Source organism: Daucus carota, chromosome 9 (assembly GCF_001625215.2).
Source record: "Daucus carota subsp. sativus chromosome 9, DH1 v3.0, whole genome shotgun sequence".
NCBI lineage: Eukaryota > Viridiplantae > Streptophyta > Magnoliopsida > Apiales > Apiaceae > Daucus > Daucus carota.
In genome coordinates this window covers 44,783,761-44,924,881 of record NC_030389.2, presented here as the reverse complement: position 1 = coordinate 44,924,881, position 141,121 = coordinate 44,783,761, and the positions used below count along the sequence as shown (strand labels likewise).

Genomic DNA, 141,121 nt, shown 5'->3' with positions numbered 1-141,121 from the left:
ATAAGCTACTAATCTTTAATTTTGTGTCCAAAATTACTTTTCGTTTCCTTGCACAAAATTTTTCCATAACTCCATTAGATTCTACATCTCCAGTACTATAAATACTCATCAATATGCATGAAACAAATCCCAAGTTTTTCACAAAAACACATATTCTACACCAGAGATCGTCCAACGATAGACAAGATCCCGATCCTCTGTCGTCCCAAGTTCGATAAAAACAATGTATCGTCTAGGTTTCTCTACTGTCTTTCCAACTCCCAGCACACCAACTTTTCTTCCAACTGCTAATGCACCAACTGTTCTTCTAGCAACTGTCTTACCACCCCCTGCAGCTCCGCGCCACTCGGATGGATCTGATTTTAAAAAAACTCTAATTGTCCTTGCTGGTATATTTATTCTGCTAGTACTTGCTGTTGGTTTTAAAAGGTTTTTCAACACGCCTCGTGATGATTCGGACAGAGATTTGGAATCTGGACATGCATAAGAGAGTCTCAAATTTCGATTATCGATTCAATTTATGTTATGCAGTGAAGTAAACAAGTGTTTAGTGTTTAGTAGTATGAGTTTGTAGTTACTGAGGAAATATTTAGTACTCTCACTCTGTCAGTTCTTATGCATTGCATTGTTGAGATATTTAATATTGTTTTTAATATTGTTCTTTTGAGTTGGTGTTCATGTATAAGATTTTTAGACTGAGGGTTCTGGAAATCCCTGATTGATTTAAAGAAAATTTTATCTATTTATAGATTACACTCCGATTTGACTAAAAATTCCTAATTTATCAAAAAAATCTCTAATAAATCCTGAATCAGTAGGTTCACCGGTTCCTGATTTCAACAACCATGTTTTTAGTTTTGATAATGTAAAAGTAAGTTTTAATATGTCAGTGACAAGATTCAAATTCTAAAATTTGTCAATATGATCGAATCCTGGATATGAATGTCAGTGTAGAAGGTCTTCTCTGATCAGAAAACTCAATTGTAATCGTCCGTTAATTTCAACAGTTTGCTTCGGTGAATATTAATTTCCCCGAGGTGGTTTATATTTTTGATTGGTAAATTCCTCTAAGCAGATAAATCAAGCTATCTTAAATTTACGGGTTTTTAGCTAACATCTGAATCTAAAATTTGCCAGAGCTTCAGAACGGAATTTTGATTGGGAAAGTTACCTTAAATTTACGGGTTTTTTAGATAATATCTGAACTTAAAGTTTAAATAAGAATTGTCGAACTGTGATTATTCAGTGATATATAGCCTACCGGCCAAAGCTCATTCCCAACCCCTTCCCAGGACAAGGCCATCAGTTCGAATTTCCAAACAATCAAGTTACGCAGAGTGTCCGAAGTTAAATTGACCCGAGGCTGAAATCTAAAATAATATTTTCTATTTTTTGTTTTAGTTGATTATGGAAATTAGTGGGGGCTAAGAAATCTGCAGAGAAAAATGAGATCGAGAATAAAAACATTCTTCCTGCAAATTACTTGCCCCCAAAGAAAATTACATATTTAAAATCCCATTCGTATTCAAATATTTCCATTCTGATTTCAAAATCACAATGATAATTGAATTCATTCCTATTATCATATTCTCTCTATAAATAGATGATCAGCAATACAACAAAGACTTATATTTAGCATTCTTGTGCAATCTCTCTCTGACAATGAACGGAGATTACCCTCTTGTTTTCCCACCTCCAGACGCATCTACCATGCCCCCGCCTGCAGAAGAAGGTCCCGAAAACACGAATTTAGTAGTGCTGGGAGGTGCAATGGCCGCACTGGTCTTCTTCCTCTGCTGCATTGTGTACTATATTTATCATTATAGGAAGAAGAACCGTGATGACCATTCGATGGGTAATGGGAGAGAACAAGATTTAGAGAAAGGTAATGCTCGTAAAGTTGAGGCAGTTCGTGATAAGGAAGTGAAGATGGCTAAGAATGTGAAGAGAAGTGAACAGAATTATGGCAGGTTTAAGAGAGCGAGAGATGTTCCTGATCTTGAAAGAATTCGGGCTCGTGAGGGGGATGTGGAATCTGGATTTGACGAGACGTGTGAGAGCTCGGATCATGAGTTTTATAGTGTGAAGAAACCGAAGTCAGAGATGAGAAGTGGTGCTTTTGAAAGAAACGTGGAATCTGATTCTGAGACAGAATATGATTGACGGTTTAGAGAAGTGAAGGCTGCTAAAGATGCCACGAAAAGAGTTGGTGCCTTAGGAGGCTCGCACAGAGTTGCAAAATCAAGGAATGAATAGAATCCTAATGGAAAACCCAAGAGATCAGGAAGGTCGGCTGGAGCCTGGAGCTAGTGGACCAAATAATCAGAATCCTTGTTCGGTTTTAATTTTTTGGCCTTATACTGTTAGGCTTATTAAAGTTTTCTTGGATATGTATAATTTTGCAGTTAGTGTGATTTATGACATTCTGGAATGTAATGAATATATCTTCTTACTATAGTCTGATTCTATTTGCAGAAGCAAGATTGTTATTCTGGAAAGTTTCAGACAATGCTTTTTTTTTTGTTTGGATGATTAACTAGACTTTTTCGAGAGTATAATATACCCCGCTCGAATAGGTTCGACGGAAATAAAGTCGCACATATTTTTAATAAGATGACAACCCGTCCCGAATATAGGAATAATAGTAGGATACGTTTAGCTCAAAGAAAAAAGGTATATATACGCTAAAAAATTCTTAATATAAACTTATGTAGATAATAGTATAATACTGTGACACCCTAAGGGGTCGTTTGGTTCAAGTTTTTCAGGTATCAGGTATGGGTTTGGTTCATTTCAAACTCATACATGATGTTTGGTTAGAAAATTTATTCGCTCAAACTCATACCTCAAACCCCCAATATATGGGTTTTTGATACCTCAAGGGGAGGTGGGTATGAGAAATCAAAAATATTTTTATTTTATATACAATTACATCATTCCAACCCCATACCAGTACGTGAACCAAACAACCCCTAAATTGTCCAAGTATTCTTTTTCATCAAACTATCCTTATCTATATCTTATATCTTATCTTATCTTATCTTATCTTATCTTATAATCCTAATTTGTGAATACAAACAAGATTGCAAAAGACCTGTTCTGCCCTTGCCAGTTTTTTTCCATAGTAGTTCCCAAGGGCTTATGAGTAATTCCACGAACAAAATGGAGCAACCAGATGAAAACGGGTCCTGACCCGGAGCATTTAGCAGTGTATTCCTTTATGATTTTCCGAAAGATCCGAACTTCGACGGGTCAGTAAGTTTTTTTATGAATATTTGCAGTTGTGACAACTGACAACCCATGATTTCAGCAGTCAGTTACTACATTCATTTCGAAATTGTGCACACCTGTGAACCTGCTTCCTACTGCGACCTCCCTTTCTCCTCACTCCGATCCACACTGAACTTATTGACCAGGATAATGGTGTGTGATATCCGTTGTAGGGTTTGTTTTTGTTTATTGTGAATGGGTTTTAACTGGTGGTTGTAACCAATTTTCGAGCAAGTCGTAAACGCATCCATTTAGGTGAGGTTTCGCCTTCGTCCTTCAGAACTGGTGAGCATATCTACCCATTACTGATACTATTAGTTATCGCATATTGCATAGAAGTTCAGTGTGGATTTCAAAATGTTTCATATTCATATTGCATAAAATTGCATCTTCGCATTTTTCAAAATGTTTTTGGATGTTGTCAGGCCAGCATAGAAGGTGTTTGCAGGCCTGTCACTCTAATGCACAAGAAAGTCAGAGTGCTGGGATTGGCCAACCACCAGCGTGTGAGAACGTTGATCCGAACAGAGCTACCAGGACAACTACTGAGATTGGTACCTATTCGTTACTATCTTTCTCGCTTATTGTAATCTGGCTGACGGACTTTGGATGCCTGTAATAATTAGCATTACTGATCCAGGTTCACAATTTGGTAATTCAACTGTTGCTATTAAAACAACCAAGATCTTCTCGAACGATACCCAATGTTCAGGTTAAAATATAAGTTCTGTGAAGTCCGCGTTGTGTTGGTTGTCACATTCTCTTTCAACAGAGCGGTGTATTTTACGACATAACCAAAATGCACCATGTATACACTGCATTACTCACCTTTCCTCGCTTTTACATGCCTTATCTTTGATTTTTATCCTAGGTTCTGGCATTACACATGGCACATGGTCCAGGCCCGTGAACTAGAGTGGTGCATTCAAATTCCAAACTCAAACACAAGGTATTTGTCTATTTCCTTATTCGTGTGCCTTTTTGTCATGCCTGCATAAAAACAATACTCTGGCTGCAGGTTCCGGCACAACACATGCTACATCACAAAGCAAGGTAAACAAAACCGGCGTATCTGTTGCTGATTTTAAAGTTATTTTTTGAACTCACGCCATCACAGAGGAGGCTACCTTAAACACAAGGTATTTGTCTATTTCTTTATTCGTGTGTGTTTTTGTATGCAATGATTTATTCTTCATTTCATATATATTTGCTAATGAAAGGGTGATTCTTTTTGCTGAATGTAGGCGGGACATGTTTGTTGTTCTTAAGCGTCCACACTGCCTTTAAATGATATACATATACATCGTTTCATGTGTTGCTAATCAAATTTGATAGTCATATCTGCAGAACTTAGTTTCCAGCGACCCATGTCACAACTCATACAAAACTGCTGGACGTAGTGGTATGTTCCAGTTGGATTACGGTTTTTTGTTTGCTTTAGTGACACTTCAGAATGCTAAACAAACTACCTCTGTATATTTATTTGACATTGTTGTTCTGTTCTGTATATTTATTGTTGTGCATATTTTACATGTTAGAGATGTTTAGAATTATAAATTATAAATTATGTGTAGTTGAGCAATTTATTGGAATTTTAATCTAGGAAATTTTTATTTTTGTACAATGAATATGCACGGCCAATCTTATTTTTGATTTAGATTTTAATCCATTACTTATAATGTTTTACTTACCCTAGGATCTATAGCACTCCAGACTCGTCAGCTTAGAACATTGTTTTTTCCATTGGAGATCCAAGGACAAGTCACAGTGATTACAATTTACAAGAACATGAGTTCAAAGCCCTTGAGCAAGTAGTTCAAATGAATAAATTTATATTTAATTAAGCACACAAAAAAATCGCTTATTATACAACTACAGCATCATCGTCTTACCTGGACGTTTAATCATGATTTGCACTATTTTTTTGTGTGTAGTGTATCACTAAGTATTTCCTTATTAACCAGGAATATAGGTTCCAATATTACACATGGTACTTGGTCTCAGACCACCAATCAAAGTCATGGAGTCAAGATTTCAACTCATACACCATGTAGTTTTATTTTCAGATGCTGAATAAATTGAAACACTACTGTATCTCAGATTCATTGTGGTAACATGATACAATTATATTGTTATTATTTTTTCTGCTCAGGCACTACCAGTTTTCAGTACAATAAGCTTGCGGTTAGTACACCTTCTGATTTTCAGTACAATAAACCTAGAAGTGTTGGCCATGCATCAGGTAATGCCATTTTCCACATCTTATTTTATGTACATAAGATTTGCTATGATTCAATTTCTACCAATTCGGCATAGCAATCGAAATTTTGCAACAAGAGAAAATATACTAAGCCATAACAATATATTGTTTCAAGATCTGTTTATTGTGTCAGAGAAGTTGCTACACAATAGTGCTTGAAAAGTTTATCCTGTGGTCATTCTTGCAACTATTATCTTACCCAATTAACTGTTGTTGCCTGTGCTGGGGTAGGTCATAAGCCTGCAGCATACAGAAGAGACTGCAATGAAATAAGAAGATTAAGATATAACAATTTAAATTGGTGTCATTAATCTCATTCGCAAGAAGCTTGCTGATAATCTGATAATGCATATTTAATCTACATAGATTGTGGCAAGATTAGCTTCACTCAGGTCAAATCTTCAACACGTACCGGCGAGTTTGGCCTCTTCTTTCCATTCCAAATGTTGTAAATAAATATTATGATAAGGCTGATAGAGTCTGGTTTTACTTATTATTTCAGGATAAAGGAGATGTCCCTACAGAACCCATCTTTTGCTGCTAATAGGTATGATCCTGGAAATAATGATTCTCATTTGGGTGAAAACAATAATCCCAATACCATTCAGTTTTCCAGCGGGCAGACTGGTAGTTTCATATAAATACAGTTTACTGGTTGATGTATTGACACTTTTGCTTATTGAACACACACTTCTGTGTATATTATGAAGGTGTAGGCAGGACAACACCGGTTCGTGATGTGTCTTCAAAGCATGACAACACATGTTCCAGGAGTCCAACTACTATTCCACCTACGTGCTCTGTAACGCGCAAAGATTATGCAAATCCGGCCCAGACGCCAGTTACTAACCATAATATAGCTATACTCTTCTAATGCATGTGTTAATCATTCTTACATTTTTTGGTTTCACGACAATATATATCCATAAAATATAATGGTTCACAGACAGCGTCCCATGTTTCGTGCAAGATATTTGAATGTACTCCTCATTTATCTCTTAAACACGCAATATACATCCTTTATTATCTAGAGATACACTTGAACTCAAGCATCATGTATAGAAGAAAGGAAACAATGATACATATGAGGACTATATACACTGAGACCTGCTTTGTATGGTGGCAGAGGTTTGTGGATGCTAAGGATCAGGTAATTTGCATATGCTTAATTGTGTATAAGATTTCAGAGATTGATCATGACATTTCACAGACATTGCAACATGTACATTTTACAATAAGTATGGTTTAATATGACACTGATAGTAGTGCTCCTTTTTGCTTAAAAGACTGAACTAATCCAAGTGCTTATAATCTTGCTAAATGTGGTTGGGAGTATTAACAAGTGGTTTTGTTGAGGGCTGGGTATAGTAAAAACCAGAGAGGATATGCTTATGGATATGCATTTTAGCTTAAATTCTGGTTATTGGTTAGTCAAATTTAATGGGTAATTTTTTATTTTTTTTTGTTTGTAGTTATTTGACACAACGAAATAAGACTATGGTTTTTAAGTTTCTCATGCTCATGAGTATTTATGTTGAAGTATTTTGGTATTAGTGAAGCACAATTGATGAACTCTGGACATCTTTCCTGTTTTGATCCACCTTATGCTTACTGCAAACTGTGTTATTTGCATAAATATTATGATATTTGCATCTCTTAGTTTATACTCCGGTGTCCATCTTATTATACACTCTCTTTTCAGTCTCAATTTTTAAGATATATAAGAATGATAAAGTTCATTGTTGTCCATGCAATTTCTAGGAGAAAAATCTTTTGATGAAGGCGATGTTGGTCCTGACAAATGTCTCAGTGGAGTCATATATTCCAGGAGATGGACAAATGTCTCAGTGGAGTCATATGTTTTTTTAGATTAATATTGATGCTGCTAAGGGCGAGCAGGAAAAACCGAAACCGCAAAAAAAAACTAAAAAAACCGAAAAACCACACCGAAAAAAACCAAACCGCAAATAAAACCGAAAATAATCGAGATAAAAAACCGAAATTAGTGGTGCGGTTTTATTTTCGGTTTTATGCTAAAACCGCACCGAAATTAACCGAACCGAAATATATATATATATATTAAAAATAGTAATAAAGCACCTTAGTCATTTTTAAACTGCACATCTAATTTTATATGGAGGTTCTTCTTCCATATTTGCATACTTGCTGAGTCACTTAAATAACCGGGCACCCAAATATTTGGAGGAGCGCTTGATCGAAAACTAGGGCTATATATTGTGATTTGCCACAAAACAAAAATATTTTTGCTGATCAAATTTTATTATGAAACCTATTCTACTTTTTTTATTTATGTACTTTTTGAAAACTTTTTATTTGAATTTCATGATTAGTTGATTTTGGGTAATTTTATTGACTTAACATCATCTAATTTCTTGTCAAAATATGTATGTTTTAGTTTTTATTGTGTATTAATGTTTTTTAGATGAAAGTATGTAATGTTTCCTATATCCTCAAATAGAAACAATAGTAAATAGTAACCGAACATATTGCACATGTTCATGAAAATTTTATATATTTTTAAAAAAATTATTATGCACAAGAGTAGCAAATAATAGTGGAAAAACCGAAAAAAAACCGCAACCGACTAATGGTTAACCGCAACCGAAAAACCATTTTAATTGGTGCGGTTATGGTTAATGATGATTAACCGAACCGAACCGCATTCATCGGTTTGGTAATGGTTAATGTCCGGAACCGCACCAAACCGCACCATGCACACCCCTAGATGCTGCTATGTTTGCTGAAACAGGATGTTAATGCTTCTCTTTTGTGGCCAGAGACTCGAATAGAGATATTGTGGGGGCTCGGACATGTTGCAGAGATGGTGTGGTACAACCAGAGGTTGTTGAGGCTGTTGGATTGGAGGCACTAAGCTGGTGTAAGCAACAACTATGTCAACAAAATGCTATTCATTGAGTCAGACTCTCTGTAATTAAGTCAGGCTATTCCATATCGACAGGTTGTTAGGAATAGAAATTCTATGAAGTCATATTTTGGGGTGGTTGTGGAGAAATATTTGTGTTTACTAGAAACAGTCTCCATTGTGTATTTTTTTGTAACACCACCTGTAAATGGATGATGGTTCATTGCTTAACATCTCTGGTCGTATGTTTAAAGGGAGTGATGTTCCCTTTAAAATAATAGTATGAAAATGATGATTAGTTTTCTATTATTATTTTAACCTTTCTGTTTATCAATTTCCGACTCAGTCATACCAAATTATGTTTTTTTTTTGACGGATCATACCAAATTATGTTAATAGTGCTCAAGTTGTTACACATTCACCAGGCTAGCTACAAGAGACTCACAAAACCTGCCTTTTTATAATTAATTTTTTTTCTTTAAAAAATTTAATTTCTTTAATATATGCTTTTTAAACAAAAATATTCAATACATTTTAAGTATTCAATTATTTTATTAAATATATTTTGTTGAGGGAAATAATTATAATAATATTTTTATCACAATGGTAATAATTCATTAAATTATGTATCGCTAAGAATAATTTATCTCATAGCATATAACATGAGTCAATAGGTACAAATAATAACTTTAATTTTTTAATTAATACTCCCTCCGTCCTCCTGAGTAGTATATATTGGGGGACGGGGACGCGACACGGACTTTAATGCTCCTGCAAAGTGTAGTTGTGCAATCTATTTTTAAAATTTTTCTTTTCTGAATTAAAGTTTGGATGTTATATTTTTATACAGAAAAAGAAAATCGCAAAAATAAGTTACGGAACTATATTTTATAAGAGTATTGAAACGCGTGTCGAGCAGTTAAAAAGAAACGTATAGAATTAAATGGGACATAGGGAGTATTTTATAAAAATTAACATATTATAGTACATGTGTACTGACAGGCTTGAAATAAGATGTTTGAAAAATTTTAATTTTACATTTTGTATATTGTTTGTGATCAGAATTGATCTCATAATTATTATTATAAACATTATTTTGTAATAGTACTAAATAGTAAATATATTAGTTACTAAATAGTTAATAGAATAATAACTAAATATTAAATAATATTTTAATATTAAAATAAGTCCGATTATCATTCCGATTAATCCTTCCGATTAATCCCCGATTTCTGATTAGTCTCTGAATCGGTAGCTGAATCGATTAGGTCAGATTCCCGATTTCTGTAACATTGATTATAATCGGTTATTTAAATAAAAAAATTTATAAACGTCCCGTGTGCGAAGCACGGGTAAAATTACTGGTTAACATAAGTTTGTCAAAAAAAAAAACATAAGTTTGTCAAAGAAGCCCGTACCCGAAAGCCGAAAGTTATATAACATACAAGGTGGACTAGTTGTCTCAGATAGCTAATATAGGCCCACTTCATATTGCATTTATTTGATGGATCTTTGCAAGATGGGTTTTGAGACAGGAGAACTTGAGCCCATTGGGTAATAACTTATTTCTGAACTAAATAAACTCAACGACCAGTGCACCCCTTCTTTACAAGTGTATCATTTAAGCTTTTCTATTTACTTTAATTTCAAAAATAAAAATCTGATTTTGTTTTTATTTGTTTGAATGTGCAAATTTAGTAACAGGCAGAGATGGTGTATAAGTTAACTAAAATTTAAGTCACGAGCCAGAATTTCAAAAGAAAAACCCCCTAATCTGAGTCTAAATTTTAATTCTTCAACCGAACTGATTCTAACTCGACCCGATAAATGTATTTTTGTATGTGATTAAAAAGAATAGACAACATCTAGGGTTCATCGCTCTCTCTCCCAGCCGCCTCTCCTCTCTTCCTCTTCTATTAGGGTTTGTCTTTTTTCAAGTAAATCGAGGGGCTTCCACTGGTTTTCTCCGGTGGAAAGCCCCAACCCCTTTATTATTTATTATTACCCTCGTTAATTTCTTTTCAATAAAACCCAATCTTTTGGGTGTTTGTGTGTCTCTCCTCTTGGAGTGTGTGGTTGTGTCTCTCCTTTTGGAGTGTTTGTTATGTCTTTGTTTAGTCATGATTGGGTTGATTTCGTGTTGGATCAGTTGAAAACGAGTTTATTGATATTTTTGGTGATCTACAAAAACTGTATCGAATCTGAGACGGTGGTGATTATTGCAAGAGCTCACCTTTCACAATCAAAGATTGTTCATCATTTACGGGTTTACACTTTCGGCATGTCTACAGCTGGTATCCGGCATGTAGATAGCTGGGGTGCTTTCGGCAAGTCTATAGCTGGTATTCGGCATGTAGATAGCCGTGGTGCCACTTCTCCAATCTCCATTTATGCGATTGGTGTTTCTGAACATTGGGCTATCAATAGTTTTTATGTGATATGGTCAATTGCGATGTTACTGTTTCCAGAGATTTTGGTGCAATTTGGATCGCTTGGGATGTCTTTGATTTCGTTCTTAGCTTCAAGAATTATTGAATTCTATCTGTTAAACGATCAGGAAACAAATCATCTAATTGTTTTTAGCATGCTATTTGTTTTACCACCTGGTTGTATCGACAGTTGGGGGTTTGTCCCGACTGTATTATATTCAAGTTAATGAAATCTTCTTGCTTTTGTAAAAAAAAAAAAAAATAGACACAGTCGTGTGTTGCAGGCAAGTGAATTGGAGTTCACATCAAATCCCAGTATGCATGTTCCCGGTTGAAACACCTTCATTTATAATTTGGTATGATTTTATATATACTAGCTTTTAACCCGTGCGAAGCACGGGCGGGTATATAGTTCGTAATTTATTATTTATAATTTAAATTTTAACATCATTTTTTTAGTATTTTAGTATTAATGGATTGAATTTTAATTAAATTATATTATTCAACTGACTATATTTTCTCCCCATTACTTGAAAATGGACAAATGCTAGTGTGTGTGCACATATCAGGATTTTAGTACATTTAATCCGAATTTAGTACACATAGATTTAAAAATAAAAAATTCGGAAAATTCAAATCTTTTCCGAACATAGCCGATCGTATAATACATTTGAAAGATTCAGTAATCTAATCAATCGAATTTCAACGTAATTTTGTAATCTTGTTTTTTTTTACAGCAACTTTTAAGATTAGAGTTAGAAAGAGTTATGTAATGGTTCATGTTTATATTGAAATAGAACACGTTAAAGTTAAAAAGAATTATATGAAGGTTCTTGTTAAAAAAAGATATTCAAAATTGTATATTTATAATTTTATTTATAATATCATTATAATTTTTTTAATGAAATATTATATGATAATAATATATTGTTATGAGTGTTTTTAGTATTTGAAACTGTTAAACAATAGAATACTAATAGACTTCACATTTGTAGACTTTTAGTACCAAAAGGAGAGTACCAAACCAAAAAATATAACTAAAACTTGGGACTACAAATTATACCCATGTTGGCTTATTATAGTATAGTATAGATTTATATTTAATTTTTAATCACTAAATATTGGATATATAGATTATCTACAAATATCTGTCCAATTCTATATTCTCTTTCGCAACTATACACCACTTGCTTTATTATACCACACACTTTAGACCTGGTCAATCTTTTGCGAGCCAAGTTCTATTGAAAAGATGGAAATCGAATCCAAGGATTCTCACTTCAAAGGTCAAGTTAAACAGATAAGACAATTAAATTAAATTTTAAATGTTGGTTCCAAAAACGTAAAACTGTAGTTACTAAGCACAAAAACCCTGCAGTGATGCAATTTAAAACTTACTCCCTCCGTTTTTTATTATTTGACGTTTTGACTTTTGGCACACATCTTTAGGTGAGCTGGCCGGATAGTAGAAATTATTATTTTTGATTGATTTTTTTGTGAATTGAAATTTTGATAATATATTTTTATTCAAAAAAGAAAAATTTTAAAAATAATATTTTTAACTGCTCGGTCAAAACACTTAAAAGTACGTATCCAAAGTTAAAGCGTCAAATATTAAAAAACAGAGGGAGTATAACTCTGCCCTCCAAAATCCATTTTGCAATCACGGAATAAAATCTTGATAAATTAATATTCCTTGTGTTGTTTTTTAGATTTTCTTAAGGAATCAAAAATTGATCGATTGTTTCAAAAAGCTCATAATAAATCACTACCAAAATTTTGAACAGTTAAAATTATAGGGTATACCTGACAAAAAAAATAAAATAAAATATAGGATATAAGATAAAAAAGATTTCAATTTACCATAATTATTTGATTTAGATTCAGCTCATTCTGTACACAATTCCGTATCTAATTCGGTGGATCTGACATTTCTCTTTAATAATTTACCATAATTATTTGATTTAGATATTAGAGTAAAGTTCTATGGAGACCCCTATTTCACCGGAGACTTCGGAGACCACGTATGTTCTGCAATTAAAACACTATAAACTACATTATTTTGTAACATATGTTCTACAAAAATCATGTATTCATTAAAATCATTGAAGATCATCAATGTTTAATAAGTTGATAACGCATGTTATGCAAGTTGAACAAACGTTCTGCAAACTAAATATATTTCATAGAACAAAACATTTTGTAATGTTACACATGTAAAACTTATATGATATTCAAGATTTTAATTGAAATAATGATTTCGTAGAACATGATTTGTAAAACTATACGTTTTGCAATGTTTTTATAAAATATTTTACATGCAGAACATATGTGGTCTCCAGGTCTCCAGAAAAAATGTGGTCTCCATTGAACTTAACTCTTAAATATTATATTCGGATCTACTTTTTGACAAACAAAATTGAAAACGAAGATCCATAAAAAAATATTCTTATAAGCTTGAGACAACTAATGCAAGAAGTCGCAACATTTAACATCATAATGAAAAGTTATAATTCAACCTAGGATCTAGGAAGTACATATACTTACGTTAGTTGAGATCAAGAATATCGTCGTGGAAGAGTAAAAAGGTTACCTAAAATGACGGATGCTCCGCCTCCAGAAGGTCTTTCTTGGAGACTTTAGATTCAATACAAACTTGGAAGATTTTACACTCAATCGTAATCCTAATTCACACTTATAAATTTCACCTGATATATTTTTAGTGCTCGTATTAAATGACGTTGTGAGTTCTGACGGCAGTGATTACATACTATTTTGATTTTCGTTGAAGTTGATAGGTGTATTTTATTTTTCTCGCGAGTTCTGAGCGAGTCACGGAGGTAATTCATTTACAACATAAATAATGTTACCTGTTTTTTTGTTTAACTTTTACACATATTTGGTAGAGCGCTTACAAGAGGATAAATACGTAAAATTTACTAATGATTCTAGTAGAATTAATTTTAGTAATTAATTATATTTTAAAGCTAATAAAAGGGATATGTTTTTGATATCATCGTGTATAAAAATGTATAGAGTAAATAACAAAATGGTGGGTATAGTAGTTTTTCGAAATTTTCAAATGTTGGTTGTATTTAAAAACTACATAATAGTGACTGGAGTTTACTTCCGTCTAGGAGGCGGCCGTTAACTTTCGTTAATATTCCTCCGTTAACTCTAAAAAAATAAAAAAATAAATGACAAAGTGGTGGAAATCAAACCAACATTTTGCAAATTTTGGAAAAACTACGACCACCACTATGTCGTTTTTTTTTTGTTTTTTTAAAGTTAACGGAGGAAATGGCCGCCACTTTATTGAAAGATGGAAGTAAACGCCGGTCACTATTATTTAGTTTTTAAGTCAGCTAACATCTTGTAAAATTTGAAAAACAACAGCCAACACTTTAACATTTTATCATTTACTCAAATATATATATAATCACTCAAAAGAATAATTTATAATAGTAGTATATTCTTAGTGCCTATAGTAAATTTAAAATGACTTCGTATTTAAAAAATAATAATAATAATAGATATTCCTTTAATGTTAAACCATTGTGTGGTCAAATGTCGAGGCACCAAAGTTGATTAGTGGCTCTAATAGCTAGGGCATGGTTACGTGACCACCATCCCGACAAGAGCCCACTCGGTTCCTCGTTATTCGAGTCAATCTCCTAATCATCTGGTCCGCTTATGCAAAAATTGACTCGTCAAAGTCAAAGTCCTCCATATCCGAGTTCGTTCACTCGTCTAACTCGGACCCGTTTCCCACCGAGTCGAACAACATGCAATACTCTAGTCACGAGATTATTATCAGTTTATCACTGGTATTTTAAATTCTTAATCACTGTTTAATCACTATTAATCATGTTGTCTTCTAGCAGCCCTCAGATTAAATAATTGTGTCATCTGAGTTGAATTATCGTGCCTTCAACGTATGAGCTAACGTTATCGAACGAATATTAAAGTCCAACACTGTAATTATTAAATTATTTGAAATTTTGCACCTAGAAAAAACAGTTAATGCCTTGACAGGATACACGTGAATAGCCTTCGCTAGAATCGTACTGGGTCACAATATTCGAGAAGGCTAATTTATTCACCAAGATAATTTATCATTTGCTTATAACTATAAAAATAATAATGTATATTTTCCGTTCTTTTTTATTAGTCGTTTTAACTTTCTACACGTATTTTGAGGTGTAAGAAAAATGTATTTTTATTCATTATTTTTCAAAATTTCATTTTCTGAATAAAAATATAGATGTTAAACTTTTATTCAGAAAAAAAATTAAAAAATAATACGCAGAAGTATATTTTTTGTACACCTTAAATTACGTGCACAAAATTAAAACGACTAATAAAAAAGAACGGAGGGAGTATATAATTATATTTTTCAACACTTTAAATTAGTGTAAAAAAGCAAATGATACTTATTTAAAACAAATTAATATTATTTTTGAAATCTCAGCATAAAAAACACGGCATATATAGTAGATTTAAAATCTCCATAAATTAGAAAAACGACTTGTAATTCATTTGTGCACCTGATTTTCCTGTCACCCTCGTTTTTAAATTTCTTGTTCTCCAAACAAGTCATTTTAAAATACCGAGTACTATATTTTATACGAGAACAGTTGCATTCAAACTTGTGCCTCCTCCTTTATATAACTTCATTTCTCCTCCTTCACTAAATTAACCAACACTCTCTCTATATAAATCCTCATCCTAAGTTTCTTCATCTCATTCCACACTAAATCTCGAAACTCGACTCGAACCCGAACCTGAACCAGAAGAATTAACACACAGAGGCAAGAGATATGCAGGCAGATCCAGAGAAGAGCTTGTTCGCTCACGAAGACGAGGAGAAAGAATTCGCAGAGATCGCAGCGAAAATCTCGGAGGATTTCGATTTTAAGCTCACTTTCCTAGGGTTAAGCGATGATCATGAACACGAAGATTCAGATCATAATGAAGCTGAAGCTAGTGATGCGGATGATGATTTTTCTTTCGTGACCAAGGGCTCTGATACGTTGTTGTCAGTATCCGATCCGATCCGACCCTATTTTCCGTTGTTTAACCGCGATTTATTATTAGCACACGAAGATTATAAATCTTCGGATAATAATAAATCAGCGTCGAAGCCTCCCGTGGAGAAAATATTTATCGAAACGACATCGAGTAAAAAAAGCGAAGTTAATAATGAACCGGGATTTGTTAGCGGAACTGCAACCGGACCGTATTGTGCATGGGAAAAACCGGAGCTTTCGAAGAAGAGCAATTCCACCGGTTTTTCGAAATTATGGAGATTTAAGGAGTATTTGAACCGGAGTCACAGCGATGGAAATGACGCTTTCGTGTTTTTAAATAAACCGGTTCATAAAAAACCCGCCGATGTTAAAGTTATCGGAGACGGAGAAAAAAAGGTGGAGAAGAAGGTGAAAAAATCGAAAGTATTATCCTCGCACGAAGTTTATTTAAGGAGTAAAGGGATTCATCCGGAACACGATAAACGGAAATCGTATCTGCCGTATAAGCCTGAGGTGGTGGGGTTTTTTACTAGCGTTAATGGTGGTGGATTAAGCAAGAATGTTCATCCCTATTGAGCACGGAGTTTGGATTATTAATTTGTTCTTTTGTTTCTTGAGTTTTCGCAAACGATCAATTTCGTTTGTGTAAATTTTGTAAAATTATTATCTATAATAAAGACATGAAGACATGTATATAAACTTCTTTATGTCACGAAAAGTTCTAAATCGAAGCAATTTAATTTTGATTTTTTAGCATGGCTGTGAAATTTTCAGGTTTTATAGTATAGACGAAAGTTTATTAATCTCCGATTTTCCGATTAATCGCTCAAAGGTACCCCGACCGTCTTGGAACATCTAGCGATTTCTGGAACACTAATTCATACACAGATCTCGGCACGTTCCTAAGCACCCGCTCGGTTATTCGAGTCAAATTTGTGATAATGTGGTCCGGTTATGCAAATTTGACTTGTCAATTTACGATGTTTGATAATTTAAAATACTGTAACTAACGAACAGAGCATGAATGCATACAAATGTCAACTTGAATGGAAAAAACAGAGCATGATGTAGTTTTAATATTCTATATAATTTTGCACGCGTATATAATAACTTAATATAATTAGATGGGGATTTGGGGTCAAATGATTCGAGAAGACCCATTTCCCTACTTAAATGGCAAGAAAAATGTATGGTACTGCAGAGTTTTCTTTTAAAAATATTTAAATACTTGTGAGCATAGTTGTAAAAATTGAAATTACAATCAATCATTTGACTTGTCCAGTCAAGATTTATAAAAAAATGATTTTTTAGACAAATCAAAATGTTGTCGGTAATTTTTTTAAAAATTAATCAGATTTTTTTTAATAAATTAGAGATTTTTAGATAAATCGAGAATGAATTCGGAAATTATTTTATTTGCTGACATAGCTGCTTACATGGAGTACGATCTTCTCCAACTTAATTTTTTTTACCACTTATCATATATTCATATCAACATCCTTATTTGGGTCAAATTATTTTAATATACTGTAGGGGCTTTCTGATCCACTATGCAAATCAAATGCATCTAGATCTGTACAGGAACAATAAAAATTATCCTTAAAGACCACATGTGAAAATGTAGTGCACACCTGATTTTCCAGTCACCTTCATTTTTTATTTTTTAAATTCTTGCCCTCTAAACAATTATTTGAGGCTCAAACCTTTACATTAAAAAATTAGAATTCTACCATCTGCTTTGTATAAGCTCATCTCTCCTTTTCACTATATATAACAGCATTCTATGGTTTTTTCAAGGCACCATTATCACCCAAAAACTCCTACATAACATCAAAACACACAGAGAAGGAAACATGGAGGTGAATTTCGGATCGAGTTCAACTCAGAGCTTGCTTTCGCATGAAGATGAGGAAAAAGAGATTGTTTCGGAAGGTTTTAACTTCAAGTTCAATTTCTTCGGATCAAGTACGAAGCAGGAAGGTAAAGATTCTAATGTAGAAAAGGATGGAGCTTATAATGAAACAGAGGTTGATTATGACAATGCCGATGATGAAGAAGAATTTTCATTTGTAATCGACAACTCAAGTTCAATGCCAGTTTCAGGCAACAGTGCTTTCACCAACGCACAAATCCAGCCAAAATTTTCGTTATTCAACCGAGATCTACAACTACCACAGGATAATTATACTGTATCTGAGAATCAACTACCATCGGAGTCTCATGTGAAAGAAGTTCTCACTAAAACTTCGCCTGATATGACATTGCATAAAGGCGAACCTAACCCTACTTATGGAACATCACCTGGACTGTACTATGCAGGGGGGAAAAAATCACTGGAACTGTCTCAGAAGAGCAATTCCGCTGGATTTTCAAGGCTATGGGGATTACAAGATGTTTTACACAGGAGTAACAGTGATGGCAGTGACAGTTTCATTGCAAAAGCAGCAAAACTGCACAGATCACTCAAAGAGAACAACAGAAGGTGGACAATGAAAATGTATTCTCATCAGTCACGGATCGAAGTGCAGAAAAATAAACTATTCCTAGCGTCAGCAAGAAAATAGTTGTATTTTATAAAAAGCAATTATTTTTATATGTTGAGTTTGACAATTCTGTTATTCTTCATGACCAAGTAATAAAAGGTAGTTGAATTTTAGATTCTTTATATTTTGATAAGAATTTCATTTCCATCAGAAAGCATACTATAATTCAAACACTTATTCTCATCCTATTGCGAAATCTAAAGTTTAGTCTTTTGACTGCACAAGAAGGTAAATCATTGTCAAGCATCATCTGTTCACAACATAGAACCTTGGCTAATTTTGGCATGCATAGTACCGAGTTAATCTCAATTCTCAGAACATACAACATAGATTTAAAAATTTGGGAATATCAAATTCAGTATTAATTCTAAATTCTTTGAGACCATTTATTATATTTCCATATGAGTCATTACTTGACAATGTATCTATGACAGTTTAAAGCAATAAATAAAAATTCCAAAAAAACATTTAATGCTATGTTACCGTAAGTCACAGATCTCTAATCTTAGATGTGGGTTGATATAGACATTAGTGCAATGCTCATAGATGGAACTCCCATCAGGTGGTTCCCTGTGTGTATGAAATCCCCTCTCCGGACAATCCTTCAGAATACTCATTCCACCGGGGTCTGTAAGTCTGAATACCCCATAACTCCTGTGATGAATTCATCATCAAAATGTTAAAATTTTAAAGCTAAGAACAAAACAAGATAAACAGAAACTGTTGGCTGAGGATTGCTCCTCTTCGTCAAAGTTTGTTATGAATTAAGGATGTGGTACCTTGATTTATCAGTAGGAGCCATGACAATAGCTACAGCTTCAGGTACCATCATCTAAACACAAGATGCAAAAATATATATGCACTTTAAAAATGCCAGAAATGTATGGCTGGAGTTTAAAGAAATCAAAAGACAATCTCGGACTATTGCACATCATATAAATATTAAACTTCAAGAGTTCTACAAAATGTCGTAGCTGAGAGGTTTGAATTAGTATAGTACAATATATCTATGTAGATGTAACATCTTATTTTGCAGAGTAGCTAAAGATTACTCCACCAGCACCAGGCAAACTATCCCCATATTCAATAAAAGCCCTTGATTCGTTTAAGATTAACCAACCAGTACCAGGCAGACTACCCTTGTCAAAACAAGGCCCTTGTTAAGTTTAAGATGACATCATGCCTTCATTAGATATCTATTAAAAGAAGTTGCTTTATTTTTGAATCAAGTAAATAAATTTTGATTAGAGCGTTTTGAACTTTTGATCTGTTCATCAGTAACCAAAAATGTAAACGGCAGTTTCTATAATCAATGAAAAAACAGCTACTATAGTTTGAGTTGAATAAAATTAGAGATGTAATCAACAACTAGTATCAATTACCTGGTATGAATACTGAGTGTGCAAATCGACTGATGACATGAAACAAGTTTGAGAAGGATGTGTCTGAGATCAGAATTTTGTTTAATCAGCTGCCCGCATAAAGGAGAATAAGAAAAAAAAACGTTCCAACGTAACATGCAGTCAAACAAGTTGAACAGTTTTTCAGTAAACCAGTTAGTAGACTTGTCATGGTCAGTCGATATCAAATATGCAAGACAACATGAAGGCCACTGATAATATAAGTGCTTAACATACATGCATAAAAGATAAAGATACTAGTTACAATTTAGATGATTAAAAGTTATTATAACGTTTTGTAGGTGAAAGTTAGAGAAACTCTCCTGGTGATGTGCGGGAGTTTATAATACAAAGTAAAATAATTTAAATAAAGAATAAACAGTCCAAAAGATGTGCTATATTTAACAATGTATTAACATACCAATCTGAATATAGAAACACAGGGAAAAAAACTCAAAAGATACGACTTGTAAAGCAACAGAGTCGATGCATATAAAATTTAATAAGACACCAATTAAACAAAAACTGGAAGAGTTTTTGACAAGGGAAATAACTCAATAAACATTCGTGTGCATACATGAATCCATCCTATAGGAAAATCTGATACTTCATATTGTATCGCAAATATCTCCTCCTCATTGAGAGCCTGACACTATTAACAAGCAAAGAAAAGTAAGGATCTTGAAAAATTAAGCAATCCTTCTAAAACAGATGTATTAAATATTTAGCATCAAATCAAAATATCATAGACCACCAGACACTTACAGAACTTGAAGTAGATTCTTGTTTGGGTACTATCAACGTGGTAATGTAAAAGGTTCCTTCTTTCTGGACAGAGAGAAATACATATACATAAGATTCAGAGAAAAGAATTATCACAATCAGGTTAGTCTAGCTGCTTCTACATGATTATGCCTAGAGGTTAGAGGTCAAGGAATGCAACAGCAGTAGAAACAGATAGAAGGGAGCGAATAATATCGTATCAGGTCCATTAATTCCAGTAAACCTATCACACTACAGTGGAAAGGCACCTAGATAGCACTCAGTCTAAGAGAGTGGTTTTAAAGCACACAATAGGATGCAGATCAGGTTGATTATCCTCATAAAGGATCCACCTGAAGCACTATAGGCTTTCCGGGCACATGGAGAACATGCACACTGGTTCTCTGTATTGACAATTTGACATCTGTGCAGTCTATTTTCTTTCTTTTTTTCCTTTTTTTTTTTGGGGGGGGGGGGGGGGGGGGGGTACAGATCTCACAATAATCCTCTACCAAAAGTAGGGGGAGATTTCAGAAAACATAATCTCGGGCTGCTTTAAGTTTGAGCAAGCATTTGAAGGTAAGCGTTTCAATGTTAATAAGCTGGATACAGTTCTTGTCAATCTTAAGCTATTACAGATTTTGTTTAGTATACAAGGATAGACTTCGACTGGAAATGAAAGCTATATCACTTATGACTATCAGACAATATGAGTACTGGACTACTGGTTCTCTTCTCTAGATTAGTCATAACTATTGCTGAAAACAATGCATTGGTCAACCTTCTCTTTCACTAGCTGAAGATTGCATACAATAACAGATAATAATAACAGATCATGTACTTTCTATAATGTAAAACTTACAAGAGAAGCGCCCAGAACTCCACATGTCTCCACGTCTTTATTTGTATTATCTCTGGCTAGTTCAAGAAAATCCTCCATAAGTCGTGCAGGCTTCAAAAGAAAATGAATCGTTTCAGATTAAACTTCTACCAGTCACAGACTAATCAGGGAACTACAAAATCATTTATATACACATTATATCTTAGTTCTTACAATATGTATATCTTTGAGGACTGTAGATGTCGTCGACTCTCTGCAGGAGGATCTTGCAAGTCCATGAGCTTCACCGACATCTGTGATACGTGAAAGTTGCGTATCATTTCGTACAGTGTGTATGTGAGAGATTCCAGGCGAAGGAGAAGACTGTGTCACAGCATGCGTACTAAACAATCTTGAACTTTTCGAAGCCATAGATAAGGGGGCAAGCTAAGGGGTTCAGATGCAGAACTGGAAGAAACTAAATATAATGCACCAATGTCATCATACACAATCGATGAAATCCACAGAACAGCTGCATCAGTGGCCATTAGGCCCAATAACAATTTAAAATTGCTCTACAATTTACGTAATTAACATCTCTAGTTGGGAAACAAACAAGAACCACAATATAAAAACAGATTATATTGCACAATTTCTTGCGGACTAATCACTAAAATTTCGAAAGTCTCTATCATGACATCCATTAGCATGCCACTATCTAGGCTCAATCCATCGCTTCTCAAAAAACAGCATCACCCCCACCAAAAATAAAATAATCATTTATCATGCCAATAAACATTTAGAACAAACAAACTCAACATTCAACAAAGAACAACTTCACTACCTTAGTCAAAGCTACCACTGTCCTACTTAATACTTATGCATAACACTGACAATAATACAATCAAGATGTTATTTTTACCACCAACCCATTACATAATAAATTTAAAAAAAAACATAAAATCAACTTATCAAACTCAATAAACTCAGCTAAAAATAAATTATCAACCTCAATCAAAAACCCAATTTGAGACCAACCCAGATAGCAAAATCACAAAAAAGATCCATGCTTGCTACCATTTAAACATACCCAATTAAAAAAACTTGATTTCTTGATAGATAAAAGTGCATAAAGGTGAGAACTTTAACAGAAGAAATACATACAAACTGAAGTTTCAATGATATAAACACGTAAATTCAAAAATAAATAAAAGGGGTGGTGAAAAAACCTGAATGATCAGATAGGTAGCTGCAGAAATGAGGAGGGGTTTATGGGGAAGCTAGTTCTTGATTTTTGGAAGTGCCTTGTACTAGTATTTAGATTTTTCACTGTTTTTATTTGATATTTGATGGGTTTCTTAGGTGGTGCCTACTTTTATTTATTTACTGTATCTATTTATTGGATGGATAAGAATGAACTGTTTTAGAAATTGGGATACGAAATTAGTAACTATGGGCATGAAATGGGGCTTGTCTTCTGTTTCCAGGTTCTGGGCGAGTGTCTCCAGAATTATCATAAAATAAAAAACATGTTTCTAATTATAATTTACTAATTATTTTGTTAAGAAAATTAGAACTGAACTTGGTTGTCTACCGAAGAAAAAAGGATTCAACGGCGATATGATTCTGCGTTTGTTCAATTTTGATTATATATGCAAATGACTTATGGTTTTTCATTATTGTTTATTTTCTTTTTTTTGAAAAAAAACTGAATTTATTAATCGAAAAGATCTTTTATCACGTCTGTTTGTGCCGTTATTAAAATTTTATGAATTTATTTTTAAATTTGTCCATAAGGTGTCATCGAAATTATTGAATTGAATGATATAAATTTATAATTTTTACGGATTTATGTTGACACCCATTATTATTATACTTGGTTATTATGTATTTAGTTTGGCATAAATATCATTGGAATTGATATAATATTGACATTTATCTGATTCCGAATCATACACATTTTATTGTGACACAAATATATTGGGCTTGATGTGCCCGAGCTGGATCTCTTCCACCTGTATTTTGATTTTTCAAAGCCCATGTTTGATAACTATGTTCATGTTAAGAAAGCCCAATACATGTCCTTTATATTTTGACCCAAATGGCTCAAAACTTTCTTGGGACTCTTTTAGGGCCCAAACTTATAGAATGATTTCGAATTTACGAAATTTATATCCACCCGATCTGAATTTAAATTTCTGACTGGTTGTACTCAAGATTGACCCTAATGATTTATTTTATTCAAAATCATTCCAATTTTTTTACGCGATTCGATATTAATTTATATTCATTCACTTTATTGAAAAGAATCTTTCTTATATGTGTCGAACGAAACACAATAAACGTTAAATTCGATGAGTTTGGTGGATTTATATTGATGAAATTGGTCGGCATGCAAGAGGTCCATCCATATTTATAATTAAATAACCAATAAAAATGTATCAAAAGCATAGAAATTTGTGCTTATTGTGTGCTCATGACGCATCATAGAAAAATCGTATTTAAAAGTGTGTTTCATTTATTTTTTTTTGACAAATATGGCTTATAACCTTACAAATGAGTATATGTTCTACGAAACTCTCGGAGTGAGCCAGGATGGAACCCCCGGACCTGAGACGACAGATGATAAGCTCTTTATCACTGACCTATCCAACCGTGATCAAAACTCAAAAGTGTGTTCCATTTTTAATCAACAAAAGGGTCACTCAAATTTTAGTAATTTTTATTTTTTAAAATTCACAACGGCATGGGCGATGTGGATACGAGGGACTAATTCAACGAGTGGCATTGGCCATTCACAACTGCCCTTTCGCTTTCTCTATCCAATCTAGATAACCACCCTACATTCCTCTCCTTTTGTTTCTGTAACTAAATTCTTCTCCCGATATAATATATTATACGCACAAATCTTATAAAAATTTACCAATTTTCAGATATTAATTACGTATTCTATATTCGGAAAAGCCCTTTTTTTCCCTCTGTGGTGTCTCCTTCATTGTCACTTTACAGGTCCTCCACAACAAATTATATTTTACTCCGTTTCTGTATTCAACGGTCTACTAATTAAGGTACGTCCTAGTCTTCTAAACGCTTAATTGTTTGTAGACTTTAAGTGGATTATTCTTCGAATATTTGTCTTAGTGTTCATGTTGCATGAACTTTTGCATGAAAACTTCAAATACAATTCATATTCATATTCTAATTTCTAGACGGTGATAGTTTGGGTAGGGTGATTATCGGTGGAATCAGAGAGGGCTAGTTTTAGATAGAATTTCGTCTCGGAAGATATTTAAAAATTAGTATTTAAAAAGTTAAACTCACTCTAATGTTAAAACTAGTGAAAATTTTTATTTTAGATTTCGAAGTTATAGTGAAAAGATAGTGACAATTGGCATGAGTTGAGTTTTATTTGAGATTCTGATTTCGCTAGTGTGTAGGATTTGATAAGTTAGTGAAGAAATATGAGCCGGTCATTGTGTGGAGAATGACAAGAAAGAATTCATGCGAATTTTGAACCTTCAATGTGATATAGAGAAAGGGTTTAGAGTAACGAATGTTCAGGGTTTTCGGGTAGTTAGATAAAAGTGCATGTTTGTGAATTATGCTTTATGTATGGTGTTGATGATTATTCTCAATTCGTTTTCTTCTAATTTTACTATTTCAGTTACTAATTTCATTTATACATGATTTTTTGTATGTATATAAATCATAAATCATTTAATTAATAGTTTATCACATTACTTAAAAAGAATGTGAAATGCGTAATGAAGGATAACTATTTTAAAAATTATAACTTATATAATATAAATTCACACTTTAGAAATATATAGCCTAACTATTATAACTTGGGATATTCACCATCTCTCCCTTAGATATGCTCTTAAAATTCTCAATTAAAATCCTGGAATTGAACCGGATAGTAAAAAAAATATAAATGTTAAATATTATAATTAATTTCAGGTTTTTAAAGTTAATGAATGCATTTTGTCAAAAAAATAAAAGAAGAAGAAGTTATGTGTAAATCTAATAAAATCGTTGGAAATAATATTTAACAAAGTTAATCATTTTATAAAATCCTATAAATTTAGTAAACATTGGGTAGCATCAAATTTTAGATTATTATTATTATTATTATTTAAATCTTTTTTTTGAGAAAATTATTATTATTTAAATCTTAAATACCCGTTCAACCAAATTTATAATGAATATCATCATATTTAAAATATATTTTGTATTATTGGAAACGTCTAATTTTATTGGATACGTCTAATTTTTTTTTTTTTTTTTTTAATTTTGAAATTTGGATACGTCTAATTTGATTGTTATCATCTATGTTAAGCGGAGCCTGCACCATAATTTTATCACACAGGTGAAAAAGTTTACCAGAGAAGAGAAGATTAAACACAAGTTGGAAAAATGAAGAAGTGCATGATGATGTGCTGTGGTGCTTCGGTGAAATCCCAAGTAAGATCATATGAATTTTCATATTAATATAGCTAAACAATTATGATATTCGTATATGTATTGAACGAGTCATTGATACGACTTTATCCTATATAATCTCAAACTTTAAGTTCGGCTATCCTTTAATATCTAAGATTATATAGGTTTTCTTTGTAAGTTAGAAATTTGAGAAAAAAAATTAGAGATTTAGACTATGCGAGAGTTTTTTTTTTTAAGGGACTGTGCGAGAGTTTTGAATATTTGAATAGTTTGATTTTGATATTTGATAGGTAATGGATTAAATAAGTTTTAATTATACAAACTAATTTTGAGAAATTACATAAGAAGCGTTTTTTCGGTTAAAGATTTGCTATTTGCGTGCTTTAAAATTAAAATATAAAAATAAATATTAGCCAAACAATTTTATATTAAATAATTAATTCAATTAATCAAAACCGATAATTCAATCCATTAACAACTAAAAATTACTCTCTAACGCATTATTATCAAGTGAAAAACAAATTCAAATCTATTACTAACTAACTGATAATTAACTTTAACTGATGAATAAATTCACAAATTTTAATATATTTATAATTTCGCTTAAATATTAAAAAGAGTTTCGTAAATTATAACAGCCCAAATCTTATATATTTGACGCTCTCGTCGAGTCTATAATCAAATTTATGAAATTTGGATATGTATTTTTGCACCTTCAATTAGGTAGAGCTCCGATATCATTTATAACATTTCAAAACTTACGAAATCTTACCCGTGACTTTGCACCTTCGTTGGAGTATAGTTATGATGTTATCCAATAGCATTCCAAATTTAATTCGTTCAATATCTTTGTACCATCGATCGGGTACCTTCGATCGGATATAAAAGTATAGTGATGATGTCGTCTATTACATTATACAAATCTTAATTAAATGTATACCGGATTTAATAATTCAACACAATTTTTTTCAAATATTAGCAAATTAATATATGAATTATTATTTACGCTTATAAGGCGTTTAAAGTATCTTTCTCGTTTTGTGATGCAAAGTGAATCGTCCACCCAAAACAATAAGTAAACGGTGTGGAATTTTGTTGACTATCCAATTTTCGGTTAACATAAAATATTTAATATTATATATTTCCCCAAACCAAAACACATGCTCCATGACCACACCACTCTGGAAAACTAATTATTTTTCACAATATAGATGAGAATTGCATATACGTCACCCCGTTTCTAAAAATAGGCAAAAGTAAACGGACTTGCATAATTCGTGCCAACCCCACGAAGCCACTAAATATAAGACGAACTCTATTTAAAGATAACTACAATAATTCAGCTCTATTTTATATTATTCTATTTATAACAATGCTAATGTCTATCTTATTTTATTTTGTTATTCGTATGTCACCCATTATCTTGGACGTATCGATTAAATTAATGCGTTGTAACTGAATTTACTAAATTTAATCGAAAGTGGCATTGCCTCCCGTAATGCTCGTGGAGCCACCTCACGATAATTGTCTTCTGCCGCAGAATAGAAATAGCGGGAGGTGATACATTGAAGTTATATTATTTTAATTAATTTTCTTATAAATTAATATTTTGATTAAATTTTTTTATTAAGTTATGGAGTTCTTGAATTATGTGATATTTGGTTTGTTTTGTCTGATAATTTTAGAATGGTGTATTTAATTGGAATTGTGATATTGGATTATGAAGTGTATTGCTTTGAATGAATTATATCTAATTTTGATTTTATACGAATTCTAGATTAGAATGTAGCGGTGTGAGTTTTTAGAATCTAATCACAATGCCTCGCATTTTTATGATTAGGGTGAAATTTCACTTGAATATAAAACCCTTCATCTCACGAAATACAAAAAAAATCAAGAGTAGAACACCATCAGATTTAAATGTATTTTAATTAATCTCAATTGAATATGATCAAATTTAATATCATAATTTAATATCCTAACGATATATGTTAAGATTGTTATACATATTTTAAAATATGAGCTTAATATATGTGAATTATATGAATGAAGAAATCTTCTAAAATCTTAATTGAATACATCCCCTTAAAGGAAGCAGATTGATTTAGATTTTATTCATTAGCTTGTTTTCTGTTCTGCTATTGAATAATTAATCAGAATAAACATATTTGTTTATTTGACAAATACTAATTTAACATCCTCTTATATTCTCTTATTTTTTTATTTTTTTTCACTCACTGTTTAGCACCAAGTATGAACTATTCAAGTGTCTCCTTTTAATGTCTCGAAAGGTGCATTATGTCTGTATTATTCTTTCAAATTTTATATGATCATATTTTAAGAGTTGAATTTGTTATAAGTACTTATCTAAAATATAATTACGCACAAGACAAGCTTCGTGGCTAATTCGTAGAACTTAAATAGGAAGAGAAAAAAGTTTTACCTTCCATATCCACCAATTTTGTGTTTTTGTATTAAGTAATAAATGAACTAATCAATTCTATAAACTACTAACTTTGACTTGCATGAAATGTCATTTCGAATTCAAAGGGAATAAATCTTAACATAAATTCGTGTCGACTTAACAAATTTTTTTTTTTTTAACGTAGGAAATTTTTTTTTGAAGAAAAAGAGATAATTCAATAAATAATGGCCATACGGCATCTACAAGAATGATCGAGTCGAACAAACATAGAAAAAATTAACATGCCTGTCTTCATACCCAAGATGAGACAAATAAGCGATGTTGAAATTGACGATGGTACATGTATAGATCCTTGCTCTGTGTTCACCATCTTTTTCAAAAATTCCGTTTGAGTTATCGACCACAAATGCAATTTCCGAAAGGTTTTATCGATGAATCCAAACCACTCTCACAAAAGAAGGAGAGAAAAATCACACACTCTCACCAGGGAGAGAAATCAAACTATAATCAAAACAAACTAAAACAATTAGATACGCACCACGACGCTTAGGAGATAATCGATCCACTCACAAATCCAAAAAGGCTTCTGGAAGCGAATAAGAACGAAAATCAAAAGTTTCGGTGATATAGATCTAAGAAAACTTTCCCCGAAGATGGAGATTTATTAAGAAACTCAATGAAAAAGCATGAACAATCAAAAACTAGCAATCAAACGAAAAGATTTGGGGCTTTCCACCGGAAACCGATGGAAGCCCCGTCGGAGATGAAAATAGGAGACGGCTAGAGATAAGAGAGAAAAAGAAAATTAGGGTTTTTAACGTAGGAAATTTTAATTATCCGAAAATTGGATTAATCAACGTTGCTGGTCTCTGATAGGATCATCTTATCAAGCATTATTGTATTGATTTGTGAAAATGCTAAATATTCTGAAATTTTTTATCAAAAAAAATCAGTTATCAGAAAATTTTGAAATAACTTTTAAGGCACATAACATTTTCCCACAGATTAATTATATGACGTTCAAAACAAAAATTCAATGCTCTATGGCCGCTCCTCATTCTCCATCGGGTACTATCCATTTTCATTCCTCGTAGATAGGTAATCCATGATCTATAACTCATTCGGTTTTCAATAATTATATATCAAACTCTCAACTTTTACACAATTTTTTGAATTTAATATTGTAATAATAAGAGAAAACATAAAAATTGTTGTTGGAGTTGTCAATGAATACGTTCCTATATTTTAGAAATTGGACTGTTTATCAAAGATTTAGGTGACCTTCTTATGACATTGCTAGAGATGCTCTAAGGATTTGTTTATTTAGGAGTTCTACTAAAAGTTGTTGTTTTGCCAGAAAAAGTATCAGTATAAAAGGTGTTTTCATATAAATTAGATAGTTGTTTGGTAATTTATTTTGAGTTATAATATGAAAATAACGTTTTAGATGAGGTTTGATAGTGAGATATATATTTACTTCACATAAAAATTGAAAAATAACATTTTATAAAAATATGAGAGAACCTGTATTTTAAAAAACAATTTTATGTTAAAATTATTACAAAACTGTTTTTAGATTTATCAAACAGTTTTATAATTTTTCAATAAAAATAATTGTTACCGTCTGGAATAGCAAGACCAAATGATACCGCTATACAGTAGGGGTGATCGCGTTCTGGTTTGATTCGGATTAGAGGTGGAACCGGAACCAAACCATACATTAGCGGTTTTTTAAAATTTCAAACCAACCCGCAACCAATTAACCCGGATCAAGCGGTGCGGTTTTTGATAGTTCGGTTAAGAGGATTAATTGGTTTATGACTAAGGCTTATGATCAGAGACGATGATTCATGAATAATACTAGAAAATAAAGTATTATCATTTTGTCCCCATTAAGTGCACAATCTCACATAATTAAATTAAAATACAAACTCTGGTTTAATAAAATGCATAAACTTGAATCAAAGTCGTGAATTACTGGATTGATATGAGTTGTACTTGGTATTGACAGGAGGTAACGAAACAACAACCCAGCAACCCGGCAAGTATAAATTAAAAAGTTAATATAGTTATATAAATATAATATTTTGTATATATATAATATTAAATATTTATATGTCTATGTATAAATATGCGTTTCGGTTTTATAACGGATTGGTTTAAAACACGGTTTTTTAAACTAGTCAAACCGAAATTGAAACTGAAACCGCAAATCTCATTTTGATTTCAGTTTAAATCGAATTAATATCAGATTGATTTATATAGATTTTGACGTTTAAACCAGGATCAGCTATACAGTACACGGACCATGGCCAGCTAGAAACATAAAAAATATAACTAAAAAATAAAAAACTCCCAACAACAAATAATATGGCCCGAAAAACGCGTTGGAATTGACGAAACGGCAAGAAGAAGGGCCAACTTTTCCACTTTCACAACACAAACAAATGTCACCTCTTACATTAACCACAGTAAATCATCCATTCACATTCATGTGTATGTATATATACACATGTAGAAGCAGAAACAACACAACTCATCTAAAGTCTAAACAAAAGCCAAGTTGTACTACACTCTTCTCTAACAGGATCAGGTGGGGGATACCTCTCTTTCTATTTCACTAATTAATCTTTTTTTAATTAATTATTAATCTCTTTTAATTATACTGTTCATCTCTATTGATCTCCCGGGAGGCTTTTCTGGCCTTAATTCCCGGAGTTTAATCTTCATTTCGCAGATCTTGTGATCATGATGATGATCATGTTTTCATGTTTTATTTCATGCCCAAGGTTGATTGTTCTTCACGTTTTTATGTGTATATAAGTATATTCATGCTGCTTTTTTGATTTGTTACTGTATTGAATTCTGGAATATTCATATGTGTTTCCACTTTCCACTGTTACCCTTTTGATCACTTATCATTTTATGGTGGTTTTTTCTGTCTTTGATCCTTTCCATACACATGTGTATGCCCGGCTAGTCTCGGTTACAGTCCCGACTGATGTTCAAAAATCAATACAGTATCATATGTGTATATATAAATTTGTGTATGTATGAGTTTGGAGGGTTTTTTATGTGTTGAATGTGATGATGATTGGCAGGTTGAAGATATGGAGACAAGCTCATACGAGGACGCCATTGCTGCTTTACAGAACCTTCTCAGGTACTATTATATCATTATTTTATCATTTTTTAATCATTATTTTATTTTTGTATTGGGATTCTCAAAGGGATATAATAAACTTTCTGTATTTTTCATTAGCACTGCCAAGTCTGTAAAATTTCATGTTTTGGGGTAGGACCACTTAAAATGAACTTGCGGTTATTCTTATGTTCTGACTTTTAGTTAAGTTGCGATTAAATGATTTTTCTGGGGATTCGTGTTGCAGTGAAAAGAGTGGTCTTGGGGGAATTGCCGCCGCTAAGATCAAGCAATTAACCGCTGATTTGGAAGCTGAGTTTAACCCGGTTGAGAAGATTAAGACCGGGTTCACACATTTCAAGACTGAGAAATATGAGTAAGTATAAGTACTCTGGTTTTATATGCATCTGCTTTATAAGACACTGTAGTTTTCACCTTTTTATATTCATTTTTTACAGTAGAATTTGGTGAAGTATTGTTGATTGTTGAATATGCTGTGTGTTTGTATAAGTTGTGGTTCGTATAATTATTTTATCATGTAAGGACTAAAGTGCTAAAGTAGAATTCTGAATTGTATTCTTGCATTTTGTTGTGTGACTTGTGTCTTCAAGTTATAAGATTCCAACAGCATTTTTATATGTTGGGGGGTTGGTGTTATGTATTTGACTGGAATGACATTGGTGATTTCTTTGTTGTAAGCGGCATAGTGACCTGTCGGGTAACAAGTTTGACTATTATGATGAGCACAACAATTTTTTTTTGACTAGTTGAAGAATAGATCTGGGGATTGATTTTATTTTAAGCGGATTCTTGATTCTTTGGTGTGTTCTAAAAACAAACAGTTATTGGTATGAATGGAATTGTTGATTGCTTGCGTATGACGATTATGACAAATGTTGATTGATCAGTTGTGTTTGTAAAAAGAAAACAATGGACGGCAATGTAGTGACTTTGATGGCAGGCTTTTAATTGGATACATGCCGTTTTCTCTTTTTGCAGGAAGAATCCTGAGCTGTTTGGTGAGCTTGCCAAAGGGCAGAGCCCCAAGGTTAGTGAATATACATGCCGCCCAAGAAGTATTAGTGTGATTTCCCGATCCTAATTGTGTGTTTTGCATCTAATGTCCTGCAGTTTTTGGTCTTTGCCTGCTCAGACTCTCGAGTTTGCCCATCTCATATCCTCAATTTTCAGCCAGGAGAAGCTTTTATAGTCCGAAACATTGCAAACATGGTCCCTCCATTTGACAAGGTTTGTACCTAACGAAAAAAGGTCCAGTAAAAATTGTATTAGTATAAGTTAGAGAAGTTGAAGTGGGGATAAACTGATGAAAGTATGAAACTTAACTCAATGCCTGAGATAAGGCCGGTGGAGAATAGGTTGGCTAAAGCTCAAACCTGTGATTATTTTAAGTAAGACTTTTTTGGCTTTCGTTCATGAATAAATTAAGTTGTGGTCCAATTATTTAATACTCATATGGAGTCGGTTGATCCTATATATGGCAAATGGTTTAGCAGTTCAATATATTAATAATGCCCTATGGAAATTTGAAGACTTCCTAAAATATAGGGTCAAAATTACTTTACAAGTATATCACTAACATGCATAAAAATTTTAAGATCTTGTTTTGTTGGCTGGTAGTTATGAACATATAACCTGTGTAGCTGTACCTTCACCAGAAAGAGAGATAAAGGTTTAGTTTATTAGATTAATAGATTTGAAGTCCACTTGATAATGAGTTCGATTGACTGGTTGTTAAATAATTTTTCTCTTTTCTTCGGCGTTTATTGAACACTCTTTTTGAATTGACTTGCTGCAGACAAAATACTCTGGAGCAGGGGCGGCCATCGAATATGCAGTACTTCATTTGAAGGTGAATAAAGCATTTTTATCTTGTGGTACCATACTTTATTCTTTATAGCCTTGCGGTGATCATTGAATAAGGCTAAGGTTGATTTGCTGCTCTGAGTTGATAACAAATTATAGACTATAGTGGAGAAGGGGCACGCAGCAAGTTGAGAAGTCATATTCAGATTCCCTGTTCTAGTCGTACATAATTCTCATATATTTCAACACTAAGCTCTATTAAAATTACCTTACCTCTCATCTTTCTGACCAGAATCATTTTATCGAGTACTAAATACAAAGTTGATCCCATAGTTATGGAGATCAAAAGCTGTTTATTAATAAGTTATGCAGGCTTGACCACTGATTGAACTGGAGACCCGATTTAATATGTCAGTGTAAAGTTTAACCATGTTAGGTGTTTGATCCATTATTGTTGCTTTTATTAGTAGTTGTAGTAAGCAGAAGAAGCAACCAAATTATTAAGCACTGTTTCCTTTTCAGGTGGAGAATATTTTAGTTATTGGACATAGCTGTTGTGGTGGAATTAAGGGTCTTATGTCTCTTGCTGATGATGGGACCACTGCCAGGTGACTCTCTTTGTGCATACAATCTGTAGTATCTGTTTAGAGCATAACTATATTGATGACGGATACTTTTGCCTCGACTTTATTCAATATATTTACTTGATGATTAAACTTCTTGTTAACAAGTTGTTGTGTTGGTGGTCATTGCACATATTCCATCACAAGGGCTAGACATGAATCGATTTCAGTTTTAAAACTTTGCAAGTCGAGTGCAATCTAACGTAGTGTGACACGATGTCTAGTCATCATTTAGAACAGCTATACGACTTATGATGGGAATCAAGGATGGGAATCATAGTTGCTAGTCCTCGGTGAAACTGAAAGTATATAACTTTCCTGTACTTTTTAGTCTTTTAGCAGAGTCTTTATGGTTAGATTATTATTAGGTTGAGAATTTTTTTAAACGATTTGCAAAAGAGAGGCATATCTGAAATCAGCTCATACGTGAAACTAATATGCATAAGAAAAAGTTATTCCTCCTGCGACAAGATTCCTCATGATGTTATTAAAGGTTTCGTCCTGCATGTCCTTTACATCCAGAAATGGTCTTCTCTCTTAAAAAGTTCAACTATTTGGATGCCCTGAATTGAGCAATAGATCATACAAGTTCCGATGCTGATACTCTTTTTTTTTGTCAGCGATTTCATCGAGGACTGGGTGAAAATATGCGCACCTGCCAAGGCGAAGGTGAAAGCAGAAATGGATCATCTGGCCCTTGCAGATCAGCACACAAATTTGGAGAAAGTGAGTTTTTTTGTTGTTACTTTAATAGTTTCACTAGAAGTTTGGAAACAATCTTCTGCAGCACTTTAATAGTTGGGTTTTACTTATTTTCAGTCATTAAAGTATTCATTTTATCTTTTGATAATTCAAGGCATTAATTACCTCTCTGTAAAAATAAAAATAATGCAGGAGGCTGTGAATGTATCCCTGGCGAACTTACTATCATATCCATTTGTTAGAGAAGCTGTGGCGAAGAACACTCTATCGCTGAAAGGAGGACACTATGATTTTGTTCAGGGGTCTTTCGAGCTCTGGAATCTTGATTTTAGCCTTACATCGTCGATCACTATCTGAGCACTTTTAGTTCTTTTGTGAAAATTTTCTTTACTGGTCATGTTATACAAAAATAAGGTCAGACGTTTTGTTTCATCGGAATTATGTGATACTTTTGCCCTTGGAATATATAAGATCTGGTATATTGGCAGCATTTTATTGTCTTTTCATGATTTCAATTTTCAAGACCCTCACAGCACAGAACAAAAGATGTTTTAAGAACCTGTAGTATGTACTCATCGGCCATCGCATCAAAAGTCTTATACGAACTTGAACTAATAAAACGCACAGAAGTTGGATAACCCAAGTGATCGGTTTATTCTCTGTTGTTCCGGGATATCTGGGATCGACTCTTGCTCACCCCGATTTGATTTAAAAAAATTTGATAAGTTGTGTTCATTCCAAACTAATATACTGTATGGTGTTTAGTTGATTTTTTTTACTGTAAACTCATGTTTCAAACCCATGATATGGTGTATAAGCCGAATTAAATTGTTTCTTTAGCTTAAATCTGAATGGGCTGGGGAACAAAGTACTCTATAGCGTTGGCCCAATTCATTGTTGTTTTCGACTTGAATAGACTGCTTGAACACTTGGGAACTATAAACGGGCTTCTTATTAGCTCAATGACTGAGGCCCAATTTATCATTTTTTGTGCTAATTAAGCCCAGTTCATGGTTGTTCTCAATTGATGCATGGAAAAATGATTTCATCATGTAATTTTTCTTATAAAGTTGAGTTAAAATAAGGGAATAACAATTATTTTGGACAATTAACAACTTCGGTTTTGTAGCGTCCTCAATTCGTATCTAGACATCCTCGCCGAATTCTCAAATTAAATAATAAGTTTTGTCTTTAGTTTTTCATTGGTGGTAGTTTCATTCCTTTTTATTGTTCAGCAATATAGAACTCAGTGAATTAGAAGTATATTTTTTCTGTGGAAATGATATATGTACCGATGAGATTCTCTTTCCATATAATAATTTGCTAATCTAAATATGAAGCGTTTGTGCCATCATTCCATCGATGAGATTCTCTTTCCATATAATAATTTGCTAATCTAAATATGAAGCGTTTGTGCTTTCTATTCTCGTTAATCGAATTTCATACTCTTTTATTCTTCTCTCTTTTATTACATTGTACTGAATTCAAAAATACTTTTTCTATAGTCAAACACCCTACTAACATTAACATGATAGAATAGATCTCATCTCATTATGTTCTATCACGAATCGATAGGAAATATGTCACAACTCACAACAATATGTTATTATATGTAGTAAAAAATAAGTTGATCAATCGACACCAACAAATCGACATATAAAATATTTAGACAATAAATGAATCAACAATGAATGTCAATTTTTTTTAAAATTTTTCTAGTTGGTGTTCATGAACAACACATATTAATAATTTGTATTTAAAATGATGATTTTTATGCATATATTAATAAGATCGTAGGCAATATAAATCTGTTATCTATCCAAAAAGTGAGCATCTTGAAAATCAATTTTCTTATAATGATGTAATGAACTTGTTGCCTGTAGATAACACTAAAAATAAACTACATCATTGTATTCCAGATGACCTACTGTGAGTTCTGTAAATGTTAAATTCCTGCTCACTTTGCAGGCTGCAGCTCACTCGCACCACTTAGTTTGCTGGAGGAAAAGAAACAGTGGCTCCACATTTTCATCTCTGTTCTCCTCATCATTTTCTTCGAGTGTGTCCAGTGTACGTCCCTGGCCGTAGTAGTTAAATGGAGCCGTGCTCAGAACCTCTGTATTTCACAAAGATAACGAGCTTGTTTGTCTGGGCTTCAAACCCGGATTTTAAGTCATCTCTGGTTTTAAACTGGAAAATATTTGTTTGTGTAATAAGGTATAAGTCGGTTTAAAGTTACAAATAAGTTAGTTCGAGGTATATTTTTTAGTGACTAATTTTTTTTGAACTTTTGTTTGATAAAAGTTATTCTCAAGTCATAAATTACTCATAAATCACTTTTATTTTTATTATTATATTTTTAATGACTCATAAGTCATTATTAAGTTAAAATTAGCCAAACAGACATTTTAAACTGTCAACTTATCATAAGTCACGGTAAGTCATAAATCGTAAACTCACTAAACGAGCTGAATATTTCTCTCGCTTTCTTTACGAGATGTCGATAGTTGAAATCTTATCAAAATGAGTGCATCAATGTGTTTAATTATTAAAAAAGTAAAATTTACAGGCTTCTGTTCTTCAAATTATTTCTTCTACGTAATGCAAACAACTGGACTGATGCGAATGGATCACATGACTCATGATTATATATATGTTTTAATTCACTTAATTTTTTTCGTAAAAGAAATCATATACACAATGCCCATTATCCACCTTCATTCAAATGTGCGAACATGTCAGAATTTGAAATCTATATTGTCTTTATAATGCTAAAAACTTTCTTATTTTTGTCTTCTTCAAATAGTTCTCCCCATGCCGACAAGTGATAAATAATTTGTAAATTGATCTTTCAAATGCAGAAATTTATATAAAATTCAAGCTCGCTTTGCAGGCTGCAGCTCACTCGCACCACTTAAGTTTGATAGAGGAAAAGAAGCAATGGTTCCACATTTTCATCTCTGTTTTTCTCATCATTTCCTTCGAGTGTGTCCAGTGTACTCCCTGTCCCTAGTCAAATGGAGCCGAGATGTGCTCAGAACCATTGTAATCTCGCTCGCTTCCTTTACGAGATGTCAATAGTTCAAATCTTATTGTTGATAAGATGACTGCGTGAGTAAGTTTAGGTATCATAAAGTGGGTGTTTGTTTAACACTTATAAGTCCAACTTCTGGGATTATAAGTTAGGAGCATTTATTCGTACCGTTTGTGTAATAAGTCAAGAAACACTTATAAAAAGCTAGGAATGCTAGTTTTTGTTTCAGGGTTTCGACTTGTTTCCCAAACACTTTAATAACTTATAAGTCTTATCTTGCTTCTAACTTCTATTTCACTTATTTATTTTAAGCAAGAAGCACTTATTTTAAGCTCACTCAAACTGCCCCAAAGTAAAATTTCCAGGCTTCTGTTCTTCAAATTATTTCTTCTACGTAATGCAAACAACTGGACTGATGCGAATCGATCATGGCTCATGATTATGTTTTAATTTACTTAATTTTTTTCGTAAAAGAAATCATATACACAATGTCTATTATCCAACTTCATTCAAATGTGCGAACATGTCAGAATTTGAAATCTATGCTTCTTCTGAATATAGGATCCTTGTGGTCTCTACAATGCTAACGACTTTCTTGTTTTTGTCTTCTTCAAATAGTTCTCCCCATACCGACAAGTGATAAATAATTTGTAAATTGATCATTAAAAAGCAGAAATTTATATAAATAATGGTCTACTTTTTCAAACTTCACACATTGAGTGTGTCTGTAAATTTATTAAATATCTATGTCCGATAAAACTCTCCCGACCGGCGACCAGTAACAAATTCATAAGTTCCAACTCTTCTTATTATTATTAGAAGTTTTTCCACATCGGTTGTGGAGTTGTGGGTGGTAGATAGCTAAAATGTAAATGGTTAGATAATATTAATAATACGAGGCGGTTTGTTGATGGGTAAATTAAGTCCAAAACGGATAATATCATACAAATGATTTATACGCCTTACAAATTAATATCCCCATAATAAAAGAGGATAGACTCATTATTTTAGCTATCCAATCACATTCGAGAATATTATATGACTAATGTACTATTATGCAGATTTTTCATGTTATGCACAAGTATATACTGATGCTATCTTGGACAGCTCTAGCTGTATATCAAACTCCGAAAGTAATACTCCATGTGATACTTTAATTTTTTTTCGGTAAGAAAGAAAAAGGCGACCATATGTTCGTATACATTCAATTTTCAGGTTCGTTATTATGGAAATTTGATTTCGAAATGTAACTATTTTCCACCTTACGTGCAGAATCAGCTTTTAAAACAGGCCACCAATTTTCTTTTCTTTCTTCGTTCTAAATCATTCGTGCTATTTCTGCCAGTTTTGGTAAAAGTGGATTATATAAAAACAACCAAGCAAATTTGATTGCATGCGGTCATGTGATGGAAAATGAGATTCGATATTGAAAACATATTAAGGAATAGAAGCTATGATTCAAAAGAGATAATATTACCGACACAAATCTTCTACCGACTAATTTATCATTTGAAAAAAAATTATAAGGTACTAGCTTGATTATTCTAACTTGACTAATTTTTGAAGACAACATGCGAAAGAAAATGAAAATTTACTATTTATCATTTGAAAACAGGTTACGACACAGTGACATGATTATTCAATCGACCAACTTTCGATAATGACTTGACTATTGAACTGACTAATTTTCAAAGACAAAATGTGAAAGAAAATAAGAATCTACAGTCTAATTTATCATCTGAAAACAAGTTACGAGACAATGACATGAAATTATTCTATCGACTAATTTTCGACAGACAATATGCGAGAGAAAATGAGAATTAAATTTTTACATATGAAAATTGGTTACGAAATAGTGATAAGACCATCCGACTAATTTTTGAAAAAGAAGATTCACCCTTCAAATCCTTGATCAAAAACATCCATGCATGTGGTAGGTGGATAATTATGCATTGAGCCAAACGATAGCTATACAGAGCATGTGAAATACATAGCCCACAATTAGAATCAAGGAATGATCAAACGAACAATCAACAAAACCGAATTATATTCCACTACTGAAGGTCAAAAGGATTTGGCAAACATGCACCAGAAAACAGATCTTTAATACAGGCACTGAGCAGTGAACACTCACTAGCTCAACACACCATGCCTGCTGCTCTGCAATTGCTTTCATTACATAAGTTTGCCTTTTAAGTTTACTCACCAGCTGCTGAGTCCAAGGGTCTTGCCAAATATATGATACTTCTGTGACCACCAGTATTAATGTGCTTGAATTTTCAGGACCCCGGCAGTGAAATCGGTTCCTGTTATCCGAGTTCATTATCTTGCAATCGAGTAGAGAAATTAAAGTTTCGATGGAAATTATGTTTTAGTATTTAAATTTCCGTAACTGTGCATAACAAATCAAAATGTTACATATAGTAATGTTCTAATGGAAATTTATTGCTAGGAGATTGTTCATGCAATTGCATGAAGACGAGGCCAGTGAAGACTCCAGTCTCGACTGAATCCATAATTTAATAAAAAAATCCAAATCATAACTTTTCACTAAATGTATTTGAAAAATTATTCTAAGTTCTGGTTCGGATGTAAAAACTAGTTGTCTCGAAAATTATGTATAGTTGATATTAATGCCGGTTCCGTCACCGAGTCCATGACTTCTCAGTAAGTAGACCATTACTGAGGGGATGTAAACTAGCTAGTGAAGCTAAACATCGATCCCTTTGGTACAAGCAACTTTCAAGAGTGAACTTACCTAAAAGAGGTCAAACAATATGTAATCGGTACAATTCGTTTCTCGCCATGCTCCACAAACTTAATAGTGCTACATATTTATTGTGATGCCCATCCAACGCTCTTTATATGCAGCATACGCAAGTCATGGGCATTCATTACCTTGTTTCTCAGACACAGACTTATGTCAACTGAGATTTCCAGTCGGGTCAGCAGCAAAAGATGATATGTGTTAAGTTTTGATTGAAACACACATTATTATATGCATGCATTAATAGTACCGACTAAAATATCAAATCTCGATTATCATGTTATCTTATAATCCAATCTCTCGTCAATTTTGTGCATGCAGCAGTCCTCTCCTCCAAAAACTTAATAGAAGATCAATTCAAAATTTTGCGATGATTAAGCACCGATGCCGAGAGCAAGCAATTAGCAATTATGTGCAATGTTTTTGTGCATGTATATTTACGTAAAGTTGACGAGGGGTGGGTAAAGTGGAGTCAAAATTAACTTGAATTTTCTGCAAGATTCTGTTTTTGTACAAGGTGCATTATATGTCGCTCAGAAAGTAGCTGAAACAATTTTCTTAAAACAGAAGAGTGGACATGTGGAACTTAATGCTAGCTTTAATAGTTGCTTTAAAATAAATTCTCACTTTAATAGTTAATTATATGTATGCTCAGCCTCAGGTTTCAATGTTTTTTCATCTGGAAAAATTACTTTCAGTTTCGATGAAATGGAAGAGTGGCATATCGATTTTAAATTTATAATATTTTTTGCTTATATAACAATTAAATGAAAAAAAATAACTTGATAAAAGATGGGGTCGTAAGAGGTGGTAAATACAAAGTGAATTCGTACTTATAAATGGATCATTTAAATTAAACAAAAATTACTTCTTCGTAAACAAAAAATACATAAAATTGAATATTGAATATCTAAATTTATGACGATAACTTTTTATTTCGTATTATTAAGCTCCGGGACTCCGGGTCATTTTCAAGTGATGTTAATTTTATCTCAAACATGTCAAGAAGTTTAGACTTATACACTTTATAAATGAGTATATGTTCTAAGTCAGAGTCGAATCCGAGTGAGGATAAATCTGAACTATCTGATCGTGAGTTTAGACTTACACATTTTATAAATGAGTATATGTTCTAAGTCAGAGTCGAATCCGAGTGAGGATAAACTTACTGCCGCTTAAAACTATCGGATTGTGCTCACCAACGAATGTGTTTTTAATTGTAATGTTGGTGAATATCAAATCAGATGGAGGGAAATAAATGTATAATGTAAAACAGCTGATTTATTGCTTTTAAATGCATCTGCTGTTTGCAGACGTTAGTAGTATGGCGATACTTCAAATCACATCGCTGTATCTTTTCTTTCATTTCGTTATTCCTCGTTTAACCTTGGCATTATCTGGGGTGAAATCTCATGCATCAAAGTGTTTGGGTTTTGTAGGTAATCAATGATTTTACAATGATGATAAAGTAAATTTTCGTATAAACTCGAAAGCAGGCTGAAAAATTATTTACAGTTTTTACTTTTATTTGCATGCATAATTGCATATATCAAGATTATTCCGTCGTAAGTTTGATGCATTCAATAATTTTATTGTAAATTATTCAATAATTTTATCGTAAAAAAGGTTATTTGTTGTAGTGGTACTTAATATTATGTATAATTTACTAAATATTATGTATACAAAATAAGTTTTATTTAAAATAAATTATTTATAATTCTATTTTTACTCGATCCTGATGATATTACCGAGATTTTATTGCATATATTTTCGGTCCAAACTCTACGCATAACACATGCATGTCCTCGAGAGAAAAGGTCAGAATTCCTGAAAAAATATTTATTCTTTAACTTTTAGTAATTACTAGTTTAACTAAAAAATCAATAATATATAAAGTAATTAATATTTTCAGCACAGAATATTCCAGATTAAGAAAAATCGTTGAGCCAAACGGCTCCAGAAACTGCCTCTTTACCGACCAAGTAAACAGAGAAAAAGTAAAAGAAAAATAAGTCAAGAAACTAAAAATAAACAAAGGGGAGCAACGCAAAATGATGAAAAAGTTAAAGCAAATACGTCTCAGAAGTACTAAAGATGAGTCTTAAAATGTAAAAACACATTAAATAATAAAATAGATTTTAAATAAATATCACATTTTTCTCAAAAAATTTCACTATAAAGCTCACTCCTACTCCTACTCAACTGGAAAGAACTCATCACTTGTCTCCACCAAAAAACATGCATCACCTAAGGCTTCATATCAATCCTCTCTTCCTCCTCATCTCCTTATTCCTCCTCCCATCCTTCAATGTAATTCACTCCATTGCTCGTATTCGGTTAATGTACTCATTTTCTCGTATTTTCTTTCGATGTTGGCTATATAAGTCTCTCGTGTCAGTCGTTTATAAAAAATCTTATTTTGTACCATTTCTCTTGACGTAAATTTATATTATTTTTTTTTTGGATCAGGTACTTGCTAACGGAGCTGCTCGAAAACTCGATGATTCGTCAGCAAAAATAAATCCATTTACACCGAAGGCGTATCTGATACGATACTGGAAAAAATGTGTGACATCTAAGTCCGAGTTCCCGTCTTTTTTGCTGGACAAGGCGTCGCCACTGACAGCGACTGAATCAGCGAGTTTCGTGAAACTCGCTGATCAGAACACCCTGTCCTCGCATTTATCTTCTTTTTGTTCTTCCGCGAAACTCTTTTGCTTCCCGGACGTGTCGAGCAGTCTAGAAAAACACAGGGAAAATGCCAATTTCACGTCCTACGTTGGCAAAAATTTCACCAATTATGGTTCGGTGGGAAATGCGGACTCGTTCAAAAATTATTCCGACGGTGAAAATCTTCCAATCAATACTTTCCGGAGGTACGGACGTGACTCGGTCGGACACGACACTAATTTCGCAAATTATGCACCTGACACTAATGTTGCGGATCAGAGGTTTCATACCTATGCCGCGGGATCAACAGGTGGCGCAACAGGCTTTGATAATTACAACAAAGAGACGAATGTTCCGAATTTAAATTTTAACTCGTATTCGGCTCAGAGTAATGGCCAGTCGCAGACTTTTTCGTCGTACACAGAATCAGCAAACTCTGGAGTCGAGTCCTTCGCTAGCTACGGGCGCGATGGAAATGGACAGCCGAATAATTTTATTAGCTACGGTGAGGACTCGAATACGATTGGATCGAGTTTTTCGGGGTACGGGCAGAATGCTAATGCAGGGCAGAATAATTTTACTTCTTACGGAGGAAATGGAAATGTTCCGGAAAATAATTTTAGAAGTTACGGAGATGCTGGCAATGCAGGTGCTGAGAGTTTCGCGAATTATAGAGATCAAGCGAATGTTGGTGATGATACGTTTCGATCGTATGGTAAACATTCGAATGCGGCTAATGCTAGTTTTGCGAATTATGGGAATTCTTCTAACGTTGGATCGGATAGTTTTACTGGATATAGCAAAAAAGGGTCGTTTTCGGATATTGAATTTAAGGGCTATGGCCTTAATAATACGTTTAAGGATTACGCGAATAAGAGTGCTGCGTCGTTTTCTATGTATAAGACGAACAATTCGCTAGAGGGGGCGGTGAATAAGTGGGTTGAGCCGGGTAAATTTTTCAGAGAGGAGATGTTGAAGAGTGGAAATGTGATGCCAATGCCGGATATCAGGGATAAGATGCCTAAAAGGGCGTTTTTGCCTCGGGTTTTGTCGTCTAGGTTGCCATTTATGAGTGCTAAGGTCGATGAGCTGAAGACAATTTTTCATGCTAGCGAGAACTCCAGCATGGCTGCAATTCTGACAGATACGTTGAGTGAGTGTGAAAGGGCTCCTAGTCGCGGTGAGACAAAAAAATGTGTCAATTCTGTGGAGGATATGCTGGATTTTGCAAACTCGGTTTTAGGCCAGAATGTTGTTGTTCGGACAACTAAGAACACAAATGGGTCGAAAGAAGATATTCTGATTGGAGAAGTGAAAGGAATCAATGGTGGTAGAATCACCAAAGCGGTCTCGTGTCATCAAAGCTTGTTTCCTTATCTTGTTTATTACTGTCACTCGGTTCCTAAAGTTCGTGTTTATGAAGCGGATATTCTGGATTCCAAATCAAAGGCCAAGATCAACCACGGTATAGCCATTTGCCATGTTGATACGTCTGACTGGAGTGCGAGTCATGGAGCTTTCGTGGCATTAGGTTCAGGTCCTGGTAAAATCGAGGTGTGCCATTGGATATTTGAGAATGACATGAACTGGACCGTTTCTGATTAAGATTTCAGTTATTTATTCGTTCGTGTATGCATAAATGAACCACTGGTTTGATGCAGAATGTAAAACTGAGTTCAACTTTAGCTACTTTACTAAGTATCTTCGTTATTGAGTCAATTATGTATTGTGCATTGTGTATTACAGTTGAATGTTAATGTCAGAGATCGCGTTCTTTCTTTGAAGATAGTGTAATCTACTGATTCATACTTAAGCTCCTAATCTACAGATGAACTCAAATTCTGGTTTGGCCAATTTTAGACGAAAGATCAGCAATAACACGAGTTCTCATCTACGAAGCATGAGTCTAATTTAAGGCATGAAATGTGGCACATGAGTTTCAAGATTAACTGAATCTCCAACTGATGCTTCACACATTCAGAACATTGTTTTTCTTGTTTGTGTCGTGCTCAGTTGAATCAAATGAAACTGAAAGACGAAAATTAAGGTCATAAAAACCGCGAGGTTTTTACCAAACTCATTTCCAGTTGAAACTACTGCAGGTATTTTGCTTAATCAGAGGTTGAAATCATTCCAAATTCTACAAAAGCTTCAAAACAATTACACTGTTGTCTTTTCTGGAATCTCAGAAAGCCTGCTGGTTCTCTCTTATACTGTAGTATGGGAAAGATCAGTCTGTAGAGCTGTATACTGACAAAACAATTCAATAAGAATCATGGATTCGAACGTGATAAACTCTGATAAATAGAGTTCAGCTTGATTCGATAATAAGAAACTGGATTTGTAGTTGGACTTGGTCCAAAGAAAATAAATTCGGAACTTATAAAACTAGCTTATACTCCGTGAAAAAGTATTGTTGTTTTTGATAATTCATTATTTTCATCTTATATTTTACTTTTGGAAATTTTAATATTTGGCGTTTTAGAATTTACTGTTTCCGTATACATATTTTAAATAAAATTCGATAAATATATTTGGAAATGTGCAGCGTAATTCTTATATGGTTTTTAATAAAATGAAACTCATGCTTCAAAAAAACAAAAAAAATGAAACTCATTCTTCTAAACTAATGTCATTGCTCTGTTCGAGTTCGTTATCAGTGGCTAGATAAAAATTAAAAAAAAAAAGAAATTTTCAGAAATAAATATTTTTTTAATAATTAACTTATTTATGAAAAATAAGTAAAACGAGACTCAAATTAGCTGCCACAAGCCCACAATGAATGAGTTGCCCACAAATCCCATGATTCGTTCCGTGAGACAACAACACTCGGTACAAAAATCTTTAAAAGCCCGTCTTAAATAATACTCAGAATAACTCTCTTCACAAGTAATGTATTCGGGAGCGGAATTTTAATAATCATTTTCACCATGTCACATTTACTGTACAACTTAAATCGAATCAAAAAGTCGAATCATCGAATCAAACTCTGCAAGTTCAGTCCACTGATTCAGTTCTAATTTTCTAAACTCTACAGAAGAAGGGGGAAAAAAAAATATTGAGTTTCAATCTATATTATTTAATATATTAAATATTAATATATTTCTGAATCCGAACAAAAAATTTCGTTGTATCATATGATGTGACACCGTGACGCCCTAGCTCTAGTATAGAGTCCTCAATTTTCGACCGTTGGCACAACGTTCCTATCTACTCAATTTTTTAAATTTGTGGCCCCCATTTCACCCCCTCTACTTACCGTTACCAAACCCTCCATTATCAACCACTTAAACCCCCCTTCATCAAATACACTCTCATCTCTCTTTCTCAATCAATCTTTCTCAATACCCATCTCCTATTTTCTTGATTTTCACAATACCCAGAATTTATTTTCTTGATTTTCTTAATTTTTTGTTAAGGCCATTTTGATATTCTTGAATTTTTCGATTTTTTTAAGGCCATGGCACAATTAGCACCTGGGATTTTGCTGAAGCTGATAGATGGAATGAACATGGGGACAAAGCCTACTAGTGAGCATAGGAGCTCATTATTACAAGTCACTGACATTGTTCCAGCTGATCTTGATGAGAAGGATTTGTGGCCTAAGCAGGGGTTTTACATTAAGGTCTCTGATTCTTCGCATTCGATTTATGTGAGTTTGCCTTTTGAGCAAGATGATCTTGTGTTGAGTGATAAAATGCAGCTTGGGCAGTTCATTTATGTCGATAGATTGGAGCCCGGATCGCCTGTTCCGGTGGCTAAAGGGGCTAAACCGCTTCCTGGGAGGCATCCTTTGATGGGGACTCCTGAGCCCTTGATGGGGCTGAGGAAAAAAGGGGAGAAAGTTGAGAAGAGGGTGAATACAGTTAGTTCAGTCCCTAGACGTAGTTCTTGGGGAACAGGCCAGAGGAAAGAGGATGGGAATTCGGGTAATTCTGTTGTGTCTTCGCCTTTTTGTTTGAAGCCTGTGCCATTGGATTTTGATCAGTGTACGCCTGTTAAAGGGCAAAATTCTGTTAAGTTTGCTGGGAATTTTCCAATGTCTCCGATGATTAAAGGGAGAGTTATGAGAGATGGGAGTTGTAGTGGTGTCAGAGCTTCAGTTGGTGCTGGGGTTTTGTCGAAAATGGTGGATGCAAAAGGGGAAAAGGAAAGTCCAATGTTGAGAAGAAGCTGTTTTACGCCTTCTAGTTTGAAGTTTCCTAGGAGTAAAAGTGTTTGTGATAGAGAACAAAGGATCCCGAAAAGCCCCTTCAACTCAGCTGTAGGTACATTCTCCCCTTTGCTTATAATACGATCACTGTATTTATCATTGCTCAATTCTGAATGCTGTAACTAAATTGACTACTGTTAGGCATTAGGATCTTGTTCAGAAATTTTAGCTAATCGAAGTAAATTCTCTCGTAGAAAAATTGTATGTTTAATTTTTACAATGTCTTTGCATAAGCATATTGTATAGACTGGTTTTGTTTGATGTTGTTGATTTTACAATGTCTAGGAAAAGAAAAGTTTGACACCACCCCCGAGCTTACGCAGTTCCAGAACAGTAGCCGCAGAAAATGTAGCTGCCAATGCACAGCAACAATCAAACGTAAAATTGGTTTCAGAAACACAGTCTCAGTGTGTTGATTCAGAACCAGTTGACAGCAGTTCGTCGATAAATTTACCAGGAAAGCTCAGTACACTAGGCAAGGTAATTCAGTTTATTCATTTCCTGATATTAGTCTTATGTGTTTTCTTATAAGCAATTTTATTGTTTGATTCTTATTGTTTCGTATGATTATGTTACACAGGAAGCTGTACAACAAAGGGAAACAGCACAAAAGATTGCCCTTCAAGCTTTAAGAGATGCCTCTGCCACTGAAAATCTTGTTCGATCTCTCAGGTATACGAATAACTGGATATAAATTTCAGATTATGTTTGTTTATGGTTCAGTTTCGCAGAAATTATGTGGTTGTTGCTTGAAATTCATAGCTAAGATCTGTTTTTCGCAATTTATAGGAACCTGTCAAAGTTGACTAAATCAGCCAAAGTAGATTCCCCAGCAAATTGTTTTGATCAGTTTCTTGAATTCCATAACCAAATAGTGCAAGCCGTATCCGAAATGGTGTCCCTCCAAGCAGCTTCTGAAATGACATCTTACAATCCAAATGGTGAACAAACCAAGAAAGCAGCCCGACATTCTGAACAAGACTCTCCTGTCTCGAATCACAACCAAGACTCCGACACAACTGCATCCTCTAAGAGAAGAACTGCACTATACAAATCAATAGCATCATTTCCAGAAAGAATGGATCAGAGGACTATTTTGGGAAAGCACATGAGATCAGACAAAAAAGGAGTGGCCCTTTCGACAAATGAGAACGACGAAAACAAGAAACCAACTGCTTGTAGCAGCAGTCTGAGCAATACAATTAAACTAGGGAAGCAGATTGAAACTGAGGCTGGGAACTGGTTCATGGAATTTCTTGACAAAACAATGGATAATAAGGGTGTGAAGAAATCCAAAGGAAAAGTCGAAGCTGATGCTCGAAAAATTCCTCAGTCCCTTCTACTCAAGGTTATAAATTGGGTAGAAGTGGAACAAAGTGATTCTACTAATGGACCAGTGCATCCTAGAGCAGCACAAATAGCAAGGAAGCTGAGGATCAAGATGAAGAATCCATGAAGTTGTTAAACTGATTCCATCAAATATTTTTTGATTGATTTAGAGGTTTGTATGATTGTTTGTGATTGGATTGGAGATCATGGTTGCTTTAGGTAGAGTTGTGCTTTTGTATCAGACGTATGCTGCTAGTTTGTGCTTATATTTAACACTTTACATGTTCTAATCAAGTACTCACATAAAATCGACTCTAATCTCTAGCATTGATAGTGCATTGCTAACTGATAAGTATTGCTAAGAAACTTAACAGACGATAAATTGTGAATCAGAGTTCTGCATAACAAAAGCCATAATCTCACTAAATTAGAATACCCCATAAAGAAAACTAAATTCATGTAATTTTACATGATTGGTCGAGGCGAAAGCATATAGCACACCATAAATGGATTAATTCTAGATAGACATGCCAGTTCCTTCAGTTGCATGCCACAACTTGTTTTGACAAATTGACAATGCTATGTTCATGTAAAACTGATTGTTAGTGTAATAAGTTGCGGTTTGTACCACATTAGCATCTTCAAAATATATACGGTTCAGAACAAAAAGGATTCATGACGACGTCAAGTGCGATAACCACCAACAGAAAGGGCATATGCTCCATCCAGCATGATTGTTTCAATTAATTTAAACTCCTTTCTACTGTCATAACGGGTACAAGGATCTTTAAAATGGCCAGCTGAATTGTCATTTGTCTACAAGTTCACACAAGTCACACACAAGTCAGGAAAATAATTTCAGAAGAAAGATATTAAAGACATTATTATAGTTCGTAAATTAAATTAAATAATTCAAAAACAAACCTGTGAACAAATTAGGTAATGACCACCAGTCCTAAGATAATAATGTGCATTATTAACTATAGAATTCATCTCCCAGCACCACTCCTTAAAAAACACAAAACCAATATCAGTACTATGCATAAAACTAAAATGCGAAGATGATATAGCATAACCTAAAAAATAATTTATATTAAAAGCACTTTCCTCATTTTGAACACACCCAGATATATGCAAGAGTGCGAAATAATTAGACATATTATGGGGCAGTAGAGAACCTCCTGTCCAAGAGGATGATCAGGGCAATGGTCGATCTCAGCAAATATCACATCAACCATGCCAACAAGCATCCGATAATGCCAATGGGAATATGGAAATTTCACGGTAATTTTCACGGTAATTTTCACGACATTTGGCCTCTTCCCCGCCATGCTTGCAACATCATCGCCATCACAGAACCCAACCAGATAGACTAAACCATCCTGTACATTAAATAGAGATGTTTTTGAACTGCTAATGAAGCACACATCTAGACAATGTATAAATGAAATGGCTCGCAATAGAACACATAACTTACCGAACCAACAAGATCTGACAAATTAGATACCGTAAGTCCACACACATTTCCTACATATAAAACACGAGCGCCGGGTTTCTGAAAAACATAGAATAAAGCATAATAATTTAAATTAATTAATTTATAGCACGGCTCATATGCTATTCCAAGTTCCAACATACGAATACTTACAATCCAAATATTGGAAACACCACCCATGATTGCAGCACCGAACTTCGATTTAAGCGGATCCCACACCCTGTTGAAACACACACCACGTGTGCCATGAGTCCAGACTGTTCTGGATAATTCCAGGCTGTACATGACAGCTTGACAGCTCAGCAAAGTTAGTTACTAGTTTGTTAGTTTGTTGCTAGCTCCACCACTCTGTATAAATATAGCATCAGACTAAGTAGAGCACCACTTTTACTTTTCTCTGCATTCTTAGTGTAACAAACAGCTGTGTGTAAACAATGTGTTTTCTTCTTAGTTAAGCAAGCATTGTTCTGTGAATCTGTATTGTGCTTTTGTTCGTTGCTTGAAGTAGTGTGGAATCATAGATTTAACATGGTATCAGAGCCATCTGAACTCTATGCAGCATCTTGATAGAGTTGCGATCGCTCATTTCGCTCCAGATCTACTATCTACGGTTCCTTCTACATCTCTTGCTTTCCGATTTGTTCTATTCTGTGATTTCGTTCCGCATTTCTTGTGTTTTGTTGTTCTTCGATCTCTGTGTTTGCGATTCTAATGGCTGATACTAATAATGCTTGGAATATTCATAATCGTACTGCTATATCGCCTATTCAAGATCAAACTAGGGTTTACTTCATTCATCCGTCTGATTCTAGTGCTTCACAACTTGTTTCTGTGAAATTTAATGGCACTGGCTTCACGAATTGGAGGCGTTCTATGTTGTTGTGTTTATCTACTAAGAACAAAACCGGATTCATTGATGGATCTGTTCCTAAACCTCCTGTGACTTCACCTGATTGTAAAGCATGGGAGCGGTGTAATGATCTTGTGTGTTCCTGGATTTTATATAATCTGGATGAAACAATTGCTAATAGTGTTTTGTACTTTCAAAAAGCTTCTGAAATCTGGCTTGATCTTGAGGAACGGTATGGCTATGCTTCTGCAGCACAAATTTATGCTCTGGAAACACAATTAGCTGATCTCACTCAAGGTTCTAAAACTGTATCAGAGTTTTTTACTGAGATTAAAACTCTGTGGAATGGCTTAAATGATGTTAGTCCTCTGGCTTGCTGTACTTGCAACAAATGTACTTGCAATGTTAATCAAAGAGCACATCAGAGACAACAAAATCATCGAATCATTCAGTTCATGATGAAACTTGGAGAGGAATTTGCTTCAATTAGAGGAAATGTCCTTATGCAGCCGACTTTGCCTACTATAGCAGCTATTTTTAGGCTTTTTACTCAAGAGGAGAGTCATCAAGAGATCTCACACAATGCCTCTAGTACTGAATCCCTTGCATTTCTGGCTGATAACAGAAGGTCAAAACAGTCTGTTAATCCTAAGCAATTGCCTTCTGGTACTTTTTCTGGCAATAAGAGCACTCCTGCTGGCAAGAGGAACTCTAAGTACTTTTGTACACACTGCAACATTTCTGGTCACAGCATTGAGAGGTGTTTCAAAATCAATGGCTATCCATCTGATTTCAAAGGTTCTAAGGACAAGAGAATTGCAGCAGCTGTCTCTTCTACTAATGCTCAGACCAATTCATTCACTGATGATCAGTATAATCAACTTCTAAATCTTCTCAACAACAACTCTGCAAACAATAATTCTCAGCAGAATGAGAATCTGAACAGTGATCATCATGCTATGCTGGCAGGTAAATTCTGTTTTTTCTCTGAGCATCATGGCCATACAGGCTGGCTTATTGACAGTGGAGCATCAGACCATATTTGCTCTAATTTGACTGCTTTTGTTAGCTATATCACAGTTGATCCAGTTGAGTTTATCACTATTCCAGATGGTAAACAAGTTGCAATCAGACACATTGGGTCAATTCAATTAACTAAAGATATTATGCTTCATAATGTTTTACATGTGCCAGATTTTCACTTCAATTTACTGTCAGTGCACAAATTGTGCAAAGATCTTGGATGTGAAGTTCTTTTTACTGTTGACAAGTGTGTTTTACAGGGCCTTTCACAGAACAAATCTCCGATGCCTCTTGGTGAACTTCAGGGAGGCTTATACAGTATTAATAATAGAGATCAGGCTAAAGATTCACAACTCTGTCTTGCTGCTATCACAGATGCTAAAGTTTGGCACCTCAGACTTGGTCATGTTCCCTTCTCCAGACTTAAATTATTGCTTCCTCAAGTTGTGCTTCCTTCTAAAGATGTAATCTGTAAGATTTGTCCCCAAGCTAAGCAAATCAGACAGAAATTTTCTCATAGTAGCATTAAGACTAAGTCTAGCTTTGAGATGATACATTTAGATATATGGGGACTTTATCAAGTCTTCTACTGGTTGTAATCAATTCTTGACTATAGTGGATGATTTCAGCAGATTTACTTGGATTCACTTGATTAAGCACAAATCAGATTGTGTTCATGTTTTACAACATTTTTTCAAGTATGTCAAGAATCAATTCAAAACCACAGTTTCTATAGTCAGATCAGATAATGCAAAGGAATTATGTTTTGGAGCTATGGATGATTTGTTCAAAGAGTATGGTATAATTCATCAAACAAGTTGCAGCTATACTCCACAACAAAATGGAGTTGTGGAGAGAAAACACAGGTTTTTACTAGAGACTGCCAGATCTTTGTATTTTCAATCTAAAGTGCCTCCAAAATTTTGGGGAGAATGTGTGCTATGTGCAACTTATTTGATCAATAGAGTTCCATTGCAAAGCATATCAAATGATACTCCATATTTCAGACTTCATAAAGTTGCTCCTGATCTTACAGAACTAAGGACTTTTGGATGCTTATGTTTTGTGAGCACTTCTCCTGTCCACAGAAGCAAGTTTGATCCAAGATCCACCATGTGTGTATTCATGGGTTATTCTCCAGGACAGAAGGGCTACAAAGTGCTTGATTTGAAGACTAAGCAATTATCTGTCTCTAGAAATGTTATATTTCATGAGAACAATTTTCCTTTTCACAACTCAGTTCCTGATCAAGTATCAAGTCCTACATATTTGCTAGTACATCAGGGCATTTTCTTCACAGAACTGTCAGACCAGTCTGACTCTTATATTCATGATCAGGATGAATCTAATACAGCATCTGCTGAGTCTAGAGCTTTTCATGACAATATAGCTGATGATTCTGTTAGTCATTCATTTTCTGCTGATCTCAGGGAGGCTTCTCCATCTGAAGTTGTTGACATCAGTAATGTGGCTAGTAATGTGGTTCCAATTTCACCTGTTAGAAGGTCTACAAGGCTACATAAACCACCAGCTTATTTGAGCTCCTATCACTGCAATACATCCACACATTGGTGCAATTTAGTTCAAAATTCTTCATCAACAGCTTCTTGTACAATCACAGAACCTAAATCTTATAAAGAAGCTGCTAAAGATCCATTGTGGATTGATGCTATGAAGAATGAACTTGATGCTTTACACAAAAACAATACTTGGCAGGTTGTTCCTTTACCACCTGGCAAGAAAGCCATTGGTTCTAAGTGGGTTTTTAGAGTAAAATTAAAAGCTGATGGCAGCTTAGAAAGATGCAAGGCAAGACTTGTTGCCAAGGGTTTTAATCAAATGTTTGGTGTGGATTATGAGGAGACTTTCTCACCAGTTGTCAAGATGGGAACTGTTAGAATGTTACTGGCTCTAGCTGCCACAAATCATTGGCCAGTATCTCAACTGGATGTTAATAATGCTTTTTTACATGGTACTTTGGTTGAAGAAGTTTATATGAAAATGCATGAAGGACTTCCCAATCCTGACAATCTGGTTTGCTTACTTAAAAAATCAATCTATGGGCTCAAACAAGCTTCCAGAGTGTGGAATGAAAATTTGGTTGATGAGCTTTTGAGTCAAGGTTTTTCTCAATCAAAAAATGATTATAGTTTATTCATTAAACATAATCAGGGCAAATTTTGTGTGGTGGCTGTTTATGTTGATGATGTTTTACTCACTGGTACTGATGTTGATGCCATCTCATCTCTTAAAGCTCATCTGGATCTCATGTTTGGTATTAAAGACTTGGGCAAATTGCATTTTTTTCTTGGTCTGGAGGTTGATTATTTGGACAATGGTTTTCTATTAACTCAAAGGAAATTTGCCAAAGAGTTATTAGTTTCTGCTGATCTTGATGTATCTAAACCAGTTGTCACTCCATTACTAGTTCATCTGAAACTCAGTTTAGAAGAAGGAGATTTGTTGTCTGATCCTGAGATATACAGATCTTTGGTAGGGAAACTTAACTACCTTACTAATACCAGGCCTGATCTTGCCTACACAGTTCAGACATTAAGTCAATTCATGCATGCTCCCAGAACCTCACATTGGACAGCTTTGCATCACACATTAAGATATGTAGCAGCCACAGTAAATCAAGGAATTCTTCTTAATTCCTCAGATAATCTCACACTACAAGCCTTTTCTGATGCAGACTGGGCATCTTGTCCTGATTCAAGGAGATCAATTACTGGTTATGTGCTGTTATTTGGGAATTCTCCCGTCACTTGGAAATCAAAAAAACAGCCTATTGTTTCTAAATCATCTTCAGAAGCTGAGTATAGGGCAATGGCTGCTGCAGCATCAGAAGTTGCATGGGCTGTTAGATTGCTGGAAGATCTTGGTGTTACAAATCTTAAGCCTGTTACACTGCATTGTGATAATCAAAGTGCACTGTACATAGCTAAGAATCCCGTCTTCCATGAACGGACAAAGCATATTGAGCTTGATTGTCATTTTACTAGAGACAAAGTGCTTGAGGGATTACTTCAATTGACCTATCTGCCTACTAAGTCTCAAGTGGCTGATGTGTTTACTAAGGTTTCACCTTCATCACAGTTTAATTCTCTGCTTCACAAGCTAGGAGTGTCTTCTTCACCCCCTCCTACCTTGAGGGAGGCTGTTGAAACACACACCACGTGTGCCATGAGTCCAGACTGTTCTGGATAATTCCAGGCTGTACATGACAGCTTGACAGCTCAGCAAAGTTAGTTACTAGTTTTTTAGTTTGTTGCTAGCTCCACCACTCTGTATAAATATAGCATCAGACTAAGTAGAGCACCACTTTTACTTTTCTCTGCATTCTTAGTGTAACAAACAGCTGTGTGTAAACAATGTGTTTTCTTCTTAGTTAAGCAAGCATTGTTCTGTGAATCTGTATTGTGCTTTTGTTCGTTGCTTGAAGTAGTGTGGAATCATAGATTTAACACTGTACTCGACTACACTTCTGTCCTCATTCTGAGATATAAAAATCGGAATAAATCCTACTCCCTCCGTCCCCCTCAATTGTTTACATTGGAGGGAGACACGGAGACCAAGACAATGTATGAAAAAAGAGTAAAATTAGATGAAAAGTGGGTAAAGTGGTGGGACCCATCAATATTTAATAATAGATTTGAGATAATGGAGGAAAGTAGTGGGTGTAATAGTAGTTTTTATTGTTAAATATGAGAAAGTGGGGGAGGATAGTGGGTGTAATGATGGGAAAAACTTACTATTTATAGTAACGTAAAGAAATGAGAGGGACATCCCAAAATAGTAACTGTAAAGAAATGAGAGGGACAGAGGAGTAATATGCAAAAAACTAGGCCAGCAAATGGAAACATATAGCTCTGCATTAAATATGATAACAGAAAAAAAGGCCAAAAGACCAATTTGTAGCCCGAGCCTGCCCCGAGATTTCTAGGCTCAGAGCGAAATAATTTGGGGTCTAATAAAAAATGGTTGAAGCAAATTGGAGATAAGTCATATATCTTACAATGTCAACTACAATTAAGCTTTACTCAACATTTTGGATACAAAGCTAATTAATTAAAACTTGTCATATTGTGAAAGTTGATGCGCGATTAGTTCTGATTCAGAAAGATGCGAGCCTATTAGTACTGTATGGACACAAGCATTTCTTTCAGATATATTTCAACAACAATTTGACTTTATAAGTCACTTGGAAGTTGGATCTATGATCTATCTAATTCACCACTTTTTAAATTTACAAAATTGTTCCATTATCTTATTTTTCGCCAAAGCACCATTACAGCTCAAACCCTATAGTATTAATCTACAAGAGACTAAGGTTTTCAGTGGACAAAATGGTTGTAAAATTATAGACAATTTATTTGTTTCCATCAAAGACATTATAAGGTGATTAGAATTTTTAAAATATTAATTTCAGCATTAATGTAGTCTTAAAGGGTTTAACACAAGCATTTCAACATAAAGAAAATAATATCCATAAATATTTTTGAAGTACATAATTCAATTAAGAAGCACATATTAATCATATATATCAACTCACCTGATGATGTATTAATGTTTCACCGTAAATAGCTTCACCGGGTACTATATTCTTTGTGCAGAACATATTCTCTTTACCCTTGACAGTAAAAATTCCTTCAAATTTATGTGGCACAACACCGTCCTGTTCTTGTGATAATGAAAGCACGGAGGGAGTTTGGGTGTTCAATCCAGCACGGTTTTTATTGATGTAAAGACGCGCCAGATTGACTTGAGCCTTCTCCAACGCTTCACGCTGCATATAATCAAAAGCTTGGGTTAGTAAGGAATCATAAACATATATGGGTTGTAAGTGATAGCTTGAAGTAGGAACAACATACCTCCAAGCCTATGAAATGGTGAATTTTTCCGTGCAAACCCCGCATAACATCATTAGGGATAATAGCAGATCGGCAACCTACTCCGGTTTTCGTTACGATCTCTTCTCCCAGAATCCCATCAGAAACTCCAAGTGAATAGCGAAGATAGGTTGGTCTTGGAAAATTTCTCTCAATGAAGCCTCTTAGCTTGTCGGTCATAGTTGCTACAGGAGAAACAACATACATTATTGTGTAAAAAGGTAGAAAATACGGAATAAATGTTTTAGGCCAAAATGAACTTACAATTGAATATAGCATTCAATTCAACAAGCGCGTCGATGGCGTCATCATCTTCACCGGATGAAAAGCGTATATAGTCTTTGAGCTCAAAGGGCTGGTCTGGACGGTTGAGGTACTCCTCTACTGCTTCAACCTTGTTTATATCAACTTCAGTAATGTCACGGGCAAGAACAAGGGCATATCCAGTGGCACATTCAACAAGTAGATGAATCGGCAAAACTGGCTGAGAAACATTAGAATGAGTTAATTGTAGACATAATGAGAAAATATTATCTATGGAAGCTTAAGATGTTTTATTACTTATAGTAAATTATCAACAAACAGATAAAATACAACCTAAGATAATGTGGCATAATAAACAACTTCTTTCTCTCCTCTGATTTTTATTTGAAGCCTACGTGTTTGAATCCTTGTCGGCTGATTTTAGTTTTAGAAGTACAAAATTCTTTGGCTCACCCTGACTTAAAATCCTACCTCCGCCGCTTGATAAAATACAACAGAAGATAATGTGGCATAATGAACCAATGCATAATGCTTACTTATTAGACCTTTAATCAAAAGCACGCCGAGGGAAGGGTTTTGTAAATGACACTAACAATCAACAGACAAATCCCTCAATATAATAATAATATTAGAATCGGCACATTCAAAAAGTACATGAATGCAAAACTGCTGAGAAACATAATACTGAGTTAATTGAACCAACACTAGAATCAACACACAAAACCCCAAATATACTTTAAAAAAACAGTATAATCGCAGTGTATAATATAATATAATATTATTTGTGCGAAATTAAAGAAATATGATTTACTGTTCTCCGGGCACGATTGACATCTGCAAGAGTGAACTTTTCATCTCTATTTCTTTTTCTTGTTTGCGCGGCACCAGTGAAATTGAGCATTGTTGACAAAGATTTGTTCGGAGCAAACAGTGGCGGAGATGATTTAGAACCACCTTTTGAATTTTTGTGATTGGGCAATAACTTTATAGTGACTGTCAAGATAATTGGATGCCGTGTCTAGTACTCTACTCCCTCTCGTCCTTCTTACCTGGCACCAAGATTTTATCATGCAATTTTAGGTTTAGGGTTTAGGGTTTAGGTGCTTTGACTTTCTGCTTAAAATTATTTTTTTTAAATTTTTTTTTTTTTGAATTAAAATATGTGATATATATTTTAATTCAAAAAATAATAAAAAATTTAAGTGTGTGTTCAAAGCACCTAGAATTGTGTGCAAAAAATCTTAGTAACTTATAATAAGAAACAGAGAGAGTAGTTTAGTGTAATTCATTTGTGAATTATCTGGGCTTTATAAGAGCATCTTCAATGATGTTGACTAAAAGTGGTTAAATGAATTGGACATGTAAGACATTACGTAAAATTTGCTCCTCGAGGTTGGCTATATTTATAAACAAGGAGAATACCTCTATAAAGTTGATGTTTTTTTTATATAATCTCGATATTTTTTTTTAACGTAAGAACCCGCAGCCGCTCGAGGTTGGCTATATTTATTTATTTTTATTTTTTTTTTGATAATGAGAATGAATCTCAACGAATACGATTCGGCAATTCACCGTGATAATTCTTTCATTCAAGAAAGCTTATCATCTAACCGTCGGACATGCAAGATGACCGGGGAAATTTAGACAATAAAACTTTAATATCCGAAAAGAAAAACCAGTCTTCTTCCAAGCATCCTGAAAATATAAACAAAAGAAAGCAGAGGAATATAAGTCGATATATATAACAGATTATATATATTATAGAAAAATAAAAGATAATATATCCAATAATTAAGCCAACAAGGTGGCACAAAATTGTAGCCAACAAGGTGGCACATAATTGTCTATTACAAGCCAAAAATATGCCATCAATCATGGCCCTCTCCAAGGTTGGCTATATCGAGATTATATAAAAAAACATCAACTTTATTTTTTTTTAACGAGTAACCCTGGGAGTCGAACCTGTGACCAAGAGGATACTTATCCCCTCTTTAACCAACTGAACCAACCCTTGCGGACGATATTTCTTATTTATGGTATGTATTATGATTTTTAGCTGATGGTTTCACATGATTAGAAATGCTCTAAGATAATAGATTTTGTACTATTATTAAATATAATTTATATTTCTTGATATCCATTCATAATTCTCTAGGTTTTGAAAGAATATGTTTAAAATCCAAAGGATTACACATCAACTCTGTGATATTTTAACTCAAATTACTAAGCTCTACATAATATCAAAATTACTTCTAATAAATTAAAATTCCTAAATATAATAAATTCATTAAAATTTGGATTTAATACACCCTTGAGAAATGTCATGGAATCCTCCTCATGTAAACCTCAAAAAATATTTAAAATTTTTGGAAATACCTCATCGTTTAATGTCATGACACTGAAAAATATAGTATATAATATTCTTTTTAATAAACCCTGATCTCGTAATATAAACGTGCACAAGCATGCCAGAAAACCAATTTCCTAAACCAAAGCCTTATGTTTATCTATCTATCTGCAGCAGCCAGAGAGACTGTGAGAGAGAGAGAGCGCGCGAGAGAGAGAGAGATTGACACAAGAGAGAGCGCGCGAGAGAGATGGTACTTATAAGAATCAACTACAATCTTCTCCGTATGGCGTCCATTTCAATTCATCAATCACCTATTCACTTATTCTCCAATTCGACACACTTTCTTCACCGCCTTTCAATCTCTTCATCCTCAGCCGCCACGTGTCTCTCCGCTTCTTCATCCTCTTTCTCAACCGGTAATTACTTAAATTAATTATCACTCAATTATATATCTCTCTTATTTATTTAAGTTTTTGTAAATGTAATTGCAATTTAACACTGTTATGATGTTAATTTCACGCAGTTTGCTCGCCGGATAAGAGGATTAGTCGTTATGAGAATACGAAGGCGGTGCTCAAGGGGATGACGTATACTGAATTCGAAGTATGTTGAACTGTGATTTATAAATATATGTCAGTTTTTCGATGAAAATTGGATAAGGAATTTGATGTCACTGATTGTAGCTGTATGCTTTTGTTTGTGATCAATTCGACAGTCAATTATAAATTTACGAGGGTGTGAAATTTGTTATAGGTCTTATTGAGCTATTGTTTTTATATATAGTTTGTTCGGATACGTGATGAGTTAGTTTATGACCTAAGCATTTGATAGGTGTTTTACTTAAACTAACTTGTAAAATTTACGAGGATGTTGGGGATTTATTTCTAGGCCGTACTGAGTTATGGTTTTGTTGTCATTGTTGGCCTTACAATACGGGCATTAACTTTTGTGGAATTAGCTGAGAAATGATATATACGAGTTAATCCTTGGACAGGTGTGTTTTGGTGCTCCTTTGTTTAGGATAAGAATTTTGAGTCTGTAAAATCTTGTAAGTGGCCTTTATTCTTGCTGCTTACGATGTAATTTCTTGTACAGACGTGAGTAAAATCACATAGATATAGGCCTGTTCAGGCTTTAATACTGTATGTAATTAAAATGATAATTAAATGCTTTTGCTTTGCAATTAAAACTGGCATGATAAATTTGTGAGGATATCTGCGTTTATTTGTATGTGCTACTGAGTTATTGTTTCGTTCTCGATTTCCCTTATTTTTGTGGTATTCAGTTTAGTGGATTTGTTGAGAAATGACGTATACGATCTAATCATTTTATTGGTATATTTTTTTTAAAAAAAATGCTACTCATTAACTTTCGGTCTCAATTTCTATTTGTGGCCTCTGTTTCTCTTCTTGCTTCTTACGATGGAACTGCATTTACAGAAGTGGGTAAGTTCACATGGATATAGGCCTGGCCAGGCTTTGATGCTATGGAAGTGCCTTTATGGTGACAATATATGGGCACATTCTGTTGAGGACCTCGAAGGTTATCTTCATGTACCTTTTAGATTTTAATTACCCCTTTGTCATAGTAGCAAAATATCTGATTGGGACATTGGGCTTCTTAAATTATTGCTCTTTTTTTGGGAAAAAGAGAAGTTAAGTTTCCGTATTTATGCTCTGAGAAAACGTAAAGTTTCCATATACTCTGCATTTAGTTCATAGAATATGCAGGTTTCGCACCTGGACTTTAAAATCACTTTCTTCAATACCGTGGTATCTGTATGTGAACATGCAGGATTAAACAAAGATTTCAAGAAAATGCTGAGTAAGCAAGCTGAATTTACGGTCTTGAAAATGAAAGATATTCTTACAGCAACTGATGGAACCAGGAAGGTAGAAGTATCTTTCTTTGGTGGCCATTTTTGTTGCCTTTTCTTGTGTCTTGCTATCTATTTGAGAATTTTCTCATTAATTTTATGCTCGCAGGAGGTTACAGATTCTTTTCACATTGGAAGATGGACTGGTCATTGAAACCGTAGTAATACCTAATGAGAAGGGTAGAACGACTGTATGTGTCTCAAGTCAAGTGGGTTGTGCAATGAATTGCCAGTTCTGCTTCACTGGCAGGTAACTTTCATTCGCCTTATATCATCTCATTTCGTGTAGCAGTATAAGAACATGCAGTTGCTGTAAAAGATGACTTCCTTCTGACTCCTGAGTAATCAATCTGTTTACCAGGATGGGACTAAAAAGAAATTTAAGTGCAGCTGAGATAGTAGAACAGGCCGTGTTTGCACGTCGCCTGCTTACAAGTGAAGTTGGGTCCATAGCGAATGTTGTATTTATGGTATGTGCTGTACTATGAGATACTTAGTTATTAACTTGTATGATGCTAAACACTTCTATACTAACTTATTTACCTTCCTCATGTTAAACGCAACAGCCTACTTTCATGTGAAATACAGCAGCCTTGGCTAATTTTTTTGGTGATTATGTACTTTGTAGGGTATGGGAGAACCTCTTCAAAACATCGATAATGTCATTAAAGCTGTAGACATAATGGTGCATGATCAAGGCCTTCATATTAGTCCTCGCAAGATTACTGTATCGACCAGTGGACTTGTACCCCAGCTGAAACGTTTCCTTCGAGAATCAAATTGTGCCTTGGCGGTCAGCTTAAATGCTACTACTGACGTGGTAATTCCTCTAATTGGTAATCAGTAATTGTAATGTCTGGTTCATGCATTAATACATGTCTTTGCCTATATGTAGAGCTGATTAAGCTGCCTTTGTCCAAAATTATGTAGGCCAGGAACTGGATTATGCCAATTAACCGCAAGTATAACTTGAGTTTGCTTCTTGAGACCCTGAGAGAGGAACTCAAATCAAAACACAAGTACAAGGTTCTTTTTGAGTATGTATTACTTGCAGGAGTTAATGACAGGTTAGCCTAAGCCTTTATTTCCATATAATACCACACTGTCTGACGTATATGTTGGTCATGGGATGTTTTAATTATATAATTAGCTATGTACTATGTTGGTAATCTTTGCTTTTGTGGTCATTATACTCAGCATTCAACTCAATAATATTGAGCGTATTAATGTCCCAGAGCTCATGCCTGCATTACAATAAGTGTGCTATCCCTTTTTTCTTTTTTCTTTTTTTGTGCAACTGCTATCCTTGATTTTGCCATCATTCCATTAAAAAACTCTAATAAGCAAGTTCTTTATTGATTATTGTAGATGTTTATCCCTAGATTTTGAAGTTGGTTTCCACCACTTGGCTAACGAGGTTTACTGCTGAAGTTGGATTGAGAATTATGTAGCTAATTATATTCAGGCATGTAGGATAAATATTTAGAATTAAATTGAATGCTACCAGCTTTGTAGAATGCTTATCCCTGCATTTGAAACTTTAAAATGGTCTCAGAGTTCTAGTATTTTTATCTGTTTGCAGCATAGAGGACGCGAAAAGGCTTATTGATCTTGTCCAGGGAATACCTTGCAAGATCAACCTTATTACTTTTAACCCTCACTCTGGGTCTAAGTTTAAGCCTACAAGTGACGAGAAGATGATAGAGTTTAGAAACATATTAGCTGAGGGGGGCTGCGTTGTTCTGTTGCGACCAAGTAGAGGTGATGATCAGATGGCTGCCTGCGGTCAGCTTGGCAATCCAGGGGAAATTCAGGCTCCTTTGCTACGAGTTCCAGCACAGTTCCAAGCTGCATTAGAAGCAGCACTATAACTCCCTTCCCCTTGCTGATGGCATTGAGATCGTATTTTTGGTAGCACTGTTACTCAATGTTTTCAATTTGTATCTCCTTTCCATGTTTAGTTCTTACAAACAGAGTTCAAGCATATTTATATTATGATTAATACAAGTAATTTTAATTCCGAGAATCACAAAAAAAAAAAAAAAAACAATACAAGTTATAACAACATGTTTCACATTGCCTCATGGCACTGTTTACTTTGATGCTAATAATTATGTTTACTTTTGACTTTTGAAGTTGTCAGATCATTCCGGAACAATTATCCTTTTTGCACTTTGATTTGTTTTCTCAATTATATTAGCACAGCACAAGCAGAGGTTTCATACAGCTTTACTCACCTCGACACCTGCTACGTTTCTTCTCGTCTCATGGTCTGAAGTAGTTACTATTATTCACAAAATACAGTACATTTCCACTCAATTTAATGATAAACTTTTATTCAACAAAAAGATTCAAATTACTTTATTAAAAAATATTATTAATATGCTTACAAAATTACTAACAAAAATTATAATTTTACACACTTGTATAAGTGAAACTCTCGATCTCCAAAGAATCAGAACATTGGAATGACAAAGATATCACTACCGGTTTCTACATTCTTACTTTCTCTATACCAATGAGTAATTTGCACGTTCAAAATAATGATTAAATATAATTTAACTAAAAACTGAAAAGAAAAAAGAAAACATATCCTCCTTTTTTGGCGGTAGCAAATTTTACATATATGGCACCACCACAGCTACACTGCTACAAACTTTATATAAACTTACTCATCTCTCTCTCTCTCTCTCTCTCACTCTCAATGGAAAGTATATACAACACAGAGTTTCCTAGCTACATGTACGCCTCATCCATGGTCAACCGAAGAGTATCCAAGCAAGTTCATGACAACGTTCACGGAAACATTTATCTAGATCCTGTAGCTCTCTCTCTCTCTCTCTCTCTCTCTCTCTCTCTCTCTCTCTCTCTCTCTCTCCCTCTCTCTCCCTCTCTCTTTACATTTTTATGTTTCCTGTGAAATTTACTTGTTCTAACTGTTTCGAGGTTCGCAATTAACAAATCATTACTGCTCTCTCTCTCCCTCTCCTCCCTCTCTCTACGTTTTCATGTTTGCTGTGAAATTAACTTTTTCTAACTGTTTCGAGGTTCGCAACTAACAAATCATTACTATTTGCCTATTCTCTTTGTTGTCTAACTTCTCGTTTTTGTTTGACAATGCATTAGAACAAACTCAGAGTAAAGTTTATTTGCTACAGTTACATGTTTCGCCGTAAATTAGATATAAATTAGATCATGATTTGAGAACGAGAATTTCGTTCTCGTAGTTGCTCTATTACTTAAAAAGTGCACAGATCTAGATGCTAATCATTTTTGCTCACACTAATTAAACTATTGCAATGTATTATGACTTCTAATTAGTTAGTTAACTAAACTATTAGTGTTGATGATTAATTAGTAGTTAGTTAACTAAACTATTACTTTAATTGATTAGACGTGGATACAGTATGCGCTGTCAGCTGCTTTACTTTGCGAGTTGTTATAAGTCCACATATGTCGATTTTTTAGTTTCATATATTAAGTTTTTGTGATTACAAGTTTATAACCTATGGCTATAAATTCAACCACGAGTTATATAGTTTGTTCTTATGTGTTATGCACTTATGCTCATGTTCAAGAATACTATTTATTGATTTGTTTTTATTATGTTCAATTATTGACGGCACAGTTCATTGTTAATATTTTTATAAGAGTTGCGAGAAATAAAATTGGAGAACAGAGTCGTGATTTTGTTTTTCTTCTATGCATTGCAGCCTGCTTTGAAGTTCATCGACACTGAACAGTTTCAAAGGCAAGTTCATTTTTGGTAAATTTCATTTCTATATTTGCAAGGATTACTTGCTGAGTTTGTAGTATTTTCACTTGCTCTAATGTTAATACTGGTGTGGTTTTCTGGATACTGCAGACTTCGTGACCTGAAGCAACTAGGTAATATAAATTCATGTTTGTTCATTTATGTTAGTCAAGTTATATAATTATATATTCTATCACTTAAGTCGTTTTGTTACTTCTTGTAGTCTATTTTGCATAGTTTATTTTTTTTATAGGGCAACTAAGCTAAGATAAATATATTATGTATTATTCATCTGTTTTGTGATGTTTGGGGCATTTTGTTGATAGTATTCTCAAAGGTCATTTCTTAGAAATGTCTCAGGACAGTACCTAATATGCATATAAGAAAAAACTTGGAAGTGTTTTTCTTTTTCTGGGACAGAGTCCCACATCAGTAGTTCTTATATGCAGTGAGAAACTAATATTTCTTTCTCAACTTGTGGAGTGCTGGTGTTTGCTTTAGGATCAATGTTTGTTCGATCCAGTACTTCGCCAGTCATCATCTTTGTCTATTTGGTGCGACTTTCCTATTTCGTTGTTAAAGCCTTTAAAGTTGACACATCTTCATGTTGCTTCTGTTACAGGCCTAACATACCTGGTTTATCCAGGGGCAGTGCACACTAGATTTGAGCATTCAATAGGGGTGTATTGGCTGGCTGGTGAAACCATCAACAGGATCAATATTGACCAAGTAAGCACAACGTCCTAGCTTAAAAATCAATTTCATTCATGACATCATATGACTATCTAAGGTATAACGATCTATATGTGCACGTCCCTTTTGCAGGGCTTTGAACTTGAAATTGACCATTTTGATATACAGACTGTAAAACTTGCTGGTACTTTCTCTTTTTGCTTGATGTACGTTGTTCCATTACGTTGCCTGAAGTCCTTCTAATTGTACTCTGATCACTTGAACACCTAGGGCTGCTACATGATGTGGGCCACGGACCCTTCAGCCACCTATTTGAGAAAGATTTTCTCCCCCAGGTCCTTCACAGCAACAAATGGTAATCTTCAGCCTTCAATGCGCTACACTATTATAAAATCGAATATCAAACAGATATAGCTGTTTTGTTTGGACTTTAGGTGCTCTAAGTTCTACGTGGTGACCAATGTAGCAATGCTAGGAAAACATAACTAGTCCCAAACCACTTGTATTTTGATTATCATTACATCATCTGATGGACAGGTAAATTTTAAGTTCATTGTTCAGTAGAATAAATGTTTTATTTTATTGAGTGCTATGATTAGTGTAAACTATTGCAACTTTTACAATATGTTATAGACTTATAGCTTATAGGATTTATACTAGCATCATCTGGTTGGTACAGTTTCAAAACCTGTTCCGGGTGGAACTTGTAACTGTAATATGCAAGCGAATGATATTGCTTTAAGCTGATCGCGGTAAGTTCTATATATATTTTTTTTTTCTTTTTTTTCCTGTTTTATGCAACCATACGGATGCACTCAATATCTAAAAATACAACTTATCGCGATAGTAATATGTATGTGTATATATGCACCTGTCTAGACTTTAACCAATTTTGAATAAGCAGCCCTCAGATTAATTGCTCGGAACTTATGGCTTCCCTCCGGCTCAATTTACTTGTCACTGTGGGAGCTTTTAAGTTATCTCATATATGTTGAGCTGGGAGCTTTGATAAAAATCTGGAGTACTGTTTAAAGATAAATAGTTTTTCCTTTCCATATGTAGGCTCAAGTTTTTCTTGTTATTTTTTGTTCAGCCTTCAGTTTGAAATTTGTTTTCTGAAAACTACCATCCTGACATGTATTTGCAGGTCTCATGAGGAAATGTCTTTAAAGATGATTGACTATATTGTGGATGAGCACAACATCGAAATTGAATCTGATGTAGTGAGGAGAGTGAAGGTCAACTTTCTTAAGTCTGATTAATATCCTCTTTCCTAAAGTACTCTTGATGTAGATGCCCCTTTTTTTATATCACTCGGATTGATATATCTCGGAATGTACATGGGTAATGTTCCTGGGGGAACCTCATCTCGTGACAAAAACTTAATTTGAAATGATTAATTTTAGCATTCTTATAGAATCTAATGAGTGGCATTGACATATTTGCTTCTATTTTTTTTTAAAGTCTTCTGGTCCTTGAAGAATTTAAAGTTATAACTCTCCTCAAAGGGGAAGCAGTATATGTCAATGGAACTCTAACACGGGGTATAAACTTTTTCAAAAACTCGGAAATTTAACATTATTTACCAAACAATTAGCTGTTCCATTATATGTTTCTTCCATGCTAAGAGAACTTCCATTCGTGCTTCCCAGGAGATGATTGTTGCAAGTTCTGAGGATAAATCATCTAAAGTAAGTGCGGAACTTCAAATATCCTGAAAAACATAAGTTGCAGTCCTTCCATGTATATTGGTGTCAATTCTTGTTTAATCATGAATTTTTTCTGTGCAGAGTTTGACAGAGAAAAGATTCTTATATGACATTGTTGCTAATGGTCGAAATGGAATAGACGTTGACAAGTATAAGTATTTTTAAACTCTCATCTTAAGTCACAATTTACCAGATGTACCAACGTGCACTGATTGGCTTTTGAATGAATCTACTTCTTACAGATTCGATTACATTGTTCGAGACTCCCGAGCTTGTGGCTTGACCTGCAGTTTCCGATTTGACAGGTTTGTGAAGTTTTACAGGATCCTAAAAGTGTTCATCTAAAACCAGTCAATGTTTAGATGTATATAGTCATTTATAAGTAATTTCAAAAATCAGTAATTCTTTATTATTAATCTCTTCTACATTTTGTTAGAACTGCTAACTTATTTAAAATATGTTCAATCATGCTACTTGCAGACCCTTGGACACTATGAGGGTCATAGGTGATGAGATATGTTATCGCGCCAAGGAATGTTAGTCCACTTACATTTAATTTTTCTATAGATGTCTTTAGCGACAATGTTCTTGACATTATGTTGTTTGTTATATGTTCAGATCTTACAATACACAAGCTATTCTCCTCCCGAGCTGACTTGCACAGAACAGTCTATTCGCATGCGAAAGTGAAGGTGTGAACTTTATACATTCCCCAGTTTAAAATTTTAAATGGTAAATTGTTGGTTCCCAGAGCATGCATGTTCTGGCCACTGCGCATGTTTTTGGTCCAATGCTATCATAATAATATACACCATATTAGATCTTATTAGTTTTGTCTTCCCTTCCAGGCAATAGACTTCATGTTAGTTGATGCCCTTGTGAAAGCAAATAATCACCTTGACATCAAGTCCTGTATTGATGACCCAGCTGAATACTGGAAGGTAGTAGATTTCTTTGAGTCATTTCTAAGGATTTGGTTTTTATCTTACACAGCCCTTACACAGTTTAATAATACGAAAAAATTATAGTTAGATGATTCAATTGTGAAATTCATTGAGACTTCAAAAAGTGAAGAGCTCAAGGAGTCCAGAGATCTAATAAGGCGTATCCGAAGAAGAGATCTATACCTGGTAAATAAGATGCTAATTAGATGATCAGAAAATCAGACTTGTTAAGGTTATGTGCTAGATGTGGCCAACAGTAATTCAGAATTCTAATCATGTATTCATGTTGTCACAGTTCTGCAATGAATTTACTGTCCCAAAGGATCAACTGGAATACTTTAAAGATATTACCCCGCAAGATATTATCTGTTCACAGGTTTGTCTGTTCCTTTCAATATTATTGTTGCCATCATCTTCTTATGATTTTTTTTCTGGATATGACTGAGTTATTTCTGGATAGAAATCTGGCGTTGTTTCACTAAAGGAAGAAGATATTGTGGTGAGCAATATAAAAATTGACATGACACGTGGGAGGAAAAATCCTCTAGAAAGGTGCAGTTTAGAGTGCAGAATAAAAAATTATGATGAATTTTTTTCTCCACACACACAAATTTCATCTTTAATCTACTTCTGGATTTGCACTTGTATTTAACAGTTTTATTTCCTCTTTGCATATCATTTCCGCTGCAGTATCAATTTTTTCAAGGTAATTATTTCCAGTGTTGCTTTAGAACTTATCCAGTCTTTCCTCCAACTATTTCTCAATTTAGTTTAGGAGATACAGTGCAACACCTGCACATTTACATAGAAGAAGCTGCCAACAAGAACTCTTTTCATTGTTTATTGTGGAAAACACATGTTTATAAGACCTGTTAGAATTGTCTAGTTACTACAAAGCAGAATGTAAATAAAATTTTTGCTCTCTTGCCAGCACTCGTCATATCTTTCCTAATCGATACAATATTGTAATAACCACCTCATTGGTATCAGGACTATGAGAGTGACGAAAAATTCCCTATACCAGATGAAAAGATCAGTCTTCTGCTGCCGGAGTGTTATCAAGATAAGATAGTTAGGGTGTACTCCAAGAAGCCGGAACTGGTTTGATTTAACACCCTTCTGCTTTCCAGCCTAGTTATGTGTTTCTACTTTTTGTTATTCACTTGCAATAATTTGAAGAAAAAACATTATAGGTTGAAGTGGTTTCTGATGCTTTTGAGAACTTTCAAGTGAAGAACTACGGAATGAAAACTCAAGTACACGGCACTCCTCAAAAGAAGAGGCAGAGGAAGTAACTGAGCTGTGCACGCACGCATACATAATTAGTTCCGTAAATGGATTTCTGAATCTGTTTGGTTTCATGAATCGGTTTGGCATGCACGAATACATGATAAGCTTCGGAAATAGCGATCGCACAAATATATAGCATTATAGCTTCTGCCGGTCAGTGATCCTAGTAAAGCATAAAGCAACAGGGCAAGAAGGATCAATATCTGCTTACAGTAAAACTCTTTGATATGCTGTTGATATGTATTGGGGTTTAGAAGAAAATTTTAATATATTATGTCACATTACAAAAGGAACCACTGCCTTAAGGAAATACACCATTAACTAGACTTGAAATTATTTTCTTGCAGACTGGTTTCGAAATTTTTTCGTAAACCAGAAAAGTATCTAGTGAAATATATTTCAGAACATATTTGCTTATTCTTTGAGATTTTATGTGAATCTTGTGTTCTATAACACCCAAGTACAGCAACAAAATATCGAGCAATTGTCCACTGGAATGATCTCTGGTATATTATTAAAAAAAAAAAAATCCATAATCTCAGAAGACAAGAGAATCCTCTTTTAGCTTTATCTACATTCAACAAAAAGGACCAGCTTGCAACAGAGCTACTACTGTGATTGATGTACAAATAGTCTCAAAATATATTCCGCATCTAATCCTCATTTGCAATCACAACTGAGTTGCATTTGCGATGTCCATATGAGAACTATACAGAAAAATCAGACACCAAATGCCAACTCTTGGAAGAACTTTAAGAGTATCTGATGCTCAGCGCCTGTAGCTGGAGTTAGTAGTTAATGAGTCGATCTATACTTCTATCACCCTGCTTTCTCTGAACATATTCTTAAGTAAAGCCCGAATTTCTGGTCTCAGGTCAGATGCTTCTTTAGGACTAAACCACTGCTTGCCAAACTGAACAGAAAACACACAAGATACATTATATTATATTCCACCAATAACCCCAACCATACATGAATTTAGGTTAAATAAAAGCAATCCCGTGCCTGATTAACCATTCTCACCAACTTGATATAAAAAATAAACCCAATTATACAAAGGAAAAAAGAATACTTGTAGTAGTAACCAAATATAATGCGCACCCTTGCTATATCTTTCTTTTTTAGCCTTTGAGGAGCATCTTCAATGAAACGTTGAATAAAGAACAGAACGAAGAGACCACAATCGTAATCATTCTTTTGCTGCGGAACCTGGTGGTTTAAAATTCAACATACTAGTTAACAGCAAAAAAGTAAGTAAACATAGGAATGGGAAACAAAAACAAGATAGAGCTAATTACTACAAGCTAATATTCTTTGGAGTTACAGCCAATCCTGTGAAGTTTGAAATAAATGTCTCCATAATCACTTTTCATTGTTATCATTTAAAACTTGAAACAAAATCTCCATTAATCTTCATGTTATCAGCAACATTTACTTCTTTCCATGTTCTTTTCAAGAATCTACTTTACTTTGTGCTTCCAACATTGGAGGAAGCAATACACCCTCTGGTATATTTCAATTATGAACTGAACCCCTAGGAGATGTGTATATTAAGGATAGGTTGGGTAGGGGGGGTAAGAGATCCTAAAAACCATGTGGAAAGATCTAGAATGCGGGGGTTGGTTTTAAAGGTTTATTAGAGGGGGTTGGGGCGGAATATCAACACCATGATTTGGGGTTGGGTTGCAATTTCGGGCTCAGATCGGGTTTGCTTACCAGGTCCTGTTTTTGAGTCTACCTGAGCCTGAAACAAATTAAAAAAATTAACCTAAACCCAACCTGTTATGTACCCGATCAACCCGAAAGTGACCCATTCCGAATTTATTAAAAATTATTTTTTTAATTATATAAATTTATATTTAGTGATTATATATTAAAAATATAAAATGGTAATTTAGTGAGATGTAATGTGAATTAATATATTTAGATAATATATATAGAGATCATAAAGGGTTCGTGGAGTCTAGGTCAACTCAACCCAAAACACAAAAACCCCAACCCTAGTTCGTACTTTTTCAAGTCGAGTTTCAGGTCATGCTGGATTTTGTCACCCCTATTTGGGGTATTGAAAGGGTCAATACAGATCCCATACTACGCTGATCATCCACCTTCACTTGATTCGTTTATAAACCTATTATTGGTGCATTCAATTTTTATAGGCATCTATTGCCCCTGCCATGCCGCCGGACTTTCTTGTTTTGCAAAGGAGTAGCTCAAGTCAACATGAGTTAAACATCACATCAAAAATTTCCCCATGGCAATCCCTTTTCTTGGGAGACATACAATCAGCTTAAATAGGAAATCCAAAATCAGTAACATAACTATATACTTCAACAAATAAACTCCATATAATAACAGCTAGCTAGTCAATAAAGAAAGTATATTTCTCGTACTCCATAACAGAAAACAATGACAAATATCTTTAAACTTTAGACTTGAAGGCTCAAGAAAGAACTAACCATGATTACTTTTTCCTCAATTCTCTGGGGGAGAATATTCCAGATTCTGTCTGCTATAGGATTATTCGAAGACGTTTCTTTTTCTTTCAAGTAGGCCCACTCTTTCTTCAGAAATCTGGAAGCACATTTACAGTTTTTGTGAGACTGAAAACGCTTACTGATCTAGAAAATTACAGTGAGAAAATGTACTGGTATAGTTTTAAAACTATCTTAATGCTAGAAAATAATCTTCCAACGCAACTATTATAATTTTGGATTTTTGGTTTGTTTTCTGCTTAGATATGCTAAACAAAATACTTCCACACAAAAAAAAACGCAAAGCTCTCTTCCTTTGCTTTATATTAACTACTGAAAGATATATAATACATTTTCAGGTAATATGTCATGTAATCTACCTCCTCCGTATGACCAAACCGCTTTACAGTTTTTATAACTAAACACCAAAGCTGAATGGCACCATAGCATAAGATGTAGAAATCAAGAGAATAAAGCAAATTTGATGATCTATTTAGGATATCAATCATGTAATACAGCTGACTGCCCATCTTGAAAAATCACTTGTTAAAGTTAAAAGACAAAAATAGGTTACGAATTTTAAGTTGTCTATTCTACACTATAATAAACTGAGAACTATGGAGAAACATTAATAACCATACAGATTATACACAAAACTACAACATATGACCTCGAGGATACATTTACAGAAGTACAAGTGTACAACTAGTCAACTACGACTAACTTGTGGTATAAAGACACTATTATACTATTTTCTATACGAAAATAGCCTTGGTTACCTTTTGGAAGCAACTTTATCGGTCAGATATGGCCACCATATGTGATAAGTATGCATTTGATAATCATTTTTTAGCAACTCAAACACCTAAAGCTAAGTTCATGATCGAGACCAAATCTTATGCTTTGTCTGGCAACAAATTTGCTCAAAAGCTTTTTGATATAAAAAATATTCTTACTGGAAATCCAATTAATTATAAATTTTCCGTACCTTTTAATATTTTCAAAGATTGAAGTACTAATGTGAAACCCAAGTGAATCCAGGTGAAGTAAAATTGGACCACATTCATCTTCCTTGTCTGGGATGCATATGATTACCAAGCTCCAGTGGTGACTGCATACAAAAAAAAGGTGAGTAAATGCGCACTTGATAATTTTTACACTGGACTAAAGTGAATACCATACAGTATACATGTTTCAGTATTTAGACAAGAGTATGAATCAACTTATGATTAAAAGATAATTGTTTTTTCAGCAACTTGCAGATAGAATTATTAATTCACTACTGTAATGATTCATTATGTATTCTGTCCAAACTTAAATATAATCTGATAGACTTTGTTTCTAATCAGTACAATGGTACCTATTGGAATATCAATAAAAAAATCGATCAACCTCCATATACGCAAAGGTCTATACTTTACTTAGTCAGGTCGAATTAATTTTGATCACAATGCGTAATTCTGACCAGTGGTATTCATCATATAATTCCTTTCATTAAGTTCAGCCTCAATGCTAGTTTAGCCCTATATGCCTATGATAATATCAAATTCCACAAGTTCTTCGTGAAGATGCAAAGACTTACTTCTCATGAATTGGCAGGAATATGTAAGCCTTCTCAAATAAATTAATGCCTTTCCACCACCTTCGGAACTTCGCATACATTTCTTCCATGTCATATTTCTACATTTCATTAAGGAAGAAAATAAATTCATGATAAAAATGGGAAAGAAAGCAAAGACTGCAATGAAAATACACTAACATCATGGAAAATTAAAAATCCAAAAGTTTTAAGTGTTTCAGCACACACCAACAGTTTTAAGGAATGAAAAGTCTGCACTGACAAAGTTTAAAAATAATGAATATACACTAACATCATTGCAAAATCAAAAATTCGAAAGTTTTTCAGAACTTGATTAGTGTTTCAGCACACACTAACAATTTTAAGGAATGAAAAGTCTGCACTGACAAAGTTTGAAAATAACTAATTCAAGAGAAACACCATATAAACAGGTAAAAGGAGATACCGTGGTTTGTACAGCTACTTTCAGCTTTTCATAGAAATATGTGGTGAAAAAATGATATCTGCCTCTGTCATCATCGGTTGTAAATTTTGCTCGTTGCAGATATCTAACTCCCCACAAAAAAACAATGACAAGGAAGTTTTAAATAAAGAGAGTTAAACACATGAAAGCTCAAATACATCATAAAAAAATCAGCTTAGACTTAAAAATCTGGTGAGAAAATTGGTATGTGTAGTCTCAGGATTCCTGTAATTCAACAAAATTCAGATTTAAGCATCTAATTTTGATTTTACATGCACCTACTGCTCTTAAATAAAAAAACTCGCATGTCTAAGGAACTAGCAGGCATCAATGATACAAAAATTAACTTTCTTAGATTTATACACTCCTACATTTTAAGCTGCCGACTGGACATCTAATGGATTGTAAGCAAAGATTTAACTGAGCAAATTTTTTCATCAGTAATTTAAATCCAAAAATTTACATCAGCGATACCAATTGTAATCATATATAGGTTTAAATCACTTTGCTTGACGCATCACAGAAAATAAATTTCTTTCACCACCAATCACATGACATTGTAGATTAACCATAAGAGAGAAAAATTTAAATATGAAGAAACTCAGAGATAAAAAATAAATGTAACTATAAAAATAACACATAAATGCTAAAGTTCCAAACTCCACTCAACTTTTTACAGCACTGCTGCTGACCAATGATGTTGGATTTAATCACTATTCCCTCATCATATTTTGAAATGAAATCCTGATAAACGTTTTCTGGGGGAAAGTTACAAATTATTATTCCTTGATACATACAACTCTAAGACCCATACAAATATAAGACATCCCATAAGCTCAAATTGCATTACTATGGATTGAACACTGATAAATCAACTGATCAGCCAACAAGATTTACCTGATATAGAAGTTCATAATGGTTGATGTCAAATAGGTTTCTGGAGCAAGACATTCCATGTCTGTATAACAAATCTCAACTGAATCTGGATGATCCCTGTGTCGGAATACAAGTAACAGAAAAACAAGCACTGTTCAATCTCTAATATTATAATCTAACTATGCAAGGAGTATGCCTATTCTTTAAAAAAATTCTGGAATACCTTGATGGATAGTAAATGGTGGTTCCTTTCATGCTGAAAAGACAAATAGATTAGTAATATTTGCAAAATACCAAAGGCAAGATGCTGCACAAAAGAACTTCGATATACCATTTTTTTTATTAAAAATACTAAAACCTAATGAAGTTTGTTTTACCCTTCATCTACTTTTTCTTCTTCATCTATTTTATCCACATGTTGGGATTCCTCATCCAGTAGAACAACTGTATGTACCTGCTGAGACAATTTTATGATGACACATAATCTCAATGGAGGTGCACCAAAAGCAAGTTATAAGAATTATTTACAGTTAACTTGAACCATATCCTACCTATTTCCAACTATTTTTTTCATTAATATGCATCATTATACATAATGTACCATATTTTACAAAAAAAAATTAAAAAAAAATTGAAACCTTTGGGAAGACATACACAAGAAATAGAAATTTAAAGAAAATTATTAGCTTCTTTATATACATATACCAAGTTTCGGAAAATATTTCTGTGAACCAGGCGATAACAGTATATGATGCTGAACAGATTGACTTACATTCGTAGGCCTGGAATTATTGGAAGGGTAGACCTTTGAAGAATTTCTCCTAAGGAGAAAAATAACTAGTCAGATACGCTGAACTGCAAAGGTTTAAATAAGACTAGCTCATAGCTAGGTATAAAGGCAAAAATTGAAATCCTGATGCCAGTACTTTCGATGAAAACTACTTAGAAAAAACAGTTTATCACATAATCAACATCTTATAATGAATAAAACATTTCCCATTAGCGCTAGCTATCATTTATAACTAAAAGTTAAAAGTTCCTATATCCTAACATTATGCCCTAAAGGATTCTTCCCCACCCTTTTAAAAAGAGGTCTGCGGGTTTTTGTTTCTAGAGACAAATGTGTGTGTAAGTATTTAAATGACCCAAAAACATTATCCCTCTGTCCCTTCCATTTCTTAACGGTTTTTTTTCCATTGCTTGACACGCATTTCAAGACGTACATAAGATATAGTTCCATAAATTATTTTTGAAATTTTCTTTTTCTGAATAAAAGTTTGAACACTAAATTTTTATTCACAAGAAAAAAATAATTTATAAAACTAGATGTATATGAGCCTTAAAATGCCTGCCGAACCCTCTATCCGAAACGATAACAATCTAAAGGGACTGAGGGAATAGTTACCAGTCCAAGTGAAAAGATATTTACTGTAAACAATTATACCAATGGCTGAAACTCGGTATAAAGAAGAGAGAAAAAATGCTCTTAAAAGACTAATTTGATGGAACAACATCAACCAGAAAACAGTTGAGAAAGGAAAAGAAGAAAACATGATGGCTAATTTAATTCCAACTTGTATGATTCTCAGTCATAGATGGAACCATGAAAAATCATTTATTCCGCATCAGAAAAACTAAGTTCACACACATTCGGGGTGATATATTATAAGGTAAAAACTAAAAACTAAAGCAAACCTTGACAAACAACGAGATGGATTTTCCTCCATATCCGAAGAACTGGAAGAAGTGTGTACAGCCACATTAGAAGTATATTTCTTTTTACCGTCACCAGAGAAAAGTCCAGGGCTTTGAAAACAGTTTTTTCTTGATCTCAATATGCTCTGCTTTTCCTTTGGTGAAACTTGACCATTTGGTCTAGTTTTCAATCGATCACAGCGGCCTAAAGCCTTTAGTTGGTTTTGGAATGCACCAGCTGCCCTATTTGCTTGCTAGGGAAGTATAAATTTTTCTTATTAGAAAAATGGAACTTAAATTTCCAAATTATGGTGAAATCAAGTTAACACAGAAAATACATTGTTTTAATCAGCAAATAATATATGAGTCAAGTTGTGATCAATACATCTTTTTCGAACTTTTGACAAAAAAGGACGCCAAATTCAGACTGGCCTGATGGAGGAGCGACTTGCTTGACGCCAATTGATGGAGCTACATAACATAATTAGGTGTTACCTACGTTTCATAACATAAACTGTCGGATAATTTAAGAGAAATGATCAAAATAAATCCATATATGCAGATAATCAGAGACACAAACAAATCCATTGCCTATCACGGATAAACAAGAAACTAATCTTAACAAGTATCTAGACTTCTAGTAGTAAATATCGCCATCTATCTAAATTCTAATTCTTCAATATTCCTGATTTAAAGACAACTATATAGATAATATTATATAGTAATTTATAACTCATTTGACTATTTCCTGTTCTGCACCCGCTGCACAGTGTTATCGAAAGTGTTATGCACGCCAAGGCGCAAAACTCCCCGGAGCCTAGGCACAATGCGCAATGAGTTATATAACAACTCAATGTATTAATAGTTAATAATTTATATAGTTCTTGAATCTTCAGTGCATTATGATTTTAATCGAAATCCTTAACTCTTCAAAACTAATTTTATTACTTTTGTACTATGGGGTATTTTAATTCTTGGTAAACAAATCCGGTTAACATCAATCAGAACCTTAATATCGTCTTCACCTATGTATTATGCTAGTTTTTGGATAAACAAGTTGACAACTCAGCTAATAACTTCATCGTCATTAATTTGGAATATCATTCCCTGCATATTACACACACACACACACACACACAATTCTTATTCATATTAAATAACAATTAAAGAACACCTCATTCAATTACCTATACCATATAAAATTCGTAATATATTTAAGCTAAAGTATTGTTTTATTACTTTTAAAAACCAGATAAGTGAGAATTGGAAATATAATATACATACAGCAATAGCCATATAAATACTCTTGTGTGCAATAAGCTTATGGAAAATAAGTTATAACGCATGATGAATAAATACTTGACCAGGCAAAAGCCACTTCCCTGACCTTTCCAAGAAAAATGCTTTGGAAGAAACAATATTCATCAAATACTTTTGTGTGCGTAGCATGGGCTAATAAGCATGTAGGGAATAATATGTGAGGGAACAGTCATGGATCAAAATTAGTAGCTTTGGGACAACCAATATTGCATAATAAAAATGGATTGGGCAAATTTAACTTGAGAAGCGGGTTTGAAAAGATTTAATAAATTTTTAAAACATTTCATAACTGAGAAATGTGTTGTTAATATTTTGTTCATATAAATGTTAGATTACTTTTAGTTATATTACTTTACGCAACCCTTTTAAGGCAAATCATCCGTATATGTATTATCAAATTAGCTCCTCAGATGATTGACAACTATAAGCACAGGCCAAAAAACCACATGAAAGAAGATATAGAGGAAACAATGTTTGATTATCTATATCATATGATAAATGCAATGGCAAAAACAAAACTACCACAAAGGGTGTCATCAATTTCATAGCTTCAACAATATCAACATGCTGATCCTAACAATAATTTAGTGCTACAAAACAACATTCAATATAGGTTGACACTTACTTACCTTTTACACTTGAATTTTGGGAATGTGATAGCGTATCACTTCTGTTATTATCCTGCGCAAAGAACAAATTAATTAATTAGTTCAATCATATATCAAAGAGTCCGGTAGCAATAAAAAAAAGAATCCAAAAGTTAAGTTGCTTTATTATTAGCATCATCTCCTCTACACATCGACCAAATTGCAAACATGATTTCAGATGACCCAACAACATTTTCAGCCATAAATCTATAAAGCTATCTACCTCTCATTATACCAACAACTCCCACCTGATTGATATACACTACCATTAAAAACTTTGATGCACTTGTGTAACTTATCAAACATCTATAAAGCATAAGCCAAACAATAACATTTCCCCTGAAAACAAAAGATCACTAGAATCGACTCTCTTAAGACAATAACTTTACAACAGGTTTTTAGTTTCGGAAAACCCTTTCCAAGATGACTACGAGAAATTAACACGCCAGTTAGAGATACATCCATTTAGCATCAAATAAAGCTTTAAATTATCCTCCTAATATGCAGTTACACCAAAAAGCAAACTCTAACATTCAAAACACGCTCTAAATCAGTCCAATCCATAGCAATATATACCAAATATAGAGGGTGTTTGGTTTAGCACATTTGGAAAAAGTAAGCACTTATTCTTGATAAGAGAACGAGAGAAATAGGCACTTTTCTTGAAAATAAATGCTTAATATCCAAAAGAACGGGGAAAATGACTATATCTATTATAGCATTAACATTGGACTTGCTTTTACAGACCTGACCAATAACTGTACAATAAGTGTTTTATTTTCAGGGAAAACCTTAATTCCAACTCAAAATGAGACATTAGAAAACATAAATACAATGGTCTGTCGCGATGTTAGTCAAGCAGGCACTTAATTGGCCAGGGTTTTCTTTGGCTAATGAGACCCCAATTGGAAAATCCATTTAAATAAGCACCAACAATCAAATCTACTACTATACAATCATAGCAAAACACAAACTCTGCAATACTCGCCCAAATTCAGTCCAATCGCATAACTTACACACACATTTATACACATTTAACACAAAAAAACACTATTATATGTAACCAAAAATCGCACACATACATTTCAGCAAAATGTAAACTAATCAGTCCGATTACAGAAACATAAACACAAAAAACACGAGTATACGTGATCGAAAAGCTCAACAACCTTGAAAAGCTCAACAACCTTGACGATCTTCCGTGGATTCCTCTCACGCCGCTCCTTCTCCATTTCGAGTTTCTTAATCACATCCTTTATCTTCTGTCCTTTATCAGGCAACTTGCTCCCAGTTGACGCATACGTATTCTTCTGTTTCTCAATCGATTTCACTAGTTGACTATCACTCATCAATTCGACGGCCAACCGGTCGCTCTCGCCGGAATCGGATTCCGCCAAATCAGCGCCGGTTTTCGTCACCACTAGCGCCGGAGGATCGCCGTCGTCGTCCTTGCTGTCTAATAGCTTGCTCCAGCCTCGACTGTCTAGCGATAGCTTAATCTTTTTACTTCTCTCCTCCTCCATGCATAAGTTAGAGAAGGAGACAAGAGCGATAGAGAGAGAGAGAGAGAGAGCGAGAGAGAGAGAGAGATGAGCGGGAGAGAGCGAGAGAGAGATGAGAGGGAGAGAGAGAGAGAGAGATGAGAGGGAGAGAGAGAGAGAGAGATGAGGGGGAGAGAGAGAGAGTGGAGTGCAGTGATCAGTAACGGAGGAGAGAATTGGGGGATTGTATGTATGTATAATGTGTGTGTATATACAAAGAAGGGTTTTGTGAAAGCACAGGCCTCTCTGAATGAATGAATTGTCAGCTTGCAGGAGTAATAAACTAGTAATGGTTTTTTTCTATATATGACACGTCTTTTGCTCTGTAGTGCCACTTTATACAGAAAAATGAGGGGTATTTTGGTCATGCAAATATATATACTTAATGCTGGTTTTGACTGTACTGCAGGGCGGTAAATATGCAAGTAAAAGTGAATTTTCATACAAATAAGTACTTATTTCAGAAAAAAATATTACATTTATATAATACTATATGTTTAATATATGTATACCATCCCTTAATAATTTACTTTCAGAAAAGTACATATTATAAGTTAAGTGACTTAATTCCGAAAAATAAAATAAGTCAAATCGTATCATTCTTCAACGAAAGCGGAAAAAGGATTGCAGTAATGAGCCTGAATATGATAGAACCAGCAAGTGTCTAAATGTTTGTGGCAAAACTTTTACTTGTCGGACAGAAATGGCCTCGAGTACGAGGAATAATAACACTATTTCTGGCCAGAACATTTCTCATAAAAGTGTTGACAGTCTACAATATGCCAATCTATATAGATTTTTAAAACATCCAATAGTAAAAACTACAAACGAGAATAGAGGCTCTTTGAACTTGGATTTGTGCTTGAAAGCTTCCACAGAGGTAGTCCGCTGTAAAGATTGCAAGATTTCATTCTATGTCGAAACTTAATGCAGGATTACCATGGAGGCCAGCCAGGGATTGTAAAATGAACTCGAGAAGCCTTGATTCTGAAACATAATACCCTGCTCGGTTGGCTAGGCGGTCGCCCCTGTTTGTACAAACAGAACAAAAACACTTTCTTTTCGATATGAAGGTTGATTTTCTACTACTAAGTATGGACACAAAATACAGGAAAGAGGTAACAACTCAAAAGAAGCTAGCTGTCGGCTGTGATTAGTCTGATGCAAAATTGTAAGGTTCCGGAGCAGCCACAGTAAGTAGAGGACTGTCAGCAGATTCTGAAGATCTAGCTGGCTGTCAGTTTTGTTAACTTTCTGTTTAAGAAAATGAACAGGTTTACTCCGCAAGGGTAAATTCTGTTCAACCATTCACCAATTATTTTCGGCTTCTGCTCAATATAAACATGCAACCATACGTGACAACAAAATCTTTTCTTTGAGGTCGAGTACTACCAAAGCTTCCCAGCATACGCTTGGAATGACGACTTGGAGGTATCAGCATATGCATCTTTCCGTAATGCACAAGGCATTCAATGTTTATACGTCTTTACACTTGACGTGAAGGAACACGACTCTTTTCTTATCTCGCTTTTCCACTCCTTAGTCTAGGAAGGTCTAAGGAATCTGATTTGACATCCTTGGATTGTGGAGGCATGGACTTGCACCCCTCTGATGGATCCCGATCAGGGAGATTTTTCTCATACATTATGGCTGCATCTAACGCATATATGCGAAGAGCAAGACCAGAAATTGTACAAATCTTAGCTGCAACAGAAGGTGATGACCAATACCACCAATCTTTTTTCAAGTAGTCTGTCTTGATCATATCCTCTAGTACAATTGTTGCTTGGCTCATCTGAAAGATTATTCAAATAATGTTAGCATCACAAATACGGCACACTGAAGGAAGGCAAGACAAGAAAAGAGAATTATGTAGACGAAGTCCTGTATAGAGAGCACATACAAAATATTACCCAGTTTTTATATATAATTTTGCTGCAGCAAAATTGTAGCAGAAGTGACAAAACCAAAAAATGGCAGGACACATACTTATTAACCTAGAGAAACAGAAAGAGTACGAAGTACAGTAGATGAAGAGTGTGATGGCATTTCTATATCATTCAAACATTTGCATTATTTTTTTCTGCTTAGAGCCATGACAGAATATTAATAATATGAGTGTCCCAATCATACAAGCCACTCAAAATTTGCTTAGTTGCTTAGTGCTTGCTGCATACTAACATAGGAGTACATTGCTAGGTCCCGCAACTTCTAAGCTAATCACTTGGTTCAGCATAAACAAAACATAACAGATGTGCCATAATTTTAAATTTATAAGGCTGTCTATAGTAAATAGCAAATAGTTTTAAAATGTTAACAATTTACAAGCCCATCTTTGGTATTTAAAATATTAACTATTGACTAATAACTTCATATATTCAAATAGAAGTGCTATTAATTTTAAAGTCACGAAGCTATAATATACAACCATCAGCATGTATTGAAATTAACGAATTTAATACGACTGTAATATTTTGATGTTATTATGTCAAAGATTCTGGTTGGGTGGTTCGACTGAGCAGTTAAGTTGTTTTCAGCAAGTTTGAGGCCTTAGGTTTGACTTTGGTAATTGGGAAGACATGATTGAGCCCCCTAGGTGCAAGCAATCGATTTAATTAATATTGAGTCTAGTTGGGTGGCTGCACCCAGGTTCCTTCCAGGACCCAGGAGCGGGTAGCATAATATCCTGGCTAAGTGCAAGGCCCAGTTCTGGCCTTCTGGGAGCTACTGGACGTCATGTCGTAAATGGTATAAATGACATAAACACAGTGGTAAATCAGTAGTTACTTAAAAGATTATCCTAATTATTGAAAGCTACAAATATGACAAGGTCAGATAATTTCTTTCCTTGGAACATAGAGTGAGTTTCCAAACAAGTTACACCAACTAATCCCAGTTTGTTTTTGTTTTTTTTGACAAATATGGCTTATAGCCTTACAATGAGTGTCTGTTCTAATAGATTCTCGGGGTTAGAATCCTTACGTTTCAAAAATCCCAATCCCAATCCTAATCCTATACAATACTTTTATTTGCAAGTGAATCAAAAATAATAACATGCCGCTACAATCCCAACAGTTCTACAGTATCCAAGTCTGCTCATGGTAATATCTATAATTAGAAGTGAAAAAATAAAATTGATGAGCTTCCACAATCCACAGACACAAAAAGATGGAGAAAATTTTATATAGAATAGAAATCATTTGTAATATACGGTGTACATAAGATGAGACACTGTACACCTAATCATAACTTCTTATGGACGCTTTAGATTAGAGACCAACATAAATCTTATATTAGTCCTGCCTCCTACAAATTGTTGCACTAACGAGCTGACTGATATAAAATTAGTACAAGGATATACAAGTGCCTTACACAATGTTAAGTGTCCAATCAGAAAAACAAACATTTATCTGGATATGCAGTTGAATTGTTGTCGGGGAACTTCAGTACTATTGTGCCGTGACTATGAATATCAAGTGCAAAAAGGGGTGGAAGAACCCAAGATTATGAATGAGATGTTTAGCATACGACTAACCTCATATATGGACTCTGCAGATTTAACAAATCCACGCCAGACACATCTTTTCTCGGACTTTGCCCTCGATGGTCTTAAAGCTTCTTCAGGTAATGCAGCATCCATATCAAGCAAATTAATTTTGAGCTGCCTAAGAATTGCAGAAGGCCTACCTCCTATTGGTCTTAGTGAAGATTCATGAAGAATGGCCCCCTTGCCACCCCAAAGCATGTTCTTAGTAGCAGAAAACTGATCCAATTCAGTCATGCACCTAAAACGTAATTTGCCACCTTTCAATGGCTCTTGATCCATACCATTCTCTGGGTTTCTAGAGGTATAAGAACTACGACTAGAGTTTATACCAGTTGCATTGTTGATTCTTTTCTTTGAAAATCGCTGCCCATCTTCAAATTCTGAAAATAGGCCTGGTGAACTTGTAGGGACCAAGGATAGGGTAGGGCTGACCAGATAATGCGCTATTTGTGGAACAAATGACGGGGTCCCGGCAGAATCAATGAGTCCTATATCTTTCACCAATCCTGCGAGGGAGTTTTGAGTAACAAACTTTCTTTTGATCTCTTCAAAGTCAAAAGGACATCCAAAATTTCTTTGCTCATCAAAACATGACGCAATATTTTGTTTCTCGGCTTTTAATGCCTTGACGTTTCTTAAATCAGAGTTATTCTCTGGTAAAGGTTCCATTCTCATCCTTTTGTGTTTTAAAGAATTCTTATTACTCTCAGGGACAGCCACGCTCATGCTACATGTTCCATTGGCGTGCTTGTCAAGATCCTCAGGGATTGCAAACGTTTTGTGACATGTGAGGCAGTGCTGTCTAGAGGTCCACAGTAGTTCCAAGCACTCACATCTGTCAATTCTGCCAGGGAAACATGTCTCAACTTTGTGTTTTTTCTGCTTCAAATTATCACTGGTCTGCAATTCCAGGCGAGAACCAAGCTTCTTTTCTAGGACGGTCAATGCTTTTGAGACCAGAAAGTGAGAATCCAAAAGTTTATCATTAAGGGTAGAATTTAAGGAAATTGGTTGATACTGACCTTGAAAATAATTTTTCACATTAACTGAATCATGGAGCTTCATCCGCTGCCAATACAAAATAGAATCTCTTAGCTCTCTCTCTCTTGCATCATCTCCAAGCCATGCAACGAGCTCTTGAATTTCAGAATCACTTTGATAACAAGCCCAAGAAGAAGATTCTGGACTATGCATAACTTGCTCAGATGGATGCATATTAGAAAAGCTTATTCCTTTTGAGCTTGAAGGACTCTCTACTACAAGAACAGGATTCCTCAGGCATGGACCACATTGAGTTTCTCTCCCATACTCAGGAACTTTATTCCGTTGTGCTACCGAATTCCCATTAACAAATGCTTGTGGAGAACTACCGCAGCCAAAGACCCAATACAATCTCCCAGCAGAATCCCTTCCAAGACACTGTTTCCGAACAGAAGCCTTGAACATCTCTGATTCCAGAGTTGAAATTGTGTTCTGCAGATTAGAAATCTCGGTTTTCAGGGAACAGCTAGCTTCTAGATCGGGGGCTTTTGAGACATTCACATCAGATATACTGTCAGCTGGATCTGCGTCAATGGTGTCGGATGAGATATGGCTTGTAAAAACTTTACCAGTAGATAGCGAAGAACCATTACAACCACCACAATCTTGTCCCCGCAAGTTCATATTGGTCTGAGCTTTGTCTGCGGTGGAATTGATATTGTGAAGCCAAGTAGACATAGAGGGACCATGCTCTCCACTATTACTTTTTGTAGTAGGATGTTCTTGTACGGAACAATTATGAGAACCTGGCAGACCCTTTCCATGTTGATGAAGAAATAGATCGCTTGCATCAGCTGCCTTTATAATTTGAATGCCACTTGGAGAGGCTTTCTCCATCAAACTTTCTGAAATGGACTGGCTCTTTTGTTTAGATAATATATCCAACTCACTCCGTTGCACCTCCATACTTCGTGCTGCCAGACTTTCAGCCAAACTCTCCTCTTTGTATTTCAAAACATTCCATTCCGAGGTAGACGAACGCAGTTTTTGCTGCAAATCAGCAGAAACTGAGACGCATCGGTCAAGATGGTCACGGAAGATGGCTGAGTTGAGCACCTCATCGCTCAAGAGTTTGATAAGGAAAATCCTCTGCATTAATAATGCAAGCAAATTGGTCATACTTAATCAGTGTATAAGTGCTGCATAGATATCACGTTAGGCAATATAGTGGGTACAACATAACGCAAAATCTTCAATATATACAAAAGAGAGGAAAAATATGTGAGTGAATCCTTTTTCACAGGTTAGAACCCGTCATTGAACTGCCACTTAAAAAAGGTCAGGTTACAAACCTCCTCCACACTGAACTCCCAATACTCTCTCATCTCCATTGTGTTTGCCATATTGACCAGGGCATCCAAATAATTGTTTGTTAAATCCCTCTGATATCTCTTTCTTCTGTGTAAATTGCTGATCTGTGTACCAAAAGAAACCCCATGAGAAATCCGTTTTCCAGCAATACAAGAAGGGCAGTACCAATTTCCCTCAGGAATTCTCACAAGCGGCGGATTTAAACAGTATGTATGATATTCTGAATCACATGTATCACACAACAGAACACTGACATCATCTTTATCCATGCCACAAACTTTGCAAACTCCTTCTTCCCAGGGAGCTTTAGGAAGCAAGGACTCAGTTGCACTCGCAAGCACATCAATTAACTCTTTCTTGTCTTCATCGCTTTGAGAATTAGCATTCTCCCTTATTTTGTGGACCAGTGTAAGAACCTAGAGAAAGAAATAATCATCAACTAAGATTATGCAGAAAAAGCCATGTTTAAATCTAAACACAGAAGATAAATGGTCGGCATGCCATATATAGGCTTAAAAACCAAACATATCAAATAAGCACTCTGATTTTGTTTCAAACTAGGATTTGATACAGATCACAAAACATGATATTTCACATCATTCCTGTGCAAGGCAAGTTAGCCCTTAGAAATCTATTTTATAGTGTCTCAATGTGATCGAAACTCAAACAAAGAATATACTAACTTAATAAAAAACTTATAGATAAGCAGCATTAGCTAGAGATTTTATGCAAGGACAAGTTACAACTGACAACAAAGAAGAAAACAGTAAAAACCGACACAAGGCTGAACTAGGTTTAGAATCTACTGTAATGACTTCTACTTGATTTAATAACATTACACAATAGTAGATGAGAAAATGTTGAATGTACTATCTAGCCGGTTTGTCTGAAATCCTCTAGCATGCTTATCGAATTGGCCACTCACGCTGTGTATAACTAATCACTAATGAAGTTATAGACGATAAATAATCTAAAAGTGCAAATAGAGCACACTGAGTCCACTGACCTCTTCTTCATACATGTCCTCAAATTTGCTGGACAATGTTTCAGCTAGATCAATCAATTCTGAATGGTTTCCATATGCCTTACGAATATTATACCACACCTACAGAAAAATGTAATATATATGAAAAGTCCAGGTACAGGCGTAAAGCTATAAGAGTTACAGCATTAGTCATACTTATTACACAAAGCAGACCAGAGCTAATAGTAATGATATGGCATACAATGTGAATATAGCCTTAAATTTATCAAAAAGTGTATATAAATAAGTTTCTCATGTTATGTATTGATTATATATGTGGCTATTTAATTACTGATAAATCATCTGAAGCTACGAATCAAGTAAAGAAACATTAAGTCTCACTATCTTTTGAAAATTTGTCTGTTCAAGCCAGTAATAAACAAACTAAAAAGACAGAACATCAAATATATAGCACTTTAGATATCTACCAGACACAATTATATTTTTTACAACTCATTATGTGGGCCTATAAATAATTATAGTTCAATAAATAAATAACATAATAGAAACTACGATTTTTAGATATCTAATATTTTTAATTTCCTGAACAAACTTGAGGTTTCATTTACTATATAAATACTCATGAAACCCAAGTACCAAATAGAATATTTATTAACATATTGTTACACACTTATCACAATCAATACTGTTCTACATTCTGTAATGCAGATCCCGGAGGTAATGGACTCTGTAGGGCAGTCAACCTAGTTGCCTTCTTATTTAAATCGACACATATTCCATTCCAACTTATTTCCCCCCAGGATAAATCAACCAAAAAGTCAAACAACATGTCAACTGAAGAATTCCATATTATCGCTGGTTAGAAAGTAAACACCTAGAGTAGCTGTCCTGTGATCTCATTTCGATCGACTACATTGACTGCAATGGTCAAATTGGCCATTCTGAATATAAAAATATCATACTTCTCTTTATAATATTAGCATAAAAAATCATATACCATTAGTGTGCTGCAAAGAATTTGATAGTAATCTAAACGGACATACTTTCACATATCTGGATCTACAAGTGCAATTAATGATCTTAGAAATGGGAAATATGATTATCCGTGAAAGTAAATCTTTCATGAAATCCAATTTTTGGAGTTTGACAAAACAGTGAAAAACATATACCTCTTGAACATCCTCGAAAAAAGCTTCATGTGATCCACCGTAGGCTCCGGCAGCCAATCTCAGATCAACAGTCCTAAAATCCAAAGGACGAGAAACCATTGCAGGATATCCGAGAAGTCCCTCGTCATCATTATCATTCAAATTCAGAAGTGTTCTTCCCAAAAGATTGCAAAAAACCCCATCTTTGTCTGCTGCTGCAGCATGCCTTAAAACATGACGACATTGTTTCATTACCAAATCTGATAAAATAATACTAACTGTCTTCCCCTTTTCTTTTGTCTCTGGTTTTGGCTGTGGCCTCTCACATCTAGGGTCTTCAAGCACCGACACTACTGCTCTCTGTATGATAAAGTAACACACTTAAATCAATATAAGAACATTGTGAAAAGATGGCTGATCCGGAAATGTTAAGACTTCAAGTTTATATTATATGAGTAATTTGTGCAAAAATGAAATAACACCAGCATATACAAGCGAAAATTGACCAAGTTCAATCTGCAGATATTAGTGTGTGTGTGTGTGTGTGTGTGTGTGTGTGTGTGTGTCTATATACACACACACACACACACACACACACACATATATATATAGAGAGAGAGAGAGAGAGAATTGCACTCCATAAAAAATCCCTTTAGAGAAAGAACAAAAAAACACCAAACATTATCGTGATACATTATTTTTCATGGAAAATGATTTGTTAGGATTAAAATCAAAAAGTTAAACAACAATTAAACATTAAATATTGAATCTCATTCAAATTATTTAAATCAAATATTATAGAATCTTATACAGAATCATGAATAGAATCTTATATATAATTTTTGCATGATGAATTTTACAAAATATCCTGTATGTTTAATCCAAAGTTATTGGTATACCCATGTTAGATACTAATATTCTTAATAATATAAGCTTAACTGTTTAAAATTGCAATCTAAATCAAATTTTAGATTAAATACTATACATATAGTTCTTTCTTGTTCTTTTTATAAATTTGTTCTTTTTGAAGCAATAGCCTATATATATATTGCACTCCAAAAAGAACACCTTGAAAAAAAAAAAGAACAAAGAACACTATCAGAATACTTTATTTTTTATAGAAAATGATTTGTTAGGATTGTAATTTTATATTTAAACACCAATTAAACTCAATATATGAAATATAACATCCAAACTCATCCAAAATATTAATATGAATTATTATAGAATCCAGAATAGAATCATATGTATATATTTTGCACAATGAATTTCACATGAAATTATGTTATTTTTGATACATATTTATTGTTAAACATGTTACTATTATTATACATAATGAAAGGTTAATTAGCCCAAAATTAGAATTTGTTCTTCTTTTAAGGATGTTCTTCTTTAAGCAATGGCCTATATATATTGTCAAAGCTCCCAAAATTACGTGCAGAAAGTCAAATGACTTATATAAAGAACAAAAGGTAGTAAACAACTATTGTAAACCATCCCCATTAAAACTATAGAAAGGAAAAGAGAGCATTAATCAAAATGCTACTATTGCAATGCAGACAACAATTTAAAGGACACTGAACTTAAGGAATTCATCTGGTTTTTTGTCTTCCTAAATTTGGTACTTGTTTGAGAGGCAGAGAGATTCAGGTTTGGGAAAAAAAGAAACAGATATCAGACTGATTTAACCAATCTAAGAGCTTTTATACGCTGGCACCAGGTTAAAAAACTTACAGAAAGATCAGATTAACTCGCCAAAAGATAGTTGGATCATACAAAAGTAAAGCTTAATACAGTCTATCAAAAAAAAACATTAAAATATCTCACAGAAAGTTTTGATTGACAAACAGAAGCACCTTTGTAGGTCCGGAGGCATTTCCCTTGTATACTTCCTTGCTTATAGAATGCTCCAGTATCTTCTTTGCCCATTCAGGTGGATCTTTTCCCAAGGCTTCATTTACACACTTTCTAATTCTGGCTCCTACATTGGTAGGTAGCTTTCTTACGGGTTCTAGCACTTGCGCCCAGTCGGGGACTTCAGTATCTTTGTTAGTGGTTAAGTTTGAAGCATCTGCTGCATCAGAATCATTCTGATCTACGCTAAAAACATCATTTGTACTCTTCAACGAACCAAAGATTTTTTTAGTGGCCTCTGCAAGAAGCTGATAATCACATAAATTAGAGCATCCAACTCAAAAAACATGTAATAACATAGTAAAAGTTCGTAACATATAATGAAATAGTAACCCCCGGAATGCAGAAATTTCCAAAAATAATGGTAGTAAAGTACAGCTAGTGATGCATCAAATAAGCAACGGATTGAATAGAGCATCTTAGTTGCTTTTATTACTGATAATGAAAACACTGTCATACATGATTCTTGGATCAAGATTATTGGTTTGGAAGAAAGGAATATCCGTTTCTATATCTAAAATTAAACTAGAGTAGCTACAAAATTTAGTGCACTCACTTTTTACAAATGAATAAAAACTTAAGGTTAGTTATAAGAAATGGCACGTGAAAATTTTAACAAAAGAAGAGGAATAATCTTATCAAATACATAGCTAGGGATCGAGACTGAATCCTACCAGTGCATCTGCCTCTATTGCAGCAACTCCTGCAAGAGAACCACAAAGAATTCCACCATCACCTTGTAAGCAATGGAATACCTTTCCACTCTCTCTGGACATGACCTCTGTCGAGTCCAGGTTTCCTTCCATGGACAATACAGCCAAAACGTATCTTCTAGCTAACTCCGGCCATGTGATGTCATTAATTGTAGGCATATCAAGTTTTGACTTCTTTGCAATAACTGAGTTCTCGATATCTTTTTTCCTACCTCGCTTTGACTTAATTTCTCTAGCATCAAAATCAGGATCCACATATGGCTTAACCCTGACAAGTAACTCCCCTATCAACAAGTTCAGCAGTGAGCTATGAGCTGTGGTCAATATCATACCAGTACAATTACCATGAGTATCAGTAGTGAGTTTATATGCAGATGTTTCCCCGTTCACTGCTGTAACAGAGTTTCTGCAGGAATTGGCATCTTCATCATCCCTTGATCGGTTTGCAATATTCTCTTGTGCAGGATTAAGATCATCTAACCATGGATTCAAAAGTTCACACTCAAGTTCCTGGAATGAAACGGGTTCCTCAAGTCCTAAAATATCTGAGAAACGCCTTAAGAATTCCCAAACCTAAAAATACAGTAAAAGGAATGATGAGAGTGTAAATTGCAGAATAGTTATATTCCAAACTAAAAGAGAAGAATATATTCGCAAACCTGTAGAACATCACCAATTAAATATGCAGGAAGCTTAGAGCTAACAGGTTTTCCTGAAGGACGAGGAGTTTTTGTTTCAGTGTCTTCACTTAGCTTCTTTCTAGGAGTTCCACAACTTTGGACAAAACCGTTTGATAGTTTCTTGACAGGCATATCACATATCCTTTCTGAAATTAGAAACCCACTTCCAACTGTATGCAGCATTGACTTTGGAATTCTTTTATTCAAAGATACATAATCTGAACAAGAACGTGCCTCGGGAAGCTGTTCCAGTAACTCTTGAACAAATTCAAGGTCTAGTCCAAATCTATCCTGCTGCACCCACTTCACCAGCACCTCCGAAAAAACCTTGTAATCTTCATCACTCTCAATTAAGTGTGGGGTATTAATAGGACCAGCACTATAAGAGAACTTTGATAACAAACCTATATTTTCACTTGCTTTCACATCAGTTTTATCCATATCATGCTCACACCAAAATCCAAGAACGCCTGTTTGCTTATATGCCTCACAGCAAGCATCAAGAAAAACTACAGAGACCATTTTCCATGCAGATAATGATGACCTCGCTTCCACCGAAAATTCTCCAATACTATCCTCCCGCACGAAGCCATTAGAATTTTTAATTCCAGGCATTGTGCAATTCGCTTCACGAGAAACAGAGTCCGCAATAGAAGGGGAACTTGATGAGATACTGCTGTCCAGACATGGTGGATTACATTCTGTTAATATCATTTGCAAACTTGTACATTCATCGTCATCAAAATCCATTAAAGCCATATCATCTTTTTTCTCTCTACTTTCCCCATTTTGCTTCCGAAGGACTGTTGCGCTACTAGGGATATGATGCTTGGTGCATGGATACCTTTGCACCTTAAAAACTGGGCCATCATCACCACCATCTAAAACTTCACAGACAAAAATAGATCCAGTAATCCGGTCATGCCAGCAAGACTTGTAACCTACAGGCCATATGTGCCCAGAGTCATGATATAAATTTCGCAGATCAACTTTGCCTGCATGGATAATATACAAGTCTTCAAACTGGACTGGGAAACCATCCTGTAATGACAGTAAAACTAGAATATCAGTACAGATAATGCATAATAAGAATTATGGACACAGTTATGCATTCGTAAAGAGTCAAGTTGAATTCTACTTGGGGCAGTAAATGCAGAACAAAAAAACAATACACCAATGGCATAACATACACAAAAATGTTGATGTTCAGTGTCATCAATCTTGTTTTGGTCAGGCTCCGGCCTTTTGCTTTGGTTTGATCTTCTGATATCAGCACTTACGACCTCTGCGCTAGGGGGGGACTTCCCGCCAAGAATGCTCCTTCGAGCAATCTTATTTTCTCTACTATATTTGGCACCCGAATACCTGGTACCTTCCTTTCTTTTATGGCTTTTTTGTCCTGGAGGAACTCCATTACCTCTATTATCATCTTCTAATGCATGTCCACTAGGTACAAGCCCAAGACAATCTGCAACAGACGACATCGACTCAAACTTTCTTCCATCTGGGGCACAATATATTGCAGATGTTTTGCATCTGACAGGGCAATAGTGAAATTCAACATGCCAACCATCACCTAATACACCTCTCCTTTCAGTAACAAAATCTTTAAGATCTTGTAAATACAAATAATTTGCACTCGTAGGAGGCAGTTTTTGTGGTTCGTAGTGACTACTTTGAAGTCTTGCACCAGTCATGAACCTCATATCTGTATCACTTGGCATTCCATTATGGTTCCATCTGCAATGAAGTGGAACTTCACACAGTGACATAGCATCTTTTGTCGCATATTGAGAAGCCTGGTGAACATGAATACTGCTACCAATATGTTGAAATTGTGAATATGCAACTGGAATATTAAATGGATGGCGAAGACCTGACTTATCAAAAACTGCCTGCACCCTACAAACAAAGAGGGATGAGGCAATCATCAAATTTTCAGGTACACTCACCAATAATATCATACCAACATATGTGCAAATATATAAGATTTTATCACACGTGTTTAAGTTTTATCATATTCTATTTAGGGACCAACATGTTGGTCCATACAATATGAGTAAGTAGAAACTCTACTATCATTTTACTAGCTTATAATGCACCTTGTAATAGTAACAGTACCAAACCCTTAGTGTGAATTGAGTATAAATGTTAACCTGGATAATTCAATTCATTTTTTAAGGAAACTAAGAGCTTAATCCATTACCCGGACTCTCCAATTTTCTCCTCAACCCCGAGTCGACTGGGTACGAGTATGACATGCGCGCGGGTATGGGATTTGAGGCATATCTTTCAAATTGGAACTGAACACTTTATCCTGTAGCAATCTAAGTTCAAAATATAACTAACTGTTTTAAGAGAGGGAGGTACATGGATGACTTTTTTATGTCATCCTCTTAATCTTATGCTAAATTTTTATTGGGAGAACACAAACAAAATTTATAAAAAATGTAACCTAAATCAGGAATATAGAATATTTTACTAATGTTAAGCTTATATGTGGTGTCCCCGCACCCATGCCCAATTTTGGATCCATATCCAAGAATCCTATTTTTTCACAAATCGAATCTGATACTTGAATCTAACACTTCAATCCACACAGGTAACACCTAAATTCTTCTTAAAAGACTTTTAAAAAGTGCATATATATTAATTTGCCTCTAAGTGAAGGTATAGTCATTCGATAAAAGAACTTCAGAGAAAATGGAAGATACTATCCTATTAAGCCCTTGAGCATAAACATGATGATGTTTACAGTAACACCTATGATTACCATATAGTTATGATATAGGCTAGACAGCAGAGGTTCCAAAAGGAGAGAAGATATTCATGTAGACGTAAATTCAACCAATGTTTCATATCTCAAAGATCCTACATTTACGATTCTTTTTCACTATACAAGATAAAGTTTCTATACATATTCTCCAATCAATTCACATAAATGAAATCTTGAAGCTCCAATCACAATTAAAATTATTAGATGAAGTAGGGTTTAATCAAACGGGTAAAAGAAAAACTACTGTCTATTTCTTGCAAGATAATAGAGCATGTTTGTCGACTATTCTCTTCAAGATTCTACTAAAAAAAAATACTATTCACTGCACGATTGTCCAATCAAGTATCAAGGGAGCTTGTTTCAAGTTCCTTAAAACAGGGTACCAATCCCACAAATCTAGCATAATGATTTTAAACTATTAGCTTTTTTATCTCTTAGGACAGTTCACGTGGCCTTGGCTTTTCTGTTACTGTAAATAAATGTTTCTAGACTGGTACAAAAAGAAGATAGTTTGCGTATGCAAACATGTAAGTTTCAAGATTTTGACTCGATGATCACATTTTTACTCTTCCTCTTTTCATTTTATCTAAATTCGTATCACCCAATAAAAAAGATTTGCAATAATCAACAATATGAAGCAACTTCACACCAAACTGCTAGTCCACAAATCATATTCTAAATATGCACTTGCACGTATGAGAACTCACAATCGAAAAATCACTTCTTGGTGGAATCCGGAGTAACCACAGTCAAGCTTCTATTCTCAACCCGATCGCATCAAGCCACTAGCTAAATAATCAAGCTAAAACTCAATAACTACTAAATTAATTGGAAAACGCTTTCAACTCAAAGTATGTAGTATGCCCTAAATTGTAACACACATTGCATCCCTAATATATCAACCAGTTATCATTTACATAATTACCTCCTACATTACCTAAAAACGAAAGTTAATTTGCTATAATTATAAAACTGTTACAACCTAAATGCCACAAGTACGAAACATCAATAGGATTAACCAATTCAATTCATTAGCTCATGAATTACTCAATTACGACAAATATTAGAACCCGAAAAAAACGCATACCCTCCAGCAGTCCTCTGAGCTCTCAAAAACTGCACCTCCTCCTCCTCCTCAGGCGGAGGCGCATTCATATCCAAAAGCCCCTCTCCTCCGCCATCACCACCGTCTCGAAACCTCTCGGAACACGACTCGCCGCCTTTTCCGACAAACAAGCAGCTAAAACACTTCCAATCACTGCTTCTCCTCTTAGTCCCCATACATTTCATGTGAAACCCTCTCCCACAGTTGACACACACCAGCATTTCTCCGTGTACTTGGCGGTTCCCGCACGAACCGCAGAGAACCGGACCGGAGGGGGCTGGACCGGGCGGGTCGCGGGGAGATGAGACGGTCGGGGGAGCTTCGTTGAGATCGATTTGGAGGAATGATTTGGTGCTGTTCTCCATCGATTTGTAACCCTGCCGGGTTAGATATCAGAAATAAGAAATATACTTACGATTGTTTGTGCGTATAGTTTGGGGAAAGGATATGAGAGAGAGAGAGATGGGTAGCGAGAGTTGGGAGAGAGAGAGTTGAAAAAGTTAACGAACCAGTTTGGTTTGGGAGACTGGTCTGGCCTCGAGATATGTGTCAAAGCGTGGAATGACGAGTATGCCCTTTTTTGGGTGACTCCTGTGGTAATAAAAGAAGAAAAATCTTTTTTTGCAAAAACGAAACATCTTAAATTTCTTCTTCTTTTTTTTGAGTCAGGGCAAACCTTAAAATTTTGAGCATGCTGTTGTTAAATTTGAAAATATGATTATATGATATTTATGTTTATCATTTTTCATCTAGTAGGTCAAATTTGCAAAAAAATAATTAGAAACAGTAACTTGTTTCTAAACTCAAATGCTTAGTTATTGGTATGTGTATTTTACGAATGATCAACATTAATAAGTGACTTGACGTGATTTCAATAATAATTATTTATTTATTGTTTACAATTTAAACATTTGCTATAGTTGAGACATGTTGCTTCTCTTAAAATCTAAAAAATCATTTATTGTTGCAAATAAGATCACTTAAATGATCGGGATTTGAGAAAGCATTGAGATGGTCCACGAACATAATCACATAACCGGCTATAGTTGAGACAGGTTGCTTCTCAGCCTCGTTCATATGTCGTTTGATGTTAATTTTTGTTGAACGGTTTGTGAATAAAGTGACTCATTTTTATATTCAAATTTAAATAAAATGGAGATTTTGAGAATAACAAAGGTACTTTTGAAACTCGAGAATGGTTAAATAATTACTCCGTTTAATTTAAATAATAGTTTGTTTCGACCTTTTTAGTCAAATTGGTCATTTTGAACTAAAATCTACACATATGTTACAAAATTATATTAATAAAAATTATTATTTTTTTCTTAAAATGCATTTATTATTATACAAAATTGTAAGAGAATAATTTATATTGTTCTTAGTCAATATTAGTTGATCAGATTATTAAAGTAAAAAAAATCGTATAAAAAACAGTCGGAAGGGGTAATATCGGTAATTGAAATAAGGTTGGGACTTGGGAGGGGTATGTTGGTAATAATGACAACACATCATCCTGACGCACACGCACGGGATGACCGGACGAGTCTCACTTGATCTAGACGCATCTTTCATACTCTCACCAATCAGGCAATCACCATCTCTTGCTTCGTTGCTTGTCTATTTTATTGTTGTAAAATCTTGATTTGTTGAGATTTTTTTGTTAATTACTGTGTAATTTACAAATAGTTTGTTGTTTAATTGATTATATTTTGATCAGATTAAAATTTACAATTTATTTAAAAAGAATCTGATTAATCAATATATTAGCTCCAGTTTCCGATTTCTATGAGTGTATGTACTTACTCGAGTCATGTTTCACATGGAACCATTACCACAGAAGCCTAAGAGCATCTCGAGCGGTGTCCTAAGTAGATTCCTAAATATATGATAAATAAATTTTTGAGCGGTGTCCTAAGTAGATTCCTTAAATATATGATAAATAATTCAAATTTTAAAAAATAGAGATCCTATATTGATTGACAACTCCAACAATAATCTCAATTTGTGATCCTTGTTATTATTATAGCATTTAATTCAAATTCCTTTAACAAAAAGATGATAAGAAAAATATGGGAAAGAATGTCTAAAAAGTGAGAGCTGAATATTTAATCATTATAAAACAAATGAGGAATGGGTTAGGGATTACCCATTTATAAGAAATGAAAAATGGATCCTAAAATTTAGGGAACGAGTATGGACTCTGCTCGAGTGAATTTTTGTCCATATTACTCAAAATTTTAGCTTAGGACATCAAATAGCTAATCTGTCGGAGATGCTCTAAGAACCATTAGCTTAATGATTATATGTTACTCCCTCTGTCTCTCCGTCCGTCTGATTTCTATACACTTTCCTTTTTGGATGTCCCATTCAATTTTATACATTTCAAACCTTTCTCAAAATAATAAATTTTTATAATATAAAACTCTCATCCAGCCACTACTCACTATCTACTTTTTCAAATTTATCAACCATACTCGACTAAATTATGATTTGATGTTTTTTATTCAAAGTTAGAATTGACAAAAAGTCAGAATTGACGAAAGATAGATAGACTTTATATGGTAAGAAATTATCATATTTGTTGTTAAACGAGTCACAAAAGTGTTTAAAATTATTTTAGAAGAGAAATGAGTCTTATAAATTAAATTTTATAAAAATAATTATTAATTTTTGTTCAAATAATAAGTTGCAAACTTGCTCAGAAATACACAAACGAGGCTGGGGAATTCAACATTGCATCTTAAATCTAACATATGACGCCTACAGTGGTGCTTTCTTCCATTTTATTTATTTTTGGATTTTTTATAACATTTTCTTTCATTTAATATTACTTTAGAAAAAGATTTATATTTATATACAAAGTTTTATAAATAAAATCTAGGAAGAGTTTAACCTTTTTTGTTTGACAGAAAGTAGTACTTATTTTCATAAAAAGTGCATCATTACATACTTTTCAAGAATAAATAATTGATATTTTATAAATAAGATAAGTAGATTCATGTCCATCAAATCTGTTTGAAAAATATTTAAGAGCTAATAAAATCTCAGAACAATACTAGAATTCATCGCTTAAAAGGTTAATGAGACTCATCGCTAATAATCCTCATAAAACATCACAATCTAGTGCTATATCATTTAAAACCAATATTTTATATACAGTTTATACTCTCAGCATGTTAAGAACTGCTCATGAATATACAGTTTTCATTTTTTCCGTCTAATTCTCCTTTGTTTTTTTTTTAATTTATGTGCACAAGTAATAAACTAATGAAAAACGGGAAGTTAATTGATTGCCAAACATCCAAAGATCAGAAGACAGGATCAACTGATCAAGAACTAGTCTTACAGCCATGCAAAGTTTAATATTTATTTTTCATAATTTAATATATTTCATTTGCGGATTCTTTTGCAACCACATGATTAAAAAGTACTCATTCCGTTCCACTAAATCCTTTTCGCAACTTTTTGACACGCATTTTGAGATCTCTATAAAGTATAATTTTATAATATCTTTTTTTTAAAAATTATGAAAAAAAATTTGACATTGAAAAAAATAAATTAAAATAAAATTATTGAACTATATTTTATAAAAATGTGCAAACAGTAAACCTGCCGGGACCGAAGGAGTAACGGTCAGTGTGTGTAGGACAACAAAAGCCCATATAACTCATCAATGAATATCGAGGACAGGGAACTTGGTCTGTATTTCGAATGTTTATAGTTCAGCTCATGAAACTCAAAAATATTCGGTGTCAGAATAATTTGATCCAAACAAAATTACGAGAATATAAGGATCGAAGTACTCAAACTATGAACTACTGCCAAGAACTCGACATGCACAAGAAACCAATTTCACCAAGGCACGGCGGCAAAGGAGAAAGACATTAATTAGACTTAGCGTGAAGCCTTTCCACACAAACACCGACACCACGGAATGAGAGTCCAGCAAAAATAAGGCATGCACCACGTTCGAATCAAAATATAAGTGTAAAAACTTAAATATTATATCGGTTTTCCTAGTATGTGCCCATGGGTACACACCAAGCACCAAATTCTATAAGTTTAGGGGATTTTGATTGGCTCCCACCTCTTTATAATTGTGGACCCCCTGCAAATTCACCAACCACACCAATAAAAATCCACCAAAATTATGAAATTTGGTGCTTAGCATGTGCCCATGGGCACACAACAAACCGATATTATATATATGGGGATCCCGTGTTTGAAAATGAGAAGTTTTAGAAAAATTTAGATGATTGAATTAAATAAGAAGTCTTGATTTTAGAATAATGATTTCTAATTAGAGAAATATAACGTGTTGATTTAAAGTACAACTAGATAATTCAAAAATAATTATTATAATTAGTTAAATTGATTCGCTAGTCAAAATGCCTGTTATGCAAATATCGATGTAATTATTTAAATAATAATATAACATGATTACACGAGAAAATCACCAGCAAACATTAACGGGATTTACAGGGTTACCAGTCAAATCCAATTATACAAGAAATTGTTATAAGACCTACAAACTCAATTATACAAGAAATTAGATAAATAAAAAACAAATATTAGACCGTCAGTCAGGTTTTTTCAAAAATAAAAAATAAAAAAAATACATATTCTCTGAAACCGTCAGCTTAATTTGTCATCTAAAACCGGAAGTAAAACCAACAATTCTGGAAGTATTGACGTCCAGTGAACACTTAATGAAGAAAACTAAACTTATTCAAATATTATAATTTCTTTTTCTTATCCTTTTGTCGCGAATTCAATATAACAATTCTGATAAAATATCCAAATATATCATATTATGGCAGGTAAGACCGTACGCACCGCATTGTCATCAATTAGTTTGGTACGTAGTTTTTTGACAAATATGATTTATAACCTTACAAATATATCACATTATGGCAGGTAAGATCGTACACACCGTATTGTCATTAATTAGTTTGGTACGTAGTTTTTTGACAAATAAAATTTATAGCCTTACAGATGAGTATCTGTTCTACGAAACTCTTAAGATGAGCCAGGATCGAACTCAGAATCTGGGACAGAAGATAAGCTCTTCATCGTTGAGTTATCCAACCGTGCTCGTTTGGTACGTAGTCAAAAGTAAACTCTTGCATTAAACAATTGTGAGAATGATTAACCGGCATATCCGTTGACTATTTATGGTGTTAAACTTTCTTCTCAGAGTATTTAAGTATCCGTCTTTCTAATGTGTGCTCAAGAGCACACAATAATCACTAAATTCTATAAAAATGGCCTATTTTGATTGGTGGAGTTGATGTGAATGCAGGGGGTCATTCTCATTTATTATTCATCCACCAATCAAAAGGAGCTATTTTTATTGGAGTTAGGGACTATTGTGTGCCTTTGGGCACACCATAGAAAATCCCTTTAAGTATTTATTAGAAAAAAATGTTGGACTAAGGTCAGGCTTGCATTTAGTATTCATAAATAAGGAGTAAATGATAATATAAAATAATTTTTAATTTTCTAATGTGTTGCTATGCACATATCACTGACAATCATTTTTCAGCTATGTGATGAATTTTTATTTGTTTCAATCAAAAATAAAAATCAAAAATCTTTTTCAATCAAAAATTTCATCTTATATTATTAATATATATCTCCATAGAAGTACATAAGAAAAAAAGAGGCCGTCAACTATTAGCATCTTCGTAAACTAGCATCTGTTCGAATAGTATATATGTCCTTAATTATGTGGTACGGAAGAATTCGTCCAACCAATTATTTACTCCCCTTAAAGTCTAAGCGGATCATGAACGACTAGACCAAATGTCCATATTATTTGATTTAATATAGGCAAGTGTGCAGACTTGGCACAAACAAAAGAAAGATTCATACAAAAAGACATGCATAACCTCAAAAACCTCAAGTGTATATATAGATAGTTCAACTTAGTGGGTGTTTGTTTGTGACAAGCTCAGACTTCTAAGTTTATAAGTTGCAAGCACTTATTCGTATCGTTTGTGTATAAAATCAAGAAATATATTAGTTTTTGTTTTCGGATTTCCACTTATTTCTCAAACACTTTATACATTTATAAATTTTAATTTGTTTCTAACTTCTACTCCACTTTTTTATTTTAAGCAATAAACACTTATTTTAAACTCACTCAAACGGCCTCTTAGTGTCAGAAAAACAGAAGTACTCAACTTAACCTCCATAGAACTCCAACTCATACGCATGGGGAAAATTTCCATGACAACTCTTGCTCTATTAGCAATAATCATATCGATTTCCGTGGTCATGAAACTTAATTAAAAGTATTCGGTCCTTAAAAGTAATCATATGTCAGATTCTGTCCTTTATGTTTCGCTTGATGTTCATCGAGTAGAAGTGCAGTTACTTTCTTCTGTAATGTGATTCCAGAGTAAAAGATGTCCTGTGGTTTTCATTTTAAAAGATTTTGATTGATAAATTTTTTTGTGTAAATAATACGATCATCATTATTAATAAGATTAGAGCGAATAAAAATCTATCACATAATTAAACTGTAATTGTTAGTGTATGCGCAAGGACACGACAAAAGCCGGTATAACAGAGCACATTAGACTTAGCTTTAAGCCTTTCCACACGAACACCGACAACACGGAATGAAAGTCTAGCAAAATAATGCATGCATGCACCACGTTAGAATCGAAATATTAGTTTAAATTTTAAATAATTATTTGTTAGGATCACATCCACTATAGAATGACGTTAATTATGCACAATAACAAACACGAAAGCAAAGAACACAACAATTAACGTGGAAACCCCTCAAGGGAGGGTAAAACCACCAATCCACTAAATATGAATGTATTACAAGATTGGAGTCGCTCCCTCACTCAACACTCTTGTATACAAACCCCTCAACTTGATCACAAAAGTTCTCTCTTGTGTATCTCTCACACAACTCTCTAACTTTTGCAATACAATAAAACTCCTACAAATAACTATATTTATAGGCACCACAAATATTCTAATCCTAATTTACTTCAAATTCCTATTTATGATAATTACCATCTTTTCCTATCTTGGATAGAAATCCTTCCACAATTACTATTCTACCAAGAATCGGATTACCTCAATTATCATAAATAAGATACCTTCTCAAATTAGGATTCTTGACTTAATTAGGAATTCGGGACGGAACCCAACATTATTTATATGTGGATCTCCGGTTTGAAGAAATATTAGATGATTGAAATTAATTATAAGTTTTAAGTTAAAAAAATGTTTGTAATTAGAGAATTACCACGTGTTTAATTAAAATACAACTAAATAATTCAAAAATACTTATTATAATTAATTAATTCTATTCCCTAGTCAAAATACACGAGTAAATCACATGATTACACGAGTAAATCACAAAGAAACATTAACCGGATTTATAGGGTTACCATTCAAATCCAATTATACAAGAATTTATTTATAAGACCTATAAACTCAATTATACAAGAAAATTAGATAATTACAAAACAAATATTAGAATGGCTAGAGGAGGAGGACGAAATAATAGCAAAACTGGCAAATACATGCTCCCTCCCATTTCTTATCGAATGGATTGGGCACTCAAGTTAAGAAATATGTATAAAGTAGTGAAAAACAGAAAGAAAAGTGGGTGAAGTGGTGGGATCTGTTGATTTTTAATATGTAAAAAGAAGATAGTAGAGTAAAAATAGTGTGAAAAGTAGGGCTGTAAATGAGTTGATACGCTCGATAACCGCTCGGTGTTCGGTCCGAAAAAAGCTCGGTTCGAGCTTGGTTCGATTCATAAACGAGTCTATCTTGAGCATAATTTTAAGGTTCGTTTTGTAAACGAGCTGAACTTGAGCACAGTAGAGTTCGACTCGATAGTTCGCGAACAAGTTCGAATCATGAGTTCGTGAACTTGGCACATGAGCATGGTTCGTGTACTTGGCTCGTGGATGTGGAAGTTTTATTAATGGATGATTTATTATGAACTTAGGATTCTCTCGAGCATAATTAAAATATTGTTATAATTTTAATTTATTTTTCAATTAATTTAAATAACAAACAAGCTCGTAAATAAATTTATGAGCATAAGCTAGCTCGTTAGCAAAGTTTATTAAACAAGCTCGTGAACAAAATTAATGAGCAGTTGGTGAGTAAAAATTCGTGAGACATGTTCGTGAGCGTGAGTTAATGAGCGGTAGGGGTGAACATAACCGACCCAACCCGCGAAACCCAACCCAAACCAACCCTCTTTCGAACCGATTAAACCGAACCGTCCAAAACCGATAGTTAAACGGGTTCATTTTCAAAAAACCCGAATAAATTGGGTTGGGTTAGGGTTTAACATATTATAACCCTTAACCAACCCAACCCAACCCGTTTATATACAAAACAAATAAATTAGTTTTCCTCGCATCATATTTATGTTTGAATCTAGTGATGTTACAATACAGTGCATGCAAATTCTTTGGTGCACTCTCATTTGATTGTATTTTAATATTTTAATTTGTTTTGCTAAGTAATATTTGTCTAATTCGTGCTAGCTTTTTTTAGTAACCTGTTAGCTATGTTATTAAATGCATCCATATAATTCATAATATATAAATATTTTATTACTTTGGTTTCCTGACTCATTATGCCCATTATATGTGCATAATGAAACAAAAGAAGTATCTATTTTTATTTGTATTTATAAAAATATAAATTTTTATATTATCATGTCACAAACAAAACAATTAATTGTTTATTACTTTTCACAAGTCCAGTCCTTAATTTTTTTGACATCATAATATAAAAATTCCAAACCGATCAAACCGACCCGAACCAACCCAACCCAATATAAAACGGGTAGGGTTGGGTTAGACATATATTTTTGGATTAACGGGTTGGATTTTTAAAAACCGAACTAATTGGGTTGGGTCGTTTTATCGGCTCTAACCCGACCGACCCAACCCGTGTTCACCCCTAATGAGCGGTTCGTGAGCAAAAGCTCGTGAGACATGTTCGTGAGCGGTTCGCGAGCCGTTCGTGAACAGAGTTATTCCTTAATGAGTCGATCCTCAAACAATATTTTTGGCTCGATCCAAGTTCGAGTTCGAGTTCGCTAATTTTTTAACAAACGATACACGAGCACTCTAGAGTTCGGCTCGGCTCGGCTCATTTACACCCCTAGTGAAAAGAAAAGAAAAATGGAGAAGTGGTGGGATCATTGATTATTTTTGGTAAATTTTGAAATGTAAAGAATTGAGCGGGAGTCGGAACACCAAAAAAAAAAATGTAAAGAAATTGGTGGGACGGAAGAAGTATATTATGTGAAACCGTCAATTTAATGTGTTATCTAAAACCCGAAGTAAAACCGACAATTCTGGAAGTATGACGTGGCGTTGAGCACCTAATAATGAAAACTAAACTTATTCAAATATTGTAATTTCTTTCTCTTATTCTTTTGTCGGCAATTGACATATAACAACAATTCTGATAAAATATTAAAATATCACATTATGCATGGTAAGACCGTAACGCCCCGAATTGTGATTAATTAGTTTAGTGCGTAGTTACAAGTAAACTCTTGCATTAAACAATGGTCAGAATGATTAACCCGGCGAATTCGTTGACTATTTATGGCGTTCTTTCTTTCTCAGACTATGTTATTTATTGAGAAAAAAGTTGTTAGATTTACGTCATGCTTATTTATTATTTATAAATGAGGAGAAAAATTATAAATGCACTTTTTTTCTATGCTCCACACGTATTTTAAGACACATGCAAAATATAGTTTCATAACTTTTTTCTGAAAGTTATCTCTTTTTATAAAAATTTAGATGACAAATATTTATTCAAAATAAAAAATTCAAAATAATTCACTCTTTTTGTCCATCTCATTTCTTTACAGTTCTTTTGCACTGTCCGACACGCATTTTAACGCGTATATAAAACATAGTCCTATAATTTATTTTTAATTTTTTTCCTTTTTGTATAAAAATATAAATTTCAAATTTTTATTCAGAAGAAATTCTTTTTATATAATTTATCAAGATACGTGAGAGTATTAGAATGCGTGCCGAGTCTTGTCCTCCGTAAACAAATGAGAGGGTGTGAGGGTGGAGGGAGTATTAAACTACTCTATGTTTTATAGCAACATTACAGTGCAAGCTTTCATACTCCAAGATACGCTGAGGGGAGGGAGTATGCCCTTGTGTGGTACGGAAGAATTCGTCCAACTAATTATTTACTCGCTCTAAAGTCTAAGCCTGCCCGGATCATGAACGACTAGACCAAAATGTCCATATTATTTGATTTAATATAAGCAAGTGTGCAGAATTAGCACAAACAAAAGAAATATTCATACAAAAAGACATGTATGGTTCCAAGACCTCAAGTGTATAAATAGATAGCTCAACACTTCAACTAAACTCAGATAAACAGAACTCAACTTAAGCTCACATAGAACTCAACTCATACAAATGGGAAAAATTTCCATGACAACTCTTGCTCTATTTGCAATAATCTTATCGATTTCCGCGGTCGAAAGCATCATCGATCAACGTCCCGAAGCAGTCGAAAAATGGTTCAACAAACTAGGCCAAAAGAAAGAAAAGATGACCAAGCTGCATTTCTTCCTGCATGAAGCAGCTGCACCAGGGAGTGCTAATCAGACAGCCTTCCTGGTGGCCGAGTCCAATATCTCCTCCACATCGCCTACGTTATACGGGCAAGTCTCTGTGATCGACGACATTTTGAGAGAAGGGCCTGAGCCTGATTCTCCAATTGTAGGCCGAGCACAGGGGCTGAGTGTCTCTTCAGACTTGAGAGAGCCTACTATAATAATGAGCCTCAATTTCGTGTTTACCACTGGCAAGTACAATGGAAGCACGCTCAGCATTAACGCGAGAAATCCATTGCTTAGTAAGTATCGGGAGCTTCCTATTCTTGGGGGATCAGGGTACTTTCGGCTTGCCAGAGGACTCATAACCACGAACACAGCTGTGTTTAACATAACTTCGCAGGTTACTATTGCTGAATACAGGGTCATTGCTCTTCATTATTAGATGACACAGTTTTAAGTTCCACATTTCAGATTCCGTTCTTTATGTTTTGCACTTTTGCTTGATGTTCATCGAGTAGAAGTGCAGTTACTTTCTTCTGTAATGTGATTCCAGAATAAAAGATGCCCTATGGTTTTCATCTGTTATTGTCTTATGGTATATTAGTTCTGTTTTTCTGAATCTCACCGATATTCAGAGTCAAATCGAGTGAGTTTCAGCCTTTACCAACCCTATATAAACAGTAGACCACTAAACTTAGAGCTGTTTGACTGAGTTTAAAATTGTGCCTTGTGACTTAATATGACTCAATGTGATAAGCGGGAAACTTAAATGTCTCTAAGGATAATTCTAACTTATTAATGACTTATGAGTTATTAAATATATAATAATAAAATTAAAATGATTTATGGGTAACCTATGACTTATGACTTATAGGTAACTTTCATGAAAAAAAGTGGCAAAAAAACAAGTTACTCACAAAAGTACCTCAAACTAATTTCTGATTTTAAGTCAGTTTCTGGCTTATATCTGACTTGTTTAAAGTCAGAAACAACTTCAAGCCCCGACTTAAAGCCACACACAAAGGGGCTCTTAGTGCTAGAGGTGTTAAAAGAACCTTATATCTGCAAAAAAGTCCAGAGTTCTTCTCTGAGACCATCGGAAAAAGCCATTGCTAAACTCCGGACAGGCATCTGCTGATCTGCATCAAAATATATGGATCCCGGGCCATCGTCTCTGGCGGGATTTATACCATCTGATATAACTACTTCAGGCTCTTCTCTGCATACGGAAACCGAACTCTTTCGTATGAAGCAGGTTAGGTTTTCTTGTCAACAATCAGGCTAGCTAGTTTCTTTGTCAACAATCACTCGTCAGGTAAGGTTTTTTTGTCAACTATCACTCGTCAGCATTTGATGTCTTCACATGCGATATTCTGACAATGCACAAATTATTTAAGCATGTTGACAATGTGCAGAACAAGTCCAAGATGCCCAGGCAGGTTCCTTTGTCTTATGCATTAAGAAAGGATTTGTAGAGTTGTGGAGAAGTATGCCAGAGTCTTCTGAACACTTGGAATGGCAGCCGAAAGAGATTCTGAGCCCTGGATTAACAATGCTTCAAGTCTGATCTTGTAAGGGGATGAACAATCCTGCTTTAATGCACATCGAGTTAAAATACAGGCAAGATCGAGCAGCTGCAGAAAAGATGTAGCAAGAGTAAAACGAGAGCACGTTTACGCTCTACTTACAGAAAACACAAAATGGAGGTACACACAGAGGATGCTACTAAGATCAAAAGTGTCATTCCTGTACATTGCACAATACACAACGTTTTAACATATGGCATGACCATATATATGGTTTACAATGCATGAATATAAACTAAAACATTTCAGAATGTTTACAGAGACCTAAAATTGGTTCTGTTGATAAATGCTTTACAGTTGAAATAGCAGTAGTTTGCGTCAGAAATGGCCACCTGAAATTTTTGCCACCTTAAAAGAGTTCATATGACCCAAAACCAAGATACGGCCGAACCAATGAACAAACCAGTGACCAAGAAAATCACAAGCACTATTCCTGCAGTTTCAGCGTGTTGTACCAGGACAGTTTTGGTACCCAAGATCATTAGTACACTAGTCAAGTACCCATTTGTAAGGCCTAATAGACATGTAAGCACTGTCACCGGAATCTCTGTTCGGAAGAATTGAGGTCCGTGCAAGCAAACATAGAAGAGGGGCAAAAACACAAGCCTAGCAAAGGAGGCACCTATTGCCACTTTAGCATTTTCAAGCATATAAATTGCAGTCAAGGACTTGCCAACTAGATCAAACACGTTGTAGCCTGTAATGAGGAGGATTGGGTACCAGTCGTTGAGGATATAGGAATGCACATCCTCTGTAATGTATCCAGGAAAAATACACAAAGTCATGACATAAATGGCAAGAATTCCATATCCATACCACTTCACTGTACCAACAATGTCCCACAACGGCGATCCCCACAATACACTAGTTGAAGCACGTTTGTCTTCTTTCTCTTCATCTACAGCTTGTAGTTTGAGATCATTATAGTATTTGATCACTGGAAGTTTATGGACGACGTTGTATGCGACAATGCAGATTATCATCACGGCAATGCTGACCAGAAAATACAGGTTTGCACTTTTCCTCAGACCATGGGCATCTTGGGGATAGATCGCTTTGGTCAATAATCTAAGAAGAGAAACCAGAACACCTGCACTCCAAGGACAAAATGCACGATAAGGTCTTATCAATAACACACATCAAATGTTCTTTCTCTAAGCGACTTGAACACTTCACGGGAAGAAGCAAACAATATTAACAAATATAACAGTAAAAAGTTATATATATTTAAAATATAATAGGATATCTATGACTTGATAAAAACAAATCAACTTTTCATATTATTAACCTTAAGGGATGAGTGAGTTAATCACATGAAATCTACTATAATATGGAGAAATAACATGATAATACAGATCTGCAGCACAGGCTTAAGCTCCAATCTGGCTGGTTTGTGGCTCGTGGGAGGATACGCTACCTATGAAATTCTATTGTACCAAAGGTTTGCCGTAACTATGAGTACTTAGTCTCTTGCTCACATCAATATGTATGCTACACTAAACAAAGAAATGTATACATATTAATTATTTATTTAAAATTCTAATTTTTTTATAGCATCTTTCATAGTAAAATTTGGAAGTGTAACCTCTAAGCAAAAGCACCATGGCGTAATGGATAAGGCATTTCACTTCTATTTATTGATCGACTTTTAAAAAGGCTGAAATTTAATATACAAGGCGCGCTTTTTTTTCCAGACACCAGTCAAGTATTTTACTCTAAATAACACCTTAAATAAGCTTACATATCAGTCAACCATACGAAGCAAGGACAGATCTAGAGAGATATGTAAACAATTTTAACATTGCTTCTAAAGATTCCAATCTGCGCAACATGAATAGGGTGTTTAAAATCTAATCAGCCAATCATGACATATGAATCTACCAGTTCCTATTTACTGGTGAGTTTTCAGTAGTAATATATATGTGCAGCCTTCAAACACTAGTAAAACCGTTCATGGCCTAATCAATACGTATCAGACTAAGTTAGATTGTTTTGGTGTTGTATATACCCCTACTAGTAATAAACCCTAAATCCGTTCCACATTAATTGTTACGAGAAATAATGTCCTGAATCAGTTTAATCTAACAAACATGTACTATCCTACATTACAAATGTCTCCTACACTACAGTCATAGTCCAGTATCACCAAGTCTAGTAAAGCATCATATTTCTATAAGCTCAATCTCTGCTAAAAGTATCCTCAGCCCAGTTCTTTTATACAAACACATATATATATGTCCATTACCAATAAATTAAGACAAGCATCAAACTTTATCCAATTTAATCAGCTACAACCTACAAGCATATAACTCTTACTAAAGTATTCTAAGGCCAGGCCAGCTCTACATGTGTCCATTATCACTAATTCTAGTAAAGCACCAAATTTACTTGGCTAAAGGTCTTGTCAAGGTATTCTTATCACAATTTCATGCTCTAAACGCACACATATATGTCCATCATTACCAAATCTAGTAAAGCATCAAATATCTATCAACCAAAACTCTTACAACACTATTACTAGCCTGATTCTTGTGCTACATAGAAAAAACACAAACATTAATATGTCCATCATCCCGAGCTTCACACAGTTTAACAACTAAAACCATTGACTAAGCATTCTTGATCGATAAAGACACACACACGCAAACACACATGCAAGATCCCCAAATTTGCAAATCATCAATATTTATCACGATTTAAAGCAAAAAATCATTCCCGACCAATAAACACACACACAATTTACAAAAACTACCAACCAGAACTTTACCCCAATTTAACAACTAAAACTATTGAATGAGTATTCCTGATCTATGACAATAGACAGACCTCCACAATCACCAAATTTGGAAAGCATCAAACTTTGTCACAGTTTAACAGCTAAAAATCAATCCTGATCTATAACCACAAATACTACTAAACCTGACTTTACCCCCAATTTAACAGCTAAAACTATCTACTAAGTATCCTCGATCTATAAACAGTAAAGACACAAACACACACATGCCCATGATCACCAAATTTGCAAAGCATCAACCTCTAATCATAATTTAACACCTAAAAACCATTCTTGATCAACACATTCAAAAAAACCACTAACCCGAAACTCCAGTGCCCGCCACAACAGCCTGCATATACCTCTCAGGCATCTCCCCCGCCGCACCAATAATCGAGCCCTGCACCAAAGCATCCCCAATCCCACAAACCGCCACCGCCCCCACCGCAACATAAAACCCCTCAAACACCCCCACCCTCCCCTTGACATACCCCACATCCATCAAAGGCACCACCACAAGTGCCCCCACAAACATCACAAACCCCACATTAATCCTCACAAAACTAGTACTCTTATGAGCATAAGCAAGAATAAACACCAAACAGATCAAACCCACAAGCATATACACAATTGCAAATGTACGGTCAACAGAGGTGTTGGGATACAAGTAGGAAAAGTAATCAACGGCTGTGATGAAAGCATTCCATGGCAACAAATAGCCCACGCCAATTGTAAAATAAATTATGTAAGCCAAGTGGTATGTGTCTTTGGGTATCTTGGGTTTGAGCAAATGGGTCGTCTCTGCTGGTGTTTCTCCGGCGCCGGTCATCGGAAATCGGCCGGAAATTGGTCGGAGACGGGGGATTGATTGGTGGGCTAGAAGAGAACGTGGGGTTTTGTTAGATACAATTATTTGTGTGTATTTAAGATGATAATTGACAGGGTGTGCAATTGAAAAACGTTGCTTGTTAGGTGATGTACATATGTGCAAGGCTGATCGTTATTATTTGTGTGTATTTAAGCCAGGTAACCTAGCTTTTTTCTTGGGCTTTTATTACAACATTTAAGCACCTCTGATAATTTGCCAAACGGTAGCAAAGAAGTAGAACTCAGCTTATGTCTCTTTTAAGTTGAGAAGCACGGCATCCAAACACCCGCTAACTGTGTTGTTGAACTTTCAAATGGTGGGGGTCCTTTCAATCTTTCATGGATGTATATTCCTAGAGGTTCTTTGGATTTGTGAAATTCGGAAACATTCGGTTCAGATATAAATTTTTGTAAATTTTACAAAAATGAAATACATACCGTCTCATTTCGATAAAATTGAATATTTCAATTTCTAATAAAAGAAAGATATCGGGAATGTGTGATGTAACTTAAAAAAAGTTATAACTACTTAAAATCGAAAAATTGATAATAAGAATAAATTGAAAATTATAAGTTAATTAAATGTTTGGATAATAGAGAATTTATAAGTTTATATATTCGTTTCAAAATTTATAAGACTTCTTTTCAAAAAAATTATAACTATTTTAAAGTATATTTGATTTATCACAATATGAATAATTAATAATAAATACATATTTCATAAATTTATTATAATATTAATGGATAATTTTTGGAAAACCGACTATAATGGATTGTTTTGATTAATTATGTTGATTTCTATATAATGTGATCTTTAAGATATATCCGATCTATATTGCCACTTACAATTTTTATTATTCTTTTTGAAATTTTAAATTTTATATAGCAAAGAAGATTCAGAAGTTCACTCAAGATATGGACGAATTTTTGATTTAAAAAAAATGATTTGGACGAATTTATGTGTTTCTATTAAAATCCCTTAATCTTTTGGTTTTGGCAACGACACGCAAATACACTTTATAATAATCTAGTCCTGAGATACCAAATCTCAATGCAATTTTCTTTTAAAAAGATATCAAATCTCAAGGCAATATTCTTCGTTTTTTTTTAAACGGACCAAATTACAGCATAAATTCATATTAAAATTGTATGGAGAGTCCTACGATATCTCTTTCCAACTTTTTATTTGTCAAATCTAGTTGGTATTACTTCTGCCCACACTAATAACAATTAACAAGATTCTCGTTATATGAATCATCCGATTAAAATTAATTAGCTATTTATCATTTATTTTTAAGAATATTAGAAATAATATTGAAATACGTAATATTACTTTTTACTTTTTTTAAACTGAAGCAAAATGTACAAATTTGCGACTTGTTACATGTTCATTATATTGCTTATAAGCGTCGTATCATGGACACAACCTGTTAATCAAGACAATAGGTTTCTGTTTAGTTGTTTAACGGAGATTTTAAAAGATTATTTTTATTTATGAAATTCAAGAATATTTAATTTGAATTTTAAAAAAATATATCAGAATATCCTAATATTCAATTAGGAGTATGAATTATATTAGAAAATCTGTTGATATTCAACCAGGATTTTAAATAATGCATAAAAATATGATGATAATCAATAAAGATTATTTAAAATTCATTAAAATCCGATGATATCCATCTGTTAATGAACTTTTGGGTTTTCATGATGAATTTTATAAGATTATTCAATGTATTTTAATATATTTGAAATCCCATCAAAATCCAAAAGATTTTGAAGCATTGTGGTTAAATTCTGAAGACTCTAAATCAACTCGACGACATTTTTTCAACATATCGTATAAAATCAAAATTAGATTGATAAATTATATAAAATCCATTAAAATCTGAATGGTATATTCCCTTCATTTACAAGTTCGAGATATGTATTTATTTTTTTAACTTAATATCTATTTATTTGCAGATTACGGACTAAAAGAAAAAGTTGATCCAGATGTCATAGCCATCACTCATCAGTGTAAAGTTGGTCCACAATATTGAAGTTGAAAAAATCTCAATAAAATCTTCGGTTTCAAAGGAATTAAATCTTAAAAACGTAATTACACCTTAAAACAGTATAAATATAGGGATTCAACGCCAATATTATCATATATTTCATATTCTTCAATTCAATTTGTATTTTGTATTCTTGAAACTGAAGCAAGATGAACAGATTCGTGACTTGTTATACCTTCATTGTATTGCTTATGGGCGTGGGATTGTCAACACAAGTGATATCTGCAAAACAAGATAGTAAGTTGACTTGTTTTTCATATACGAGTTTTATTATATGATCTTTATTAGACATACTTCCGAATTTCTTTTTAAATAGGAGTTTTATTTGAACACCATGCGTAGCGGGCAAAAATACTAGTTAATCATAACTCCGAAGTTCGAATTTATTATGTCCTGAGTTTTTTGTTTTCTTTTTTGACAGATACTGGAACGAAAGAAGAAGTGTGTCCAGATGTAATAGTATTAGATCAGTGTAAAGCATTGGAAAAAAATGCCCATACGTGCACAATAAAATGCAAGGCAAAGCATCCTGGAAAATATATAGAAGCTTACTGTCAAACTGATATTACCTGCATCTGCGTGTATGATTGCACCATATAGATGTACGTTATTTTTTGGGATACGAAAAATCTATAAAAATGAATTTATTTGTTAACATTGAAAAATGAATTTATTTGTTAACATTGTTTACTTAATATTATATGTCGTTTAATTTAAAGATACGATAATTACTAGGCAGCAAAAAAGATACCATAATTACTTGGCAGCAAAAAAAAAAGGATTCGTTAATTCAACTCAAAAGTGAGCAAGATCAATATTTGCCAGATATTATATTTTTTTACATATGGATTAGCAACAAGTTCACCTAATCAAAATTTTACATTCTATTCGCATTACTTAGAGGGTACGACACTTGACTGAAAATATAGAGAGGTACCGCCGCAAGGCAAATGCTTGAAATTATCAGAATACATCTTAAAAAACAATTTAAAGCACCTTGCTTCAGCTGACTTTCAACATTAACAGTTGCTCTGCGTGGGGCTTCAAGGTCTCTTTATCTTCGAAAACGTTCCTGTTTCAGAGAAGTAGGTGCTTTGTGTTCCACTGCCAAGTTGATTAGCTAGTGCCTGTGGATTGGACAGCTCAATTCCCTGCAAAAACGTACAGTTACTATGATTTACACAGGATTTTGTATGTCGAATTTCAACATTATAATGTAGTTTGAACACACTATTAAGAAAAGAGATTGTTACTGTAATTGTTACTCCCTCTGTCCCCCTCATTTCTTTACGTTACTTTTTGACACGTTTTTTCACGCTCATTTAAAGTATAGTTCCGTAATATATTTTTAATTTTTTTTTCCTCTGAATAAAAGTTTGATGTTTAAACTTTTATTCAAAAAAAGAAAATTTTTAAAAAAAGTTGTGAAACTATACTTTATACGAGTCTCAAAATGCGTGCAAACAGTGTACGTAAACAATTTAGGGGGACGGAGGGAGTAGTAAAGATAGGACCATGTTACTGAGAGCGAAATATCAGTATTAAGATGACATTATATATGTTCTTAAACAGTTGGGCTACCCAAAGTTTGAAAGTTCAAACCAATCTTTGACAATGCACAGCGTGGCAAAAAGTTTAAATCTGAATACAACATCATAGACGTAACTACTAAAAGAAAGCAAACCTGAACGGGTGTGAAGGCCAAACTTGAAGTCAGTCCTGAGGTAGCACCACTACCAAAGCTCCTCTCCTTAAACCTGCATCAGATTGCAAAGGTGAGTCATGAAACCAGTTATCGTACAATCAAAATAAATTTGAAGTTCGATCCATATCCAAATAAATCAAACAACTACATGCCGCCAAATTCACACAGCATAGGGAGGAAAAGCAACACAGAATTGAAAATATAGTAAAGGATAACATACTTTTTGGCAACTTTAGCAGCAAGCTTGTTTTGACCAACTGACACACGCAACTTCCCACTTCCAGCCTGGCCAAGCATTCCATATCCTTCACCAAGACCGTCCCCTATTTCAAATTAACACGTAATAAGAACAAACAGCATGAACTGAAGTCGCAACAAGTATTAAGAAATGTATAGAGTTAAATAACATACCCAAAGAGCTCTCTTCTGGGATTCCAAACTGCATCCTGTTCGCTAGTTTACGCATATCCGTTACAGCATATCTGCATCAAATTTGATAATCAAATCAATATAAAGGAAGAGTACAGCTGACAAATCAAGCTGTTGAGTGCAATATATAAAAGTTACCTTTCTTTCATTTTTCTTAATCTACGACCACCTCTCTTCTTTTTCGGCTCAGAATCAGGAACTGGGAGTGGTTTTGGCTGCTTTGCAGGAGGCGGTTCTTGCCACTTCTCAATCTTCTTACGTATCTCCTCGCGAAAAGCCCTTCCAACTCCCCCAGTAGCATCTCCTCCAGTAGAATCCACACGAGCAGCAAGTGTGGATTTTGAAGCTAACAGACGACAAGCACGCATTCTTAAAGCAGGGGGTGTGCCCTGGAATATTTCTGTTTGCTCAATGTACCCTACACGAAACTGAGAAGTTGCAGTTGAAAATCCTGCTAAATTCTTTTTTTTGGCACCCAGAAGCTGAACATTGCATGCTGGCATCTTCGCCAACGATGATAAACCTCCAGCTGTGCCCATCAATTTCGCAGCAACAGCACTACCGACTATAGCAGAAAGGTTTGGAGCAATATATCCCATCCTGCCTTCTACAAAATCAAGAACCTTTTTCTTCGCCGAATCTAATGTAAGAGCTCTGTCACATGCCTCAACAGTTTTTTGGAGATCTTCGGCTAGCAGTGGCTTGCCACTTGTGGTTGATGCTGTCACTGAAACAACCATAATAATAGCTGAGGGCAATAGCCCTTCTAGATCAACAAGGGTAAGATCCACTTCATTCCCGATTTTCTTCACCACACGGGCATAATCAATTGGGTGATGAACAAGTGATTCAAGCTCTGGAAATTTTAGTCGGTACTTGTCACGGATAAAATTATGAATAATAATAATTTCATTTTCAATATCAACGGACAAGGCATTGCAGTCTACAATCAGCTGGTATTCTGGATCATCCTCTAAGACAACACCATGCGTTGAGACATCAGATTCCTTCTCAAGTGCACTTTCAACTTTCTGCAACAAAAACCACATTGCTGTTAACAACTATTAGTTAAAATGTCAACATTCAAATACAAGACAGCTGTAAATACCGTACCAGTAAATGCAGCATTTACTCTATCCAGAAAATAGATGAAACATGCATATTAGTTTAAACATAATCAACTAAAATTAAACACACTCAAATAAATACATCGGCATTTAATTATCAGAAAGAAAGATATAAACAATCTGTAAAATTTGAGAGTTCCAAAACCATACACGCAAGTAAAAAGAATTCAGGATCTTAGTTTTCTCTTTTCTTTATTCTTCGAGGAAGAAGTCCCTTTATCCTATGATAAGAGCATCAAAGGAGCTGGATTTCAAGTTATCTACATGTGAGAATAAGACCCAAGTACTTTTTAAGGTTTATCTATACCAATCGTTGTACATCTGCCTCAACAAACAAAAAAAGTAGCTTCCAAGTATATTTTATGAGTGGCATCAACAACCATAGTCAGATTACGTTCACCTGAATGAATTGAATAAAATTTGAACTTAAATTTGGTTATATATGAAAAATCCTTATCCCTTATTCAATAGTCTTCGTGTTTAAACTATGGTCCCTCCTACTCCTATCATTTTCTTCACAATTCTTACCCACAAAACTTAAAATTCACTCATATTTTTCAATCTTACCCCTAAAACCATATCTTAAATCTCTTATTTTCTTTACAAAATTTTCATTTCATTCTCCAAAAATTTAATTTATTTCAGGTAGACACAAATATCACTTCTTCATAGACAGGACATATAGTGAGATGTATATGAAATAGAGTCTGTAATCAATGCACACATGTTTTGAAACTCTGATTATGTGTGTGTAGTGTTCATGGTTATGTTGAAGGACTAGAAGACTTGCCAAACACTCAATTACTGAAGTGGTATCGAAGCCCAGCCAGCATAGGGCAATACAGAATAAAAATGTAGTGCTAAATAAGCAACAAGATAGGTAAAACCATTAAAATGACAAATATATGATAATATTACATAACCACGTACAGAAAACAACTAGCTATGAACCCACGAAACTGATAAGTTTCTGCCTATCACGACAGTCAAAAAATAAAAAACTCTGAATTTCATAGAGCTAAAGTTAACTGGGTTCGGCAAAAAAAAAAAATCAGCAAACTGTAGACAATAAAAGCAGGAATATACACATAATTCATTTCATTGACAGCTAAAAATGCATTATATACCTTCATATAGCAAAACTCGCCATAATAGAGTACATGTTTAGACTTCAAAAAATAAAGCAAGTATTGTATAAGAACAAACCTGCATGATATCAATATAACGTTGGGTTTTCTGTAGCTTAGAGACATTATCCAGATCATCATAGTTGAGGGCTTCAATATCTGCAAGCTCCCCATCCACATCTTCCTCCATGTTATCAGCCTCGACATTATCTTCATCCTAACAAAAAGTCACATAATTACTAATTTAACATTTTCCCGTGAAGCTATATAATGCTTTATGGAGTAACTTTTATAACTACAACACTCACAAGGATATCTTCCTCATTATCCGAAAGCTCGTCAAGGTCAGCCAAGAAAGAATCAGCAACAGTTGCCTGAAACACAAACCCATACACTTCAATTACATAAACCAACCACTGCCCATCACAACGTAGCACACAATTTCATCAAATACCCACATTACCACTTATACAAACATACTTATCGAAAAAACTCAAACACATGTAAACATCAATAATTCTTTGACATCAATCGCAATAAACATAAAAACGAAACAATCAAGTTCAGAACTAACCATTATCGTATTCTCTTCCTCTCGAAATCAGCCGAACCTCGAGTACGTACTTTCCGCAAAACACAAACCTTTAATCACAAACATATACAATCAGTTAGCTATATAATTACGCCAATATTACAAATTCAACAAATTATGAACCCTAAATTATACAAAACATAAAATCGAGTTATTATATTGTAAAATCCTCGTATTAATTAAAATTTTAATTCAATTTCAACTTACAATTACATAAATTACATTAAATATAACAAATTCACCGCAAATATCAACCCCAAATTATGTACTTTAAAATTGAGTGATTATATTGTGGAATTATCGTATTAATTACACTTTTGATTCAATTTCAAGCTATAATTTCAGATTACTGAAACGAATTAATATATTCATGTAAAACAAGAACCCTAAAATTAGAGACGTACCTGAAGCGATGTGAAGGCTTCACAGTTGCAAAGTGAAAAAGTACCGGGTATGTGGTTTTGATTTGGGTATTTGTATGTTTAGGTGCATTCATGGCCCAGCCCATTAGGTAGTATTCTCAAGGCCCGGATATGACTAATATTGTATTTTTATAAAAAAGTGAAAAAAGTAAAATGTGTGAAATCGAATCGGAGTATTTTGAAATGTGTCATAAATGGAAATATATTTTTAATGGGTTAGATGGAATTTAATGTAGTTTCGAAAGAAATAATGGAATTTAATGTATTTTGACAATAAATTTGGACGGTAAGGTTATGATTTTTCATGAATATATGAATGAAAAATATTAAAAGAATTCAATGTTGAAGGTTTAGGCAAGAATAAATTAATTTAGTTTATCATATTATTTTCATTAAATTAATATAATCGTATTTTTTTCCATTAAATTGACATAATAAATTTAATTCTTCAAAAAACATAATAAATTTAATTATCATATTATTTTATTTTATTTTGATAAATGATTGATGAGCAGATTAAATTATTTCGATCGGCCTCCTTTTTATGATTTTTACCGTACTTGGATGATACACGAGGCGAAAGTAAGATTTGGGCGGTTCATTGAAAAGACAGAAAGCAAGCAGTGGAATTCGACGAAAGAGCGAAAACGAAATTGATTAATCATAAAAAGCGATATGAATGACGAAAAGAAAATATCAATTACGTTGTTGCATGACAGACGAATGATTGAGAACTCACCCACATGTGATTATGTGACACGCTCAAGTGGGTGATTGAACCCTTCTTGACAAACAGCTTCTTACTTATAACGGCTCATAATACTTTTCCTATTTATCTTTATCACGTTTGTTAATTTACATTTATATTTTTATTATTAATATTTTTAATTTTATATTAATATTAAATATAAAACCTTCATTGTATTAAAATATTCATAAATATAAATTCAACAAGATACTATATTTAGTCTTGTATATTAGATATAAATTAATAATTTATTTTATATTATGAATAATTTCGACATTTCAAACAGGAAAAAGAAAGCTCGTCGACATTTCAAACAAATATACAAAACGTACATAAAGTTTTGCTTCACGCCTCTTTGGTCTCTGCCTGTTGGAAATTTCCTGGGGCAAGGTTTACTTGTCATAGACGCCCTTTTCAAGGAAGGTGGCTTTGTTAACAAAAATGAATATATGATATATAAAACAAAATTTGAAAAGTTGTAAAATTTTAATATTTTCTAATATTTTATTTTTAATTTCAGATTAATCATATTCCCGTGCATTTTATCTTACAAATTATAGGAAGTTGAACACGAGGGCCCTACCGCATTCTCCAAATTATATTTATATGAATGGATTTCCAAGTTACGGGTGTATTCGATTGGGATTCTAAAAGATTGTTTTTAGTCTATGGATTTTAATGGATTGTATAAGATTTTGATTTTGTGCGGATTCTTGATAAAATGTCACAGAGTTGATGGGATTTAGGTACAATGCTTCAAAATCCCATTGATTTTGATGGGATTTCAAAAAACTTATAATACATTGAAGAATGCCATAAAATCCATCATTTTATGAAATGAAAAAAAATCCATCAGCATTTGAATATCATCAGATTTTAATGGATTTTAAACAATCCCAATTGAATACCATCGGATTTAAAATCCCAATTGAATACCACCAGATTTTGTAGCATAATTTAAAATCCCAATTGAATACCTCAAAATTTTAATGGAGTTCAAACAATCCCAATCGAATACCCTCGGATTTCATGAATGCAAAAAAATGCTTTAAAATCCCAATCCAATAAGTGTAATTCGAGTCGAGCGGCTCGCGAGCTCGCCCGGCTCGAACTCGTTTAAGTGGGCTCGGCTCGGCTCGACTCGTTAAACGAGCCGAGTTCGGGAAAAGGTTTCGGCTCGTTTAATTAAACGAGCCGGCTCGACTCGACTCGTGAAATTAAACGAGCCGAGTTCGGGTAGAGGTTTGGGCTCAATTAAGTGTAAAATTATATGAGCTGGCTCGCTCGACTCGTTAAAACCGGCTCGTTTAGCTAAACGAGCCGGCTCGACTCGACTCGTGAAATTAACCGAGTCGAGTTCGGGCAAAGATTTAGGTTCGATTAGTTAACCGAGCCGGCTCGGCTCGACTCGATTAAACTTGGCTCGAATTAGGCTCGGCTCGACACTCGCCCGACTCGGCTCGAATTACAGCCCTATTCCAAGTGTATGTGCATGGGTACATGCTAAGCACTAAATATAGATTTGAGACATTTTGATTGGCTGTTGTTTTCTTAATAATGGTGGACTAAATACAACAATTACACCAATCAAAATGTCCGAAACCTATAAATTACTACTCCCTCCGTCCCAGTCATTTGTATACAAATGGCTGGGACACGGAGACCAAGAAATTGTGTAAGAAATGAGTAAAGTTAGATGAAAAGTAAGTATAGTGATGGGACCCATTTATATTTAATGATATACTCCCTCCGTCCCCTTTTACTTGTCCCTTTTGAAAAAATAACGCATCTTAAGAAAATGTTAGGTGGATATCTTGTTTTCCATACACATTCCTAATAAATGTAATGAATTAGATAGAGTTGTGTATATATATATATGCTAGTCAAACATTGGAAGTTGTTACATTTTGAAAAAACATACAAAAAATTGCTTTGAAAAGAGAAGTGGACAAGTAATTTGGGACAAATTTTTTTTTCAAAAGGGACATGTAAAAGGGGACGGAGGGAGTATTCGAGATAGTGGAGGAAATTAGTGGGTGTAATAGTGTTTATATTATTATAGAATGGAGATAGTGGAAGAAAGTAGTTGGTGTAATGATTTTTTATATTATAAAAGTTTACTACTTTTGGAATGTATATAATTGATGGGACGTCCCAAAAAGGAAACTGTATACAATTCATTGGGACGGAGGGAGTATAAAATTTAATGTTTAGCATGTGTCAAACTGTCAATCAGACAAACCTTTATATGTAATACAACACGAAATATGTTTCTTTCCCAAAGATTTTTTTTCTTTTATAATTTCTTCATGAGAGAGATGCCTATTGGAATCACGGAGAGCTGTTTTGCGAATCATGATTCTTGAGTCTGTGAAATCAAAACCAGAAAATCAGGAAATATCATACGAATATTTTTGGGGGTACACTAGCTGACTAGCACCCTAGAGCTTCTTGACAATTATTTTGTGTTTGCCGAACCCAAGAAAATCCCCACTTGAGTACCTTATCATTTTAATATTCTACTGCTCTCCTTTCTCGATTTCCCGCGACCACACGTTATAAAAAACTTTCCTTGTCGGAAAGATTTTTTTATTAAAAAGATTTCTGGACGGAAAGATATTTTTTATTGAAATCGAAATGTAATTAGTATACGCGAATGTAACTTGCTTGATACGTGACAAAGGTAAAAAAATATATATTTATATTTTACTTGAGCATTTCTTTATTTAGCTGATAAAGATATTATTTCAAGAATTCTAATCGATATCATTTTTCATTTTTTCTGAGAAGAATTCTAATGGATGTCATATTCATTCTAGGTAAGCTTTCATTCGAGACATGTACGCTTTTATATGAATAATATTATATATTATAAATTTCAATAAATTCATAATTTTAATAGGATAATTTCTGATCAATCATACAAACTCAAAATTTTTCCCCAAAAAATTCGAAATATAATAAAAGACAAATGCTTCAACTTATTCCATAACAAGAAAGCAACAAAACACAAAAATCCAAAATTCTCAAAAATATTTTTTTTTTTCATAAAAGCGAGTCAACAGAATCCGATACGATACCTCCCCTTTCTTTTTCCACTTTCTCTCACAAATTTATTCTTTCCACTTTCTCCATATCCCCAACAATTAAAAAAAATAAAAATATATACATACACAACATTGTATCTATAATTCTCTATATATAATCGTGTGGTCTCTCCCTCTTCACTCTTCACAGCCTCTGTCTATTATTTAGGTCTTTTGTAACAAGGGTTTTGTGAAAAATGGCAGAAGAGAGCATTGTTATCTCAGTTCCCAAAGACATGCCTGTGAAAAGGCCTAGAGATGGTGAAGAAGAGATTGTGGTTTTACAAGAGGTCAAGACCAATGAGAAAGATGCAGAGTACAGTATCTCCTCTGTTATTCCTGGCTGGTTTTCTGAGATTAGTCCAATGTGGCCTGGTTTGTTCTTTTTCTTAGTGCTTATAAGACCCTTTTTTATGTATGTGTAATTGGTATTCTGTGTTTATATATTGAAGGGTTTGGATTGTTGTAAAGGTTGAGTCTTTTTTGGGTGTTTGTTGAAGCTATGGGTTGTTCTTTGTAGTGGTGTTTTTTTTGTTATTTGGGTGGTTTTGGATTGTTGTAAAGGTGGAATCTTTATTGGGTTTTGTGGTTTTAGAAATTATGGGTTGTTCATTGAAGTAATGATTTTTGTTCTTATTGGGTTTGCTTTGGATTGTTTAGTAGTAGGTTTCGTTGCTGGGTAATTTTTGAAAATATGTGCTGCTTGAGGTGATATCACTATTTTTTTGGTTATTGGGGTGTTATTGGGGTGGCTTTGATTGCTATAAAGATGGGCTTTTTATAGGATTTATATGAAATTATGTGTTGGTCTTTGAAGTGATGATTTTTCTGTTTTTGGGGTGGCTTTGGATTGTTATACAGGTGGGTTCTTTCTGTGTATTTTTTTAAAATTATGTGTTCTTTGAGGTGGTGAGTTTGTTGTTTTCAAGGTGGCTTCCGATTGTTATATACAAAGGTAGGTTCTTTATGGGGTTTTCTCTTTGAATTTTGGGTTTCTCTTCGAACTGATAATTATTCTGTAAAAGTGCTCTTTGAAGTAATGATTTTTCTGTTATTGGGGTGGCTTTGGATTTTACAAAGGTGGGTTTTTTATTGGTTTAGTTTGAAACCACTGGTTGCTATTCTCAGTAATAATTTTATGAGGTAATTGCATATCGCACCTCCTAACTATCGTTCAAAAACGATATTGTACCTATACTTTGAAAAACTCAACTCGCACCCCTTATCTTTACATTTCAATAACGATATGCACCCCCTCCGTTAAATTCCGTTAACTTCCGTTAAATTCCGTTAAAATACTCCCTCCGTCTCAATTTACATGTCCTTTTTGCTGTTCGAGGAGTCAAATTGACTAATTTTTGACCAACTATGAGAAAATATTTATTTATTATTTTAGAAAATAGAAGGTTACATATTAAAATAGACTGGATTTACTTTTTGATGATATTTTTTTTAAATTTTTGTTTAATTAAGCTATCCCCAAGTCAAAATGATTTTACATATCAAATGATTTTAAAATAGATATAGATAAATATTATGTGATATTAAGTACTTAAAATACACACTATTTTATATATATAAATAAATATTATGTGATATTTATTATAAATAATACATAAATTTATATATTGAATAAAATATAGAGGTAATTGCATATCGCACCCCTTAAAATATATAAATTTATATAAATTTAAGTATTATTTATAATTAATATCACATAATATATATTGTTTATATTTAAAATAGTGTAAGTGTATATTTTAGGTAAATTTAGTCTATTTTAATATATAACTTTCTATTTCCTAAAATAATAAATAAATATTTTCTAATAGTTGGTCAAAAATTAGTCAAATTGACTCCTCGAAAAACAAAAGGGACATGTAAATTGAGACGGATGAAGTATTTTAATTGGAAGTTAACCGGGGGGGTGCGTATCGTTCTTGAAATGTAAAAATAGGTGGTGCGATTTGAGTTTCCAAAAGTATGGGCACAATATCGTTTTTGAACGTAAGTTAGGGGGTCCGATTTGCAATTACTTGTATAATGACTTAACGGAGTTAACGGCGTTAACGGCAGAGGGGTGCATCTCGGGCTTGAACTGTAAAGATAAGGGGTGCGAGTTGAGTTTCTCAAAGTATGGGTACAATATCGTTTTTGAACGATAGTTAGGGGGTGCGATATGCAATTACCTCTAATTTTATACTGCATGTGTAATTAGCCTGGAGATGATTGCTATGTTGCACTGGAGGTTGCTCTTTGTGCTTGCCTGAAATGCACATATATGTACATGGAGTATCTTTATTTTTAATTTTGGGTAACTTGCATTGCTTGGTTATCTTCAAGTTTTGGTTTTACACACAGAAGATAATAAAATCTTAAGTTCAAGGATGAAATAAATGGATTGCGGAGAAATTTGAATAGAGGGCATCGTCTGTTGTCATACGTCCAAATGTATTTTTCAGGAAGTGATCGAATTTTTTATTCTTTTTTTTTTTTTTTTGCATTTAGTATTGTTTTAGAAGTAGTGTCTAATTGCTGGAGTATCATTAAGGGACAGGTAGTCAAGTAGAGTGCAGTAGTGCACTAATATTGTACTTTAAATTCCGATATTTTATGAAAGTGCATTTCTATTTTAGTTTCATATTATCATATTTTACAGTAATATTGTATGGTTCTCTTTTTGTAGATTAAATTAGGCCTTTCCTGTACTTTATAGGGTCTATTTGAAAAAGAAAGGCGGTGATATCTTATGTAGTGAGCTGTATAAAAGAATAGTTTGAACAAAAAACTCAGTTTACTGCATAAAGTCCCTCTTACGGTGAAGCGCAACTTTCTTGTTCCTGAATGGGATAATTAATTAATATGAATTGTAATGGTTTGATGTTAAAAGGTAAATTTCTTGCAAGTAGTGTGCTATATTGGGTGCATATGTACCTAACTAAAGCAGCGGAGCTTTAGGGCTTTAGTTGACTTCACTTCTTGAAATCCGTCTCTTTTGTTCAGTTCACTTGAGTCTTGATAATAGAGGGGAGGTTCCAAACCTATCCAAAATAATATTTATAATAGATGAGAAGCTACATATTTCATTTTTTGTCATCTGCAACATGTGGCATTCATTGATTTGGATAACCAAGTAATAATTGATGTTGACTCAGTGGAGTAGACATGAATCCAGTATTAAATAACTTCTGCACTGATGAATATCATTGTTCAGCCTTCCTTTTCAATTCATTCACTTGCACAAAACTGTGTCTTTTAATGTGATTTTCCCATGAATAGCTGGTTCTTAGCAGTTCATATATATATTGTATAATTTGGATTGATGACCTTTCATGGATATCTGCAGGCGAAGCACACTCATTGAAGGTGGAGAAGGTCTTGTTTCAGGGAAAGTCTGACTACCAGAATGTCATGGTCTTTCAGGTATTTCGGTATTCTTTACTGTTCACCTATAGTAAAATCTACCGGTCCTTGTCCAAAAGGTCAAGTTTTTCTATTGTCAACCTTAATATTTTTATTGGAGTTGTCTGTAATTTGTTACTTTATGATGCCTAATCTTCCTACTGCAGTCTTCAACATACGGAAAGGTTCTTGTATTGGATGGAGTAATTCAACTTACAGAAAGGGATGAATGTGCTTATCAAGAAATGATCACTCATTTGCCCCTTTGCTCAATTCCAAATCCAAAGAAGGTCTTAATTCTGATCCTCATAATTACAATTCACTTTGCAGTATAACTAAATACAATATCATGATCGTCCTGATAATTGTAATTTGGCATTCGGACATAACTATTTTCCATAAATTATTCACAACCATTGTGCTCTTCCAAATAATGCCTAAGATTTAAAAAAATTGGACACGGAATATGTATTAGTGTGCTATTACAGAGGACTAGAGGAGACGAGGTCTTTTACAAATATACAAAGTACAAACATATTATCTCCGTATTCTTGTGTGTTTCACTATCTGTGTATCGTGCATTCACTATTTATATTCTCGGCATACAGGTTTTGGTTATTGGAGGAGGGGATGGCGGTGTCCTACGTGAGGTTGCACGTCATTCTACTGTTGAGCAGATAGATATATGTGAGATTGATAAGATGGTTGTTGATGTGAGTTGTCATGCTCTTTTTTATTTTTTTTTATTTTTTTATTTTGGTCTTTTAGTTTTAAAGGATGATGCTTGCTGCAGGACAAATCTTCTCATAATATATTAATGTAAATTACTAACTGTTATTTGCCTCTTTAGGTTTCAAAACAATACTTCCCTGATGTAGCTGTTGGATATGAAGATCCACGTGTAAATCTCCATATTGGAGATGGTATATGCGATATTTTTTTTTGGCTATCATTGTTTTATTTTCCTAATCTTTCTTCCTAAGATTGTAAAATGTTTTGGGCTTTGTTAAACCTGTAGGCGTTGCATTTCTGAAGGCTGTTCCTGAAGGGACCTATGATGCGGTGATAGTGGACTCTTCTGACCCTATAGGTAACAAATTGCGTGATGCATGCAAGAACTGCATCATATAAAATGATTGATGCAATTTATTAGAAATGTGATGATTCCTTAGTTTGATTATCTTTTTTTGCTCAGGTCCAGCACAAGAACTCTTTGAAAAGCCTTTCTTTGAGTCTGTAGCTAAGGCTCTTCGTCCTGGAGGAGTTGTGTGCACACAAGCTGAAAGTATCTGGCTTCACATGCACATCATAGAAGATATTGTGGCAAACTGTCGCCACATATTTAAAGGGTCGGTCAACTATGCTTGGACTACGGTTCCTACATACCCAAGGTGTGCACTTGATTCTTTTCTTATTTGTAACTTATTCTTAGTTAGGTAGTTGAAACTTAATGCTGTGACTTGTGTCTTTCATATGTTTACAAAAAAATTTCTTCTGATATATTTTCAGCGGTGTTATTGGTTTTATGCTCTGTTCTACGGAGGGGACTCCAGTTGATTTTAAGCACCCAGTGAACCCAATAGACGATAGCAAATCAGACCGGCCTCTGAAATTCTACAACTCAGAAGTACGCCCTTTCTTTTCAGATTTCTAAATTTGTGTATCCAACATTTATTTGTGCTCATCGTCTTCACATTTTACTAATGATGTCCTTTTACCAGATTCACGAGGCTGCTTTCTGTTTGCCATCTTTTGCTAAGAAAGTAATCGAGGGAATAGCTAAATGAGAAAAATATCAGACTTTTGAAGATGCAGGAGTTGAGAAATCTTTATATGCCTGATCAATGATAACAGTATCAAGGTTCAAAACCTAAGCGTTATTAGTAGTTTTGATTAGAGTATAATACTGTTCCGGACAATATAAGGATTAGTGTATCATCTTATATTTGATGTTATGGGATAGTTTCGATCCCTATTGTTTTGTCATTTGAACACAATGTTATATTTTTGACAAGATTAGTTAAATCGAGATTCAGTTTTATGATGATTACAATGTTTAGTTTAACCACATTACAAATCACTTTGTAATGACATTAGTAAATCAAGTGTCGATTTTTGCATGCTAATGCTGAAAGCCAAGTATTTCCACGAACAAATAGCAGGATTAAACTTTCACATAAGAAAGTGAGTAAGTGACTCTGCCTACCAAACCAGCGAGATATATTAATAATTAAGAAATTGTCATACACAATGACACTACTCAACAAATGACCTCTTACACTTTGTTCCAATGTCATTAAAAAATTATTATTATTTATTTGGCATTCATTCTTGACCTTACTTCATTAAAATTATTATGAATAAATATAAATATATATACATTCTTTTTAAAAAAAATGATTTCTGAAATATAACCCAGAACGTGACTTATTTGATAAGCTGAGAGTTTAAAATGTCTGTTTTGATAATACTGATTTATTAATGACTTATTAAAAATATAATAATAAAAATAAAAGTGATTTATGAGTAACTTATGACCTATGAGTAACTTTTATTATAAAAAAGTTCAAAAAAATTTAGTCACTGAAAAAAGTGCTTCAAACTGACTTCTAATTTTAAATTAATTTCTAATTTATTTCTGATTTTAAGCCGACTTACATTTTTCATCAACTTACTTAGTAAAATCAGTCGTCAAAGATAAGGTGGTATTCACCTGGTGAGATGTTAGCTAAACACACCTGTAAGTTATGTTCGAGTCGCCCACATTTTCTAAATCATTCGGCAATGCTCCATTAACATTAACCCACCATTTTTAACTCGTATATGTACTAATTTTACACTTTACAGCAATGTTGTTAATGTTATCTTTTGTTAATAGGTTGGTCGCCTAACTAACAACATTAATTAATTCGTTATATGTCTATTTATTATTGCTCATCGTTCACTTTCTCCGTTTAATCCACTTAAATTATATGTCATTTGGCGTGCGCGCCATAACCTTGTCACTTTCTTTCAAGCTTGTTAAAGTACTTGCTATTATTTAATGATTAAGTGGAAATCAAAAGTAAAATGTTGCCTCAATTAGCTGGTTAAAACTGCGTTTCTGTTTCGATGGGCGATGGGCCTTATAATTAACAAATTATGGGCAAGGATTTGAGATGTATAAGTGGTTGGGTACCGGAGCTAGCAGGAGTTAAATTAAGTTTAGAATTAATTGAATATTAGTTAATTTTAGATGTATAAAGTAAGTTTTTGTTAATTTTTAAAAGTAGGATGACTTTGTAACCTAGATTGTCCGTCTTAACTATGTGCTTATTCGTTGATGGTAAAATAAATAGTCTTTTGCTCTTTAGGCATGTCAAAATTGAAAATCGAGATTAACGGGTGAAGATGTTGATTAGAGATTAATCTGATGATCGGATTAAAGATTAAATATTTTATAATATTATAATATATTTAATATATTAATTTAATTTACATATATAACATATCATATAAGAAAGTATATCATTTTAAAAATTTATAGCGACCAATCAGATTTTAAAAGTCGAACATGGGAGCCACAGGATTAGTCGGTCGAAGCGGGAATTTTTAGAATTACGATTTAGGCTATGTTAGTACTCTAAAAAATATGAATCAAAATTAATCAACGCAGGCACTCTCGAGATATTAACGAAGAACATATATTAAAATAATATAATAATGTCAAAATTATAAAATATATTATAAAGTTCCAGAAAATATATAGCAATTAGTCTGATTTTAAAAGTTGAATCATTAAAGTATATTGCGAAGATTATCCAACTAAATTAATAATTCAAAATTATGATGTATACGTAACAAAATTAGTCGAATAATAAAATTTTATTTTTACTTGACAAAAACAACAAACATTTGACCAGTGGTAATAGTTTGTTTGGTAGTAATTGGAGACACAATGCTGAGGTTGAGTTAACATTTGATGAAAAGTAACCGTTTTGTCACAATAAGAATGCTTATTAAGGATCTTTGACTATGATTATCAAACTAAACACTCCGTAGCTAATATCTGATGGGAAACACCGATATGAACAGTTTGATATTTCGGCCTAGTTTGTCAACTAACTAGATTTAGCCGCCTTGAGAAAGTCTTTGGAACTTTTGACTAGTGCTGCATTAGTCAATTACACAAATCGAATTTGTCATTCGGTACCGACAATAAACAACATTAAAAATCTGATGACTACGACATTCGTTTTGATTTTGTGTCTAATTGACTTATGTATAACGTGATCAGTATTTAAATAATTATATATATGATTTTAAAAATCTTCAAAAATTCGTTCGATTAATTTTCAATTAATCTGTAGCAGATCGGTTTATTTTTTAAAATACGATTAATCACTGTAATTCTTTTTAAATAATATACTCTATTATATAGTAAATTAAAATAATATATTAAAATTAGTATGGTATCATAGAATATCTGATTTTTAATCCGACCAATCTTTTTAATTACTTCTCAATCGGTTTATTATTATTATTACTATTATTGTAAATGTAAATGAACAATTTATTTTTTTTAATATCCCAATATTGACTCGGTCGTAAACAGAGCCACGACTTCCTTTCAATTTGGTAACGTTTCAATTCATATATTCCAAACCACTCATTTATTGTAAAAATAATTATAAGTAGTTGCGAGTATATTACGGACCACGTCCACAGCTTATAAGAAGTTTACAATATCACATCAATTAATTTTATCTTATCAAGAAATTATTGTAATCAAACTGTTAATGACTTAAAAGTACAACCATTTTCACCTCCATTACGTTCACTCCCCACAAATGACGGTAATTACTGACCCTGCTATATCTACTGTTTTGAGAATTTTGAGGAAATCTGAAATAATTTGTCGCCGCACGAAATTTAATACTCCTGGAAAATATAGATGTGTTATTTTTTTTAAAATTTTTTTAACTGAATTAAAATTTGGATGTTATATTTTTATACAGAAAAAAAAATCTCAAAAATAAGTTATAAAATTATATTTTATAAGAGTATTGAAATGCGTGTTGTATTAGTTTTTTTTAATGAATTGAAGTATAAATTTAAGAATTTTATACAAAAATCGCAATTTCAAAAAATAATTTAGATGTACGGTGAATGCTAATATGAATAAAAAAACGTTAAATATCAATTATTTGAAAATAGAAGAAATAATTAACTACATATAAATCATAAAATTAAAAAATTCAAATAAATAACAAAAATTAAATCAATGATAATAAATTCGACTTTTTTCCCGACACTTTTGCTGTTTTGCATATCCACCTTTTCCTTCCCAGATTTTTCATACACGTGTACAAATATTTCCAAACGAAACCATTTTATTTAAATATGGAGTTAGACTATAAGATAATAAGAGTAATATTTTATTAATTTGTAACTGAAAACTTTTTTTTTCTTTTTTTTTTGTTTGGTGATCTATATATACTCAAATATTCAAACTTGAAATGTCAGTCCACGGTAACTCACACACGAACTGTGTGGCATTTTCTAGTTTGGTTAGTTTTCTATATGTTTGTTCAACTGTTACTTTTAGTTTTCTCCCACTTTTTGCTTGTGTGTATATATAGACTTTTGTGTCTAATATTTTGATGATGTGCGTAAATATTTCCAGGGAAGTTCTTAGTTTTGCAAGACTTCAAGAGGGTCTTTGTTGAATGGGCTAGCATGGATCTTGAGACAGGGACTTACAAGAATCTTGTTAAGGTAAGTTGTAGTTGTCTTAATCACTGGAATATGTGTTTTTAAGGTTGTTTGCAAGAAGCCCATTTGGTTTTTTTGATGAAAAATTGTGTTTTGTACTTTTGTTATGTGTTTTGTAGAGAGAATCTTGGAGGGCAGTTTTGACATTGGCTTATCAGAGTTTAGGAATTGTTTATGGTGATTTGAGTACTTCTCCTTTGTATGTGTTCAAGAGTACTTTTGCTGAGGACATTGATCATTCAGAAACAAATGAGGAAATTTATGGAGTTTTGTCTTTTGTGTTTTGGACAATTACTTTAGTGCCTTTGATTAAGTATGTGTTTATAGTGTTGAAAGCTGATGATAATGGAGAGGGAGGGACATTTGCGCTTTATTCGCTGTTGTGTAGGCATGCTAGGGTGAGTTCACTGCCTAATAATCAATTAGCAGATGAAGAATTATCGTCATATAAGAAAGAAATTAGTGTTGATCCTGACCCGAGTAAATTTGGGTCGATGCTAAAATCAATTTTGGAGAAGCATAGAGTGTTGCAGAGGATTTTGCTCATATTGGCACTGATCGGAGCTTGTATGGTTATCGGAGATGGGATTCTTACGCCAGCAATTTCTGGTAAGCTTCTTGTTCGCAAATTTCTTTCATATTTTGTGTTCTCGTCGTTGTCTAAGAAGACTAAAAAATTGAATATATTTAATTGTTTGTGTAGTCTTTTCTGCTGTATCTGGCGTTGAACAACTGGCTATGCCCAAAGAGCACCACAAATGTAAGACTCAATCTTTTATCTCTTTAATGGATGAAATATATAGTTTTTATATTATTTGTGCCTAATATCTGATGTATTGATCATTATATATCTTTGCTTGCTAATTCGAATATATTTGAGAAATTTTTTCTGAGCTCTTGATTTCATATATGTGTTTGTCTAGGTCGAAATCCATGTTTCTTTTCATAATGACTTTCAGAAGTATGTGCTTGCATTTTGATCTTAAGTGAAAAAAATCCAAAGTAATTCAATATGTTGCTACTTTAATTAGAAGGTTGTTTATCTTTGAATGAGTTTTGATTTGTATAGCCTCAAGGAACCTCACAAATTTAAGGCACATTAGTATCATTAGCTAGCTATTATGAGGATTTACATCGTCTTATTAAGTTATCAGGTTCCTCTGCAACTTGTTAGTGTGTGGGACACTAATTACGAACTTGTGCATGTAAAGGCTACTAAAGTAAATAGTAAAAATTACCAAGACCAGTAATATGTAGTAATATTGTAATAATGTAATTTAGGTAGGGAATGGATGATGAAAGGGAGGTTACAGTTACTGATTATTTTTAAAATTTCTAGATTACTTGTATTGCGACCTTCTGAAACAGTTTAAATTTTGCAGATGTTGAAGTACCAATAGCGTGTATTATTCTGATTGGTTTATTTGCCCTTCAACATTATGGCACCCACAGGGTTGGATTCCTATTTGCACCTGTTGTCATACTATGGCTTTTCACCATCAGTTCCATTGGTTTATATAACATCTTTCACTGGAATCCTCATGTCTACAAAGCACTCTCCCCATATTATATGTATAATTTTTTGAAAAAAACGCAAAGAAGAGGGTGGATGTCCTTGGGCGGGATCTTGCTATGCATAACAGGCAAGTTTAACACCTTGTATCGTATTTCTATTTAGTACCACATCAATTAACTATTTCTTTACCTGGATTTTTACACTTCACAACATTTATGCAGGTTCAGAAGCTATGTTTGCTGACCTAGGACACTTCTCACAGTTGTCAATTAAGGTATTTCTTTTGCTTCCCTGTTACTTTACATCTGCTTATAGTTCAAATTAATATGCAATCTCTTTCTGGGATAAGTGTTATTGCAAGGAAATTGATATATTTCCAAGGACCTTGCAGAAAGAAGCTTTCACAGGAATTTTATAAGTTTCTAGTAAAATTAATACTCTAGGCTTCACTAATGTTTTTTCTACATCCTGTGTTTTGGTTGGTGCCCTCTATTATCCTATAACACATACTACCTATCTCTTATCGAAATCGTGATAATATAAGGCTACTACGTAAAACATGCAATGGTTTAGAATGGTTCAAATATTTTACTCCATTTTATACATCATTTTTTAAATTTGCATGGTAGCATTGTTTTGATAAAACGCTCTATATACACTTACCTGATGTAAGTTTTAGCGTTGAAGGAATAGTCATAAATTTCTAGCTTGTCACAGAAAGATTGAATTGGTAGGTACAGTTAAATCATTGTACGGTCAACTCAATGTTGAAATTATTGAGTATGAACTTTTGTTTGGGCACACACACACTAACTCACTATGCATTGTTTCCCTGTATAATAACTGTTAAATAATGACTTGCTCGTTTTAGCTTACCTGTTGCCTGCTGCATTTCTATGATATAGATACACGAATTTAGACTCATATCTATCGATTCAATTGCATACTATCCTACATCCTCGTCTAGAGTTTAGTGGTAGTTACACTTAAATTTAGCTTTATATCTACTTTTTTCTATGAGTTAAAGCTTTCTTCATTTATATTTGAAGTAACTATGAAGCAGCAGCTTCCTAACGTAATTCGTGTTTGCAGATTGCTTTCACAACATTTGTTTATCCATCTCTGATTCTTGCGTATATGGGGCAAGCTGCTTACTTATCTCGGCATCATATGAGTGCGAATGACTATGATGTAGGATTTTATGTTTCTGTTCCTGGTAAGTTTTTCAAGATTTCCTTTAACTGTTGCATTGAAGTGGTATCTTCTTTTCAATTAATTTAATATCTCTCACATTAATTACAGACAGAATAAAATTACCGGTTGTGGTTATTGCCGTTCTAGCTGCAGTAGTGGGTAGTCAAGCAATTATTACAGGAACTTTTTCAATCATCAATCAGTGTTCTTCTCTCGGCTGCTTTTCCAGAGTTAAAGTAGTCCACACGTCAACCAGCATTCATGGCCAAATCTACATTCCCGAGATCAACTGGATATTGATGATTCTATGCTTGGCTGTTACAATTGGTTTCAGAGACACGAGACGCTTAGGAAATGCTTCAGGTATGAAACTTGTCTAGCGGTATACTTTTTGCTAACAGTGTAGCATTTACATAATGGCTTAGCAAAAAAGTTGAAATATTCTCTTTATGTTGGTGAAATATCTCCAGTTTGTCTCTGGAGCCATTATGATTTTCTTTTTCCAGTGACATAGTCTTAAATTTTTGGGGTTTAGGTTTGGCAGTCATCACCGTTATGTTGGTCACAACCTGCTTAATGTCTGTAGTTATGGTCTTATGCTGGCACCAGAGCATCTTTCGTGCAATTTGCTTTGTGTGCTTTTTCGGGACAATTGAAGCTCTTTACTTTGCTGCTTCTCTCATCAAATTTCTCGAAGGGGCCTGGGTTCCAATTGCACTTGCACTCATCTTTATGATAGTGATGTATGTCTGGCACTACGGAACACTTAAGAAGTATGAGTTTGACCTCCAGAACAAGGTCTCTGTTGATTGGCTGCTTAGCTTAGGACCCAGCCTTGGCATTGTCCGAGTGCCTGGTATTGGTCTAATTCACACCGAGCTTGTGTCCGGAATTCCAGCAATATTCTCCCACTTTGTCACCAACCTCCCAGCCTTTCACGAAGTCCTTGTTTTCCTTTGTGTAAAATCTGTACCAGTTCCTCATGTCGAGCACGGAGAACGTTTTCTCTTAGGTCATATAGGCCCAAGAGAGTGCAGAGTATACAGGTGCATTGTCCGATACGGTTACCGCGATGTCCACAAGGACGATATGGAATTCGAGAAAGACCTACTCTGCAGCATAGCCGAGTTTATAAGGACACAAAAATCAGACACCAATGGCCTAGACAAACACTCTGCGCATGACACTGAGAAAATGATGGTTGTCAGAACACCGTCAACCAGCACAGAAGGCATACACATGTGGGAAGACAACTTAGACGATTCTGATAAAATAATCACATCGGAGGAAAAAAGTATAGACCTTCCAGAAGTGACCAAGGCACGAAAAAGAGTAAGATTTATACTTCCAGAAAACCCGAAAATCGACAGAGAAGCAGAGGCAGAGCTGCATGACCTGATGGAAGCTAGAGAATCAGGGGTGGCTTACATACTGGGACATTCTTATGTGAAGGCAAAGCAAGGCTCTAGTCTAATGAAAAAGCTTGCAATAAATTATGGTTATGAGTTTTTGAGGAGGAACTCTAGAGCATCTACACATGCACTGAGTGTACCTCATGCATCTACATTAGAGGTTGGAATGGGTTACCTTGTATGATTAATCTTAGATAGGTGAATAACCCCTCTTTTCTTTTAGTAAGTATCTTTTAAGGTATACATTAGAATATCCAGGATATGTTGTAAATATTTTTATAATCTTATAAAATGATGAGGGAACTTTTTTTTCCCTTCTAATAATTACTACACCATGAACACGTTTTACACTCAAACTCGAACACGTTTTGTTTTTTTACAATATTTGAAATTTCGACATTTCATACTATATGACTATACGAAGAATGAGGTAGGGTGAAGGGATTGATTTCTTTGATTTTATTTAAACTCGTTAAATATATGTGACGAAAACTCCTGGTTCGACTCTGCTCACTTCGGGATTACGAAAACATCAGACTTGGAACTCAACTGGTCTAAATTTATTAATTCTGTAACTTAAATATCATAAGCTATAAGAACTTAATAATACTTTCTAAAATTATGTAGAGCTCTTAACAAAGATTAGAGATACTAAACAACTTCATTTATATATTGAAAACAAAATAGTCGCATTTAAAGATTGAGGTCATTTTTTGCGATTATTGTACAGACATTTTGCACTGAAAACAGTCCATGACCACCCTCCAAAACAAGCTTGTGCCTTTTTTTTTTAGACAAACAAATGATTTTATTAAGACGAAACGCAAACCTTATGTCTTTTAATTCTCCGCGAACAAGTTACACAGTCTGAGAGAAAGCTGAAATGCAAGAGAAAGCTTGTAGCTTGACATTTTTCATCCCCAGGCATTCACATATGGTGATACCACGATCGGACTTCTGACAGTATATTTCGAGTTGTCTTCGATCCAGGTAAGTGAGCCAAATTTAACGGTTCCGTTGTTGTCACCTGTAAAAGCTATGGATAGGGAGTAACTTAGTTTTTCATATGTCTTGTCGAAAACCAGTGTATCCGGTGAAACTGTGACAACTGCACCTTTTGGCGCGATCACTTTGGCCTTATAAGTCGCGGAACCATCTCCAACATTTGTGACAGTCCTCGTAAAATAATCTACAATGGCACCACTTGGTAGAGTACTATTGTACAAGGTAATGAAGGATGGGTAATTGAGATCAGAAGAGGGGTTTGAGCAATTGTAATTGGATCTTGTGATGGTATAGATTTGATTTCTGGTGAAATTAGTGGAGCAGAGCAAGTTGACATAGTCCTCTGTTGTGGCGTCGTATATAAGGCCTGGATTGAGGGCGCGGTTTGGATCAACCTGACCGGCTCCCATGGCTAGAGGAGTTGCAGGATCGAAGTCTGTGCCAACATCACCAATCTGGTGGTGTGAATTGTCCAGAGGGTTTGCGGTGGTCATCATTGCAGAACGAATAGCTGCAGGGCTCCATTCAGGGTGCGCGCCTTTTAGAAGAGCTGCAAGACCGGATACATGAGGACATGCCATTGAGGTTCCTGTAATTGCATTGAAATCACTAGACAATTCTATGTTATTAGGCCAAATAATAGATGAATGAACATTTGGAGTCCATGCAGCCACGACTAATGTCCCGGGTGCCATGATGTCTGGCTTCAGTATACCGGGGTAACTAGATGAAGGGCCTCTACAAGAGTATGCAGCAACTACAGGGGCGGGTTTTGTGCCAACAAAGGTTTGTTGAAATGTGATGGTAACGGTTGGTTTTGAGTTTGTCTGTGCATACTTGACCACGTCACGCCCCTGCTTCGGGCTAATTACCACTCCAGGATAGGGAAACTTATTAAACTCAAATAGTGACTGATCATCAGATATAATGATGCCAGCCACCGCGTTTGAGTTAGCAACAAATGACAACATGTCAAGAGCTGCAGTGTACTCATCATCGCAAATGATAACAGCGTCAGTAGGAACTAATGCTAATTGCTCAGCAGAATAGCAACTAGAAACATTTTTGCTGTAGAAAAGAGGGACATCTCTTACAAAGGCATTGGCAGGGAACATGGTCCAGCCAGTGAGGCTTAATCCATTTCCCAAAACCAAGCTCCCACTCGGTGTCCGATCAATGGAGCCTGCTGCAACTGTTAAGACCCATGGAATACCATTATGCAGATATCCGAGATCAGGGTATCCATTTCCTGCAGAAGAAGAAACAAGCACACCTTTTTCCATGGCTCCAAAAGAAGCTATAGCTATAGGATCTTCATACAAAGACACATTATCAAAGCCCATTGAAATTGATATGATGTCAACACCATCTGCAACTGCCTGATCCATACCGGCAAGAACATCTGAAGCATACCGTCCCTCATCCCAAATAACCTTATACATGGCCAGCCTTGCTTTCGGAGCCATCCCTCGTGCAGTTCCTGAGGCATAGCCGAAATAAGATGCCCCTTCAACATAATTTCCACCAGTTGTTGAGGAAGTATGTGTCCCATGTCCTTGTGTGTCTCTGGCAGAATTCATACTAAGAGTAATGTTAGGTTTTGCAGCCAAAACACCCTTGTTAAAGTACCTAGCTCCAATCAGCTTCAAGTTACAATTTGAAGCATTGAACTCTTGTCCAACTTCACAAGTCCCTTTCCATCTCGAGGGAACCTCAGACATTCCATCGTCCTTAAAGCTTGCACTCTCAGGCCAAATACCAGTGTCAATGACACCGATGATCACATCCTTCCCATAATCTGAGGCCGGCCATAAACCTGTCGTCGGATTAAGGGAAAGAAACTCAGGCGTATGGGTGGTATCAAGTGTGACATTCCTGTCAGTGTAAGCCGAAACAAACCCTGGAGACTTCTTTAACGACTCCAATTCATTTTTCGATAGCAATGCTGAAAAGCCATGAAACGCGTGATCATAAATGTAGACCAGAGATGGACTAGATGCAAGATCTTGAGTCTTGACAGAGTTGATGGTGGTCGAGTACCAAATGTCATGGCTAGCAAAAGTCTTTGGCATCAAAGATTTGTCCATGTGAACAATATAAGTAGACCTATCATATCCAGAAATTAAGATTGCTTGAAAAGCCAAATATGCCAATAAAAGGAGAAAGTGAAAGTTCACTCCGCTTACATACCCCATTTTGGAAATCTCTAGATTTTAATTAATGAAATTACTCTGTCTGGCTCAAGTATTTATACATCGGGTTTTCTACTGTGTGTCCATGGCCACGCACCAAACAGACCCTTTATACATTAGTCGTTTGAGCAAACAAGATAGACATGTCCTGCAGCCATTGAAATTATCACCAGTTGTTTGTTCTCTGTCTTATAACCCATTAATTTTACCGAAATCTAGTCAACCATATATCCGTGATGATACTCAAATGATCGAATCATATGTTCAGCATTCAAGTTAAACGATTTAATAACTGAAATCAGAAGAATTGCCAGTTATAATTTATTACTATGAATTACTAATTTAACATGATGTTGATTGATCCCTACACATCTTGCAACCTCGTTCTCCCTTGTATTCATCTAAGAAACCAGATATTCCAGGTTCTCCAATCAGATTTCGATTATAAATATAATTTTAATGTCTTATGTTCTAAATACTATGTCAAATTTTTGTTTACATGAGCTTGTTATATTCGTACTGAATCTGATTTACACTTTCAAGAACAGTTCAGACAGATATAATAATGATGTTAAGAAAGAACCTAATGCATTGTGACTTGTGGCCGAAGAACTGTCTCACTAAAAGGTACTCCCTCGGTCCCATTTTAGTTGTCACCTATGGTTTTGTGCCGGTCAAATCGACCAAAGTTTGATTGAAATTTATTAATATTTTATCAATTAAAAAAATAAATAAAAATATGTCACCGGAAATAACTTTTAATCTACTTTAAGATGTAAGTTTCAGTATTTTAAAATAATGAAAAAATGACTTATAATCTTTGGTAAAAAATTAGTCAATTTGATCAATAAAAATAGAAATGTGACAACTAAAAAGGGACGCATGGAGTATGATTTCGGAATTTATTCCTCTGTCAAGCATTTCAGGACAAATGTATCAAGGGTCGCCATGTACAATGCAGTTTAACTTGTTTTACACAAGATGACACACTCCTGATTCTGATGCCTCATAGTTCCACAAATTATAGTGATTCCCAGAAAGACATACACATTCTTTATTCTTTTATTCTTTTCTCTAATAAATCATGAAATAAATTTCTCACTTCATTTACAAGTTAGAGAATGAAGGATAACAGATCGAAGAGACTGAAACTTTATGCAGTTGGCTTTGTGAATGAGTTGAAAAACAAAATAAAGATATGATCAGAATAATCAAAGCAACACGAGTGAGGTGGTTGCGCTCGCCATACCATATACATAATTAAAATTTGGAAAAATATCCGAGTTGTGGAAAAGAAAGAGACCTGAAATCAAGGATTAATATTCACAATGCGATATGGAATCGTAAATTAACAGATGAACAACTCATTTTTCTGTCCTTATCATAATCAAAAGCAAACTACGAAATTTTCAGTAGCATGCCAGCCTATTCAGTGCAGTAAAGAAGCTTTCCCCTGCTATATATGAAAAATTAACTCAACTCAGTCCTTGCCATAAGAGGTGCGAGACTGCACTGCAGTATCTTGTAAGAGTATTAGGTATATGATACTCTACACTATAATATTATGGAATATGCTATAAAAATATATTCCGGCACTCAGCAGAGTCATAGCCGTTCCCTAAACGTTAAAATATTATAGCATCTTTGATGACACTGGTTAAAATGATTATAGCATCTTCCGTATGTAAAATATGTAATTTGTATTTCGATGACATGTCACCTTAATTGTATGACAGCTGCTGATTTCTACCAGAATAATTCTACACGCATAAAATTGATTCAAAATTTTACACAAAATGACATGATAATTGAGATAAGATATTTTTATTCATGTTATTATGTGAATAAAGAGGGCTCATTCTACTTAGCAGAAAAAAGAAAATATTAACCAGGTTAAGCACAGGCATTTACGTAGCCAGTAGCACAGAAAGAGCTGTCTGTTGTAATAACATGTAGCAATGAAAACATTAACTCCTTCTACCAACAATTAGCAATGAACATGTAACAT

At 34.2% G+C, this 141,121-nt stretch overlaps 17 protein-coding genes across 30 annotated transcripts; 10 read left to right on the top strand and 7 right to left on the bottom strand.

Moving 5' to 3' along the window:
• The first annotated feature begins 15,663 nt into the window (after positions 1–15,663).
• Positions 15,664–16,449, top strand: LOC108201730 (uncharacterized). Its single transcript, XM_017370015.1, has one exon. It carries the CDS (start codon positions 15,664–15,666, stop codon positions 16,447–16,449), a length of 786 nt encoding a protein of 261 aa, XP_017225504.1.
• Positions 16,450–17,726: 1,277 nt separating this feature from the next.
• LOC108201728 (uncharacterized) lies at positions 17,727–18,437 on the top strand. The gene has a single exon (XM_017370014.1). It carries the CDS (start codon positions 17,727–17,729, stop codon positions 18,435–18,437), a length of 711 nt encoding a protein of 236 aa, XP_017225503.1.
• A 288-nt stretch (positions 18,438–18,725) lies between these two features.
• Positions 18,726–22,768, bottom strand: LOC108200661 (AMSH-like ubiquitin thioesterase 2). 2 transcript variants are annotated; one of them, XM_017368889.2, is made up of 8 exons: positions 22,628–22,768; positions 21,633–21,876; positions 21,441–21,530; positions 20,582–20,644; positions 20,394–20,468; positions 19,799–19,861; positions 19,196–19,248; positions 18,726–19,070 (listed from the first exon to the last, which is right to left on the bottom strand). In XM_017368889.2, the coding sequence occupies exons 2-8, from the start codon at positions 21,828–21,830 to the stop codon at positions 18,896–18,898; spliced, it is 717 nt and encodes a 238-aa protein (XP_017224378.1). In that variant the 5' UTR covers positions 21,831–21,876; positions 22,628–22,768; the 3' UTR covers positions 18,726–18,895. The 2 variants fall into 2 exon arrangements, with proteins under 2 accessions (XP_017224378.1, XP_017224377.1); XM_017368888.2 differs by having other exon boundaries at positions 21,633–21,930; positions 22,628–22,760.
• Positions 22,769–24,201: 1,433 nt separating this feature from the next.
• LOC108203178 (carbonic anhydrase 2) lies at positions 24,202–35,047 on the top strand. 2 transcript variants are annotated; one of them, XM_017371950.2, is made up of 10 exons: positions 24,202–24,466; positions 25,768–25,862; positions 31,368–31,429; positions 31,656–31,784; positions 32,408–32,456; positions 32,540–32,656; positions 33,225–33,278; positions 33,755–33,840; positions 34,476–34,581; positions 34,750–35,047. In XM_017371950.2, exons 2-10 carry the CDS (start codon positions 25,815–25,817, stop codon positions 34,912–34,914), a joined length of 816 nt encoding a protein of 271 aa, XP_017227439.1. In that variant the 5' UTR covers positions 24,202–24,466; positions 25,768–25,814; the 3' UTR covers positions 34,915–35,047. The 2 variants fall into 2 exon arrangements, with proteins under 2 accessions (XP_017227439.1, XP_017227443.1); XM_017371954.2 differs by lacking the exons at positions 24,202–24,466; positions 25,768–25,862 and adding an exon at positions 30,708–30,859.
• A 7,498-nt stretch (positions 35,048–42,545) lies between these two features.
• LOC108200971 (polygalacturonase-1 non-catalytic subunit beta) lies at positions 42,546–44,812 on the top strand. The gene is made up of 2 exons (XM_017369254.2): positions 42,546–42,668; positions 42,828–44,812. Exons 1-2 carry the CDS (start codon positions 42,597–42,599, stop codon positions 44,631–44,633), a joined length of 1,878 nt encoding a protein of 625 aa, XP_017224743.1. The 5' UTR covers positions 42,546–42,596; the 3' UTR covers positions 44,634–44,812.
• Positions 44,813–46,319: 1,507 nt separating this feature from the next.
• LOC108200710 (uncharacterized) lies at positions 46,320–48,864 on the top strand. The gene is made up of 4 exons (XM_017368950.2): positions 46,320–47,292; positions 47,527–47,721; positions 47,822–47,913; positions 48,031–48,864. The coding sequence occupies exons 1-4, from the start codon at positions 46,489–46,491 to the stop codon at positions 48,695–48,697; spliced, it is 1,758 nt and encodes a 585-aa protein (XP_017224439.1). The 5' UTR covers positions 46,320–46,488; the 3' UTR covers positions 48,698–48,864.
• Positions 48,865–48,989: 125 nt separating this feature from the next.
• On the bottom strand, positions 48,990–58,127 carry LOC108200419 (uncharacterized). Of its 3 annotated transcripts, XM_064084549.1 has the most exons (10): positions 57,906–58,127; positions 57,095–57,314; positions 56,813–57,015; positions 56,494–56,727; positions 55,412–55,436; positions 50,219–50,289; positions 50,048–50,125; positions 49,749–49,952; positions 49,495–49,578; positions 48,990–49,386 (listed from the first exon to the last, which is right to left on the bottom strand). In XM_064084549.1, the coding sequence occupies exons 1-10, from the start codon at positions 57,993–57,995 to the stop codon at positions 49,255–49,257; spliced, it is 1,341 nt and encodes a 446-aa protein (XP_063940619.1). In that variant the 5' UTR covers positions 57,996–58,127; the 3' UTR covers positions 48,990–49,254. The 3 variants fall into 3 exon arrangements, with proteins under 3 accessions (XP_063940619.1, XP_063940620.1, XP_017224046.1); XM_064084550.1 differs by lacking the exons at positions 50,219–50,289; positions 55,412–55,436 and having other exon boundaries at positions 57,906–58,126; XM_017368557.2 differs by lacking the exons at positions 50,048–50,125; positions 50,219–50,289; positions 55,412–55,436 and having other exon boundaries at positions 57,906–58,125.
• A 1,412-nt stretch (positions 58,128–59,539) lies between these two features.
• On the top strand, positions 59,540–63,340 carry LOC108200489 (uncharacterized). 3 transcript variants are annotated; one of them, XR_010287599.1, is made up of 11 exons: positions 59,570–59,860; positions 59,968–60,047; positions 60,884–60,986; positions 61,239–61,336; positions 61,440–61,570; positions 61,682–61,790; positions 61,949–62,140; positions 62,251–62,387; positions 62,518–62,578; positions 62,689–62,785; positions 62,903–63,037. XR_010287599.1 is itself a non-coding variant. In XM_017368662.2 (9 exons), exons 1-9 carry the CDS (start codon positions 59,692–59,694, stop codon positions 63,189–63,191), a joined length of 1,308 nt encoding a protein of 435 aa, XP_017224151.1. In that variant the 5' UTR covers positions 59,540–59,691; the 3' UTR covers positions 63,192–63,340. The 3 variants fall into 3 exon arrangements, 1 of the variants encoding a protein (XP_017224151.1); XR_010287598.1 differs by having other exon boundaries at positions 62,518–62,785; XM_017368662.2 differs by lacking the exons at positions 62,518–62,578; positions 62,689–62,785 and having other exon boundaries at positions 59,540–59,860; positions 62,903–63,340.
• Positions 63,341–63,971: 631 nt separating this feature from the next.
• On the top strand, positions 63,972–70,135 carry LOC108202537 (uncharacterized). 5 transcript variants are annotated; one of them, XM_064084526.1, is made up of 20 exons: positions 63,975–64,141; positions 65,034–65,071; positions 65,186–65,208; positions 65,576–65,596; positions 65,697–65,803; positions 65,900–65,951; positions 66,038–66,122; positions 66,915–67,005; positions 67,420–67,458; positions 67,558–67,631; positions 67,719–67,781; positions 67,957–68,012; positions 68,095–68,168; positions 68,325–68,417; positions 68,505–68,606; positions 68,716–68,796; positions 68,881–68,972; positions 69,111–69,126; positions 69,411–69,521; positions 69,614–70,135. In XM_064084526.1, the coding sequence occupies exons 1-20, from the start codon at positions 64,025–64,027 to the stop codon at positions 69,713–69,715; spliced, it is 1,437 nt and encodes a 478-aa protein (XP_063940596.1). In that variant the 5' UTR covers positions 63,975–64,024; the 3' UTR covers positions 69,716–70,135. The 5 variants fall into 5 exon arrangements, with proteins under 5 accessions (XP_063940598.1, XP_063940596.1, XP_063940597.1 ...); XM_064084527.1 differs by having other exon boundaries at positions 63,976–64,141; positions 67,558–67,625; XM_017370983.2 differs by lacking the exon at positions 65,576–65,596 and having other exon boundaries at positions 63,976–64,141.
• A 59-nt stretch (positions 70,136–70,194) lies between these two features.
• Positions 70,195–80,599, bottom strand: LOC108202536 (ubiquitin-like-specific protease 1D). 4 transcript variants are annotated; one of them, XM_017370982.2, is made up of 14 exons: positions 79,934–80,599; positions 78,747–78,798; positions 77,183–77,268; positions 76,798–77,051; positions 75,875–75,923; positions 75,480–75,559; positions 75,326–75,358; positions 75,124–75,219; positions 74,209–74,311; positions 73,767–73,864; positions 73,173–73,295; positions 72,170–72,284; positions 70,783–70,919; positions 70,195–70,623 (listed from the first exon to the last, which is right to left on the bottom strand). In XM_017370982.2, exons 1-14 carry the CDS (start codon positions 80,285–80,287, stop codon positions 70,581–70,583), a joined length of 1,623 nt encoding a protein of 540 aa, XP_017226471.1. In that variant the 5' UTR covers positions 80,288–80,599; the 3' UTR covers positions 70,195–70,580. The 4 variants fall into 4 exon arrangements, with proteins under 4 accessions (XP_017226471.1, XP_017226468.1, XP_017226469.1 ...); XM_017370979.2 differs by having other exon boundaries at positions 70,812–70,919; XM_017370980.2 differs by having other exon boundaries at positions 70,812–70,919; positions 75,480–75,556.
• A 406-nt stretch (positions 80,600–81,005) lies between these two features.
• LOC108202446 (methyl-CpG-binding domain-containing protein 9) lies at positions 81,006–96,036 on the bottom strand. The gene is made up of 10 exons (XM_017370828.2): positions 95,508–96,036; positions 92,835–93,546; positions 91,624–92,685; positions 90,926–91,537; positions 90,194–90,499; positions 88,359–88,697; positions 87,211–87,309; positions 86,186–86,620; positions 83,841–85,982; positions 81,006–82,100 (listed from the first exon to the last, which is right to left on the bottom strand). Exons 1-10 carry the CDS (start codon positions 95,888–95,890, stop codon positions 81,825–81,827), a joined length of 6,366 nt encoding a protein of 2,121 aa, XP_017226317.1. The 5' UTR covers positions 95,891–96,036; the 3' UTR covers positions 81,006–81,824.
• Positions 96,037–105,979: 9,943 nt separating this feature from the next.
• On the top strand, positions 105,980–106,564 carry LOC108202085 (dirigent protein 21). Its single transcript, XM_017370461.2, has one exon. It carries the CDS (start codon positions 105,980–105,982, stop codon positions 106,562–106,564), a length of 585 nt encoding a protein of 194 aa, XP_017225950.1.
• A 1,278-nt stretch (positions 106,565–107,842) lies between these two features.
• Positions 107,843–111,548, bottom strand: LOC108200227 (equilibrative nucleotide transporter 1). The gene is made up of 2 exons (XM_017368293.2): positions 110,806–111,548; positions 107,843–108,798 (listed from the first exon to the last, which is right to left on the bottom strand). Exons 1-2 carry the CDS (start codon positions 111,308–111,310, stop codon positions 108,068–108,070), a joined length of 1,236 nt encoding a protein of 411 aa, XP_017223782.1. The 5' UTR covers positions 111,311–111,548; the 3' UTR covers positions 107,843–108,067.
• A 2,643-nt stretch (positions 111,549–114,191) lies between these two features.
• Positions 114,192–118,873, bottom strand: LOC108203153 (U4/U6 small nuclear ribonucleoprotein Prp31 homolog). Its single transcript, XM_064084134.1, has 9 exons — positions 118,787–118,873; positions 118,365–118,432; positions 118,099–118,164; positions 117,870–118,007; positions 115,675–116,567; positions 115,519–115,589; positions 115,328–115,430; positions 115,087–115,159; positions 114,192–114,553 (listed from the first exon to the last, which is right to left on the bottom strand). The coding sequence occupies exons 2-9, from the start codon at positions 118,365–118,367 to the stop codon at positions 114,446–114,448; spliced, it is 1,455 nt and encodes a 484-aa protein (XP_063940204.1). The 5' UTR covers positions 118,368–118,432; positions 118,787–118,873; the 3' UTR covers positions 114,192–114,445.
• Positions 118,874–122,696: 3,823 nt separating this feature from the next.
• Positions 122,697–128,084, top strand: LOC108203078 (spermidine synthase 1). The gene is made up of 9 exons (XM_017371797.2): positions 122,697–123,013; positions 125,985–126,061; positions 126,208–126,330; positions 126,649–126,753; positions 126,891–126,963; positions 127,059–127,130; positions 127,236–127,431; positions 127,550–127,667; positions 127,762–128,084. Exons 1-9 carry the CDS (start codon positions 122,836–122,838, stop codon positions 127,825–127,827), a joined length of 1,008 nt encoding a protein of 335 aa, XP_017227286.1. The 5' UTR covers positions 122,697–122,835; the 3' UTR covers positions 127,828–128,084.
• A 3,394-nt stretch (positions 128,085–131,478) lies between these two features.
• On the top strand, positions 131,479–136,169 carry LOC108200779 (potassium transporter 6). The gene is made up of 9 exons (XM_017369029.2): positions 131,479–131,589; positions 131,706–131,797; positions 131,914–132,403; positions 132,498–132,554; positions 133,177–133,437; positions 133,532–133,584; positions 134,403–134,526; positions 134,613–134,867; positions 135,040–136,169. The coding sequence occupies exons 2-9, from the start codon at positions 131,759–131,761 to the stop codon at positions 136,098–136,100; spliced, it is 2,340 nt and encodes a 779-aa protein (XP_017224518.1). The 5' UTR covers positions 131,479–131,589; positions 131,706–131,758; the 3' UTR covers positions 136,101–136,169.
• Positions 136,170–136,698: 529 nt separating this feature from the next.
• On the bottom strand, positions 136,699–139,179 carry LOC108201727 (subtilisin-like protease SBT3). The gene has a single exon (XM_017370013.2). It carries the CDS (start codon positions 139,114–139,116, stop codon positions 136,831–136,833), a length of 2,286 nt encoding a protein of 761 aa, XP_017225502.1. The 5' UTR covers positions 139,117–139,179; the 3' UTR covers positions 136,699–136,830.
• Positions 139,180–141,121: the final 1,942 nt, after the last annotated feature.

What these genes read in the sequence shown, in the direction of transcription:
- LOC108200419 (XM_064084549.1), bottom strand. Translation starts at nt 57,995, where the DNA reads ATGCTCAATTTCACTGGTGCCGCGCAAACAAGAAAAAGAAATAGAGAT. An exon ending in ACCATTTCATAGGCTTGGAG is followed by an intron (nt 56,728 to 56,812) that starts GTATGTTGTTCC and finishes GATTATATGCAG; the next exon opens with CGTGAAGCGTTGGAGAAGGC. An exon ending in TGTCAGATCTTGTTGGTTCG is followed by an intron (nt 49,953 to 50,047) that starts GTAAGTTATGTG and finishes TTTAATGTACAG; the next exon opens with GATGGTTTAGTCTATCTGGT.
- LOC108200779 (XM_017369029.2), top strand. Translation starts at nt 131,759, where the DNA reads ATGGATCTTGAGACAGGGACTTACAAGAATCTTGTTAAG. An exon ending in GCCCAAAGAGCACCACAAAT is followed by an intron (nt 132,555 to 133,176) that starts GTAAGACTCAAT and finishes TAAATTTTGCAG; the next exon opens with ATGTTGAAGTACCAATAGCG. An exon ending in ACGCTTAGGAAATGCTTCAG is followed by an intron (nt 134,868 to 135,039) that starts GTATGAAACTTG and finishes TTTGGGGTTTAG; the next exon opens with GTTTGGCAGTCATCACCGTT.
- LOC108202537 (XM_064084526.1), top strand. Translation starts at nt 64,025, where the DNA reads ATGGAAAGTATATACAACACAGAGTTTCCTAGCTACATGTACGCCTCA. An exon ending in ATTCGCATGCGAAAGTGAAG is followed by an intron (nt 68,169 to 68,324) that starts GTGTGAACTTTA and finishes CTTCCCTTCCAG; the next exon opens with GCAATAGACTTCATGTTAGT. An exon ending in ACTCCAAGAAGCCGGAACTG is followed by an intron (nt 69,522 to 69,613) that starts GTTTGATTTAAC and finishes AAAACATTATAG; the next exon opens with GTTGAAGTGGTTTCTGATGC.
- LOC108202085 (XM_017370461.2), top strand. Translation starts at nt 105,980, where the DNA reads ATGGGAAAAATTTCCATGACAACTCTTGCTCTATTTGCAATAATCTTA.
- LOC108200710 (XM_017368950.2), top strand. Translation starts at nt 46,489, where the DNA reads ATGGCACAATTAGCACCTGGGATTTTGCTGAAGCTGATAGATGGAATG. An exon ending in AGCTCAGTACACTAGGCAAG is followed by an intron (nt 47,722 to 47,821) that starts GTAATTCAGTTT and finishes TATGTTACACAG; the next exon opens with GAAGCTGTACAACAAAGGGA. An exon ending in AATCTTGTTCGATCTCTCAG is followed by an intron (nt 47,914 to 48,030) that starts GTATACGAATAA and finishes CGCAATTTATAG; the next exon opens with GAACCTGTCAAAGTTGACTA.
- LOC108203178 (XM_017371950.2), top strand. Translation starts at nt 25,815, where the DNA reads ATGAAGAAGTGCATGATGATGTGCTGTGGTGCTTCGGTGAAATCCCAA. An exon ending in GTGCTTCGGTGAAATCCCAA is followed by an intron (nt 25,863 to 31,367) that starts GTAAGATCATAT and finishes GATGATTGGCAG; the next exon opens with GTTGAAGATATGGAGACAAG. An exon ending in TTCAAGACTGAGAAATATGA is followed by an intron (nt 31,785 to 32,407) that starts GTAAGTATAAGT and finishes CTCTTTTTGCAG; the next exon opens with GAAGAATCCTGAGCTGTTTG.
- LOC108200971 (XM_017369254.2), top strand. Translation starts at nt 42,597, where the DNA reads ATGCATCACCTAAGGCTTCATATCAATCCTCTCTTCCTCCTCATCTCC. An exon ending in TCCTCCTCCCATCCTTCAAT is followed by an intron (nt 42,669 to 42,827) that starts GTAATTCACTCC and finishes TTTTTGGATCAG; the next exon opens with GTACTTGCTAACGGAGCTGC.
- LOC108202536 (XM_017370979.2), bottom strand. Translation starts at nt 80,287, where the DNA reads ATGGAGGAGGAGAGAAGTAAAAAGATTAAGCTATCGCTAGACAGTCGA. An exon ending in ACCATTTACTATCCATCAAG is followed by an intron (nt 75,220 to 75,325) that starts GTATTCCAGAAT and finishes ATTCCGACACAG; the next exon opens with GGATCATCCAGATTCAGTTG. An exon ending in TTCCTGCCAATTCATGAGAA is followed by an intron (nt 73,296 to 73,766) that starts GTAAGTCTTTGC and finishes TTTTGTATGCAG; the next exon opens with TCACCACTGGAGCTTGGTAA.
- LOC108201730 (XM_017370015.1), top strand. Translation starts at nt 15,664, where the DNA reads ATGCAGGCAGATCCAGAGAAGAGCTTGTTCGCTCACGAAGACGAGGAG.
- LOC108200489 (XM_017368662.2), top strand. Translation starts at nt 59,692, where the DNA reads ATGGTACTTATAAGAATCAACTACAATCTTCTCCGTATGGCGTCCATT. An exon ending in CAACTGATGGAACCAGGAAG is followed by an intron (nt 61,337 to 61,439) that starts GTAGAAGTATCT and finishes AGGAGGTTACAG; the next exon opens with ATTCTTTTCACATTGGAAGA. An exon ending in CTTGCAGGAGTTAATGACAG is followed by an intron (nt 62,388 to 62,902) that starts GTTAGCCTAAGC and finishes ATCTGTTTGCAG; the next exon opens with CATAGAGGACGCGAAAAGGC.
- LOC108202446 (XM_017370828.2), bottom strand. Translation starts at nt 95,890, where the DNA reads ATGGAGAACAGCACCAAATCATTCCTCCAAATCGATCTCAACGAAGCT. An exon ending in AGGACATGTATGAAGAAGAG is followed by an intron (nt 86,621 to 87,210) that starts GTCAGTGGACTC and finishes TTCTTTCTCTAG; the next exon opens with GTTCTTACACTGGTCCACAA. An exon ending in CTGCAGAGTCCATATATGAG is followed by an intron (nt 82,101 to 83,840) that starts GTTAGTCGTATG and finishes ATAATCTTTCAG; the next exon opens with ATGAGCCAAGCAACAATTGT.
- LOC108203078 (XM_017371797.2), top strand. Translation starts at nt 122,836, where the DNA reads ATGGCAGAAGAGAGCATTGTTATCTCAGTTCCCAAAGACATGCCTGTG. An exon ending in AGAATGTCATGGTCTTTCAG is followed by an intron (nt 126,062 to 126,207) that starts GTATTTCGGTAT and finishes TTCCTACTGCAG; the next exon opens with TCTTCAACATACGGAAAGGT. An exon ending in ACGGTTCCTACATACCCAAG is followed by an intron (nt 127,432 to 127,549) that starts GTGTGCACTTGA and finishes ATATATTTTCAG; the next exon opens with CGGTGTTATTGGTTTTATGC.
- LOC108200227 (XM_017368293.2), bottom strand. Translation starts at nt 111,310, where the DNA reads ATGACCGGCGCCGGAGAAACACCAGCAGAGACGACCCATTTGCTCAAA. An exon ending in GGCGGGCACTGGAGTTTCGG is followed by an intron (nt 108,799 to 110,805) that starts GTTAGTGGTTTT and finishes CTTGGAGTGCAG; the next exon opens with GTGTTCTGGTTTCTCTTCTT.
- LOC108201728 (XM_017370014.1), top strand. Translation starts at nt 17,727, where the DNA reads ATGGAGGTGAATTTCGGATCGAGTTCAACTCAGAGCTTGCTTTCGCAT.
- LOC108200661 (XM_017368889.2), bottom strand. Translation starts at nt 21,830, where the DNA reads ATGGCTTCGAAAAGTTCAAGATTGTTTAGTACGCATGCTGTGACACAG. An exon ending in TCCTCAAAGATATACATATT is followed by an intron (nt 21,531 to 21,632) that starts GTAAGAACTAAG and finishes TTTCTTTTGAAG; the next exon opens with CCTGCACGACTTATGGAGGA. An exon ending in GAGTTCTGGGCGCTTCTCTT is followed by an intron (nt 20,645 to 21,440) that starts GTAAGTTTTACA and finishes CTCTCTGTCCAG; the next exon opens with AAAGAAGGAACCTTTTACAT.
- LOC108201727 (XM_017370013.2), bottom strand. Translation starts at nt 139,116, where the DNA reads ATGGGGTATGTAAGCGGAGTGAACTTTCACTTTCTCCTTTTATTGGCA.
- LOC108203153 (XM_064084134.1), bottom strand. An exon ending in GTTATATTGATATCATGCAG is followed by an intron (nt 116,568 to 117,869) that starts GTTTGTTCTTAT and finishes TTTTTGTTGCAG; the next exon opens with AAAGTTGAAAGTGCACTTGA. An exon ending in CCCAGAAGAGAGCTCTTTGG is followed by an intron (nt 115,431 to 115,518) that starts GTATGTTATTTA and finishes AATTTGAAATAG; the next exon opens with GGGACGGTCTTGGTGAAGGA.